This window comes from Ranitomeya imitator, chromosome 9, assembly GCF_032444005.1.
Source record: "Ranitomeya imitator isolate aRanImi1 chromosome 9, aRanImi1.pri, whole genome shotgun sequence".
In the NCBI taxonomy this organism is placed as follows: Eukaryota; Metazoa; Chordata; class Amphibia; order Anura; family Dendrobatidae; genus Ranitomeya; species Ranitomeya imitator.
In genome coordinates, this window is record NC_091290.1 from 27,501,904 (window position 1) to 27,646,082 (window position 144,179).

At 46.4% G+C, this 144,179-nt stretch overlaps 3 protein-coding genes across 5 annotated transcripts in view; all 3 read right to left on the reverse strand.

Annotated features, from left to right (window-relative positions):
* Positions 1-53,089, reverse strand: part of RIPOR1 (RHO family interacting cell polarization regulator 1) — a 119,024-nt gene extending 65,935 nt beyond the window's left edge. The window contains exon 1 of one of the 2 annotated variants that reach the window (XM_069740045.1): positions 52,882-53,089. The gene's annotated coding sequence lies outside the window, so the exon portion shown is untranslated. Of the gene's footprint in view, positions 1-18,661; positions 19,022-52,881 lie in introns of those variants that run through there. The other variant, XM_069740044.1, reaches the window with a different exon arrangement.
* Positions 53,090-54,997: 1,908 nt separating this feature from the next.
* VRK3 (VRK serine/threonine kinase 3) lies at positions 54,998-99,600 on the reverse strand. Of its 2 annotated transcripts, none has more exons than XM_069739911.1 (15): positions 99,559-99,600; positions 97,089-97,231; positions 93,272-93,391; positions 92,313-92,441; positions 91,579-91,725; positions 87,435-87,484; positions 86,821-86,887; positions 77,666-77,759; positions 73,579-73,681; positions 67,222-67,311; positions 58,810-58,942; positions 57,728-57,845; positions 57,046-57,104; positions 56,481-56,622; positions 54,998-56,114 (listed from the first exon to the last, which is right to left on the reverse strand). In XM_069739911.1, the coding sequence occupies exons 2-14, from the start codon at positions 97,228-97,230 to the stop codon at positions 56,486-56,488; spliced, it is 1,389 nt and encodes a 462-aa protein (XP_069596012.1). In that variant the 5' UTR covers position 97,231; positions 99,559-99,600; the 3' UTR covers positions 54,998-56,114; positions 56,481-56,485. The 2 variants fall into 2 exon arrangements, with proteins under 2 accessions (XP_069596012.1, XP_069596011.1); XM_069739910.1 differs by lacking the exon at positions 99,559-99,600 and adding an exon at positions 97,315-97,336.
* A 685-nt stretch (positions 99,601-100,285) lies between these two features.
* On the reverse strand, positions 100,286-115,305 carry LOC138649664 (C-signal-like). Its single transcript, XM_069740252.1, has 6 exons — positions 115,114-115,305; positions 113,218-113,269; positions 111,186-111,373; positions 109,056-109,220; positions 107,807-107,917; positions 100,286-100,577 (listed from the first exon to the last, which is right to left on the reverse strand). Exons 1-6 carry the CDS (start codon positions 115,246-115,248, stop codon positions 100,464-100,466), a joined length of 765 nt encoding a protein of 254 aa, XP_069596353.1. The 5' UTR covers positions 115,249-115,305; the 3' UTR covers positions 100,286-100,463.
* Positions 115,306-144,179: the final 28,874 nt, after the last annotated feature.

Here is a 144,179-nt window from a genome sequence, read left to right on the forward strand (position 1 = left end):
CACTAGGCTCACGCTCGAAACACAGCTGGAGCCGATGGTCAATAGCATATCGCATCGGATGCCATACGCTAATGGGCCTTTTCCAGACTCAGAAAACCCATAGTTATTTTTTTTTTTTATAAAGTGTTAGGGCTTTACTCACTCTCCCCGGGTCCAGCACAGAGTCTCCACCTCTCCTCCAGGTGTCTGTTGCACTGACGTTGTGTCAACAGCGCTGCAGCCAATAACTGATCTCTTTTGCTCTGCCCAAGTAGACAACACAAACCGCTCAGCGCTGCAGATCAGAAGACATCGGGAGCAGCGGTGGAATCTCAGCCCTGGACCTGGGATCGGTGAGTAAAGTTAAGCCTGTTTACTTCCCCCCCACCCTCAAAACTGTGCTTGGGAATAGGAGTTTTCAGAGGCCACACACTCCCTTTAACTCTATTACAAGATTTTTAAAAACTTGATTGCTTGCAAAAACAAAAAATAGAAAACTTTACTTTTTTTGTAAACAAAAAAAAAAACTTTGCTTCATTGTTCTAAATGATTCTAATCTAAAATGGTTTATTTTACTATATTTTGGCTTAATTGCTTCCCTTCTTTTGGGATTATAGTTTACGCTTTACTTTGAAGCCAGTAACATTTGCCAATCACCCCGAGCAGACATTTGTGACGTGTCAAGTATGGAACCAAGGAGCACAGACCAGCGAAGAGGGGTAACCATCGGCACAGGCGCTGCAGGCGATCGCCAAGCACAAGTAAGGCTATTTTTTATTCTAGCACCATCTCAAAAGGAATTTATATACATTCTTTTTTATTATGCAGCCCATGGCTCCTATGCTTGCAGCCGTCTCTTCCATCTGCTTTGGCATCGACTCTAAAAACTGTATCAAAACGGCACGTGTGAAAGAATCCTCAAACTGGCCGGACTGCGCAGATAGTCGGAGTATCAAGGGAAAAATTATAAATAGCCCGAGAGCCATTTATGGCAGAAGGAGAAAGAGGAAGAGCATCATGGTGACTCAGTGAGAAGAACACGATAAACTGTTCAGAGCTGGAAGACAGAAGAGCTAACTAAGAGAACACTGGGTTTAGAAAACCTAAAAGGAACCAGTCAGCAGGATTTTATATATGGAGTTAGTGTTATGGCTGCATAGCTGCTCGTCTCCCGATAAAAATGACACCTTTATTGTGGAGATCCGATGAGCCAGTCATGAGAAATCTAGTGTAGAAGCCGTATGCAAATCAGGCTGGCAGTGCACTGGGGGCGTGTCTGTGCCTAGACTGCTTCTTCCCCCAGTGCACTGCCAGCCTGATTTGCATACGGCTTCTACACTAGATTTCTCATGACTGGCTCATCCGATCTGTACAAAAAAGGTGTCATTTTTATGGGGAGACGAGCGCCGACACAGCCGTACCATACTACTGCTGCCTTATGAAGAAGCCTACAGACACTTACCATTCTACACTGAAATAAAGGTTGTCATGGCATTCATTACTAACATAATGATAAATAGGAATAATTAAAATAATGGTAGTGTGAATACAGCCAAGCTTATGCTTTATTTTTAAGCACGGAGTGGCACATATGGTCAGTATCAAACATACACAATATGGGCACTTTTTGGTCCACCGTTATGGCAGCCCAGCCAACAGTTTAAGGACCTGAACTAAAGATTCCCATGATTCTGGTAGTTCAGGTTATAAGCGTCGCCTCTAGGAGAGAACATCTCCGTATATATGGCATTATGGAGCTGTACTAGGCTCTGTGCACACTGCCCTGCCGTGGAAGTGGGGTATTGGCATTATCCAAAAAAAATCCAAAAAAACAGACCTACGGAAACTAAACTAATATCCGCAAGTTAAAAGTATTCTGTCATGTAAAATGTTATATTGAAAAGAAAAAGAAAAAAAAGAACCATCTAAAACCGTAAGAATTTAGGGTAGTAGTAAATCTGGCTGGAATTAGTGATCCGGTCAACTTCAGAGCAGCGCTTACAAGCTCTACAGTAAAGAGCTTGTAAGAGCTGCACTCATTGCTCATGAGACCGGTAACCTAATTGTGTCGTCACGACTACTTAATTGGGTAAAATTTGCAATAGGCAACGGAAATTAATAGTCAAGCGAACAAAGAAGAATACCAAGATAAATACCAAGACGGCAAGATAAAATAATATTTCTTCTAGAATCATGGACTTCTCAAGACCAAAAATACAGAGTAAATCGGGAAGACAGCAAGGATGCCACTCATGAACGTGCGCAATGTATCCGCCTTTATCGCCGCACCTCTCCCTCAATGGACAGAAGCCATGATGAACGGACCGAGAGAAGTTACACAATTTGATTTCCTCCGAGGAAGGAGGTTCTCCGGCAAAACGTTCAGCTCGGAGATTGCGTCAAACATTCTAGAGGATCCTGGAGGATCTTCTGTCATATTCAGACAAGTAAAAGCAGCCTTGAAAGAACAAAGATCCACATTATCCACACCTACGACACTACCGGCGTGGGCGCTCCTCCGCGTATTATCATTTGTAGTTTGATAGAAGATTCTGCGCTCCTGTCTCCTCCAAACCTTTGTGAAAAGAATGAGCCAAGGAAAAACATTTTTTCCACTGGTTTGCTAGAGTCCAAATACGTAGAGGTAAATGCACTCCTGGAAGAAAAGGCTTTTATGATAAATGTACGGTATTTTCAAAACCTTTTTTTTTTTTTCGTGGTCATGAACGATATTGAAGAAAAAAATATACTACGACACACTGGAGACTAGGCCCAATACTAGACTCCTACTTCCCAATCTGCACATAGACTTTAGCAGCAAAAAACAGACTCTTGACCTTCATTTTGCACAGAATCCTTATCTGAGCATACTCTAATCTGGGCAAAGTCGTACAGAAGGAGGAGGAGGTGAGCTGTGATATCACCTATTGTGAATGGTGGATCCTGTGTTATCTACTGTATATAGAGGTGTTATCAGTCATTGTACAGGAGGAGAAGGTGAGCTGTGATCACCTATTGTGAATGGTGGATCCGGTGTTATCTACTGTATATAGAGGTGTTATCAGTCATTGTACAGGAGGAGGAGGTGAGCTGTGACATCACCTATTGTGAATGGTGGATCCTGTGTTATCTACTGTATATAGAGGTGTTATCAGTCATTGTACAGGAGGAGGAGGTGAGCTGTGACATCACCTATTATGAATGGTGGATCCTGTGTTATCTACTGTATATAGAGGTGTTATCAGTCATTGTACAGGAGGAGAAGGTGAGCTGTGATCACCTATTGTGAATGGTGGATCCGGTGTTATCTACTGTATATAGAGGTGTTATCAGTCATTGTACAGGAGGAGGAGGTGAGCTGTGACATCACCTATTGTGAATGGTGGATCCTGTGTTATCTACTGTATATAGAGGTGTTATCAGTCATTGTACAGGAGGAGAAGGTGAGCTGTGATCACCTATTGTGAATGGTGGATCCGGTGTTATCTACTGTATATAGAGGTGTTATCAGTCATTGTACAGGAGGAGGAGGTGAGCTGTGACATCACCTATTGTGAATGGTGGATCCTGTGTTATCTACTGTATATAGAGGTGTTATCAGTCATTGTACAGGAGGAGAAGGTGAGCTGTGATCACCTATTGTGAATGGTGGATCCGGTGTTATCTACTGTATATAGAGGTGTTATCAGTCATTGTACAGGAGGAGGAAGTGAGCTGTGACATCACCTATTGTGAATGGTGGATCCTGTGTTATCTACTGTATATAGAGGTGTTATCAGTCATTGTACAGGAGGAGAAGGTGAGCTGTGATCACCTATTGTGAATGGTGGATCCGGGTTATCTACTGTATATAGAGGTGTTATCAGTCATTGTACAGGAGGAGGAGGTGAGCTGTGACATCACCTATTGTGAATGGTGGATCCTGTGTTATCTACTGTATATAGAGGTGTTATCAGTCATTGTACAGGAGGAGGAGGTGAGCTGTGACATCACCTATTGTGAATGGTGGATCCTGTGTTATCTACTGTATATAGAGGTGTTATCAGTCATTGTACAGGAGGAGGAGGTGAGCTGTGACATCACCTATTGTGAATGGTGGATCCTGTGTTATCTACTGTATATAGAGGTGTTATCAGTCATTGTACAGGAGGAGGAGGTGAGCTGTGACATCACCTATTGTGAATGGTGGATCCTGTGTTATCTACTGTATATAGAGGTGTTATCAGTCATTGTACAGGAGGAGGAGGTGAGCTGTGACATCACCTATTGTGAATGGTGGATCCTGTGTTATCTACTGTATATAGAGGTGTTACCTTTCTTTATAATCTGGTTAGTGATGATAATGAGACAGCTGAAAAGTCATCCTTACAGATCAGAAAGTATGAGTCTCTTATAAGGCATGTGAAAATTGAAAGTGTCAGGTTTTTTTTTTTCCTATTATAGATAGTAAGATAGAAAAATAATACAAATAAATTAAGCAACAGCCAAAAGGGCCATAGATTTACAGCACATATCACCAAGGGCTTAATAACATATGCGTTTTTCTGATGATATACCACATGATACTCAATGTTAATATATTACACGGTCGCTGTGCTCCAATGACAGTTACACACGGCCAATGACACAACCAACAATCCTGGAATTATAATAAGCCCCAGTAATACAAATTACTAGCAGTATCATAGTCACAGAAACTTTGAAAGTTGGGTGTAGTTGTCAATTTGTCAGATCCTAATCCTTATCCCGAGATGGAAAAAAAACCTTGTGCAACAAAACATTGAGGACCACGTAAACTGGACAGTTATAATGAAAGTAACACTCCCACTATTTATTTTAATAATTCATTCTGTAACTAGGCCCCCCGTATATTTCAGCTAGTAAGTTATTCCTTTTCCCTTTCCATATGAAAATTTGATGATTTAAACAATTCCTTCTTCTCCACTAGACAATTTGAGCAAATAATTTACATGGCTTTATGATTTCTGAATCTCAGTCACCAGAACTACATGTATGATGAAATTATATGGATTTTACTACTAAAGTTGTCTAGAGGGCAGGATGGAACAAAAACGCCTATCACACTTACTGATCATGATTATACAGCTCCTTGTCATATAGTTATAATAAAGATGACAGCTCATCCTTCATGATTACGGTATATATTTATAATATATTAGCTTTTTTAGGAGAACAATCACATAATCTACTATGTCTAAGGCTCACTTCCGTCTGTCTGTCTGTCTGTCACAGATATTCATTGGCCGCGGCCTCTGTCTGTCATGGAATCCAAGTCGCTGATTGGTCTCGCCAGATGCCTGTCATGGCTGCCGCAACCAATCAGCGACGGCCACAGTCAGATTAGTCCCTCCCTACTCCCCTGCAGTCAGCGCCCGGCGCCCGCTCCATACTCCCCGCAGTCACCGCTCACACAGGGTTAATGCCAGCGGTAACGGACCGCGTTATGCCACGGGTAACTCACTCCGTTACTGCCGCTATTAACCCTGTGTGACCAAGTTTTTACTATTGATGCTGCCTATGCAGCGTTAATAGTAAAAAGATCTAACGTTAAAAATGATAAAAAATCATCATATACTCACCCTCCGGCGCCTTTCCCGCTCCTCGCGACGCTCCGGTGCTAAGGATGGTATGCGACAAGGACCTTCCATGACGTCACGGTCATGTGACCGGGGTGGTCATCACAGGTCCTGCGCGCTTACGCGAGAAGGACCTGCCATGACATCACGGTCATGTGACCGCGACGTCATCACACCCTGGGACCGGAAGCTGGCGACAGAACTACAAGGGGCACTCGGATCGGAAGGTGAGTATATGTTTATTTTTTAACCTGTGACATACGTGGCTGGGCAATATACTACGTGGGCTGTGCAATATACTACGTGACCTGGGCAATATACTACGTGACCTGGGCAATATACTACGTGACCTGGGCAATATACTACGTGACCTGGGCAATATACTACGTGACCTGGGCAATATACTACGTGACCTGGGCAATATACTACGTGACCTGGGCAATATACTACATGACCTGGGCAATATACTACGTGACCTGGGCAATATACTACGTGACCTGGGCAATATACTACGTGACCTGGGCAATATACTACGTGGCTGGGCAATATACTACGTGACCTGGGCAATATACTACGTGACCTGGGCAATATACTACGTGACCTGGGCAATATACTACGTGGCTGGGCAATATACTACGTGGCTGGGCAATATACTACGTGGCTGGGCAATATACTACGTGGCTCTGTGCTGTATACTACGTGGCTGGGCAATATACTACATGGCTGGGCAATATACTACGTGGCTGGGCAATATAAACCATGTATAAGTATATAAGGGGACAATACAAATATCTTGCTGAGGATCTGTTTATACCAAGGAAGGTGACGGGCACAAGGGGGCATTCTTTGCGTCTGGAGGAGAGAAGGTTTTGCCACCAACATAGAAGAGGATTCTTTACTGTTAGGGCAGTGAGAATCTGGAATTGCTTGCCTGAGGAGGTGGTGATGGCGAACTCAGTCGAGGGGTTCAAGAGAGGCCTGGATGTCTTCCTGGAGGAGAACAATATTGTATCATACAATTATTAGGTTCTGTAGAAGGACGTAGATCTGGGGATTTATTATGATGGAATATAGGCTGAACTGGATGGACAAATGTCTTTTTTCGGCCTTACTAACTATGTTACTATGTTACATGGCTGGGCAATATACTACGTGGCTGGGTAATATACTACGTGGCTCTGTGCTGTATACTACGTGGCTGGGCAATATACTACGTGGCTCTGTGCTGTATACTACGTGGCTGGGCAATATACTACGAGGACATGCATATTCTAGACTACCCGATGCGTTAGAATCGGGCCACCATCTAGTACAGTATAAGGACACAGATGTATTTCAGATACCATCTGTGTTCTGTCCGTTTTGTTGCAAATCAATACAGAATGCTTCATACAAAAGATGGATCACAACTGGTCAAATCTGCATCAAAAGGGCACGTGAAAAGGCACATGGACTATAATGATTCTGAAAAAAAAAACATGGATAGGATGCGTGTATGAAACTCAGATGTGGGATTGGGGACTTATCCCTACACAAATTCTATCTAGTTACAAAAGAAATTTAAAAAAAAGGTATCTCAGAATGATTACAGATGGGGCTGATAAATGTATAGTGTATGTGGGTCCCACCAATCTCGAGATCATGGACCCGACACACACTGCTGTCAGTGGCGAGATCCTTGAAAATCACAAACGTGTAGGACTTCAGGCCACCTCTCCACTGACAGCAGAGGGTGACAGGGTCCTGTTCCCGAGACCTACATCTACTAACCATTTACAGCATATCCTTTTTAAGGACATTGTGGCTTTCTGAGAAAAATCACAATCATTGATAGAGGCTGTACCTAAAAGATCTATTTTTTTTCTGGAAAGTCATCGAAGATCTGAAGTCTCTTCTCTCTTCACATGCTATGGTCGCAACTAGGTTTTATACTAAACTTGAAAAAGAAAAACCCTCAAATAAAAATGGTGTTTCTGAGAACTTTAAAAGGAATCTGTAGAACAGATGTGTTTTCTCCATCCAGAACGGATCAAGTGTTCCGGGAGATCCCCCAAAAAAAAAAAAAAAAAAAAAAAAAAGGGAGTATAGGAGTTCAACCACTGTTCTGCCTGACCTGTCCGACAAAAAAGGACTATTAGGGAGTGCGACTAGCGGTTCGCTAGGGCCAAATTCAGAACTGTCGACACCAACGGTGAATCCTTCAGTCACGGAACAAGAGAGAACTTCCTAGTAAAGTTGCCGATGGTCCACAGTCAGGAGGAATTCTGTTCACAATTTGTTGGGAACGCAAAGTAGAAGTCTTCTTCTGAATGGCACAGATGCAAGGATGTGGGGCTGCGGAGCACACATTCACCTTACTTTCCAGGCAAAAAAGGTGGCGATTTTCCGTGCTAAACCTGCCAGATTATTTGATTCCTAAACTAGGAATGGGGAACACTATCAAGACCCACGCGATCATCTCTAGCGCTCAGGTTACTTCTGACTGCCTAGATCCCGAGGCGCTAATGTTAGGGTGCATCTAGAGTAGCCGACGCACGTCGTTGAGCATCCACCAAGTAAGCCGATCACCGGCTGTTTACCAGCCTGGATAGACAGGAGAACCGCACTTCTGATGAACAAGGAACGATCGGCAATAAATCATTCAATCGGCACAGACTAATTGTTCTGCATTTTTCAAAAATAAATTTCACTTCACGAACAAGACTTTTGCCCGTTCGTTGGACGATTGGCAGTAATAAGGTCACCCTTTCCAAAACTCAAAATTCTGGAGAAAATTTTCCTCCGGGAGAATAAAGTCTGTTGAAGTGATTGATCGCGAGTTCACATTTCAGTCTTACAGGGAACCGCTCATGTCCACAAATGTTAGTTACCTGCAGATATAGGGTTAATCTGCAGGTTAGGTTAAAATCCTGCCTGGCTGCATTACTGTAGCAGCGGCTACAGGGAGAAAATTAGCTTATGTTCTCCCTGTAGCCGCTCGTTTCCAGTCATTGGGGCGATGCAGGGGGCGGTTACAGTCACTGCTGACAGTTTGATTGACAGCCTGCTCTCTGTGTGTGTGTACTGTCAAAGTGTGAGAGTAATTATAGAGTTCTCGCTGTATAATAAGTGGTGACTGTAACCACCCCAATGACTGGAAACGAGCGGCTATAACGTAATTTTCTCCCTGTAGCTGCTGCTCCAGAAACGCAGCCTTTTAAACACTCATTTACCTGCAGATTAACCCTATGACTGCAGGTAAACAGCGTTACTGGACAAGACAGGATCCCTTTCCAGCTTTAACTCTTATTTTTTTTCTTTAAACTCTAGATCTCTATAACTAGTTTTATTCTCGGTCTGAAATAATCATTGGCGGCTGTGGCTAATCAGTGGCCGCAGAGATCCCGCTGCTGGTGACATATCCGAGTCCTTTTTCAGCACAGACCATAAAGCAACGTGCGCTGGATTCAGGTAGGCGAGATCAATTACATTAATTTTTTTACAGACTGAAGCCCCATGAGAGTGGCCGCAGCGGCCAAGTGAATTGAGCAGCACATCTTTAGTTGATTCTTTTTTTTTTTTTTTTTATAATGCACTGCTGAAGTGACAGGCCGCAGCGGTCCTGAAGCTGGTGGAACCGTGGTGACGCCTCCTCCTCCGATGCCAGTGCACAACACGGAGCAGCCAGCACCGAATCCAACAGGGTGCCGATAAGAAAATATCAGGTAGTTTGTTGGTTTTTTTTTTTTGTTTTGTTTTTTTTCTTTACAGATCCAAGCAACAGAGCTTTTTCTCTCTTTTTACCCAGATAAACCCTTTAAATTTGCTCTCCCGATGCTTACAGATTTCTTTTTTTCTGCTTTAATTAATTTTCGCACAGTCCTTGGTGGACGCTCCGTTTCTCCAATGTGCAGAGATTATTCCATATTTAGCAGAATACCATTGCTTCGTCTTGTGAAGTCTATTCAGCTTTCATCATTTCAATTAAAAAAAAAAAAAAACACTAAAGAAGAAAAAAACTAAACAAAACCCATTATCAGTCAAGGATGCGGCATTGAAGAGTTTAGAGACAGGAAATGCAGGAAGGACAGAAAAAAAAAATATTCAGTATTCTGCGGAGGACAGGAACTATGGCGGATGTGTATAATATACGGACAATTCACACGCAAAGGGGTCAGGATCGGGGTCAGTCTCCCGAAAGATGAGATTTGGTGATCCTGAGATCTACCTGTATACACACGCAGAGGATCTCATAGCAAAGCAGGGAGAAACTGACCATCAACACGCTGTATAATCCGGAGAGTCATAACCAAGGATCAGAACAGAGCAGCTAATTGATGGAGGGGTACAGACCACTGATTCCAACACTGGCTCACTTTTTGGGCTGCTTGCTGCGGTTTTAACTTCTGCGGCTCTGCTAGTCCTCTCAGCAAGAGCTCCTGCCACATACAACTAGTTATTCATGAGCTCCGTCTTACCCCTGTCCCACCACCATTGATCGGCCACTTTCTTCCTATGCACAGCGTCGGAAGAACAAGGTCAATTACCGGTAAGTGTTCCTCGCTGAGAAGACTAGCAGAGCTGCAGCAGATCAACGCAGATTTATATTTTACTGTTTATTTGCTTCCTAAATGCAAAGTTCAGCAACTTTGCAAATAGAAAATTTGTAATGAGGACTAAAATTTTGCTGCTGCAGAGAGTCAGAATCCTGCAAAAAGTGTTCTAAATCCGTTAGCGCTCTCCCCCTTCACACGGACAGCACAAGAAGCAATTATATGCTGGTTTGAATGAGCCATGGAGACAGCAGCAGGCAATGATAAATGTACACATTTCCAATATAGAGAGGGGGAAAAGCATCTACAATCTCAAGGAGGGCAGAGAAAACAGGCTGTAAATAAGGTCACGTGCACACGATCAGTATTTGGTCAGTATTTTACATCAGCATTTGTAAGACAAAATCAAGAGTGGAACAATCGGAGGAAAAGTATAATGGGAACATATGCACCACTTCTGTATTTTTTTTACCACTCCTGGTTTTGGCTTATAAATACTGAAGGTGTGGACAAGGCCTAAGGAGAAAAAAAATACATGAAGAGGAAATAAGTGCAGGATAGAAGCTGTGCTAATATATGAGCTAATGAAGACAACTGCACCCAGAATACACACAGGCCTCACATCCAGCCTTTATTACTGGGAGAGACACTCCAATAAATCGAAACGTCTGACATTTGGATAAGGCTGCAAACTTCACAACAGGAGGGAAGACAAAAAGGACTGACAATCCATAAAAACCCAGTGTAAACAAAAATAAAATTAAAAAAAAAAAAAAATTATATATAATATAAGTGGTGCTATATATATATATTATATATAATATAAGTGGTGCTATATATATATATATATATATATATATATATATATATATATATATATATATATATATATATATATATATATTTAATCAGGAATATTTTAACAAGCAGACAAAAACAAATAAGGGGAGCAGACCCAGAATGTAGTGAAAAGCCAGGGAGTCAATTATATATGATGGTATAATGCCAGTACTTATATAAATACATACATAATGTGAAGCATATAGTTATCGGTGCGGCATATATCCTTAATAGCAAAGTGCAAAAGTCTCCACAGTAAAGTGGCCCAGCAATATCAATAATGGATAGTGGGGGTGTAGGAGATGAACAGGAGACTCCCTGCTGAGTGGCGTCCACCCCGACGCGCGTTTCAGCTAAGGCCTTCGTTGGAGGATAACAGGAGGTTAGAAAATGAATGAAGGAATGAAGATTGCAGAGTGAAACATGGGGCAAGTAATTAACTAAAGGTAACCACTAATCTATAAAAAGCCATTGGTAGAATTCATTTTGCAATACTCCTAGACTACATGATGCTATCATATAAGTCTGCAGCAGACTGGCATTGAGTACTAGAATGGTGAATCTCCAGTGAAGACTCACCCAACAGTGATTCATTCAGGGTGTATCTAGTATGGCTAATCTCAATATAAAGAATCCTATATGCATAATCATTAAACCTTGTCGGAAAATTTGCTCCCTGGTTGACCATTTTAATTAAAAAACATGGCGTAATACACATTGGCGGACACAGACAGAAAAGGGCCCCTGTTCAAAACAATATATGTGCCTTTTGCAGCCCAAGAGCTCCTAAAAGTGCAAAATTGCACCTGCTTTGGAGGTAGAAATGGCCGCCTTACCTTTTGGGCCCCTGTGCAGCTGCACGGGTGGCACCAATGACCTGTCCGCCCCTGGTAATACAGACAAAAGAAAAGCTATCCGAACACCAATATATATTTCAATTCACTCCTGGAGGTCCCTTAATGGAAATGTAACAGCAGGCTTTTATACAATCTAAGAGCAGCATGATGTAGGGGCAGAGACCCTGATTGCAGCGATGTATCACTTACTGAGCTCTGTTGCAGTTTCAGTAAAATTGGTGGTGATCATTACTACAGGACTAGGTTGTTATGATGAGGTAATTCAGTACCACAATGGACATAGAAGTCAGAGCACATACAGTGACCTGACAATAACCCAAAAACATAGAACGAGCTCTGAGACGTGGGAACTCTGCTGACCGCAATCCCTAATCCTCTCCAACCACACTAGAGGCAGCCGTGGATTGCGCCTAACGCTCCCTATGCAACTCGGCACAGCCTGAGAAACCAGCTAGCCTGAAGATAGAAAATAAGCCTACCTTGCCTCAGAGAAATACCCCAAAGGAAAAGGCAGCCCCCACATATAATGACTGTGAGTTAAAGGGAACCTGTCACCTGAATTTGGCGGGACAGGTTTGCGGTCATATGGGCGGGGTTTTCGGGTGTTTGATTCACCCTTTCCTTACCCGCTGGCTGCATGCTGGCCGCAATATTGGGTTGAAGTTCATGCTGTGTCTTCCGAAGTACACGCCTGCGCAAGGCAATCCTGCGCCTTGCGCAGGTGTGTACTTCGGAGGACACAGCATGAACTTCAACCCAATATTGCGGCCAGCATGCAGCCAGCGGGTAAGGAAAGGGTGAATCAAACACCCGAAAACCCCGCCCGTATGACCGCAAACCTGTCCCGCCAAATTCAGGTGACAGGTTCCCTTTAAGATGAAAAGACAAACGTAGAGATGAAATAGATTTAGCAAAGTGAGGCCCGACTTTCTGAACAGAGCGAGGATAGGAAAGGTAACTTTGCGGTCAACACAAAACCCTACAAACAACCACGCAAAGGGGGCAAAAAGACCCTCCGTACCGACTAACGGCACGGAGGTACACCCTCTGCGTCCCAGAGCTTCCAGCAAGCAAGAAAAACCAAATAAGCAAGCTGGACAGAAAAAAACAGCAAACAAAATAACAAAAGCGGAACTTAGCTATGCAGAGCAGCAGGCCACAGGAACGATCCAGGAGGAAGCAAGTCCTAGACTAGAACATTGACTGGAGGCCAGGATCAAAGCACTAGGTGGAGTTAAATAGAGCAGCACCTAACGACTTCCCCACAACACCTGAGGAAGGAAACTCAGAAGCCGCAGTACCACTCTCCTCCACCAACGGAAGCTCATAGAGAGAATCAGCCGAAGTACCACTTGTGACCACAGGAGGGAGCTCTGCCACAGAATTCACAACACTAGGTGCCTGGTGTCTTCTGGTCCAACCTCACCCCCACAACTGAAAGCCGCCAATGCACAGTGTACAAATAAAGAAACCAATCATTGTTGTGGGTGGGTTTATACACAGAAAGCAGCCAATCAGAAATGAAGGCGGTGTTTAGGGCTCAGCATTCAGTGCACCGCTAGTTCTGCAGCAGAGAGAAAACGGAGATTGTATCAAAATGACAGCATGCATGCCAGTAAGTGACACATCACTGGAATCAGTGACTCTGCCCCTACTACATGGTGCTGTCAGATTACATAGTAAAAACCTACTGACAGCTCTCTTTAAATTTAGGGTATATATTGGAGCATGACGACACTGTATGAAATATGGCAGTCCGCGATGGGACACAATCTCAGCACGGTTCCGCCAACGTGTAATGAGTAACAGTATTTCCGAACATATGGAGACAAGATGAGGAATGTGTGACAGCTGCAGCCGAGGCACAGATAACCAAGACAAGAGAATAAAAAGTCTCCTCTGAGCAACAAGCAAAGAAAACATATTAAAAAAAAATAATCAGAACGCTCAGGAGTCAAAGCGTTTACGATAATTCCACAGCCGGAGGTTTACACATTCCGTCCAAGAAAAAGGACAAAATTATATAAAAAGTATTAGGATCATCTGGACATACAACTCGTGCCACATAAGATCAGATCCGGGACTGTGAGGTCTGGAAAACCTTTCCCGAAGACTCAAGAAAACACTTCTTGACGTCCGGCCACCTTTTCCCCAAAGCGGCAATATAGGGGAACGGTTGGGGGGTCCGACGCTATGTCCTGGGTCCACCTCATTTGCTCTGACACCAACACACCAGCAAATAAAAATGGCGTCTCAGTCAAAAAGCGATAAAAATATAACAAACATTACCCTAATTTTCTACATTTATAAATAAACTTTAACATAAAGTCAAAACATTAAAAAAAAAATGTAGTGACAAATTCTCTTAAGTAATTTAGGGCGGTCTCGGAGCAGCCCCCATGATGCGAGCAGAGGGTTAGAAATTACCACGTTTTTTATTCTTACCCCACCAACAGCTGAAAAGGTTGGCCAGAAAAGCAAAATATTAGTGTGAAAGTAAAAATAAAATAAAAAATTAGATATAAAAATTCTAAAACTCACTTTTAATCAAAATAATGCCCCATAGTTCTGATTCCCCCATTTTTTTGTATCAATGATGTGCACGAAGGGGGCTGGCTGACTTGAATCTTACTACTAGCTAAGCCAGCCCCTTTCTTCTTTACTGGTGATTTAGGGAAGGATCTTCTAAGGCTACGTTCACATGTAGCGTTTTGCGGGGCTGCGTCGGGTGCAGCCGCGGCGATGCATGCGCCCCTATATTTAACATGGGGGGCGCATGGACATGCGTTGTCTTGCGTTTTGTGACGCATGCGTTTTTTTGGCGCAACAGAAAACGCTGCATGATGCAGTTTTTTCTGCCCCAAAAATCATGAAAAAATGAACGCATGCGTCACAAAAAGCTGCGTTTTGCATGCGTTGTGCGTTGCGTCGCCGACGCAGCACCGCAAAACGCTAATGTGAACGCAGCCTTAGCGATTGCAATGAGCCCCTACGTACAAGTCGTCATCACAAAAAAGCTAAAGTTCTCGGCTGGGATGGAATAAAGAAAAATTTAAATGGCAGAGGCTCAAGGCCCGGATCTGGAGCCGGGACAAGGGCCGGTGATGAGAATGAAAAGTATAGTAATAAAGTTTTAGTAATTTTCTTCCAGATGACAACTAAATTAGCTTTTACATATCCCAGGACAACTTCTTTACCGACTAGGACACATCCCTGTGCGTAGTCTGCACCCGCCGTTTTGGATGACGGTCAGTCTACCGGCACGATTTGCTTTGTTTTCAAATATTGTGATACATGTGATAAAACACTTTGGTTACTTTGTTAGAAGGGTTGTTACACTGTCTAAACCACTTCCTATTTTTTTTTTTTTAAACTACTAAAGCCATTTCCTTGTTAGGCTACTTTCACACTGGCGTTTTTTTCAATACATCGCAATGTGTCATTTAGGGGAAAAAACGCATCCTGCAAAGTTGTCTGCACGATGCGTTTTTGCCCCATAGACTAACATTTGCGACGCATTGACACACGTTGCAACCGTTGTGCGACGGTTGCGCCGTGTTGTGGCGGACCGCCGGGAGCAAAAAACGTTACATGCAACGTTTTTTGCTGCCGACGGACCGCTTTTTCCGACCGCGCATGTGCGGCCGGAACTCCGCCCCCACCTCCCCACACCTCACAATGGGGCAGCGGATGCGCAGGAAAAATGCATCCGCTGCCTCCGTTTCACTGCTAGCGTCGGAACCTCGGCCCGACGCACTGCGACGGGCCGAGTCCGACGCTAGTGTGAAAGTAGCCGAACTTGCCATTTTTCTCTCCCCCCCCCCCTTGGTTAGCAAAACGAGGCACAACAATGTAAAAACGCTGCAGTCCTGGTACGGTCCTACAACGCCATGTCACCTTGTAGATGGCGTCAATACTTTCCGCATAGGCGAGTTCTGTAATTATTGATTGCTCAGATGTAAGAAAGTCAGAGAAGTTTGGCCCCAAGTGCAATGTGCTCGATAAATCCGACACACTAAGTGTTGTACTGGGGTAACACAGATGACGTGAATACTTGTGGCAGCGGATTTTGCTGCACAATGCATGATGCTGCATCACTAGCCACAGGAGAGAACGTCAACGGCTCTGCCTCCCAATATTATACACAGAAATCAATATCGTCCGGTATGGAGTCTTACAAAGAAGCCAATAATGGTCCTGCCGAACCATCAATGAATAAATAATACCGCACCCATGTGCTTTTATACACAACACTCCTCAACACAGTTGGGGCTGTAACTGGTCACCAAATCAAAAGTGGACAGTTTTTCGCTTTTATTTTTATTCCCCACGCTCCCCTGATTTTTTTCTTATTTTTTATTTTTTTTTTTTACATCTGCAGGCGCTTTTATTCAGTGCCAATATTTTTTATCATCTTTACAAGGGGGCGTGGCTCCCAAGATCCTCAGGGACGTGTCACTGATTTTTTTATTTTTACACAACCTATCACTAAATAAAAAGTGCCCGTATCATTACAGGACAGATTTAATAATAAAAAAATAAAATAAAAAAAATTGGAATACTCAGAGGGAATAAAATAGGAATAAATAACTTCTAATGTCGGACCTGGTGACGAGTCCTGTTTAAGCCGCGGCTGTACGGCGTCTCTGGAAAGTGGTCACATTGTGACAGTGAGATACAGGCTGCAAGAAACTAAAAATTAAGCAGGATATGTAGCGGAGCCAGAATCTCACTGGCCATACAGCTGGCACCTGGGCATAACAGCCGTAATCGGAACTGGCGCCAATTGCAGAAATGTAACCTCTTAGATGCTGCTGTCAATCACAATGGTAGCACTTAAGAGGTGGAAAATGGGGGAGGGGTGCGCCCTCATCATAGGTCCGACAGCCATGTAATGTGTATGGTCGGCTTCACAATGCCGTCAGCTGCCCCAACCTCCCCGCCACATGATTGCAGGTGGTGATAGCATTGCCATAGCAGCCAGCGAGCAGGGGCTACTGAAGACCCCCAGGTCTGTGTCCGGACCACTGCAATATTAATGGGTGTTGTACTGGCAATTGCAGGTTCACGTCACCTAGAAAGACGAATATATATATTAAACAAATAGTATATATTTTATAGAGAAAAAAAAATATACAAGAGTTTATAGTAAATAAAATTATTATTTGCTATAAACTTATGTTTCTGTTTTATAAAAGGAAAAAAAAATTACATATATGTATGAATGAGAGAGAGAGAGTATTATAAAAAGAAAATCATTTATGTACCATAAACTTATTTTTCTCCTTTTTAATAATTATATTCCTTTTTTTCTCTAAAATATATATATACAACAGTAAATAAAACTAAAAAAAAAAAAATTATTTGGTACCACAGAGAGTGACTGTGGAGTATAGCGCCATATCATTATGTCACACAGCGAATCCCCCCAAAAAATGGCGCTGACAGAATCACAGGTTTATGGTCATTTCCTCTCAGAAAGTCATATACACCCCAAAGTGATGATGATGATGATGATGATGATAAGAAATACTCCCACCCAAAAAACACAGTCCTGGTGCCGGCTACTGACCACAAACACTAAAGTTCTGGGTATTGGGAGGCAGAGAGGAAACATGGCGGCGGCAGAGAGGGTCGGCACGGTGACCCCAGGGTGGGCAGGGTGTTGACATGATTACCCCAGGGTGGGCACGGTGACCCCAGGGTGGGCAGGGTGTTGACATGATTACACCAGGGTCGGCACGGTGACCCCAGGGTGGGCAGAGTGACCCCAGAGTGGGCAGGGTGTTGACATGATTACCCCAGGGTGGGCAGGGTGACCCCCAGGGTGGGCACGGTGACCCCCAGGGTGTTGACATGATTACACCAGGGTCGGCATGGTGACCCCAGGGTGGGCAGGGTGACCCCAGGGTGGGCAGGGTGACCCCCAGGGTGTTGACATGATTACACCAGGGTCGGCATGGTGACCCCAGGGTGGGCAGGGTGACCCCAGGGTGTTGACATGATTACCCCAGGGTGGGCACGGTGACCCCAGGGTGGGCAGGATGACCCCAGGGTGGGCAGGGTGTTGACATGATTACACCAGGGTCGGCATGGTGACCCCAGGGTGGGCAGGGTGACCCCCAGGGTGGGCAGGGTGACCCCCAGGGTGGGCAGGGTGACCCCCAGGGTGGGCAGGGTGACCCCCAGGGTGTTGACATGATTACACCAGGGTCGGCATGGTGACCCCAGGGTGGGCAGGGTGACCCCAGGGTGGGCAGGGTGTTGACATGATTACCCCAGGGTGGGCACGGTGACCCCAGGGTGGGCAGGATGACCCCAGGGTGGGCAGGGTGTTGACATGATTACCCCAGGGTGGGCAGGGTGACCCCCAGGGTGTTGACATGATTACCCCAGGGTGGGCACGGTGACCCCAGGGTGGGCAGGGTGTTGACATGATTACCCCAGGGTGGGCACGGTGACCCCAGGGTGGGCAGGATGACCCCAGAGTGGGCAGGGTGTTGACATGATTACCCCAGGGTGGGCAGGGTGACTCCAGGATAGACAGGGTGTCCCCCAGGCAGCACATAGCAGAAGCCGGCCCTGACAATGTCACGATATCACCACTGTCACGACATAGCGGCCCTCATCCCCCATGGCCTGGTGTATGGGGGGCAGCAGACCCCACAGCCGCTGTGCCCCCTCAGCCCTGGCACGTCTCCTGCTCAGTAAACAGCAGCTGCCCACATTAACCCCGCAGCTCCCGGCCGGGAAAATGAGGCACTGGCGCTTTAAATGATGACGGCACTGAACACAAAGCTGCTTATCCCGAATCCACGGGAGATTCCCCCACAAGAAGCAAATCACGGGCTCTTACATGGCTGCTCCGGGGTCCGCTGCAGGAAGGGCAGGTCCGGGCTGTGCAGGAATCCCCGCGGCTGCGGTCACATCACCGTCCTCCCTCCCGGTAACGCCCGGATATGTGGCGGCTGCTGTCAGCCCGAGCGGAGGAGGAGAACGCTCATCAGGCAGCAGCTCCACTACGTGCAGGAGGGCGGGGGAGGGGGAGGGCGCAGTGAGGAGCAGCAGGCTCTCCTTCCTGTGATTTCTCCCATCAGGAGGGGATGAGGCTGAAATCACATCACATCCACGGCTGCCCTCTCCTCACTGACCTCACATCCACGGCTGTCCTCTCCTCCCTGACATCACATCACATCCATGGCTGTCCTCTCCTCCCTGACATCACATCCACGGCTTCCCTCTCCTCCCTGACATCACATCCATGGCTGTCCTCTCCTCCCTGACCTCACATCCATGGCTGTCCTCTCCTCCCTGACCTCACATCCACGGCTGCCCTCTCCTCCCTGACCTCACATCCATGGCTGTCCTCTCCTCCCTGACATCACCTCACATCCATGGCTGTCCTCTCCTCCCTGACATCACATCCATGGCTGTCCTCTCCTCCCTGACATCACATCCATGACTGTCCTCTCCTCCCTGACATCACATCACATCCATGGCTGTCCTCTCCTCCCTGACATCACATCCACGGCTTCCCTCTCCTCCCTGACATCACATCCACGGCTTCCCTCTCCTCCCTGACATCACATCCATGGCTGTCCTCTCCTCCCTGACATCACATCCATGGCTGTCCTCTCCTCCCTGACATCACCTCACATCCATGGCTGTCCTCTCCTCCCTGACATCACATCCATGGCTGTCCTCTCCTCACTGACATCACATCCATGACTGTCCTCTCCTCACTGACATCACATCCATGGCTGTCCTCTCCTCCCTGACATCACATCCATGGCTGCCCTCTCCTCCCTGACATCACATCACATCCATGGCTGTCCTCTCCTCCCTGACATCACATCCATGGCTGCCCTCTCCTCCCTGACCTCACATCCACGGCTGCCCTCTCCTCCCTGACCTCACATCCATGGCTGTCCTCTCCTCCCTGACATCACATCCATGGCTGTCCTCTCCTCCCTGACATCACATCCATGACTGTCCTCTCCTCACTGACATCACATCCATGGCTGTCCTCTCCTCCCTGACATCACATCCATGGCTGTCCTCTCCTCCCTGACATCACATCCATGGCTGCCCTCTCCTCCCTGACATCACATCACATCCATGGCTGTCCTCTCCTCCCTGACATCACATCCATGGCTGCCCTCTCCTCCCTGACATCACATCCATGGCTGCCCTCTCCTCCCTGACATCACATCACATCCATGGCTGTCCTCTCCTCCCTGACATCACATCCATGGCTGCCCTCTCCTCCCTGACCTCACATCCACGGCTGCCCTCTCCTCCCTGACCTCACATCCATGGCTGTCCTCTCCTCCCTGACATCACATCCATGGCTGTCCTCTCCTCCCTGACATCACATCCATGACTGTCCTCTCCTCACTGACATCACATCCATGGCTGCCCTCTCCTCCCTGACATCACATCCATGGCTGCCCTCTCCTCCCTGACATCACATCACATCCATGGCTGTCCTCTCTTCCCTGACATCACATCACATCCATGGCTGTCCTCTCTTCCCTGACATCACATCCATGGCTGTCCTCTCCTCCCTGACATCACATCCATGACTGTCCTCTCCTCCCTGACATCACATCCATGGCTGCCCTCTCCTCCCTGACATCACATCCATGGCTGTCCTCTCCTCCCTGACATCACATCCATGGCTGTCCTCTCCTCCCTGACATCACATCCATGGCTGTCCTCTCCTCCCTGACATCACATCCATGGCTGCCCTCTCCTCCCTGACATCACATCCATGGCTGCCCTCTCCTCCCTGACATCACATCACATCCATGGCTGCCCTCTCCTCCCTGACATCACATCACATCCATGGCTGTCCTCTCTTCCCTGACATCACATCACATCCATGGCTGTCCTCTCTTCCCTGACATCACATCCATGGCTGTCCTCTCCTCCCTGACATCACATCCATGACTGTCCTCTCCTCCCTGACATCACATCCATGGCTGCCCTCTCCTCCCTGACATCACATCCATGGCTGTCCTCTCCTCCCTGACATCACATCCATGGCTGTCCTCTCCTCCCTGACATCACATCCATGGCTGTCCTCTCCTCCCTGACATCACATCCATGGCTGTCCTCTCCTCCCTGACCTCACATCCATGGCTGTCCTCTCCTCCCTGACATCACATCCATGGCTGTCCTCTCCTCCCTGACCTCACATCCACGGCTGCCCTCTCCTCCCTGACCTCACATCCATGGCTGTCCTCTCCTCCCTGACATCACCTCACATCCATGGCTGTCCTCTCCTCCCTGACATCACATCCATGGCTGTCCTCTCCTCCCTGACATCACATCCATGGCTGTCCTCTCCTCCCTGACATCACCTCACATCCATGGCTGTCCTCTCCTCCCTGACATCACATCCATGGCTGTCCTCTCCTCACTGACATCACATCCATGACTGTCCTCTCCTCACTGACATCACATCCATGGCTGTCCTCTCCTCCCTGACATCACATCCATGGCTGCCCTCTCCTCCCTGACATCACATCACATCCATGGCTGTCCTCTCCTCCCTGACATCACATCCATGGCTGCCCTCTCCTCCCTGACCTCACATCCACGGCTGCCCTCTCCTCCCTGACCTCACATCCATGGCTGTCCTCTCCTCCCTGACATCACATCCATGGCTGTCCTCTCCTCCCTGACATCACATCCATGACTGTCCTCTCCTCACTGACATCACATCCATGGCTGTCCTCTCCTCCCTGACATCACATCCATGGCTGTCCTCTCCTCCCTGACATCACATCCATGGCTGCCCTCTCCTCCCTGACATCACATCACATCCATGGCTGTCCTCTCCTCCCTGACATCACATCCATGGCTGCCCTCTCCTCCCTGACATCACATCCATGGCTGCCCTCTCCTCCCTGACATCACATCACATCCATGGCTGTCCTCTCCTCCCTGACATCACATCCATGGCTGCCCTCTCCTCCCTGACCTCACATCCACGGCTGCCCTCTCCTCCCTGACCTCACATCCATGGCTGTCCTCTCCTCCCTGACATCACATCCATGGCTGTCCTCTCCTCCCTGACATCACATCCATGACTGTCCTCTCCTCACTGACATCACATCCATGGCTGCCCTCTCCTCCCTGACATCACATCCATGGCTGCCCTCTCCTCCCTGACATCACATCACATCCATGGCTGTCCTCTCTTCCCTGACATCACATCACATCCATGGCTGTCCTCTCTTCCCTGACATCACATCCATGGCTGTCCTCTCCTCCCTGACATCACATCCATGACTGTCCTCTCCTCCCTGACATCACATCCATGGCTGCCCTCTCCTCCCTGACATCACATCCATGGCTGTCCTCTCCTCCCTGACATCACATCCATGGCTGTCCTCTCCTCCCTGACATCACATCCATGGCTGTCCTCTCCTCCCTGACATCACATCCATGGCTGCCCTCTCCTCCCTGACATCACATCCATGGCTGCCCTCTCCTCCCTGACATCACATCACATCCATGGCTGCCCTCTCCTCCCTGACATCACATCACATCCATGGCTGTCCTCTCTTCCCTGACATCACATCACATCCATGGCTGTCCTCTCTTCCCTGACATCACATCCATGGCTGTCCTCTCCTCCCTGACATCACATCCATGACTGTCCTCTCCTCCCTGACATCACATCCATGGCTGCCCTCTCCTCCCTGACATCACATCCATGGCTGTCCTCTCCTCCCTGACATCACATCCATGGCTGTCCTCTCCTCCCTGACATCACATCCATGGCTGTCCTCTCCTCCCTGACATCACATCCATGGCTGTCCTCTCCTCCCTGACATCACATCCATGGCTGCCCTCTCCTCCCTGACATCACATCCATGGCTGTCCTCTCCTCACTGACATCACATCCATGGCTGTCCTCTCCTCCCTGACATCACATCCATGGCTGTCCTCTCCTCCCTGACATCACATCCATGGCTGTCCTCTCCTCCCTGACATCACATCCATGGCTGTCCTCTCCTCCCTGACATCACATCCATGGCTGTCCTCTCCTCCCTGACATCACATCCATGGCTGTCCTCTCCTCCCTGACATCACATCCATGGCTGTCCTCTCCTCCCTGACATCACATCCATGGCTGCCCTCTCCTCCCTGACATCACATCCATGGCTGCCCTCTCCTCCCTGACATCACATCCATGGCTGCCCTCTCCTCCCTGACATCACATCCATGGCTGCCCTCTCCTCCCTGACATCACATCCATGGCTGCCCTCTCCTCCCTGACATCACATCCATGGCTGCCCTCTCCTCCCTGACATCACATCACATTCATGGCTGTCCTCTCCTCACTGACATCACATCCATGGCTGTCCTCTCCTCCCTGACATCACATCACATCCATGGCTGTCCTCTCCTCCCTGACATCACATCCATGGCTGCCCTCTCCTCCCTGACCTCACATCCATGGCTGCCCTCTCCTCCCTGACATCACATCACATCCATGGCTGCCCTCTCCTCCCTGACATCACATCCATGGCTGCCCTCTCCTCCCTGACATCACATCACATCCATGGCTGTCCTCTCCTCCCTGACATCACATCCATGGCTGCCCTCTCCTCACTGACATCACATCCAAGGCTGTCCTCTCCTTCCTGACATCACATCCATGGCTGCCCTCTCCTCCCTGACATCACATCCATGGCTGCCCTCTCTCTGACATCACATCCATGGCTGTCCTCTCCTCCCTGACATCACATCCATGGCTGTCCTCTCCTCCCTGACATCACATCCATGGCTGCCCTCTCTCTGACATCACAACCATGGCTGTCCTCTCCTCCCTGACATCACATCCATGGCTGCCCTCTCCTCCCTGACATCACATCACATCCATGGCTGCCCTCTCCTCCCTGACATCACATCCATGGCTGCCCTCTCTTCCCTGACATCACATCCATGGCTGTCCTCTCCTCCCTGACATCACATCCATGGCTGCCCTCTCCTCCCTGACATCACATCCATGGCTGCCCTCTCCTCACTGACATCACATCCATGGCTGTCCTCTCCTCCCTGACATCACATCCATGGCTGTCCTCTCCTCACTGACATCACATCCATGGCTGTCCTCTCCTCCCTGACATCACATCCATGGCTGTCCTCTCCTCCCTGATATCACATCCATGGCTGCCCTCTCCTCCCTGACATCTCATCCATGGCTGCCCTCTCCTCCCTGACATCACATCCATGACTGTCCTCTCCTCCCTGACATCACATCCATGGCTGTCCTCTCCTCCCTGACATCACATCCATGACTGTCCTCTCCTCCCTGACATCACATCCATGACTGTCCTCTCCTCCCTGACATCACATCCATGGCTGTCCTCTCCTCACTGACATCACATCCATGGCTGCCCTCTCCTCCCTGACATCACATCCATGGCTGTCCTCTCCTCCCTGACATCACATCCATGGCTGTCCTCTCCTCCCTGACATCACATCCATGACTGTCCTCTCCTCCCTGACATCACATCCATGGCTGTCCTCTCCTCACTGACATCACATCCATGGCTGTCCTCTCCTCCCTGACATCTCATCCATGGCTGCCCTCTCCTCCCTGACATCACATCCATGGCTGTCCTCTCCTCCCTGACATCACATCCATGGCTGTCCTCTCCTCCCTGACATCACATCCATGGCTGTCCTCTCCTCCCTGACATCACATCCATGGCTGTCCTCTCCTCCCTGACATCACATCCATGGCTGTCCTCTCCTCACTGACATTACATCCATGGCTGTCCTCTCCTTCCTGACATCACATCACATCCATGGCTGTCCTCTCCTCCCTGACATCACATCCATGACTGTCCTCTCCTCCCTGACATCACATCCATGGCTGTCCTCTCCTCCCTGACATCACATCCATGACTGTCCTCTCCTCCCTGACATCACATCCATGGCTGTCCTCTCCTCCCTGACATCACATCCATGGCTGCCCTCTCCTCCCTGACATCACATCCATGGCTGTCCTCTCCTCCCTGACATCACATCCATGACTGTCCTCTCCTCCCTGACATCACATCCATGACTGTCCTCTCCTCCCTGACATCACATCCATGACTGTCCTCTCCTCCCTGACATCACATCCACGACTGTCCTCTCCTCCCTGACCTCACATCCACGGCTGTCCTCTCCTCCCTGACATCACATCCACGGCTGTCCTCTCCTCCCTGACATCACATCCATGGCTGTCCTCTCCTCACTGACATCACATCCATGGCTGTCCTCTCCTCCCTGACATCACATCCATGGCTGTCCTCTCCTCCCTGATATCACATCCATGGCTGCCCTCTCCTCCCTGACATCTCATCCATGGCTGCCCTCTCCTCCCTGACATCACATCCATGACTGTCCTCTCCTCCCTGACATCACATCCATGGCTGTCCTCTCCTCCCTGACATCACATCCATGACTGTCCTCTCCTCCCTGACATCACATCCATGACTGTCCTCTCCTCCCTGACATCACATCCATGACTGTCCTCTCCTCCCTGACATCACATCCATGGCTGCCCTCTCCTCCCTGACATCACATCCATGGCTGTCCTCTCCTCCCTGACCTCACATCCATGGCTGTCCTCTCCTCCCTGACCTCACATCCATGGCTGTCCTCTCCTCACTGACATCACATCCATGGCTGTCCTCTCCTCCCTGACATCACATCCATGGCTGTCCTCTCCTCCCTGACATCACATCCATGGCTGTCCTCTCCTCCCTGACCTCACATCCATGGCTGTCCTCTCCTCCCTGACCTCACATCCATGGCTGTCCTCTCCTCCCTGACCTCACATCCATGGCTGTCCTCTCCTCCCTGACATCACATCCATGGCTGTCCTCTCCTCCCTGACATCACATCCATGGCTGTCCTCTCCTCCCTGACATCACATCCATGGCTGTCCTCTCCTCCCTGACATCACATCCACGACTGTCCTCTCCTCCCTGACATCACATCCATGGCTATCCTCTCCTCCCTGACCTCACATCCACGGCTGTCCTCTCCTCCCTGACCTCACATCCATGGCTGTCCTCTCCTCCCTGACATCACATCCATGGCTGTCCTCTCCTCCCTGACCTCACATCCATGGCTGTCCTCTCCTCCCTGACCTCACATCCATGGCTGTCCTCTCCTCCCTGACATCACATCCATGGCTGTCCTCTCCTCCCTGACATCACATCCATGGCTGTCCTCTCCTCCCTGACATCACATCCATGGCTGTCCTCTCCTCCCTGACATCACATCCACGACTGTCCTCTCCTCCCTGACATCACATCCATGGCTGTCCTCTCCTCCCTGACCTCACATCCATGGCTGTCCTCTCCTCCCTGACCTCACATCCATGGCTGTCCTCTCCTCCCTGACATCACATCCATGGCTGTCCTCTCCTCCCTGACATCACATCCATGGCTGTCCTCTCCTCCCTGACATCACATCCACGGCTATCCTCTCCTCCCTGACATCACATCCACGGCTGTCCTCTCTTCCCTGACATCACATCCATGGCTGTCCTCTCCTCCCTGACATCACATCCATGACTGTCCTCTCCTCCCTGACATCACATCCATGGCTGCCCTCTCCTCCCTGACATCACATCCATGGCTGTCCTCTCCTCCCTGACATCACATCCATGGCTGTCCTCTCCTCCCTGACATCACATCCATGGCTGTCCTCTCCTCCCTGACATCACATCCATGGCTGTCCTCTCCTCCCTGACATCACATCCATGGCTGCCCTCTCCTCCCTGACATCACATCCATGGCTGTCCTCTCCTCACTGACATCACATCCATGGCTGTCCTCTCCTCCCTGACATCACATCCATGGCTGTCCTCTCCTCCCTGACATCACATCCATGGCTGTCCTCTCCTCCCTGACATCACATCCATGGCTGCCCTCTCCTCCCTGACATCACATCCATGGCTGCCCTCTCCTCCCTGACATCACATCCATGGCTGCCCTCTCCTCCCTGACATCACATCCATGGCTGCCCTCTCCTCCCTGACATCACATCCATGGCTGCCCTCTCCTCCCTGACATCACATCCATGGCTGCCCTCTCCTCCCTGACATCACATCACATTCATGGCTGTCCTCTCCTCACTGACATCACATCCATGGCTGTCCTCTCCTCCCTGACATCACATCACATCCATGGCTGTCCTCTCCTCCCTGACATCACATCCATGGCTGCCCTCTCCTCCCTGACCTCACATCCATGGCTGCCCTCTCCTCCCTGACATCACATCACATCCATGGCTGCCCTCTCCTCCCTGACATCACATCCATGGCTGCCCTCTCCTCCCTGACATCACATCACATCCATGGCTGTCCTCTCCTCCCTGACATCACATCCATGGCTGCCCTCTCCTCACTGACATCACATCCAAGGCTGTCCTCTCCTTCCTGACATCACATCCATGGCTGCCCTCTCCTCCCTGACATCACATCCATGGCTGCCCTCTCTCTGACATCACATCCATGGCTGTCCTCTCCTCCCTGACATCACATCCATGGCTGTCCTCTCCTCCCTGACATCACATCCATGGCTGCCCTCTCTCTGACATCACAACCATGGCTGTCCTCTCCTCCCTGACATCACATCCATGGCTGCCCTCTCCTCCCTGACATCACATCACATCCATGGCTGCCCTCTCCTCCCTGACATCACATCCATGGCTGCCCTCTCTTCCCTGACATCACATCCATGGCTGTCCTCTCCTCCCTGACATCACATCCATGGCTGCCCTCTCCTCCCTGACATCACATCCATGGCTGCCCTCTCCTCACTGACATCACATCCATGGCTGTCCTCTCCTCCCTGACATCACATCCATGGCTGTCCTCTCCTCACTGACATCACATCCATGGCTGTCCTCTCCTCCCTGACATCACATCCATGGCTGTCCTCTCCTCCCTGATATCACATCCATGGCTGCCCTCTCCTCCCTGACATCTCATCCATGGCTGCCCTCTCCTCCCTGACATCACATCCATGACTGTCCTCTCCTCCCTGACATCACATCCATGGCTGTCCTCTCCTCCCTGACATCACATCCATGACTGTCCTCTCCTCCCTGACATCACATCCATGACTGTCCTCTCCTCCCTGACATCACATCCATGACTGTCCTCTCCTCCCTGACATCACATCCATGACTGTCCTCTCCTCCCTGACATCACATCCATGGCTGCCCTCTCCTCCCTGACATCTCATCCATGGCTGCCCTCTCCTCCCTGACATCACATCCATGACTGTCCTCTCCTCCCTGACATCACATCCATGGCTGTCCTCTCCTCCCTGACATCACATCCATGACTGTCCTCTCCTCCCTGACATCACATCCATGACTGTCCTCTCCTCCCTGACATCACATCCATGACTGTCCTCTCCTCCCTGACATCACATCCATGGCTGTCCTCTCCTCCCTGACATCACATCCATGGCTGTCCTCTCCTCCCTGACATCACATCCATGGCTGTCCTCTCCTCCCTGACATCACATCCATGACTGTCCTCTCCTCCCTGACATCACATCCATGGCTGTCCTCTCCTCCCTGACATCACATCCATGACTGTCCTCTCCTCCCTGACATCACATCCATGGCTGTCCTCTCCTCACTGACATCACATCCATGGCTGTCCTCTCCTCCCTGACATCACATCCATGACTGTCCTCTCCTCCCTGACATCACATCCATGACTGTCCTCTCCTCCCTGACATCACATCCATGGCTGTCCTCTCCTCACTGACATCACATCCATGGCTGTCCTCTCCTCCCTGACATCACATCCATGGCTGTCCTCTCCTCCCTGACATCACATCCATGGCTGCCCTCTCCTCCCTGACATCACATCCATGGCTGCCCTCTCCTCCCTGACATCACATCCATGGCTGTCCTCTCCTCCCTGACATCACATCCATGGCTGTCCTCTCCTCACTGACATCTCATCCATGGCTGTCCTCTCCTCCCTGACATCACATCCATGACTGTCCTCTCCTCCCTGACATCACATCCATGGCTGTCCTCTCCTCCCTGACATCACATCCATGGCTGTCCTCTCCTCACTGACATCTCATCCATGGCTGCCCTCTCCTCCCTGACATCACATCCATGGCTGTCCTCTCCTCCCTGACATCACATCCATGGCTGTCCTCTCCTCACTGACATCTCATCCATGGCTGTCCTCTCCTCCCTGACATCACATCCATGGCTGTCCTCTCCTTCCTGACATCACATCACATCCATGGCTGTCCTCTCCTCCCTGACATCACATCCATGACTGTCCTCTCCTCCCTGACCTCACATCCACGGCTGTCCTCTCCTCCCTGACATCACATCCATGGCTGTCCTCTCCTCCCTGACATCACATCCATGGCTGTCCTCTCCTCACTGACATCACATCCACGGCTATCCTCTCCTCCCTGACATCACATCCATGGCTGTCCTCTCCTCCCTGACATCACATCCGTGGCTGCCCTCTCCTCCCTGACATCACATCCATGGCTGTCCTCTCCTCACTGACATCACATCCATGGCTGTCCTCTCCTTCCTGACATCACATCACATCCATGGCTGTCCTCTCCTCCCTGACATCACATCCATGACTGTCCTCTCCTCCCTGACATCACATCCATGGCTGTCCTCTCCTCCCTGTAGTCGCCATTTTCCAAGACCAGTAATGTTTTCGTTTTTTGGCCCATGGACCATTGTCCAGAATTTTTTTGGGAATTGCAGTGTCTAAAAAAACTTATTCTTGGCGCTCTTGATTTTTACAGTGTTTACCGATCGTGTTAATTATTTTAATATTTTGATAAGCTGGACTTTTCTGAACACGGACATACCAAATAGGTGTATTATTTTAAAAAAAATTATTATCCTTAACAGGATAAAAAGGGGGAGGGGTTAACCTTTATTTTTTCAGATTTTTAAAAACTTTTTTTTACATTTCTCTTTTCTTGTTTGTCCCCTTAGCTGCAATCATCTGATCACGGTGCATTAAGGGGTTAAACGCTTTTATGTTTAGTTTTTTTTCCTTCTCCCGGAATAAGACGTCACCCAGATAAACATTCGTAGCAGCATTAGACGTGCTGCCGAGGTTTTGCTTTGCATAAATGACCGATCTATGACTGTCTTAATATTTTTTGGGGGGGTCTGGGAGATCTTGACGTCAACCGTTTCCTTTCTTATTGACATTTTGGACAGTTGAAAATTCCGAGCCGGAAGCGTTTCGATGTCTTTTTATAGCTTTTTTTTCCTGCTTTGTGTATGTGAGCTACCACTGAGCTCGGGCTTCATTATGGGGGCCATCAAATTGTTCCAAAAACCTCGATGCCCTCTCACCATAAAGGTTGGATAAAAGTATGTGCCCCCTCCACATTATTCTTCCATAGCTTTTCTGACCTCCAATTCCATCTCAATAGACCGTAAAATGGAGTCGGGCCCCTTTGCAGGTATCATGGCTCCCGATCGTCTGGGAAGGATTTGTACAAGATTTTGGAGCCATCTGTGGAAATGTTTGCCCCCTTCATCCAGAAGAGCGTTTGATTTTCTATGGGCCTACGCACTTGTCCAATTTTTTTTTTCCTTGGTCTGAGCAAAAAAATCACAGCATGCTCGAGTGTTATCTCGGCCATGGAAACCATCAGACTGCAGTCAGATGACATCTGAGTGCAGTCCGATTTCCAAGCATTGACAGAGAAGATGGAGATTTTTTTTTTCTTCTCTATCTTCACTGCCCGATGTCCAAAGTCACAGCTGTAACTGCGCATTCATGAGTTATAGGGAGCACCCTAGTCAGCAGGCAGAACCGCATCGCTGTGTGCACGGATCCCAAGCATAGTCATAGGCATCTGAGGACAGATCTACCCTAAAATAGTTGGCACTGATCTTCGGGCGTCTCTACCAGCTGCTCGTCACTCACATTTTAGGATCTACAAATACTCAGCTGCCGCCGGTCATTTGCCTTTATATGTCATCCCAACAGTGATCCCTTTATTATACCTATATATGTGCACTGGCCCAGTAGAAGCGATGGTATAAGGCTACTTTCACACTAGCGTTAACTGCAATCCGTCACAATGCGTCGTTTTGCAGAAAAAACGCATCCTGCAAAAGTGTTTGCAGGATGCGTTTTTTCTCCATTGACTAACATTACGCGACGCATTGCGACACGTCGCAACCGTCGCGCGACGGTTGCGCTGTGTTGTGGCGGACAGTCGGCCGCAAAAAACGTTCCATGTAACGTTTTTTGCAGCCGACGGACCGTCTTTTCCGACCGCGCATGCGCGGCTGGAACTCCGCCCCCACCTCCCCGCACCTCACAATGGGGCAGCGGATGCGCTGAAAAGCAGCATCCGCTGCACCCGTTGTGCGGCGGAGACAACGCTAGCGTCGGTAACCTCGGCCCGACGCTAGTGTGAAAGAAGCCTAAGCTAAACTCGCCATTTCGGAACCCTCCATCTCATAAGACACATATATAACATGCCAACAGGATATACATTAGATACTAAATGCAACAGTTTATAGGCAGGTGTGAAAAAAAAAAAATGCCGCAAAGTAAAGAATGTTCTAAAAAGTAGAAGCAACAATAGTTTGTTTATGAACAAAACGTAAAGAGAAAATAAACAAGAGAGAAACGTAAATGAAAGTTTACAGGAGGCTGAAGGTTGGTTCCTTTCTACATTTAGTGAAAACATAGATAAATATATTTAGGATTTCCTCACTCGTCTCCTTCCATTTCCCTTTCCTCTTTTTTTTCTGCAGCAATACTGTGACTGTTTAGTAAGTGCAGACCACATCGCTCGTTACATTACTTTGCCTCCGTACAGGTCACTTTGTATCGTCATTTTCATCCTGCAGATGCCGTATGTTCACTTCACATCAAGAATAATGCAACTTTTACGGGACAGGTGCCGGGAAACCTGACAGCAGGATTTACTTTATTTACCTTTATTACAGCAGATTTGCCAGCAGGTTTTTGGTGTAGGGGCAGAGACCCTGATTCCATTGATGTGGCACTTACTGGGCTGCTTGGTGCAGTTTGGATAGAATCCCTGTTTTCTTTGCTGCAGATCGAGCAGTGCTGGGAATGCAGAGCTGTGATAACCCCGCCCACAGCCCTGATTGGCAGCTTCCTGTGTTCACTGAGAAAGCTGCCAATAAGTGGTGGAGGCGGGGTTACACAGATTAGACTGGCTTGCACATGCCCCATAGTCCTCTAATGATAATCTCCTGCTGATAAAACACTGATTGTATCAAAACTACAGCAAGCTCACTGGAATCAGGCTCTTCCCTTTAAATGGAACTTGTCATCATTTTTAATGCTGTTTGAAACACGAGTAGGACACTGGATGAGTGATTTCAGCCAGGCGATACGGAGAAAATCTAGTTTGAAAAGCTGTCTGGGAACTTTGTGTCTCAAATGACAAAGAAAATCCTTGGTGACTTCTCCCCGCCTCGTTACCAATGATTGACAGGTCTCTCCCTATACGCATACAGACCGCAGCGTTTCAGAGTAAAACAGACCTGACCGCAGTGTCCGAGTCATGCTGCCCATCGTTCAGGCAGTATAAATCTGATGGCAGCTTCACTTTAAGGGAGCAGTCAGACACCCGTATAAATCAGACCAGGATCGGACCACAATGCACGGACTGGCCGGCGGCTCTCCAGAGCCCAGGTTGAAATCTGGTGTAACTATATGTTGTAATCAGGGTGTGCGTGTATGGAGCGGGCTCCGATGCTGGCTGTATTATACAGCCGACATCTGCCTCTGACAGCAGCAATCAGAAACTACTCCGATCGCTGCGGTTTAACTATTAAAATGCTGCTGTCAATCACTAACAGAAGCATTTAAATAGCTAAATTCCAGGGGGGTTCATGCACCGCCTCCCATACGATCGCAGGGTGCCGATGGGTTAGTATGGCAACCAGTGATTGGCTGAAAGGTCCTGTAGCTGCAATTATGGTACTCACATCAAGTCCAGCCTGTGCAGTATATAGTATAAGCAATAAAATGATTTGCAGGAACTAAAAACTAAAAAAGAACTAAAAAAAAAAAGTAAAATAAAAATAAAAGTGTAAAAAATATTTGACAAAAAGAAAATCAGATTTCTTTTCAGTTCAATAATAAAGAAATAAAATACATTTACAAATTTGGTCTCGTCACATCTGTCAAAGTACCATCTGTAAATTGTTTTCAGTTATTTTAACGTCCCCCCCCCCCCCACAAAAAAAAACAAACAGAAATGCCATTTTTGGTTGGATTTACAGTCATGGCCAAAAGTATTGACACCCCTGCAATTCTGTCAGATAATACTCCGTTTCTTCCTGAAAATGATTGCAATCACAAATTATTTGGTATTATTATCTTCATTTAATTTGTCTTGAATGAAAAAACACAAAAAGAATTGTCCTAAAGCCAAATTGGATATAATTCCACACCAAACATAAAAAAGGGGGTGGACAAAAGTATTGGCACTGTTCGAAAAATCATGTGCTGCTTCTCTAATTTGTGTAATTAACAGCACCTGTAACTTACCTGTGGCACCTAACAGGTGTTGGCAATAACTAAATCACACTTGCAGCCAGTTGACATGGATTAAAGTTGACTCAACCTCTGTCCTGTGTCCTTGTGTGACCACATTGAGCATGGAGAAAAGAAAGAAGACCAAAGAACTGTCTGGGGACTTGAGAAACCAAATTGTGAGGAAGCATGAGCAATCTCAAGGCTACAAGTCCATCTCCAAAGACCTGAATGTTCCTGTGTCTACCGTTCGCAGTGTCATCAAGAAGTTTAAAGCCCATAGCGCTGTGGTAACCTCCCTAGATGTGGACGGAAAAGTAAAATTGACAAGAGATTTCAACGCAAGATTGTGCGGATGTTGGATAAAGAACCTCGACTAACATCTAAACAAGTTCAAGCTGCCCTGCAGTCCGAGGGTACAACAGTGTCAACCCGTACTATCCGTCGGCGCCTGAATGAAAAGGGACTGTATGGTAGGAGACCCAGGAAGACCCCACTTCTTACCCCAAGACATAAAAAAGCCAGGCTGGAGTTTGCCAAAACTTACCTGAAAAAGCCTAAAACATTTTGGAAGACTGTTCTCTGGTCAGATGAGACAAAAGTAGAGCTTTTTGGGCAAAGGCATCAACATAGAGTTTACAGGAGAAAAAAAGAGGCATTCAAAGAAAAGAACACAGTCCCTACAGTCAAACATGGTGGAGGTTGCCTGATGTTTTGGGGTTGCTTTGCTGCCTCTGGCACTGGACTGCTTGACCGTGTGCATGGCATTATAAAGTCTGAAGACTAGCAACAAATTTTGCAGCATAATGTAGGGCCCAGTGTGAGAAAGCTGGATCTCCCTCAGAGGTCATGGGTCTTCCAGCAGGACAATGACCCAAAACACACTTCAAAAAGCACTAGAAAATGGTTTGAGACAAAGCACTGGAGACTTCTAAGGTGGCCAGCAATGAGTCCAGACCTGAATCCCGTAGAACACCTGTGGAGAGATCTAAAAATGGCAGTTTGGAGAAGGCACCCTTCAAATATCAGGGACCTGGAGCAGTTTGCCAAAGAAGAATGGTCTAAAATTCCAGCAGAGCATTGTAAGAAACTCATTGATGGTCACCGGAAGCGGTTGGTTGCAGTTATTTTGGCTAAAGGTTGTGCAACCAAGTATTAGGCTGAGGGTGCCAATACTTTTGTCTGGCCCATTTGTGGAGTTTTGTGTGAAATGATCAATGTTTTGCTTTTTGCTTCATTCTCTTTTGTGTTTTTTCATTTAAGACAAATTAAATGAAGATAATACCAAAGAATTTGTGTTTGCAATCATTTTCAGGAAGAAACTGAGTATTATCTGACAGGATTGCAGGGGTGTTAATACTTTTGGCCATGACTGTACTTCCCCCAAAACAATTTTTAAATGAAAGTGATGGAAAAGGTTGTATGTGCTCCAAAAAATGGTGTCAATAAAAAATGTCAGCTCAAATTCTATCACAGGTTGATCAATGGAAAAAAAAAATAAGTTACAAATTTTTAGAAAAATGGTAATACCGACCAAATTTTTTTTTTTTTAAGTTCTGAGTATGAATTTCATGTCTGTGCAATCATTCTCACCTAGAAAATCATACTGCCGGGTCCTTTCTGCTGCACAATAAATGCCAAAAAACATCGGAATTGTGGGTGGTTTTTTTTTTTGCACCATTTCATTGCATTTTGATTTCTTTGAGAATTCTTATGACTCAAAATAATATTTTGATCTGGTGGTTTGGAATTGATTGTAGAGGGAAACGTCATCTCAACTTCTAAAAAAAAAAAAAATGGAGACTCGGAAAACTCCCCAATGAAAGTCTGAACAGCTCCAGTTAAGCACTAAGATATTCCTCAGCCTTTATTAATTCTTCATTACCGCAGCATAAAAATAGCCACATGTGGTTGCCAGAGATTAATCTGTTACTTAAATATTAACTTGGAAAGGCAGACACAAATACTTGCAAAAATTGGAGCCGCATGCAATCCCATCAACGTCCCCTGAAGATGCAAGGAAAGCATAGAAACAGAGATGAGCGAAACCCTGGAGGTTTGGGTTCTTAGACCTGACTTGAACGTTAGACCAAAGTTCGGTTGTGGGTACCAGAACTCTACCTGAACCCCTTTGAAAATTATGGGGACCTGAAGTTTTGGAGCTAGAAAATTCTCTCTTTCATCCCGAAAAATGGAGACGCTATGGGTCTCGAAAAAAATGTTTTTTTTTGTTGTTTTTTTTACATTAATCAGGAAGCATTATCATAAACAAGAAATGTATTGAAAAGCTCAAAGAGATACCATTGCACAGCAGATACGAGTGTGTATGACAGATGCCACTATTGGTCGTCCATTACAGTCTGAATTTCATATATATATATATATATATATATATATATATATATATATATATATATATATATATATATATATATATATGCACAAAATGTAGAGACAGCTGGACGGCACCATCGCTCTCAAACACAGTGTGAACTGCTCTCCTGCAATGGAGGTTCAGACTTCTGATCACGGGTGCCTTGGCAGAAACAGCAGTCAATGCGGTATAAAGAAGAAAAGAGCCGGCACTCACCGATCGTCCGGAACAGGCACGGCCGTTTCGCGCCTAGTGTGCGCTTCTACGAGACCCGTAGAAGCGCACACTAGGCGCGAAACGGCCGTCGTCATGCTTGCCGCTCTCCTTGTTTAGCACCCCCGGCCGTGAACATGTTTTAACCGCACTTCAATAAAAGGTACCTGTTCCGGACGATCGGTGAGTGCCGGCTCTTTTCTTCTTTATACTAATATATATATATGTTCATTTATTTAAAAAATTGCAGTTCTCCACTTGTAAAACAGACAGTCGAAGAAAAATTATTAACATTTTCTATAAGTCAACTTCATGTTGGCGTAATCTTTTAATCAAATTTTCATGTTTAAAATTGTAAAATGTTCACAACCACATTTTTAGCCACTAATATAATTTCTGAATGGGCTTTGAGGGGCCTATATGGAAACCCCCATAAATCACTATTTTTAATAGCAGCACCACACAAGATATTAAAAGGTGGCATTTAGTAAATGTAACACTTGAGTTAAAATTAGAAAATATATATATATTTTTGCAGCTATTCAATTCTTTATCATGTTTGTTCACTGACACAGCAGGTATTAACAGAGAAACAATTTAATATTATCCCGATTCTGCAGTTATTAGAACTATCCCACACGTGGCCCCGGCGCGCTAGGCTCAGCACAAGACTCGGTAATAAAGGGGCATCTTGCAGATTTTGGGGCTTTCTTTCTGTGTTTTTCACGCACCCTCGGAGGCAGTGTCAGACTGGGTTAGCAAAGGTTGGCATTGGCACTACTTCACAAGGGCGGCCCACCAGAGGATTCTCCTGTCCTCCTGTGGGCCAGTCCGAGCTTGGTTGTAGGTTTGTGACAAGAAACGCTTAAATAAACCCTTTTGGAATCTACGAAAAGGCATTTATTTAAAGTAAGCATTGGTTTTCCTATTGGCTGTTAGATCTTGACTATAAAAATTAAAAGTTACATTTTCTTCCAATAATATATAGTTTAAGCTGAACATTTTTCAACTGGACGTTGGGTACTAACGGAAAAGAAAAAGAATCCAAAATTTGCTAAAGGATACTTTTTTTTTTTTTTTTTTTTTTACACTGGGTTAAAATCATTTTTGCAAAAAGATTTAATTAAAAAATTGTGGATAATTTGCCTGTGTCGCACTATTTATTGCTGTCTGATTTATCTGAGAATCCATCATTGAGCTCCGGTTATCGAGCTCATCTCTGCTGATTTATGACCCCAGACCACATCAACGTTGAGATGAATTTCAGCAGAAAGAAGCTCAGAAAAATAAGAGTTAGAATGAGCTTTTTGATGAACTCTTTGTTAGCTTATTGTGTAGCCGGTAATGAGCAGGAAAACAAAGCCGAAAAGCCAAACAATACAAAACTTAGACTAAAAAAAGGATTGTCCAAAATGTGACCATAACCTTGTCATTCGTTCATGCGTATTTATGAGAGTTGATTTGTAGGATCATGGGGCTCATTGGCCATGTAGGTCGTTCATGACTTCCAGACCACAGTTCTGTGAAACACCTGTTACTTGGTCCACTGCGTGGTCATCAATCTGCCAGACGGGCATTCAAGGTCGTTCCAGGGAGGAGGAGGTGAGCTGTGACATCACCTATTGTGAATGGTGGATCCTGTGTTATGTACTGTATACAGAGGAGTCATCAGTCATTGTACAGGAGGAGGAGGCGAACTGTGACATCTATTGTGAATGGTGGATCCTGTGCTATCTACTGTATATAGGTGTTATCAGTCATTGTACAGGAGGAGGAGGTGAGCTGTGACATCACCTATTGTGAATGGTGGATCCTGTGTTATCTACTGTATATAGGTGTTATCAGGCATTGTACAGGAGGAGGAGGCGAACTGTGACATCTATTGTGAATGGTGAATCCTGTGTGATCAGCTTTATATAGTTGTGTTCAGTCATATCAATCATTGTAATGCTGTCTGTGATGATAATGAGTCTGCTGAAAAGTTATCTGTCCAGAACAGGAAGTATGAATCTAGTATCAGGCATAGTTGCCAATGTGAAAAGTGTTTTTTTTTTTCAATTTTCCATATCTCTTTATACATTAAGAAACTACATTCATCACAAAACACTTAAACATTAGGCAATTTTCTGATGACACATTCCCTTTAAGAGTTTCAGAAAACAGAGCGCGGCACTGTCACATTTGCATTTGCACAATCCGGCAGCCTATTTTAGCATGTTGGATGATGCTGACTCATTTGTGACATTTCCTGTACACAAACAGAAATAGCTGGGAGAAAACATTGTCACCCGGCGTGGTGCACCTCGTACATAACCACTGTACTACCATAGGGATGCCCACACTAATCCATCCGGTTGCAGCCTTCTTTCTTATCATATGGTTAAAACAGATCATCTTTTAGGTATAAGATAAAATGTTTTTTTTTTTAACCCCTTAAAAGGGAAGCTATATTCAGAAAATTACCTATTAATTTTTTGTTGTTTTTTTTTTACATTTTTTGTAAAGATTTTTTTTTTTTTTTAATTTTCACAATCTGTATTAAATTAAACAAAAAAAAAAAAAATAGAACTTCTGCAATGTTCACACCGGCCACCATGTTTTTTTAGACTCATGCCACATTTTGTTTTAGGAAATGCACATGTACATTAGCCACAATGAACAGACTGCCACCCTATCATTTGTATTGAAGCATCTAATGAGCATGTGCAAAGGTCATTATGAAGGTAGGGGGAGCAGGGGAGCTGTGACATCGCTTATTGTGATTGGTGAATCCTGTGTTATCAGCTGGGTAGAGACGAATTACCAGTCATTGAAATCCTGCCTCTGCGAATAATGAGCCTGCTGAAAATTCTTCCTGAAGATAGGAAGTGCGAGTCTAAAAACGCAAATGGCCAGTGTGAAAATTGCAAGATTAATAGTGTTTTTTTGTATAATAAAGATCGTGGTATGAAAAAAAAAGAAAGAGAAATACAGTAATAGTTGTCGTTTTGAATGACACAAATAAATGTTTAATACAATGTTATGGAAAACAATTCCAAATGTGGCGACATGATGGGGAAAAAAAAGGCCATTCCGACAGTTTTCAGAGTTTTATTTTTACGGTGTTCATTGTGCAGAGAAAAAAAAAGCACCTTGCAGCTTAAGCAGTTGCACAGCATTTAAGTGGTTAAAAAGCTGCGATCAGAATTTCCTCCGATTGCTGCTGTTACAGGCATATGCTGGCTGTATAACACACTTGGCACCTGCCCTGTGTGGCATGAGCCCAGCTCCATAAACCTCCACATGCTTTAAGACGTAATTGTGTATGATGGGTTTGGAAGGGGTTAATCACATACAGTAATATATTTCCTTATCATTCAGCAGAAATAATTTTCTAGGAATAATAGTGAAAAATACTAATAAATAAAAGCTGGAAAAATGGATAAAGTCAACAACTTTTTCTAGCATGGAAACTGGAGTTCCCTACAGCAAAACGTAGGATAGGCCCCACTGCATTAATGTCAGCCATTGTGGTGTATTTATTTTCTAAAAGCGATGGTCATTAACACCCTGAGACTTATAGCTGCACAGGTCAGGAAAAGTGCTAGCCCAACAGCCTTATCTTTTATTGTATTTACGCTTTAAAACAATGTAGATAAATCCTCTTTAGTGAGCTCCAAATTCCCTGCTGCCTCTCTCCGCATTGTAAATGATAACATTCTAACTGCCTCTAGGCACCACTAGGGGGAGCACCATGCGTTGGCCTTATACAGCTACTATAAAACTCAACATGAGCTGTATGCAGTAACCCCCCATCCTGATCCCCTAGTTGCAGCTGGAGGAAAAGCCTCCTTCAGTGCAGGTCCTGCCTAAACAGTTGCATAATCTGCCTCCATGGAAGGTAAACTACTGCATAACAACAGTATCAATGTATTAAACGGATTTGCGTATGTGCCATATGATATGGATTGTCTAAAAGGGGTTTTCAAGGGATTTTAAATTATGGACTCTCTCTCTAGTATTACTCCATAACTTAATTAGAATATAGTGGTTGCACTGCCGGTGAAATATACTGACCACTCTTAATGCTACTACATATATTATTTATTCAAATGATATCATATCACCTATAATATGTTTATTAAAGCATTCAGAATAAGCTATCCTCTGTGTGCACAAAAGGAATAATTCTAATTGTGTCCTCCATTTTTCACCAGTTTTGCTCTCTGCAGGCATGATCACCGTGCCCATAGCAGTCCCTTCCAATATGGAAAAACATTTTACAGCACTTTTTTTTTCTAATTAAACCTTCAATAGAAGCCACAAAGAAAAAACGTATTTCAAATATATTTTTTGCCAAGAAGCCACAGATGCTCAAGAGTACTGAGGGCATTATATTTAATGCACTTCATTAAATACAATGGCACGGTTTACCCACTCTTCGAGATCACACAAAATAGAATAGGTTTTCTAGAATGTAGATATTTCTGTTATATACTTGTTATTGCACCCTCTGGTGTTGCATTGATTCCCTCACAGAACATCCACATAAAGCAGTGTGTTTAATAAAAGTTCTTAAGCGAGTTGTCTTCATTTTAGGGCAATTTTGTACTTCTTACTTAAATGCATGTATTTTGACCTTAAAATATTTTTATTTTCGATTAGGTTTCATTACATTTTTTGCACTATTTGCCGTCCATAGCTTTTATATTGCACTATATCTGGCTGCAGATTGGGTTAACTTTGAATCTGTCAATGAGCTTGTTCTAATGGTCTGACAAGGAGTTTGTAACTCCTTTATCTGTATTTTCTCAGCTCCTCTAAGCTGATTTATGATCACAGACCACGTCAATGTTGAATGTGTAGGTCTTGTGGCTGTTCAACAGACAATCCCTGCACGTGTTGCTGCTGTCAAACAGCCATGCCTCATGCAGCCGCGGGGAATTGAACTAATTTTTCATGCACGAAAAAGACACTCGGTTAGCACCAGAGCATGCTCAGATGACACCTTATCCCAGCACGCTCGCTCATCAACACTTCTCAGGCCTCTTGTCCAGGAGCCAAGGACAACCGATCTGGCTGCTGGTGGACCAAGGTCTTGTGAATCTTTTTGATCCACTCTAGTGACTAAGGACACCAGTAACCAGGGGTGTAACTATAATAAGTGCAGGGTTTGTAATCACATCTGGGGCCCGGAGCCTAGGGGACCCCCTAAAGGGTTTTGATACAAAGTCATCAAGACATGAATAAAATGTAAGCAATTTTAAATTTTTATTAATGCGATTTTAAAACATGATTGCAGTAGCCATTTAGCAATTATTTATTTTTTTAATACACAGTCCCTCACTGTCGAAGTACTGATGAACCCAACTGTAGACTTCGATTAACGGCCATCAAAGAAATGGATGGTTAGAATCCACAAACACGAGCGCTGCGGCATGCTTCAGGCTCTCTGTTCTGACTTTAAGAAGATAATCCCGGGTATGATCAGATAATCAATTAAAACTTTATTGATTTCAGTTTTGTGGCAGATTCCCTGTGCAGATGTCACACCAAATATCTGCATTCAAGTACAGAACAGAAATCATTTTTGACCAGTTTCCCGATGAGCATTGATGTGGATGTTTAAAGGGGATTTCTGGGCTGCAATCATTTTATGTGACTGCAGATTGTCGATTACTGATAGTGTGCATTGTGCCCGCTGTCAGGATTCACCTTCAGAGATGGGCGAATCGATTTGCGGCATCCAGGACCTATATGCCAGCATTTCCAGCTACTCCTCTGATTAGCTGACTTGGCCCGATGTCATGTGTGCTTCACGCCACAATAACGTCGTCATGTCAGACCGGCTAATCCAAAGAGGAGGAGGAGATGCCGGCAGGTAAGAGCCGATTCACAAGGCTCCCATCCAGCGGCATTAGAATACATCAGATTAAATTCTCTCAACATGGCATACTGACGGTCACATTACCCCATGCTCGATTTGGCAGTAGAGGGGAATCTTGACAGTGCGCACAATGTCACACTTTGGCAATGTTCAGTCACACAACTTAGCTGAAAAAAAGAACGGGTAAAAAAAGGAAAGGGTAAACAAAAAAGGAAAGGATAAAGAAAAGGAAAGGGTAAACAAAAAAGGAAAGGGTAAAGAAAAGGAAAGTGTAAAGGTAAGGAAAGGGTAAAAAAGGAAAGGGGGAAAGGAAGGGAAAAGGGAGAAGGAAAGAAAATACTTTGTTTTTTACTTTAGAAAGGTGAACCAAAAACATCTTTGGCTCCTTTTCTTGTATGAACTTGCAGACTTGCTGAAATACTTAGTGATATTTGATATTGTGATGACATCTGTAGATGTGTTATGATCTAAAACCCTAACCATTATTATTATTATACATTTTTATAGCGCCATTTATTCCATGGCGCTTTACATGTGAATACGGGGCAAATATAGACAAGTACATTAAACATGAGCAAATAAGGCACACGGGTACATAAGGAGGGAGGACCCTGCCCGCGAGGGCTCACAGTCTGCAGGGGATGGGTGATGAAACACTAGGAGAGGGTAGGGCAGGTTGTGACATACAAAGCCATCCACAACCTGTGTCCTCCATACATCTGTGACCTCGTCTCCCGGTACCTACCTACACGCAACCTCCGATCCTCACAACATCTCCTTCTCTACTCCTCTCTTATCTCCTCTTCTCACAATCGTATACAAGATTTCTCTCGTGCATCCCCCCTACTCTGGAACCCTCTACCACAACATATCAGACTCTCGCCTACCATCGAAACCTTCAAAAAGAACCTGAAGACCTACCTCTTCCGACAAGCCTACAACCTGCAGTAACCACCGATCGACCAAACCGCTGCACGACCATCTCTACCCTCACCTACTGTGTTCTCACCCATCCCTTGTAGATTGTGAGCCCTCGCGGGCAGGGTCCTCTCTCCTCCTGTACCAGTTATGACTTGTATTGTTTAAGATTATTGTACTTGTTTTTATTATGTATACCTCTCCTCACATGTAAAGCACCATGGAATAAATGGCGCTATAATAATAATAATATGTTGTTGTTTTTGAGACACAGACAAAAGCAAAATGGATGTTGGCATAGATAAAAGTTCCAGTACAAAAAGTTTCTTAAAAAAAAAAGATTCACACTGTATTATAAAAAATACTGGATTTCAACAACCTCAAATCAGTGAAAAAAAGACAAAAAAAAACCGCACCGCGCTCATCAATATCTAAACTGTGTCATACTAAGGTCCATTCACACGTCTGATTTTGACTCCTAGTGTGTGGAAACATTTCAGCCTTTGGTTCATTATTTCTTACAGTCTTGAGTCACAAAAACAAAAAAATGTGATTATTCGACTGTCAATTCTAATGACGTTTTTTCACACAGACATATGTTGCTGGGCATTTCCAGCAGAGATTTTTCCAATTTAGTTTGACACAGACGATAAGGGCTTATTCACATATAGCAGTTTTTACGCTTTTTTTTTCAGTCAGAATAAAACACAAACGTTTTACAGCAGCCACAAAATGAATGAGATCTAAAATCTCATGCACATGTCGTAGTCACACCAAGTATTGGTTTTATATAAAGTTCTCTTCTCTTTTATTCATTCCAATAAATAGGAGCTGATCTGCAGTACTGGCAGTGGCCACTACACAGTGTGCGGCGCTGTTGTGTTACCTACACGGCTTACATCCGGCTGCTGCCAGAATGACAGCGGATTAGTGGTGCTGCCAAGTGTCAGACCCTTACTGACCTCATTATGTCTCACCCTAGAGATAGGTCATCAATACCACTGTGGTGGAAAGCCCCTTTAATTTAAAGGGAATGACCAGTTAGGCATAAAACACCAAAAGCAGTGTTTTTAGTGCACATCCATACCAGAAACGAAGAACTGGATATACACTGCATTACCTCTGGTGCACACTCATTTCCTATGTATTTAGGTCATGCTTTATCTGTGTAATTCAGCTTCTGTTACTGTCACATACAGTAAGGAGCAGGTTCTCATTTGGATCTATATTTTTATAGTAATGTAATCATTAATGAAGCATACCAACGTAATGTGTGTCTGCCTGTACTGCTTCCAGTACTCCCAGTAATGGTGCAGGACTTGTGTCCCTACATTAGGGGCAATAATACACCTTGTTTACCAGGCATTCTGCATGTCTCTATGCTGACACACAGTGGCCGAAATGAGAACTGCAAGAACCAGGAAACAATGCTCCTAGGCTCCCTCTAGTGGTGGCTGCAGGTAAGCACTACCTTTCTCTAAAGTCTACAAATTACATAGGGAATCTGTAGTAAAAGACAAAGTCTATAAAAACAGAGCAAAATGATAGGCCATAAAATAAAAATAAATGTTACATTGCAAAAGTAATTTATTACAGCATAAGGATTAGATCAATAGCTGTTTGGACTGGTCACATGAGGGTTATGGCATGACATTACTCCTGAAATGAAAGTAATGAACCACAAGGGACCACCAGAGCGATAAGTGGTAGTGACCAGCAGCAGGGCAATCGGCGACTTTTCTGCCCTCTGGTTCTCCGCACTCTGCCCCCGCTCTGTAACGTTATAGGGTCTCCACTTTGTGGCTGAGTTGCTGCAGTTCCTTCCATTTTCCCAATATCATCACTCACAGATGATGGGAGAAGATTCAGGTGAGAAGACATGTCATGAATGGACTTATTATGGATGTTATATACCAGGTCTGAGGGGCTGGATGTTATACATCAGGGGGGAGGCGAGGGCTCGAATGTTATACACCGAGGGTAATGAGCCGGATATTATACACTGGGGGGAGGCGAGGGCCCGCATGTTATACACCGAGGGTAATGGCCTGGATATTATACATCAGAGAGAGGCGAGGGCCTGGATATTATACACCAGAGGGAAAGGCGAGAGCCCAGATATTATACACCAGGGGGAAAGGCGAGGGCCTGGATATTATACACCGGGGGAAAGGCGAGAGCCCGGATATTATACACCAGGGGGAAAGGCGAGAGCCTGGATATTATACACCAGGGGGAAAGGCTAGGGCCTGGATATTATACACCAGGGGGAAAGGCGAGGGCCTGGATATTATACACCAGGGGGAAAGGCTAGGGCCTGGATGTTATACACCAGGGGGAAAGGCTAGGGCCTGGATGGTATACACCAGGAGGAAAGGCGAGGGCCTGGCTGTTATACACCAGGGGGAAAGGAGAGGGCCCGGATATTATACACCAGGGGGAAAGGCGAGGGCCCGGATATTATACACCAGAAGGAAAGGCGAGGGCCCAGATATTATACACCAGGGGGCGTGGCAAGGGCCCGGATGTTATACATCAGGTGGCAAGTGACAGGCCCGATGTTACACACTGGGGGTCAGAAATGGGCCCGGATATTATATACAGGGTCCAAGCAGCTGGATTCTGTACACCAGAGAGCCATGGAACTGAATGAAAAACCTGAACTAATTTCCTACTTTTTTCAGTCTCACCCTTTAAAAGTACAATCTCTGTAACATGACTTTTTCAGTAATAATCACACACGGCTGTGCAGTGATACCAGGAGAGGAGAGAGAGGACATTGCATATCACACTGGAAACGCTCCCTTCTATTTAAAATATTCTCTGGAGGCAGATTCTTGGGGAGATCTATGCCGGGCCCATAGTTCTGAACATTTATATTTAAGAAAAAATGTGGATTTCTTGGGAACCATTCATCAGATCTCCGATATCGAGGTATCATTTTATTCATCTTCCTATGAGCTGCGTACCCATATAGACGGCTTAGGATGGATGATCCTACTGACAGGTTCCCTTAAAAAAGCTTACTTATGGTGATGACAACAGATGATTTCACCAGGTTACCTGAGAAATCCAGCTCAGAATACTATAAAAGAAGACAGCCATAAGAGAAGGGAGCCAGGACCGGCCCTTGAGCCAGGACAGGTGAGAAACAGTTTATCGACATTCTAGCAATCCAAAACTAAAGAATTATCTCTCAATGCAAAATATTTATTACTTAACGCTTCATTTTTAAAAGTGAAATCTTGTGCTGGTCTAAAAAAAACAACAACAAAAAAACAAAACAATATGTAAAAGCTAAAAGAACAAAGAGCAGAACACACCTAAATCAGCCCGCTAATAAATAAAATGGGAAAACTTGCAATCACACGTCGTACTTCCTGGAATTCTGTCTGAACCTTTTCCCTTGTGTTGAGCAAAAGAGGAAAAACATTTTTCTATCGGACGCACACGGTTTGGGTTTTTCTGGCAGACCAGCAATGAATAACATTGGCTTCCTCGTGCAGTAGATCAATCACAACGACAGAGCAGCGATGTTTCAGCTTTTGTTCAGGATCCTATCTATCTATTGTTGCTCCAGATTTCTTGGAAAATCACCAAACCAAAGAGAACAAAAAAGGTGGCGATCTAGATATAAAACCCCAAATGAGCTGTGGGTGTTGTGGCTCCGTGGGTTTTCTCTCACACAGGAAAGATGATACATAAAAGTAGTTGGAGGAGTAAAAAGATGGCTTCTGCGTGACGTCCATTTTTAAAAGGACCATCAGTTATTACAATTTTCAGCAGTCTCATTACCACCAGAGACAGGATTACAAGGAAAGGCAACACCGACAGTACCAGTTATTGAAGTAAATAGGGGACGACTGAGAAATCTAAGATTTATCACATATTCTGGTTTGTTTCACACGTTTCTTTACTCCTTGCTTTTTTTTTTTGTGGCTTTGCAGCCCTCAGTCTTAGGCTTCTTTCACACTAGCGTCGGAATCTCCCCGTCACAATGCGTCGGGGAGAGATTCCAGACACTGAAAAAATCCGGCACTCCAAAAAAGATAATTATATTTTATTGATTATAAATCCAGTTTTCAGCTATAACGTAACGTAACGTTTCGGCCAATTATGGCCTTCATCAGACGCAATATGCAGAGCTTGTATAGACCACCATAAGTGTACTAAATGTGACTCCGTCAGGAGTTCGCAAGTGTGTCCGGTGAATCACAGCAGTAATCCGCGGTGTGCGGTGAAAGGAATGTCTGTGCCTAGACATTCCTTTCACCGCACACCGCGGATTACTGCTGTGATTCACCGGACACACTTGCGAACTCCTGACGGAGTCACATTTAGTACACTTATGGTGGTCTATACAAGCTCTGCATATTGCGTCTGATGAAGGCCATAATTGGCCGAAACGTTACGTTACGTTATAGCTGAAAACTGGATTTATAATCAATAAAATATAATTATCTTTTTTGGAGTGCCGGATTTTTTTCAGTGTCTGGATATAGGGGTGGCATCCCTTTTCTGAGCACCCTATTTTAAAGGAGGAGTGACGTGATAGAATCTTCAAATCGGGGAGAGATTCCGACGCTAGCGTTTGCTGCATTGCACAATGGGTGCAGCGGATGCATTTTTCTGGCGCATCCGCTTCCCCATTGTAAGGTGCGGGGAGGTGGGGGCGGAGTTCCGGCCGCGCATGCGCGGTCGGAAAAAGCGGTCCGTCAGGAGAAAAAAACGTTACATGTAGCGTTTTTTTCTCCCGACGGTCCGCCAAAGCACGACGCACCCGTTGCAAGACGGATGCGAAGTGTGGCAATCCGTCGCAAATGCGTCGTCAATAGAAGTCTATGGAGAAAAAACGCATCCTGCAAGCACTTTTGCAGGATGCGTTTTTTTTCTGCAAAACGACGCATTGTGACGGATTTAAAAAAAAGCTAGTGTGAAAGTACCCTAAATCTACTATGTGCACCTTCCAATATAGTGAGCGGTGACTGTAACTGCTCTCTGCACCACTATGATAACCAGAAGCGAGCGGCTACATGGAGGATACAAGTTCATTTTCTCCCTGTAGCCGCTGTGAAAAGTATCTTTTAATTTGCATGAAAAACAAAACAGCAAAAACCCCTTTGCAAAAAGATGCATGTGAACATAGCCTTTGGCAGCATTTTAATGCCATGCTGATTAACCCTTTATCTGCAGGTAAATTGTGTTTTTTTCCCTCCCTGAAAAGACAGGTTCCCTTTAAACAATAGGACGTTTTCTGATGACACATGCTCTTAAAGGGAACCTGTCACCCCGTTTTTTGAGATTGAGCTATAAATACTGTTAAATAGGGCCTGCGCTGTGTGTTCCTATAGTGTATGTAGTGTACCCCGATTCCCCATGTATGCTGAGAAATAACTTACCAAAGTCGCCGTTTTCGCCTGTCAATCAGGCTGGTCAGGTCGGGAGGGCGTGGTGACATCGCTGGTTCTTCCTCAGCTTTACGTTGGTGGCGTAGTGGCGAAGACACAGCGCGCGATCTGCGCTGTCATCCCTTTCGTCGGTGGGGGCGGCCATCTTCCTGGGGCCGCGCGTGCGCAGATCGAGTGCTCTGCTGCACGGGGCTTCAGGAAAATGGCCGCGGGATGCCGCGCGTGCGCATTAGAGATCGCGGCGGCCATTTTCCCAAAGCCGAGATGCAAACTCGGCTTTGGGAAAATGGCCGCCGCGATCTCTAATGCGCACGCGCGGCATCCCGCGGCCATTTTCCTGAAGCCCCGTGCAGCAGAGCACTCGATCTGCGCACGCGCGGCCCCAGGAAGATGGCCGCCCCCACCGACGAAAGGGATGACAGCGCAGATCGCGCGCTGTGTCTTCACCACTACGCCACTACGCCACCAACGTAAAGCTGAGGAAGAACCAGCGATGTCACCACGCCCTCCCGACCTGACCAGCCTGATTGACAGGCGAAAACGGCGACTTTGGCAAGTTATTTCTCAGCATACATGGGGAATCGGGGTACACTACATACACTATAGGAACACACAGCGCAGGCCCTATTTAACAGTATTTATAGCTCAATCTCAAAAAACGGGGTGACAGGTTCCCTTTAAAAGAGAAATGAAGAAAGGTCACCGATATCTGCCGAAGGTCATGAAGGGATTAACCGTGGAAACTAGATTTCCTGTTTTTTTTCGGAGTACCTCTGCAGAACCATCGTTATCAGCAGCAGGGGCGAGTTAATGGAAAAAAAAAAAAATCACTAACTTACTGGAGGTGGAAATGTCCGTACGTCCGCTTCTCTGTCGTTTTAGTAGATGAAGACAACAATAGACACAAACAACTATTCAGAAAATATGATAAGAACGATGAGTGGAAAAACTGACCAGATGATCGAAAAATGTGCCGATTACGACAATGCGATGTTAAGTGTCCCCCTAGGCTCCCCAATAAAAGTCCACATTCCTCACCAGATGTCGGTATTCACCCAATCACTTTCTTTCATCTCCACTTTGTAATTGTTTTGCCCATGCACAACGGTAATTAGCTCCGCCTGCGCTGTCTTCCCGCTGAGCCCGCCTTAGACTTGTGTTTACACACAGCAGCCAATAAGAAAAGGTAGAGATGCAGGTGGGTGGAGAAAGCAGCAACCTAAACCAATGATGAGACAGGAGGCCTCTCAGAAAGCAGAAACCTAAACCAATGATGAGACAGGAGGCGTGTCTCAGAAAGCCGCAACCTAAACCAATGAGGCAGGAGGCGTGTCTCAGAAAGCTAAAACCTAAACCAATGATAACAGGAGGCTTGTCTCAGAAAGCTAAAACCTAAACCAATGATAACAGGAGGCTTGTCTCAGAAAGCTAAAACCTAAACCAATGATGACAGGAGGCGTGTCTCAGAAAGCTAAAACCTAAATCAATGATGAGACAGGGGACGTGTCTCAGAAAGCTAAAACCTAAACCAATGATGACAGGAGGCGTGTCTCAGAAAGCTAAAACCTAAATCAATGATGAGACAGGGGACGTGTCTCAGAAAGCTAAAACCTAAACCAATGATGAGACAGGAGGCGTGTCTCAGAAAGCCGCAACCTAAACCAATGATGAGACAGGAGGCGTGTCTCAGAAAGCCGCAACCGAAACCAATGATGAATCAGGAGGCGTGTCTCAGAAAGCAGCAACCGAAACCAATGATGAGACAGGAGGCGTGTCTCAGAAAGCAGAAACCTAAACCAATGATGAGACAGGAGGCGTGTCTCAGAAAGCAGAAACCTAAACCAATGATGAGACAGGAGGCGTGTCTCAGAAAGCAGAAATCTAAACCAATGATGAGACAGGGGGCGTGTCTCAAAGCAGAAATCTAAACCAATGATGACAGGAGGCGTGTCTCAGAAAGCAGAAACCTAAACCAATGATGAGACAGGAGGCGTGTCTCAGAAAGCAGCAACCTAAACCAATGATGAGACAGGAGGCGTGTCTCAGAAAGCCGCAACCGAAACCAATGATGAGACAGGAGGCGTGTCTCAGAAAGCAGCAACCGAAACCAATGATGAGACAGGAGGCGTGTCTCAGAAAGCAGAAATCTAAACCAATAATGACAGGAGGCGTGTCTCAGAAAGCTAAAACCTAAACCAATGATGAGACAGGAGGCGTGTCTCAGAAAGCAGAAACCTAAACCAATGATGAGACAGGAGGCGTGTCTCAGAAAGCAGAAACCTAAACTAATGATGAGACAGGGGGCGTGTCTCAGAAAGCAGAAATCTAAACCAATGATGAGACAGGGGGCGTGTCTCACAAAGCAGAAATCTAAACCAATAATGACAGGAGGCGTGTCTCAGAAAGCTAAAACCTAAACCAATGATGAGACAGGAGGCGTGTCTCAGAAAGCAGAAACCTAAACCAATGATGAGACAGGAGGCGTGTCTCAGAAAGCAGAAACCTAAACTAATGATGAGACAGGGGGCGTGTCTCAGAAAGCAGAAATCTAAACCAATGATGAGACAGGGGGCGTGTCTCACAAAGCAGAAATCTAAACCAATGATGAGACAGGAGGCGTGTTTCAGAAAGCAGAAACCTAAACCAATGATGAGACAGGAGGCGTGTCTCAGAAAGCAGAAATCTAAACCAATGATGAGACAGGAGGCGTGTCTCAGACTACCCAGACTCCCTGTAGGCAGTGAAACTGAGAAGCCACAGATCACAGCTCTGCCAAAATAAATATAGCTAAAAAGAAGACAACGCAAGATCTGAGAAAGCAGGTGATCATCTCCTTTACATAGTGACTTCCTTATAATGTTTTATCTCCTGGCTCTGCAGTCACTTTAAAATACTTTTTTGTCTTCATTCTAATCCCGTTCTAAATATACTTTAACTAGCATTATCTTATTTATTCAATTTAATCTGAAAATTCAGATAGGAGGCCACCCTAAGGTTAGATGACCCGAGAAGCAGATGCCCTTCTCTTCCCACAGAACTGCCAAGGATGAATCGACATGGGCTGGACCAAACATCCTTTGGTGTAGAGTCGGGGACTATAGGGGCAGCTGCCCCAGGTGCAAAATTATTACTGGCACAAAATATATGCTCCTCAGCAGTGTCAAATAATTCACTCAGGCTGGATAATCCAATAAATGACAAGCGCAGCTTAGTCTTCCACTATGAGTGGCGCAGCGCCTGTCTAGTTCCCCTGGAGTCCAGGAAGCAGCAGCTGCTTTGTTGTGGTCTCGGTCACCGCCGTCAGTGCCCATCAATCAAGAGGACTTTGTCAATGGCTGCTGAGCTCTACATAGGCAATGACGTATTCAGCATTGCACTGAGCTTTTACATCTTATTTGCTGCCTATGCAGTGCCTCATCCGATAGCAAAGTCCCTGACTGCTGTGCCCTCTGCATAGGCAGTGACCATGATGACAAAGGTTGAGCTTAGAATAATAATAATAGTACTGTATCATGTGCAGGGCACAGCACTATATCCAATGTCAAGGTTTGCTATGCATATTAATTATGCAGGCGTATTGGAGGATTAACATTACAATGCACTAAAGTGATTGGGGGATTACACTGTTGGAAGGAACCCAGAGTGCAAAATGTATCTCTCAGCCAGTGCGCACATCATTTCCATGTAGGTGACAGAAACTCCTATCACAGTTACTGATGATGATTACACAGCTCGTCACACAAATATAATGAAGACCACAGCTTAGCCTCCCTGCCTGCATACAGATAATGCATTAGCTTATTTAGGAGAATATACAGAGAAAAATAAATCATATAGTCCCAACTTTAGGCTGAGATCGTACTGGTTCCGGCTGCTGATTTGATGACGTACTGATGCATCATAGGCCCGATAGAGCAAAGAGAAATAAAAACGCAGGGAGACATCTAACAATGAATATGGAAGAATATATATATATATATATATATATATATATATATATATATATATATATATATATATATATATATATATATATATATATATTTATATTATGTTAGGACATCCCACTAATAATAAATGCAAGTTATTTTCCCATGGAAAATGGATTAAAATTTTATTTGCAGCAAAACAAATTTGCATATGCGGAGCATTGTCCTACTTCACATTTTACTACCCTTTCTCAGCTTTACAAGCTATCAGGCTCAGAGCCGTGCGCAGGATTTTATCCCATATCTTGCAAACACGCACACAAAAATTCCCGAACGTTTCCCTTATATTTAAAACCACATACGTGACTGTATAAAACAATGCCACCACACTGTGCAAGCAAAAAGCTTTACTTAGGTACAGTCCAATACACGATCTATTGTTCTAGAAACATTTCCTGGAACCGCGTCATTAATAGAAAGCACAGCGGTGACGGATGCATAAGCATTTGCAGCAGCCGCATGTATTTTTTTTTTGCAGAACTGTTGGTGCAGTCATTTTTGCTTCCTACCCCGGGGTTTGCCCTTTAAATCTGTAGATTAAAGACTTGCATAAAAATGGATGAAATAATAATAATGCATTTATCGTTCCCTTTGTATTTAACCCCATATGTGCTGCACAAACACATTTAGCATTTGAGTTACATTTTTTTTAAAGCTCTTGGAAAATTTGCTACATTACCGTAACGAGAAAATCTGCTTTGCAAAATGAAGAACAGACTGTCACATACCGGGCAATGACAGCACAGGCTGGTCCACCGCCGCAGCCTCCTGGTATAGTGAGGTTTATTGGGGGGTCTCCGGTTGAGTTTTAGGGTGGACGGATGTCAGCGGTCAGGTTTTCCTTCCCTTCTGAGGCTCCTTTCAGGACTTGCTGTCTCATCCTGCTTTCTCTCTCCGGACCTGCCTCCCATTACCACCGCCCCAGTCAGTGTTTCCAGAGTCAGCTCTTCTCTTTCTGACTAGTGTGACGGATGTAGCAGAGTGGATTTTGCAGGATGTAGCAGCAGCTAGGCATAGGTATATGGTCAGGAAAAGTTTAGCATTTTAAAATTAAAATAAAAAAATGGCACAAAAAAATATTTTGGAAATGGTGCAAAAATAAAGCATTTATCCAAGTCATTAAAGGGGTTTTCCATAACTTCAATATCGATGGTGATGTCATCAATACCAGAAAAGTGGGGGGACAACCCCAGTAACGCACCAATCAGCAGTTTGCAGCTCCCGCTGCAGCCGGTTGTAAAGAGCCGTTACATCACAGCGCCGTAAGCTGTGCAGTGGCCGCTATCGGTACTGCAACTCAGCTCCTATTGAAGGGCAACAGGGTCATGTGTAGATTGTGATTCCACTTGTAACATTGTATCAAATTGTCAAAGGGACTCAATATATGCAAATGTGCAACCAAATATGCGACTGCCACAAAAAAACAAACAAAAAAAACTCTAAACCTGTTGGATTTTAGGTCACAATTTTGCCTCTACAGGCTTTAGTCTTTTACATACCAAGGAATTTTTTTTGTGCTTTTGTTTTTACCCTCCCTCACCTTCTTCCAAGACCCATAACTTTTGTATTTTTTTCATCAATATAAACTTATGAAGGTTTTTTTTGTGAGAACAGCTGTAGTTTTGCTATGCAATGCACTGAAAAAAAATACCAAGTAAAATGAATAAAAAAAAAAAAAAAAAAGTTTCACCATTGTTTTTTGGGTTTCAATTTTAGAGTGTTCATTTTGCAGTAACAATGACCTGAAAACAATTTGTATGATATCAGTTTTTGAATTTTTTTTTTACTTTTTAGTGTTGTGTCACCATTCCTTCCCCCCGAGACCCGTAACATCCTTATTTTTCCGTTGATGGGGTTGAGTAAGGGTTAGTTTAGTGCACAGTCAGTGGACTTTTTTTTTATCCAAATCTTGAACCTATGATTGTTTATGCCATTTACTACATGGTTTTACAGTACATAGTAAAAATCTTGGTCTACGGCTGACCTTCACATTAAGACCGAGGGGACAGTGATGGGGGCCTTCAGCAGGCCCCCGGACTTTAATAGTAACCCATAGATTGATCGCGACATGAGGGCCAATCAATGCATTTCATTTAAATGCCGCTGTCAGAGATTGACACCAAAGAGAAACAGATGCCAATTGGTGTATATGCAGTTGGATTATTTCTGCCATATGTGAACATGGACTAATTGTACATTTTGGGACCTGCAGTAAAAACAATTAGGCTGCGGTCCCATCATATAGGTTAGCTTTATGTTATGCATCATAGAATTATATGGCTGTTCCAAAGTTATACCATTCACTGCAGACATTGGTGGTATCGTATTTGTACAGGTACTGGATGATAGGCAGCAAAGTATAATCTCCTAACCACTTACCATGGCTTGTAAGGGATGTTCTGAAATACTTATCCCCTTGTAGTGTACAGCTTCTCCTTGCCAAGGTGCACTGCGTGCCTGATGATTGACAGTTCAGGCTGGCAGAATGGCTAAACTGTAGTCCCTAACTGACCACTCTCCCATGCTGCTTGCAGAGGTAACATTACCTCTGCAGCACTGGTGAAGTGCACAGTGACTTAACTTGGATTCAGAGCGGCGCTTTCAAGCTGTAAAAGCAAAATCGCAATAGACCAATTTTCTATTGAATCCATACTTTGCTATGCGCTCCCGAGTCCTGAAATACACATTTGTCAGTGGTCTTTACAGCGATCAATAGGGTTCACGGAACCAAGACCTGTACCAACTGAAGGGACTACAAAAAAAAAAAAATGGCAAGAGTTTAGTTAATCTTTAACGGGCTAACATTTCTACAGATATAAATCAGACCAAAACCATGACAACAGTGCATTACAAAGTTGTATATTTAAATATTTTATTTAAACTGTTTTTACAAGATAAAACCAATAAAATCAAAAAGGGGAGGGATTAAGATGAAAATTAAAATATTTTAAAGAATTAACTTAAAGAAAAAAAAAGAAAAAAAATGTCACAGCTTTTCCTGAAGATATCACAGTGCCACAAAAAGAAAGGAACAAATTAGGAAAAGATTAGATTATAATTTCACACACCATTTGGAGGATCTTTAAAGTCCATGTCGTAAAATATGTCGTCACCAAAAAAAAAAAATTATTTTAAAGTGACTCTTTTTCCAACTTTGATAGGTTGGATGGATTCTTTGTATGTCTTGTCTCACATTTTTTTTTCACCAAGTATTTAAAATCTATTTATTAAAAATATCAGTTTAGTATCACAAGTAAACGGGAAAAAATTAGCCAACAAACCCACAAAGCAATAACGAAACATTGATAAACACATTAAATCAGTAAAATAGAGATTCAGTAGCGCGGCCTCCCCTCCTCCGTCAGCAGTAAGGACAGCATACAGCACAGTGTCACACGTAATAGATGATGATGTATGGCTATGTTCACACGCAGCGGGTTTTTTTTTCTGCAGAAAAGAAGCTGCGTTTCATAGTACCAGCAAAAGCTATGAGATTGCAAAAATATCTTGCACGCACCTTTTTTACCTGACCGAATTTCAGAACTGCAGCGGTTTTTAATTCTGCATCGTGTCAATTCTTTCAGTGTTTTTGCAGCATTGTTCAAACAAAAAGCAATGAGAAAGTGGAAAGTTGCACACTGGTTTTGCTGCTTATTTTGAGAGTTAAAAACTATAAAATATGCAGAGTAGGCAAATCACACATGTAATTTGAACCCCCCTCCCACCCCCCAAAAAAACTGCTAAAAAAAAGTGGCAAAACTGTTTGAGGTATAAAAGTGAAAGAAAGAAAGAAACAAAAAAAACAAACAAACGCTGTGTGTGAACATAGCCTTACAGTGGTTCAATCCAACAAGAATCTGGATTCATTCAGATCAACATTGAAATGTAGCATATTTGTAACCCATTGTACCATAAATGAGATCGTTCCTTTCTGTTTGATAAAAACAAATCTTCAACATTGCTGCAAATGTAAAAAGAAAGCAAAATTAAACCAAACTACATAGAACAAGAACAAAACCAAAAAAACATGCTGAGCACTTTCAAAACCATACAGGAAAAGAAACTCAGGGTAAGTTTATGTGTATACATGCACGAATATATATATTTATGAAAAGAGTGAGGAGGTGAGCTGTGACATCACCTATTGTGAATGGTGGATCCTGCGTTATCTACTGTCTATAGAGCTGTTATCAGTCATTGTACAGGAGGAGGAGGTGAGCTGTGACATCACCTATTGTGAATGGTGGATCCTGCGTTATCTACTGTCTATAGAGCTGTTATCAGTCATTGTATTTGTCATTTATGGTCGCTTTTATTTGGAAATTACCTTATTTAAAATCGTACAGGATCATAGGGATCCACTCTGACTTTCTGCAGGGCAGATGAGAAGATATCCCGAATCGCTCTGTAATTCGGCTCTTCTACGTAGTTCATGTTCATCACTTTTTCCAAGAACGATTTCACCACGTCTACAAACAGAATACAAAAGATTTTCACTTACAAACAATTTTCCAATATGTGTTGCATAATATTCTTACTAGCGCATAAAAGAATACACAAAGAAAGTAACAAAATGGTTATTGTCAAAACTAGACCCGCACATGAGCAGATTATGAATACATTGGATTACAAAAAAAGCAATTATTGGATGACTAAAAAACCTGTGGAGTACTAAAGGAGATTCACCTACCAGCGAGCCCCGACAGACTACCAGCGAGCCCCGACAGACTACCAGCGAGCCCCGACAGACTACCAGCGAGCCCCGACAGACTACCAGCGAGCCCCGACAGACTACCAGCGAGCCCCGACAGACTACCAGCGAGCCTGTACGACATTGAGCTGTGGACTTCAGAGCTGCGTTTCCAACTAAATTGTTTGCCAACTGTCCGTACCTGGAGTTTTGCTTCTGTTGTAGCATTGCTTCAGGAGTCCGGGTACATCTGTACGAAACCTGGAAATAAAATCAGTGCATATAAATAACAATTTACCTTCTAACAAGCGCTGAAATTGACCCTCTAACATTCCTTTGAAGACAAAGATTGAGGTCAGGAGGACACAAACGCCGCTGCACCAGGGGAAAGGGATTCACCCTATATTGGCTTCTGTACATGAAGGAATAATCATTGTTACCCAAGATGTTTTCTCATTGTTAATGAGTAAAACTGCAAAGTGCTTGTAAAAAACAAGCAAGTTTGCAAATTCGCTCTTAATAAAAACCCTTTTTTAAAAAAAAAAAAAAAAAAACAGAACAAAAAAACAAAGCGATTTTAATTCTATTGTGTACTGCTTCTTACCCATGGTATCCCCCGCCTCTGCAGAGTAACAGCGGTGGCCGCTTGCCCAGGCAAGGAGCATAGCATTTGCAATCTCTATGAAATCGAGCGCTGCTATGAAGCTGGTCGAATCCTGTGTCCCTGCGCTCCTCCGATTGTGCAGAGGTGAAGCTGCTCTGCTTGCAGCACAGGACAGAGCCACGTTCAGGCCAGCGGAGCGACATTGCTATTGGTCCGAACTGTTAAATCATTCATGAATACACCGCCAAAGTTCGGAGATTGTGCGATCCTGAAGACTAACCTTTGTTTTTGCTCCATTATAGAGGCTGGATTTGTTTCGTCGCTCCAGGGTAAAGAGCCTTGCAGCCATTTCAGCATGCAATACCCCAAGGATTCCAAGTCACTGCGGCGGGTTGGTCCTTAAAAAATTTAAAAAGGGGGTCATCCACTTTTTAAAGGCAGGGAATACATTCTAATCACTTGGGTAAACGGCAAGCAATCAGCCTTAGGGAAGTCACAGACTAAACGGGACCATCAGATGATTTTACATAAAGCTTTCCCTGATTTGGCACAGTGTCCCCTTCATAGATATTCCATGCACAGCAATTCCTGACCACCAGCTCTGTAGAAAATGTCAGAATGGACTCAGTAAGGCCATGTACACATTGTCACAGAATTGATTATTTGCTTTCTAAATGCAAAGCTTAGCAACTTAAATGGTCTTCATTACAATATTTTTTTTTTACCATCCCTTCTCTTAGTGTTAGAAATAGCAAAAGGCAGGGGGTTGTATAAAAATCTGCAGTGGAGAGGGGGAAAGTGTCTAAAAATATGGAGGGCAGAGAAAACAGGCTGGTTAAGATGAGTGAAGCACACGGAGAGGAAATAGGTGCACTACTGGAGTTGTGCCGATAGATAAAGGCAAGAGAAGACTGCTGCACCCAGGATACACACAGAGTCAAAATCCAGCCTGTATTACTGGGAGAGACACTCCTACAAAAGGAAAATCTGAAGCTTGCATCAGGCTGCAAACTGAATATCAGGGGGTCGGAAAATGAATGAAAATTGCAAACTGGAAGTTTGTGCAACTTTATTATCTAAAAGGTAACCTTTAAGTGAATGGGGTTGGGTACAGAAAGATGCTGATGCTCCATCATTATGCAGATCAATATCAATATATCATCAGTAAATAATTATGCACTTATCTTGAAATATTTACAAGCTTAAACCATGTCAGGCTGCTAATAAAAATGGAAGAAATACTGCAATCTAAAAAACGCCATTTTACTCAAAATCAGTAAAAGTGTGCTAAGAGATCAATAATAAACACGTTTTCCTGTTACAGAATGCCACATCGGCATACAAAAGAAAAAGAATACGTACCGGCGCCTTTGTGAACATCCAGACTGATGAACTCGGCCGCTCCGTCATGGGGCGTTCTGCTGTCGTCTTTCTGTGCCACATGGTTTCCACCAGGACAGTAGCGAAATGCGTTATAATATCCTGCGAGGCAGACCTAGGATGACAGAAGTCATTTATTGCTCCAGTGTTTGTGTGCACAACATGGGAGATTCCTTTACAATCACTAATCCATAAACTATCTATACATGCACTTAAAGCCATTACAAACGCTGCCGAAAAAAGTCACAGCCAAATTTACTTCTTCAGATTTTGGTTTTTGCCTCCTCTTCTTCCAAGAGTCATAACTTTTTATTTTTCCATCGACCTATACTAGGCCGTGGGATGGGCTCCTTGTGATATCGCCCTGGCTGGGACGCGCCTGCGCATCACCGCTGTTGTTCCCCGTGTACTCGTCGCCAGTGCACTATACGACTGATGTAGTGGCGCCTGCGCATTGGGCTGCGTGGATGGGCGGACGCTCCGGATCGACGGCGGTGTCTGGTCCTTGATGTGGTGCGCCTGCGCGCCTATGAGGCACCTGTGTTCGGGTGCTAAGTGGGTGCGCGTGCGCGTTATGTCTTATGGGCTGGTCCTCGCTGGGGCCGGGGGCGTCGGTTCACTCCGGCACTTGTGCGCCTGCGTGGCTTTAGGCGGTCTAGCCTTGGGCGGCAGTGACCCGGATGCTATATGGAGGATTATGTGGGCTTAGAGCGATATCTATTGGGTGACCTTTGTGGAACTTTCTGTATTGGAAGATGTTATTGGGTGCTCTTCTTCCCTGATACCGCGCACCGTGACTGGACGCTGCGATTGGCTAGGTGTTTCCATGGAGATGGACATACAGGAAGGAGCGACGCAAGAATCCAGGATGAACATAAGAAGATTTCCTCGTATATGCGGCGTAATGTGATTTATTTTATGGTTTAAGGTTTTATATTTGTGACACTTATGTATGTGGGGTACTGATGTCTGTTTTTTCTATGAGACTTTATGTTTTATGTGGGGGGCGGCGTTGGATGGTGATTGGTGCACTGTGAGGCACCTATACTATTTAAGATGGCTGCCCATGCTGTATTGTATGCTTGACAAAGACCGTATATCGGTTGAAACGTTGCTGTATTATGGCTGAATAAACTACTTTTTCCAAGATTTCTACACCCGGATGGAGCGCTGTTCATTCTACTTCTTTTGGTTTACTATATCCGGGACGGTTCCCTGGATGTGTACGGGCGCCCCAGGACTGCGAGTGCTGTCAGTTGTTTGCTTTTTCTACTAATCTCCTGATTGAGATGAAAGGATGAGACAACTTTTCGCAAAAAGGACGGGGATGTTCTCAAAACCACCTTATCCTGATGAAAACTCAGGAACGGAACTTGACAAGACAGAGCCGCCAGCTCCGAGACTCGTCTAATGGACGTGACCGCAACCAGGAAGGCAACCTTCCATGAAAGAAAGGACAGGGAAACCTCCTGTAGAGATTCGAAAGGAGCTTCTTTAAGGTCCCATGGTTCCAACGGCATCTTATAGGGTGGCACCCTATGGGAGACTCCCTGAATGAATGTCTTCACTTGTAATCTGTTGGCAATCCTGCGTTGGAACAGAACGGACAGGGCTGAAATCTGCTCTGCCCCTTGAGAGAACTAAGGGCGAGACCTAAGTCCAAACCCGTTTGTAAAAATTTTAGGATGGAAGGAATGGAAAATTCAAGTGGAGAACGTCCCCTGTCGTTGCACCTGGAAAAGAAGGTTTTCCAAGTGCGATGATAAATGCGCATAGACGTAGGCTTTCTAGCGCTGATCATGGTAGACATGACTTCCGTAGAGAAACCTGCCTGGGTTAGAATCCAAGACTCAACGGCCATGCCGTCAAACACAGGGCCTCGGAGTTCTGGTGGTAAATGGAGCCCTGTGATAGCAGGTCTGCGCGATTCGGTAATCGCCAGGGAACATCGGCAACTAGTTGAACTAGTTCCGCGTACCACGCCTGACACGGCAAATTTGGCACAATCAGGATTACCAGTACTCCCTCCGCTCTGATCTTCTTGAGGACTCTCGGCAGTAAGGGGAGTGGGGGAAATATGTACGGAAGCCGAAAATTATGCCACGAGAGTACGAGTGCATCTACCCCGATGGCTGCTGGATCGTGGGACCACCACCTGAGAGACTGTCTGACTCGCTGGGGAAGGAAGAACAGACGGTCGAGGGAGAACGGGTTCCTTTCCCAAACAGCCAGGAGGGCATGCTGTAAGGGACGGAGGTGTAATTGGGCAAATGGAACAGCCTCCAAGGCTGCTACCATCCTGCCGAGGACTCTCATACCGAAGAGCAGAGAGTGCATGCGAGGTTGAGAGAGATTCTGAGCCTCCCGTTGTAAGGCTGAGATCTTTTCCGAAGCACCAACGAGTCCAGTATCATTCCTAGAAAGGAAATTCGCTGAGTCGGTACTGGGGAAGATATTTTGAAGTTTATCTTTCAACCCAGGCGAGAAAGAGAATCTAATGTGATGTTCACGGCCTCCTTGTAGGCGCAGAAAGAGGGGCCTTTGATGAGGATATCGTCTAGATACAGTAGCACCACCACGCCTCGGGTGTGAAGGATGGCCACGGTGGCCGCCATGACCTTGGTAAATACCCTGGGAGCGGTGGCGAGGCTGAAAGGCAAAGCAACAAATGGAAGTGTTGTTCCTGAACTGCGAAGCGAAGGAACCTCTGGCGAGAAGGGAAAATTGGAATGTGGAGGTATGCGTCCTGGATGTCTATAGACGCCAGGAACTCGCCTTTCTCCATGGAGGCGATGACAGAATGAAGCGATTCCATTTGGAACCGTCGTACCCTGACGAACTTGTTTGGCAGTTTTAGGTCCAGTATGGGCCGTACTATACCGTCCTTCTTTGGAACAATGAACAGGTTTGAATAAAAACCTTGAAACCTTTCGCTTTGAGAGACCGGGATGATAACCCCATCTTCTTTTAGAGAGCTTATGGCTTGAAAAAACTCTGATGCATTTGCCCTGGGAGGAGAAGACAGGAAAAAACGATTTGGTGGAAGAGAAAAGAATTCTACCTTGTATCCGAAGGACACTAGGTCGCGGACCCATTCGTCGTGAACGACCGAGAGCCACGCGTCGCTGAAGGAAAGCAGGCGGCTGCCTACTTTGAGGGTGTCCCCCGGATACCACAGGGAGTCATTGTGTGGGAGATCAGCCCGGTCTGGACCCCCTGGATCCTGACTGCCTATGCCTGCCTCTCCATGAAGGGGAAGGTTTGTAAGAGGTCTGGGGACCTCTACCCCTACGTTGTGCCCGGCCGGGTCCGGAAGATGTGGAAGTAGAGGACCAATTTGAGTTGGAACGAAAAAAAATTGGGACAGAGCCTGCTGTTGCTGGTTCCGAAAGGGCCAAAAGAGTTTCTGTTGTGAGAGAAATTTACTCTTCCCTCCAGTGACGTCGGAAATTAATTGATCGAGTTTTTCGCCAAAAAGGCGACCGCTCTGATATGGTAAAGAAGTCAATGACTTTTTGGAAGCAGAATCCGCACACCAGTCCCTGAGCCATAAGGACCTCCAAATGGTGATGGCGTTTGCTGCTGCTTGAGAAGCGCAGTCAGTGGCATCCAGAGACGCGGTCACTAGAAAATCCCCAGCTCTGGCTATCTGAGTAGCAAGGTCTGCTACCTCGGGGGGAAGATTGGCATCCAGAACAGCTGAAGACAAGACCATAGCCCAATGGGTCATAGCCTTAACCACCCACGTAGCGGCAAAAGATGGAAAGAGTGCGGCTGCTGAGGCTTCAAAAGCTGAACGAGCCATATTATCAATCTGACGATCAGTGGGATCTTTAATCGAGGCGCCCTCCGAAGAGGATAAAATAGATTTAGTAGCTAGGCGCGATACTGGAGGATCTACCAGAGGAGACTATGACCAATCTTTTCTTAAATCAGGAGCAAAGGGATATTTTGACTCCACGGGCTTTTGCCCTGTGAAGCGTTTATCTGGACGGATCCTATGAGATACAACGATTCCCTTAAATTCGGGATGATTGGCAAACACTCTGTGAGCCCAATTGGTCCTCTTAAAGGACACCGCATGATCCGTTTTAGATAAAGGTTCCTCATCTAGCTTCAGGGCTTTGTTTACTGACTCAATGAGAGAGTCGAGAGTCTCCTGATCGTGTTGAAATTCCTGATCTAGGGACGTGTTAGAATCGCCCTCTGAGCCAGGTTCTCTACCAGCCCCAAGGGAGGGGGAGCGAGAAATGGAACTCTCAGAACCCGATTCCCAGTGATGGACTGGGCACAAGGCATGAGTCCTTTTCCAAGAAGAGCGAGAGCTTCTTGGTAAGGTACGACCCTTAGTGTACAAGGGGTTCTGATCATCGGAAGCGTTGTCCGTAAGAGTGCCCTGGTTAGAGGAAGGGTCTCGGAACGAGTAACGCTTTGGCCAGGGATGCCATAGACCGGGTAAGGGAGGTAGCCCACTCAGGGGGACTAGGCTCACTGGGTTCGGTATCAGTAACAGGTGGTTCCTGAGCAGTCACTGGTTCACAAGCTGAGCATAACGCAGTATTGTGCCGCCGGGGTAAAGATACCTTAGAAGAGGTACAAGCAGCAAAAAAACAGTGTGGGTTTTCCCAGAAATTTTGTTAGGCTTTGATTGAGACATAGTGTAGCCTTGAGGAGAGCGCTTACTAGCAGGGGAAGGGTTAAGCCATGTTTCTGCAGCTTACCTAGGTCCTGTGTCCCAGGGGGAGGTCCGCAATGTCCACAAAAAACACTAATCCCTGAAGCGGTGATTGAAAACGCTGGAGCAGTGCTGCAGCATCAGCCCTGTGGGTGTCCAAAGATGGCGGCCGAGATCAGGAACAGAAGGCGCTTCTCACAGAACGAGAAGCGCCAGAGAGAGTGGGCGGCGGTAACTGCAGGATGGCGGAGCCAATATTCCGGCCTGGACGAGAGAAAAGCCGGGGGCTAAATTTTAAGCTTGCGGTTGCGGCCTGCAGTGCCGTGGCCGCTATTTGTGTGGACCGAAATGACCAACGCACCCGGGCTTTAAGGTATATGCGGACCTCCCTTATCCCAGGGACCAGAACCCCCCAGCGCCTCGGCCCCGCAGGTGTACTCACGGTAGATGCGGTGGGCCGGTGCTCAATCCACCGTTGCCTGTTATGATAAGGTAATTCAGTACCACAATGGACATAGAAGTCAGAGCACATACAGTGACCTGACAATAACCCAAAAACATAGAACGAGCTCTGAGACGTGGGAACTCTGCTGACCGCAATCCCTAATCCTCTCCAACCACACTAGAGGCAGCCGTGGATTGCGCCTAACGCTCCCTATGCAACTCGGCACAGCCTGAGAAACTAGCTAGCCTGAAGATAGAAAATAAGCCTACCTTGCCTCAGAGAAATACCCCAAAGGAAAAGGCAGCCCCCACATATAATGACTGTGAGTTAAGATGAAGAGACAAACGTAGAGATGAAATAGATTTAGCAAAGTGAGGCCCGACTTTCTGAACAGAGCGAGGATAGCAAAGGTAACTTTGCGGTCAACACAAAACCCTACAAAAAAACCACGCAAAGGGGGCAAAAAGACCCTCCGTACCGAACTAACGGCACGGAGGTACACCCTCTGCGTCCCAGAGCTACCAGCAAGCAAGAAAAAACAAATAAGCAAACTGGACAGAAAAAACAGCAAACAAAATAGCAAAAGCAGAACTTAGCTATGCAGAGCAGCAGGCCACAGGAACGATCCAGGAGGAAACAGGTCCAATACTAGAACATTGCCTGGAGGCCAGGATCAAAGCACTAGGTGGAGTTAAATAGAGCAGCACCTAACGACTTCACCACATCACCTGAGGAAGGAAACTCAGAAGCCGCAGTACCACTCTCCTCCACCAACGGAAGCTCACAGAGAGAATCAGCCGAAGTACCACTTGTGACCACAGGAGGGAGCTCTGCCACAGAATTCACAACAGTTGCCATAGTCAGGGAGGGGGTGGAGAGCTTCTGCTGCCTTCCATCATCCGCTATAACAGTGGTGATGCAGTGGGGGGCTGCACGGATGCCATAAACATCATGTCCAGCTATGCACCTGGCTCCAGGAGAGGTAAATGGAGGGCTACTCCATGTGGTCACCTACTATGGAGGGGGGAGATCGGAACACGAAGGAACCGTCGCCCATAAGGTGAGCTCAGGGCTGGCATCCAACAGTGCAGGAAGGGGTATGGGGAGTGACGCTCCGCGTTCTCGCCTGTTGATGGTTCGGGGGAGATCGGAACCTAGAAAGGGTCCGTCGCCCCCATTCGCTCCGTTAAGGGAAAAATAGAATCAAAATAAAAATGGTGGGGTCTGAAAGCAGACCCAAGTGCCTCCTACAGACACTAAGAAAGAACTGGTTCACTTGGAGCCAGCAGGAGGGTGTATACTGCAGGGGAGGAGCTGAGAGCCAGCAGGAGGGTGTATACTGCAGGGGAGGAGCTGTGAGCCAGCAGAAGGGTGTATACAGCAGGGGAGGAGCTGAGAGCCAGCAGGAGGGTGTATACTGCAGGGGAGGAGCTGAGAGCCAGCAGGAGGGTGTATACTGCAGGGGAGGAGCTGAGAGCCAGCAGGAGGGTGTATACTGCAGGGGAGGAGCTGAGAGCCAGCAGGAGGGTGTATACTGCAGGGGAGGAGCTGTGAGCCAGCAGGAGGGTGTATACTGCAGGGGAGGAGCTGAGAGCCAGCAGGAGGGTGTATACTGCAGGGGAGGAGCTGTGAGCCAGAAGGAGGGTGTATACTGCAGGGGAGGAACTGAGAGCCAGCAGGAGGGTGTATACTGCAGGGGAGGAGCTGAGAGCCAGCAGGAGGGTGTATACTGCAGGGGAGGAGCTGAGAGCCAGCAGGAGGGTGTATACTGCAGGGAAGGAGCTATTCTTTCTTTATTACTTAGTGTCCTCCTAGTGGAAGCAGCATAACATCCATGGTCCTGTGTCCCCCAATGAGGCGTTGGAGAAAAATACATTTTTCTCCCTGTAGCTGCACTTACCATATGACAGCCGAGCAGCTTTGTGATGCTATTAACCTGCAGATTATCCCCACATAGCGTTTTCCGAGGTAGACAGATCCCCTTTAACCCGTTTCCCAGTCAAGTTGTATCCATACATCCCTGTGATCTGGTACTTATCCATACGTCCCAAGTCAATATGTCGCAACAATTGTGCAAGCACAGAGGCAGTGCTCGCGCGATTGGTGCCAGGTGTCAGCTGATTCTGACGCCCGCCACTAAGTGCCAGGAGCGGTCCCGCTCTAGTCCTGGAACTTTAACCCCCTAAATGCTACAATTAAACTCGATGGCAGCATTTCGGGAGCGCACAGAGGGAAGAAAGCCCCTCTACCCTTAGATCAGAGATCCCGCGATATCATCGCGGGGTCCCGATCGTTGGCATGCTGACTGATGTCATGACGACATCCGGGTCACTAGAGCTAGCAAAGTTGCTTGATCATGCTCCGAGCGTGATCAGCAAGTTTGCCTGTCAAGTGTAGCGGCGACAGTTTGCATAGCATAGGGATGCTCCTGCTAGGAAAATCTGCCCTCCAGGAGGCAAGTAGTGCTCCGTTCCTCCCGAGTCTCTCCGTATGGCTAAGCAGTACTGCACAAGCACAATATGGGGTATTGCCATGTTCAGTAGAAATTGTGGGACAAATTTTGGTGCCATTTTTAACAATTTCCGAGAGTGAAAATGTAAAATCTTGGGCCAAAACAAAATATTGATGGCAAAAATGTAGCTATTTTTTCTTCACTGCACAATGGTATAAAATTCTTTGATATACCTGTGGTGCCAGTATGATCACTGCACCCCTAGATGAATTTGTTTTGAGGTGCAGATAGCAAAATGGAGCCCCTTATGGGGGATTCTGCTGATCTGGCAACTCAGGGGCTCTCCCAGTGGGTCATGACACCTGCAAACCATAAAAGTCAAATCTGGCGCTCCTTGCCTTCTGAGCTTTGCACTATTCTGAAAAATATTTCCCGATTACATACGATTGCAAAGTTTTCGCCAAATTTCGTTGTTGTTTTTTCCACAAAGAAACATCGAAGAGATTTTATCGCCATCATGAAGTACAATATGTCACGAAAAAACAATCTCAGAATCGGTGGGATCCGTTGAAGCGTTCCAGAGCTATAACCTCATAAAGTGACAGTGGTTAGAATTGTAAAAATTGAAAAAATTAAACTACCGTACTTACTTTTTGCCTACTAGTGACAGCAGCTATAACCCAAGGTCTCAATAGCACAGACAAGGAATAACTTTTTGCTACTCAAACTTTTGGTGTTCCACATTTTGGTCTACATGGCGATACCACCGATATTTTGTATCTGAACATAAAAAAGCGCAATAATTACAATATGATTTCTTACCTCCTCGTAATCAGAGCTTATATATATATTCTCAGCTGTGATATCACCGTGCACATACTCATTTTCATGTACAAATTCCAGTACGTCAATCTGAAAAAGTTAAACGGATTTACTTACTTTTCACGTATAATGCACAAGTATGGATTATTTACAAAACATAATGTTGAGATGTAAAAGATTGAGTGCCGTGTGTGGCATAAACTATTACCTGTATGAAGCACACGTTTACTTTCCACCACAATAGTTTTTTGTTTTGTTTTTTCTTCTTATGACATTAAAATGAGCAGTCTTAATAGCTGATGGCCATACCTCCTGGACTGTCCTGGTTCGTCGTCCTCTGTGGCAGCCAGACCGTGGCAGTCTTGACATTGCACCACAATGCCAACTGTGCAGTACAGAAGACTGCCCCGGTCCAGCTGCAACATAAGTCCAGATTGAACGTTGGACTGGGGCAGCATCTTTTTGCTCAACTATCAATAGTTTTATTGTTGCACCCTCTGGCGTAGACCCCTTCATATGCAAGTACTTAAGTCATCTTTATTAAATTACATGATCATTTTTTTCATTATTTTTTTCTTTTTTTGATATGTGTGATCAGCATGAATAATCAGTTTTTAAATTTATATGCGTGGATTTTATATATGTAATTAATGTGGAAAAAGGAGATTTTTGTGTACTCACCGTAAAATCTTTCTCTTAGCCTCTAATTGGGGGACACAGAACCATGGGTGTTATGCTGCTGTCCACTAGGAGGCAACACTATGCATAATCTGAAAAAGATTAACCGTGGCTCCTCCCCTGGCGTCAACATTCTCCAGTTTTGTGCAAAAGCATTAGGAGGAACGTAACATGAATAACATAACCATGCCTATAAGAAGGCAACTATGTACGAGCTCAAGAAAACAATATGAGAACTCAACAGTAACAACGGCCCGGAAAGGGCAACAGGGTGGGAGCGGTGTTCCCCAATTAGAGGCTAAGAGAAAGAGATTTTACAGTGAGTACACAAAAATCTCCTTTACTCTGTCACCTCATTGGGGGACACAGGACCATGGGACATCCCAAAGCAGTCCCTGGGTGGGAAGCAATGGACGAATATTGTGCAGACAGGCCCTTAAACTTGGGGCACCGCCGCCTGCAGAACCCGTCTACCCAGGGCTCGCATCCGCTGAGGACTGGTATGAACTCTATAGTGTTTAGTAAACCTGTGTAGGCTAGTCCAAGTGTCCTGCCTTACACACTTGTTGTGCCGAAGCCTCGTGCCGAATGGCCCAGGAGGCCCCTACCGCCCGTGTAGAGTGTGCCGTAATACCGGCTGGAAGAGGAGAATTCTTAAGGCGGTAGACCTCTTGTATGGTGGATTTGATCCACCTGGCAAGGGTAGCTTTGGAAGCTGGCAGACCCTTGCGGCCGCCTTCCGGAAGAAGGAAAAGAGAGAGTCAGACCTCCGGAAGGACGCAGTCCTAGACACATATATACGCAATGCCCTGACAAGGTCAAGCGTATGCAGAGCCTTCTCCACTCTATGAACCGGGACCGGACAAAGGGAAGGCAGAGAAAATTTCCTCATTGGAGGTGGAAGTTGGACACAACCTTCGGAAGGAAGGATGGGACCGTACGGAGGACTACCTTGTCCTGGTGAAAAACCAGAAAGGGCCTTCTGCAAGAGAGTGCTGTCAGTTCAGACACCCAGCGTAGCGAGGTGATTGCCACCAGGAAAACCACCTTCTGGGATAGAAGGCGGAGTGGGACCTCCTTAAGGGGTTCGAAGAGTGGTTCCTGCAATGCTGTCAGGACCAGGTTGAGATCCCACGTTTCTAGTGGTCGTCTGTAGGGGGGAACCAATCGGGAAACCTCCTGAAGAAATGTCCTTACTTGCGGCTTGGTAGCAATGCGCCTTTGAAAAAGCACTGAAAGGGTTGACACCTGGCTCTTAAGCGAGCCCAGGGACAGCCTCTCCTCCAGACCCGATTGGAGAAAACCAAGTAGTTTGGGGGGAAATAAGGGAATGGGGTCTGTCCACGAGTTTCGCACCAGGTAAAGAAAGCTTTCCAGATACAGTAATAGATCTTGGCAGAGGCTGGCTTCCGTGCCCTGATCATGGCCCTAATGATGCCCGGAGGGAGACCTGCCTGGGTTAGAACCCAGGTTTTAAGGGCCACGCCGTCAAATTGAGGGCCCCTGAGTTCTGGTGGTAGAACGGGGCTTATGATAGAAGATCCGGGCGGTCGGGGAGGCGGCGTCTGCTGTAAGTTGTACGATGTCGGCGTACCATGTACGTCTGGGGCAGTCCGGTGCGATTAGGATGGTTGGAACTCCCTCTTACTTGATCTTCCTCACCACTCTGGATATCAGAGGGAGAGGTGGAAAAATGTACAGAAGCTGGAACTGGGTCCCGTCTTGAAGCAGAGCATCTGCTCCGAGCGACCGCGGATCGTGTGTTCTGGCCATGAAGTTGGAGACCTTGGCATTGAAGTGGGATACCATTAGGTCCACATCCGGGGTCCCCCAGCGATGGCAGATCTGGTGAAAAATTTCAGGATGGAGAGACCTCTCTTCCGAGTCTATCCCTTGTCGGCTGAGGAAGTCTGCTTCCCAGTTGTCCACACCCGGAATGTGGACTGCCGAGAGAACCGACCCTGTGTCCTCCGCCCAGTGGAGGATGTGTCACACATCTCGCATCGCCTGAGTACTGCGGGTCCCCCCTTGGTGATTCACATATGCCACAGCCGTGGCATTGTCCGACTGTATTCTGATGTGAGAGGCTGCCAGTAAGTGATGGAAGGCCCTCAATGCCAGGAGGATGGCACGAATTTCCAGGATGTTGATGGGCATGGTCGCTTCCACTTTCCCTGTGGTATAGGTGCACCGCATCCCAACCCGTCAGACTCACATCGGTGGTCAGAACCTTCCATTGACCTGTGAGAAAGGCTTTCCCCTTTGCTAGTGAGGTTGGCTTGAGCCACCAGTGCAGGGACCTCCTGGTTGACGACGTTAGCCGCAACTCCTTGTCGAGAGAGAAAGGGTTCTTGTTCCAGGACTTGAGGATGGCTAGTTGGAGAGGCCTGAGGTGAAACTGGGCAAATGGGACCGCTTCTATTGCCGCCCCCATCCTGCCGAGGACTCTAATGGCAAACCGGAGAGATCGAGGGGGTTTGTGGAGGAGGGTGCGAACTCCTAGGCGGAGAGCCAGTGCCTTGTCCTTGGGAAGGAGCACTTGCCCCTGGAGGTGTTGAATAGCATTCCCAGGAAGGTCAGTGACTGACTCGGGGTTGGTGATGACTTTTGTAGGTTGACTAACCAGCCCATGCGACTCAGTGTCGATTGTTATTGAGACGCTGAGCTCGCAGTCCTTGAAGGTGAGAGCATTGATGAGTAGATCGTCCAGGTATGGAACGACTACTATGCCTCTGGAGTGCAGGACGTCCATGGTGGCTGCCATGACTTTGGTAAACACTTTGGGAGCCGTGGCGAGTCCGAACGGGAGAACCACGAACTGGTAGTGGTCCTGGTCGATTGCGAACCTGAGAAATCTGATGGGCGGGTGCAATAGGTATATGCAGGTACGCGTCTTGTATGTCTATGGAGGCGAGATATTCTCCCTTCTCCATAGACGCAATGTTGGACCGAAGGGACTCCATGCGGAAGTGACGGACCCGTACATATTTGTTGAGCTGTTTTAGGTCCAGTATGGGCTGTACGCTGCCTCCTTTCTTGGGAACTACGAATAGATTGGAGTAGAACCCTCGGAAGCGCTCGGCCGTGGGGACCGGTACTATGTTTCCTGCTTGAAAAAGCGAGGAGACCGCTTGGTGGAAGGCACGAGCCTTGGCTGGTGGTTTTGGGGGGACAGAGAGGAAGAATTGTTCCGGTGGGTTGGAGGTGAACTCTATCTTGTATCCGGAAGACACTAGTTCCCTGACCCACCTGTCTTCTGTAATAGGCAGCCAGACTTGATGAAAGAGCAAAAGTCGGCCGCTTACCGGAGTGGTGTCTTCCGGAGTCTGAGTGATGATGAGGAGAAAGTCTGAGATTTTCCTCCTCTGGGCTGGCCTGCTTTTGACTGCCAGGTCTTGTCCGACCTTTGCGTCGAACGCGAGTTGTCCCTGTGCTGGACGCGAGACGGACCAGCCCGAGGAGTTCCGAACGGATCGGAATCGAGTTTGGTTACGCTTCCTGTAAGTTCGTTTAGGTTTCAGTTGGGGAAGAGAGGTACTCTTACCCCCGGTGGCGTTGGACATCATCGTGTCCAACTGTTCACCGAAAAGTAGCCCACTGAGGTAGGGGAGGTGCGTGAGGGACTTCTTTGAGGCTGCGTCCGCTTTCCATTCCTGCAGCCAGAGGATACGCCGAATTGTGATGGCGTTTGATGCTATCCCCGCTACACCCCTTGCTGAATCCAGAAGTGCATGAAGCATGTAATCTGCTACAACTGCTATTTGAACACCGTGGTCCGACAGCTCAGGAGTGGATGCTTGGAGGCCAGCCCAAACTAAAGCGAACGCGTGAGCCAAAGATGCCCCTGCAGCCTCGAAAATTGAACGAGCCATGCGTTCTACCTGCCGGTCTGCTGCGTCGCAGAGGGTTGAGCTATCTGGCAGTGAAAGGAGGGACTGTGCCGCTAGCCTAGAGACTGGGGGGTCCACTTCGGGTGGATCTGTCCATTCCTTGGGTGTCCTGTGGGAAGGGGTACATTGCCTCCAGATATTTGCGATTAGCAAATTTTTTCTCAGTTTGTGAGAGCTGCTTTTTAAGGATCGCCTTAAACTCTGGGTGGTTAGAGAAAACCTTAGGCGGCTTCAGAGCTCCTTCAAAGGAAATCTTGTGTTCTGGGGCCTCTGGTGGCAGATCAGAAATGTCCAGCACCAGATGGATGGAAGAGATTATGTCCTCAACCAACTAGCGCTGTATTGCTAGGGGGGATTGGGATCAGGGACCCCTGCGTTTCCTTGTCTGAGTCACAGATACCTTCCGAATCCTGTGTATCACTGAGGCGTCCCCTGCTGTGTGAGCTGGGGCAGAGGCCTTCTCTGGTCAGGGATTGCGGAGATCTGCATTGTCTGCCCCTGGAAGGGGACGGTCTACAGTAGATGACCTGGAACTACGGTGTCTCTCCCTAGAAGGGAATGACCGTGCTATGGGATGATGCAGATGGACTTGACCTATGGGTCTGCTTGTGTCCTGACCTAGACGTGGACGTGCCAGGGTCATCCTGTCCCTGAGTCAAGCTCTCCCTTTTGCTGGGTAGCGGTCATAGCTGAGGCATGACTCTGCAGAGCCTGAAGCAATGTGGAGGTTTGTTATCTATAGACTGCGACCTTTGAGTGACCCATTCCGGCGTGGCATTAGACATTGAAGCATTGGTAGGGGCTTCTTGGGGCTCTGACACAGTAGTCTGGATGCAGTCCTGGCAGTGCGGGTACGTGCTGCCACTGGGGAGAGCGGTCCTGCAGGCTGTATAATAGCACTCCTGCCTGGTTCTCTTGGACCTTGAGCCCGGCATAGTGCACAGAGTGCAGAAGGGCTGGCTATGCAGAGGACCCTACAGGGGTGGCTATGCAGAGCAACCTATAGGGGAGCCTTATAGGGAATATGGATTCACAGCTGAGTAAAAAACCCAGCTGTGATCTTACCCCACCAGTTTGCCCCAAGGTCCAGCACCTAAGATCCACAGTCCTTTGCCCCCGGAGACTGGCTGGCCTGGTACTGCTGACCGGGAGATGCAGGGTTAAACCTTGTCCTGCAGCAGAAATGGCCGCCGAGAAGAAGAGGAAGGGGGAGAAGGGGGCGGAGAGCTAAAAAAAAAAAAAAAAAAAGGCGGCAGAGCTGGGAGCTTCAGAGTGCTGCTTGTAGAAGCCCTACCTGAGGCGTCTCAACCTAAAGACCCCAGGAGGGGGATTAGGCAGGGTGCTGCTGTCACCTTCAGGGGGCTTTATCCTCGCCTCGACCTCAACCCAGAAACCAAAAGGAATTGGTTTGACTTCGAACCAGCACCCGAGGTACTGGGGAAGGAGCGACATGGGGAATAGCCATCTCGACTTCAACGGGGCACCCCGTAATAGGGGGCCGAGGAAGGAGCCATGCCGGGAGTCTCACAGGAGACTCACTTTTCTTCATCTGTAATCCCGTCGGAAAAAACTGAGTAAAAAAGTTTTAGGTGTGCCTCCTATGCGACACTTAGCAAAAACTGGAGAAGGCTGACGTTGTCCAGGGGTGTACACTGCAGAGGAGGAGCCACGGTTAATCTTTTTCAGATTATGCATAGTGTCGCCTCCTAGTGGACAACAGCATAACACCCATGGTCCTGTGTCCCCCAATGAGGCGACAGAGTAATTAAGTAAAATCATGGTCACCTACCATCCTGTAGATAATCTGATAGACAGCAATCTCAGGCAGTCGATCATTGAGTTCACTGAGGATAGTCTGAAGATTATCTCCGAGTTCATAAAACACCAAAAACCTGCAAAAAGCAGAAAATATAAAAAAAGAGAAAAAAAATTTAAAAAAAGTTTGTGATTTTCTTTGTGAAATAACCCTATGTAATTAATATGTTCGGAAATAAATATTATATAACACTTATATTGTAAACATAAGGGTTTGGAACTTGTGGAACTAGTTTTAGTTTAGACTGACAAGTTCAGTGTACAATATAATCTGTTGAAAATGTTCTAAACATGGTGGAATGGAGAAAAGGAAAAATGCAATTCCACCCTGGTGCCAACAAGATTCTCCTGGTCAGTATAGTTATGGAGAAAATTATTAGATAGATATAATGGAGGCAGCACACCGTTCGTAGTGAAAAAGAGCTTATTTATTCAGCCCAGAAAGCGACGTTTCGGTCCCAACAGGAACCTTTCTCAAGCCTGTTGGGACCGATACGTCGCTTTCTATAATTGAGGTTTGGTATTTGCCAGTGGGGCTCTGTACCCGGACTTATATACACACACACCAAAAGTTTGGACACACCTTCTCATTTATAGATTTTTCTGTCTTTTCATGACTATGAAAATAGTAAATTCACACTGAAGGCATCAAAACTATGAATTAACACATGTGGAATTATATACTTAACAAAAAAGTGTGAATCAACTGAAATTATGTCTTATATTCTAGGTTCTTCAAAGTAGCCACCTTTTGCTTTGATGACTGCTTTGCACACTCTTGGCATTCTCTTGATGAGCTTCAAGAGGTAGTCACCGGGAATGGTCTTCCAACAATCTTGAAGGAGTTCCCAGAGATGCTTAGCACTTGTTGGTTCTTTTGCCTTCACTCTGCGGTCCAGCTCACCCCAAACCATCTCGATTGGGTTCAGGTCTGGTGACTGTGGAGGCCAGGTCATCTGGCGTAGCACCACATCACTCTCCTTTTTGGTCAAATAGCCCTTACACAGCCTGGAGGTGTGTTTGGGGTCATTGTCCTGTTGAAAAATAAATGATGGTCCAACTAAACGCAAACCGGGTGGAATAGCATGCCGCTGCAAGATGCTGTGGTAGCCATGCTGGTTCAGTATGCCTTCAATTTTGAATAAATCCCCAACAGTGTCACCAGCAAATCACCCCCACACCATGACACCTCCTCCACCATACTTCACGGTGGGAACCAGGCATGTAGAGTCCATCCGTTCACCTTTTCTGTGTCGCACAAAGACACGTGGTTGGAACCAAAGATCTCATATTTGGACTCATCAGATCAAAGCACAGATTTCCACTGGTCTAATGTCCATTCCTTGTGTTCTTTAGCCCAAACAAGTCTCTTCTGCTTGTTGCCTGTCCTTAGCAGTGGTTTCCTAGCAGCTATTTTACCATGAAGGCCTGCTGCACAAAGTCTCCTCTTAACAGTCGTTGTAGAGATGTGTCTGCTGCTAGAACTCTGTGTGGCATTGATCTGGTCTCTAATCTGAGCTGCTGTTAACCTGCGATTTCTAAGCCTGGTGACTCGGATAAACTTATCCTCAGAAGCAGAGGTGACTCTTGGTCTTCCTTTCCTGGGGCGGTCCTCGTGTGAGCCAGTTTCTTTGCAGCGCTTGATGGTTTTTGCCACTGCACTTGGGGACACTTTCAAAGTTTGCCCAATTTTTCGGACTGACTGACCTTCATTTCTTAATGTAATGATGATGGCCACTCGTTTTTCTTAGCTGCTTTTTTCTTGCCATAATACAAATTCTAACAGTCTATTCAGTAGGACTATCAGCTGTGTATCCACCAGACTTCTGCACAACACAACTGATGGTCCCAACCTCACTTATAAGGCAAAACATCACACTTATTAAACCTGACAGGGCACACCTGTGAAGTGAAGACCATTCCCGGTGACTACCTCTTGAAGCTCATCAAGAGAATGCCAAGAGTGTGCAAAGCAGTCATCAAAGCAAAAGGTGGCTAATTGGAAGAACCTAGAATATAAGGCATAACAAAAAAGTGTGAAACAACTGAAATTAAGTATATAATTCCACATGTGTTATTTCATAGCTTTGATGCCTTCAGTGTGAATGTACAATTTTTACATAGTCCTTAACATACAGAAAAATATTTAAATGAGGTGTGTCCAAACTTTTGGTCTGATATATATATATATATATATATATATATTTTTATTTTTATTTAGATGGTGGCCCAATCCTAACGCATCGGGTATTCTAGAATATGCATGTCCACGTAGTATATTGCACAGCCACGTAGTATATTGCACAGCCACGTAGTATATAGCACAGCCCACTTAGTATATACTCACCTTCCGTCTGCAACTGTCACCACCGCATGTGCTGCGCTGTTTCCTGCTGTTGCAGCCGTCATCAATAACCGCTGCAGTCATCACTGACTGCGGCCGCAAATTTAGTCCCCGGCTTTTGGCGGCGGTAGGCCAAACAGCTCCCATGGTCCCGGCTGGCTCCGCCTTCCTCACGGCGACTCCGCCTCCTTTGCAGTGCTTCTGGCCGGGCCTGGACTGGATGGCCGCAACCCGCGGCCGGTAATTTAGTCCCCGGCGCTGGACGTGACTTGCGACCGGTAATTTAGTCCCCGGCTTTTTGGCGCGGTATGCCCAACAGCGCCCAAGGTCCCGGCCGCCTCCGCCCTCCTCATGGCGACTCCGCCCCCTTTGCAGCGCTTGTGGCTGGGCCTGTACTGGCTGGCCCAGACCCGCGGCCGGTAATTTAGTCCCCGGCTTTTTGGCGCGGTAGACCCAACAGCGCCCATGGTCCCAGCCGCCTCCGCCCTCCTCATGGCGACTGCTCCCACTTTGCAGCGCTTCTGGCTGGGCCAGTACGGAATGGGCGGGGGCTCGCTCTGCATACTTCCTGGCCTCCCCTGCCCTTTTGTGTACGCCCACTGGCGGGCCTCGACCAATAATTATCCGAGACAGACAGACGGAAGTGACCCTTAGACAATTTATAGATAGATAGATAGATATATATTATCTGATAAAATATATTGGTTTTTGATAGTCAGTTTTGTTTCTTTTTTTACTACCCTTCACTAGGATTTCAACCTACACTTGATCATGCTACAATATATAGTTAAAGTTGGTTTCCAGGCTTGGAGTTCAAGTCTGCAGTCACTGTCGGGCACATGTGCTGACTAAAAGAAAGCTACAGGCGTCTAGTCGTCACGTGACCGTACGTATGCAAATTGATATTTGCGGTCACGCTCCCACCGCTCTCGGCCCCGGAGAGTCCCGAGAGAGTGACCCCGTACTTGAATCCCAAGCCTGAACAAACCCCTTTAAACGGACATTGTTCTATGACGCCCAGCTGTGGTGACTCAACGACCTCCTGCGATTGCATTACAAGTTATATATTTTAGAAGCCTAACCAGTCTATAGTTCTCCCTACGCTCAGAAGCTCAAATTTCATAGTCCTGAATTCTGCGCCTACGTCTTATAAGTGGGCACAGGGCCCAGATCAGTTTAATTGGGGAGCGTCTGCTTCTCCATGGAAGCTGTCAGCTTGTCTCTAGCGCCCATCCAAAAAAACAACCGGAGCAGAGTGTTTGAGATATTATACCCAGCGTGGGCCTACATCTTAGATAGCGGTCTGCTGATTACGTGTTTGGCCGACAGCTCTCTTCTGTCTCTGCCATACACATAAATGGCCAACTCCACCGGGAGCACTTGTGTTCTCTATGGGGAGAGTGGAGGAAACAGCCATCAGATGCATCTTGCAGTGGATATCCACAAAACAATCGGTCACTAAAATTGCAACTGTCTGGTCCTGCTCTCCTCCATCATCACCTGTCAGGTCCTCTCGTGGTTGTATATTTTTCGGTGAGTGCAGAGATTCTGAACAGATACAGACACTGCAAAGATCGGGTACGGAAGCACGGAAGCATTTTTGTTTAACAAGATATTACAAACGTTTATTGGTAGATACACTAATTAAAAGGAGTTCAGTTTAAGAAGCATTTTTATTTATTTTCTATTCTATTGTGCCTTGTTTTGTAGTTGTTACCTGTAACAGGCTTTCTCCAAACTGTGCGTACCAAAACCAATACAAGTAGGAATCCCCAGTGCCGGGCAATTATGAGACTTCTTCCATTTGTCAACTGGGGGAAAATAAATAACAAAAACACATTAGGTATATAGTGAAATTTGTGGAATAAAAAAGTGTAAAAAAAAAAACAAAAAACCTCTAAACAAAAACCTGAAATTCCATCATTTCTTTTTGAACTGTTCACCATATGGCATTTTTTTCCTCCAATGGTCAGAATGCCAAGAATTCTGCCAAATTATATATACCGGTTTTTTTTTTTTTTACTATGCTTATCATATAGATTAAACAGTACAATAATCTATACTGATCTGGCATTACTACCATAATTATGTGCCATTTTTTTTCAAAATTTTTAAAATAAATCAATTTAAACTGAAATAGAGTTATGTGTTATGACTTTCATTAGACCTTGGCTGTTGTGAATACCCACTGGCACCATGGAATTATGTTTCGGGGGAAGTCAATGGAGGCGACAGACCCTCTTATATCCCTTAGATGCCGCAGGCATTATTGATAGAGTTGTAATTGTTCCAGCTGACACCCACTGCTTATGTCTGGGGTAACAGAAGAATACACCATTTCTGATGATTATATAGGACTTGTATCCTGCATATAATTACCAGTATTACCCCCTGCACGCTCTAATGTTCTGTTGTCTCTGAGCTAGTGGGTGATGACCAGCTGCTATGTCGTCTCCCATACACAGCAGACACAGAAGAGGAAAATCACTCACTCTTATCGCTCTGTAGAACACACGCAGAAATAGGGATTTTTGTGTGTACTCACCGTAAAATCCTTTTCTCCGAGCCACTCATTGGGGGACACAGGACCATGGGTTATGCTGCTGTCACTAGGAGGCTGACACTAAGCTGAGACAAAAAAGGGTTAGCTCCTCCCCTGCAGTATACACCCTCATGCTGGCATGCAGAGACCCAGTTAAGTGCAAAAGCAGTAGGATAATGAGAACAATATATCAAAAAACATTGGAACATAACATGTCAAACAACAGTCAAAGACTAAAAAAGATAACTAGCCGTAAGGCTACCAGGGTGGGTGCTGTGTCCCCCAATGAGTGGCTCGGAGAAAAGGATTTTACGGTGAGTACACACAAAAATCCCTATTTCTCCTTCGCCTCATTGGGGGACACAGGACCATGGGACGTCCCAAAGCAGTCCCTGGGAGGGAAACAATACAACCACGTAACTTCATGTACCATCTGACTACCAATGCGCAACGGCCGCCTGCAGGATACGCCTGCCAAGGGCCGCGTCCGCAGAGGATTGGATATGCACATTGTAATGCTTTGTGAAGGTATGCAGGCTGGACCACGTTGCGGCCTTGCAAACCTGCTCCGCTGATGCCTGGTGCCGGATGGCCCAGGAAGCACCCATCGACCGAGTGGAGTGAGCTCTAATCCCCGCCGGGATAGGACTGCCCCTGACCCGATAGGATTCCTGGATAGCAGATCGGATCCATCTAGCCATCGTGGATTTAGACGCCGCCAAACCCTTTCTGTGACCCTCCGGGAGCACGAAAAGGGCGTCCGATTTTCTGAAGTGTGCCGTTCTGGAAATGTACCTCCTGAGAGCCCGTACCACGTCCAGAGTATGGAGAGCCTTCTCGACCCTATGTTTAGGCTGCGGACAAAAGGAGGGAAGGATGATGTCCTCGTTAAGGTGGAAAGATGAGACCACCTTTGGAAGAAACGCGGGAGAAGGACGTAGGACTACCTTGTCCTGATGAAAGGCAAGGAAAGGTGCCCGACAGGATAGAGCGGCGAGCTCTGAAACCCTTCTGATGGACGTCACCGCTACCAGGAAGGCAACCTTCCAAGAGAGAACAGAGAGCGGAACGTCTTGAAGGGGTTCGAACGGCGGTTCCTGGAGAGCCCCCAGGACCAAATTGAGATCCCAGGTCTCCAAAGGCATCCTGTAAGGAGGAACAACATGGGAGACTCCCTGAATGAAAGTCTTGACCTGAAGGTTGGTGGCGATCCTACGCTGGAACAGCACGGATAAGGCTGAGATCTGACCTTTAAGAGAGCTCAGGGCCAAACCGGAATCCAGACCGGACTGAAGGAAATTCAGGATACAAGGGATGGAGAAGCTGAGCGGAGGGAGCCCTCGGAGCCTGCACCAAGAAAAGAAGGTCTTCCAGACGCGGTGGTAGATAGAGGCAGAGGACGCCTTGCGAGCACTTAGCATGGTAGGAATGACCTGCTGAGAGAAACCAGCACGAGCTAGAATCCAGGTTTCAACAGCCACGCCGTCAAACGTAGGGCCCCTGAGCTCTGATGGTAGATCGGTCCTTGGCGAAGTAGGTCTGGGCGGTCTGGCAACCGCAAGGGGACGTCGGCTACGAGCTGAACGAGCTCCGCGTACCAAGCGCGACGAGGCCAGTCTGGGGCGACCAGAATGACCGGTCCTCCCTCCGTCCTGATCTTTCGGATGACCTTCGGCAGTAAGGGAAGAGGAGGAAACACGTATGGGAGTTGAAAATGATGCCACGGAGAAATTAGCGCGTCCACTCCAATGGCCTGGGGATCCCGAGATCGAGCGATGAAGTTGTGGACCTTGGCGTTCCATCTGGATGCCATCAGATCCACGTCCGGGGTCCCCCAGCGAAGACAGATCTGGTGAAAAACTTCTGGGTGAAGTTCCCATTCCCCCGAGGCAAGGCCCTGGCGGCTCAGGAAGTCCGCTGCCCAGTTCTCGACTCCCGGAATGTGCACCGCCGAGATGATGGAGTGGTTGGTCTCGGCCCAACGAAGGATGAGAGAGACTTCCCTCATCGCCGCCCTGCTGCGGGTACCCCCCTGGTGGTTGATGTAAGCCACCGCCGTGACGTTGTCCGATTGGACTCTTATTGGGTGACCCGCAAGCAGAGCGTGGAAGTGAATCAGAGCAAGTCTGATAGCACGAATCTCCAGAATGTTGATGGGGAGGCTGGATTCCCGAGCAGTCCAACGACCCTGGGCCGAGTGGTGAAGAAACACCGCCCCCCAGCCAAGAAGACTGGCGTCGGTGGTTACCACTAACCAGCGGAACGGGAGGAAGGACTTCCCCTGGAGAAGAGATGGTCCCAGGGTCCACCAAATGAGAGAATGTCTGACCCGAGGAGACAGGGGACAAGGGAGGTCGAGAGAAAAGAGACTCCTGTCCCAGTTGTCCAGCAGAGCCTGTTGTAAGGGGCGGAGATGGAGTTGAGCGAAGGGAACAGCTTCGATTGCCGCAACCATCTTTCCCAGGATCTTCATGGCGAACCGAATGGTTCGCGGGCAAGGATGGCAGAGTGTACGGACTCCCTGCTGGAGCGCTTGGACCTTGGACCGAGGAAGCAAAACCAGCCCCCTTGAAGTGTCCAGGATCATTCCCAGAAAGGAGATCCGACGGGAAGGAACGGGAGATGACTTGTCTAAGTTGATCAGCCAGCCCAGGCGAGAAAGCGAATCCAGGGTAATGTGGACGCTTGACTCGCAGGCCTGAAACGACGGGCCCTTTATGAGGAGATCGTCTAAGTAAGGTAATACGACGACTCCTCGAGAGTGAAGAATGGCCATGACAGCCGCCATGACCTTGGTGAACACCCTGGGCGCCGTGGCGAGACCGAAGGGCAAGGCTGTGAACTGAAAATGGTCCTCTCGAATGGCAAAGCGAAGGAACCTCTGATGAGGCGGGAAGATCGGGATGTGAAGATTAGACATCCTTGATGTCTATCGAGGCCAAAAATTCCCCTCTTTCCATGGAGGAGATGACTGATCTGAGCGATTCCATCCTGAAGTGCCGGACTCTCACGCACCTGTTCAGAAGCTTCAGATCCAAAATGGGACGAACGGTCCCGTCCTTCTTTGGCACGACGAAGAGGTTTGAGTAGAAGCCTCTGAACCTCTCGTGTTCCGGGACCGGCACGATGACCCCGCTCTGGCGGAGGGAGTGGATGGCGCAAAGAAGGGCGCGAGACTGAGCTCCCGAACTGGGAAGACGAGAGGGGAAGAACCGAGTGGGAGGGGGAGAGGAGAACTCTATCTTGTAGCCAGACGATACCAGATCTCTGACCCATTCGTCGTGAACGACGGAGAGCCAGGCTTGTTGAAAAAGGAGTAGACGACCGCCTACTCTTCTGGGATCGACTGGCGCTGTTCCCGAGTCATTGAGAAGGGAATCTGGGAGGTCTGGAACCTCTGGTTCGGGGCTGCCTCGGTTTCCCGCGCCAGGAGGGATTAGGTCTGAAGGATGGACGAACGTCTCTGTCTGCGCGGGCGGAGCGGTCCGATCTGGGAAGGCCAGAGGGATTGGACCAGGCAGAGTTGGTACGAAAAGGCCGAAAACGAAAGTAAGGCTGGCGCTGGAAAGCCGCCTTGGGCCTCTGTTGGGGAAGAAACTTGCTCTTTCCCCCTGTGGCGTCGGAAATAAGCTGGTCAAGCTTTTCGCCGAAAAGACGCCCGCTTTGAAAAGGGAGAGAAATCAGGGATTTTTTAGAGGAAGAGTCTGCGCGCCAATCTCTGAGCCAAAGGGCCCTTCTAATAGCGATGGCGTTGGAAGCCGCCGAAGCAGCGCAATTTGCCGCGTCGAGAGATGCGAACATAACATAATCGCTGGCCATGGCTAGCTGCTTAGCCAGGTCCGCCATCTCCGAGGGGAGGTCCTGCTCATTAATGGATTTCGCTAGGGCATCCGCCCAGGAAACCATAGCCTTGGACACCCAGGCCGCGGCGAAGGAGGGAGACAGGGACGAGCCAGAGGCTTCGTACACCGAGCGAGCTAGAGAGTCTATCTGGCGTTCGGTGGGACTCTTAATTGAAGCGCCCTCCGGGACTGAGAGAAGAGTCTTAGAAGCCAGGCGCGAGACCGGCGGATCTACCGTGGGGGGATCCGTCCAGTCTTTCACGAGATCAGCTGAGAAGGGATACTTGGAAACCAAGACCTTCTTACCCGTGAAGCGCTTGTCTGGGTGTTCCCTGTGACGCCTGACTATGTCCAGGAAGGCTGGATGAGAGGCAAAAGCTTTGTGAGAACGCTTGGTTCTGGAAAAGGAGACCGCATGTTCCGGAGCGGAATTAGAATCGTCATCCACCTTTAGTGCGTGATTGACTGCTACGATGAGGGAGTCAACCGTGGCTCTGAACTCCGGAGCCTCCGGATCCAAAGAAATTTCAGACTCATGTTCAGAGTCCTGAACGCTTCGAGCCCCCAAAGAGGGTGAGCGAGAGGTGGAGCTGCCAGAGTCTGAGTGACGAGGAGAACGCTCCGGAGAGGTAGTACGGGTCCGTTTTCTGGACGACCGTGCCTCTTTAAGAGGCGAGCGGCCCCTGCTGGCCGACGATTCCCCTGCTATGGAGGGATCCCTTAGCACCTGTAGCGGATTGCCCCGTTCCCCGGGAGGATTTTGAATGGACTTGATGGCGTTAGCTAAAAAATCCACGGACTGAGAAAGCGAGGCGACCCACGGGGGGGGGCTAGGTACTCCAGGGTCGGCGGCGGTGGAGGGCTCCTGGGCACACGGGGCATCGCAGGCAGAGCAGAGGGGAGAGCTTTGAGGCCTGGGAAGAGGGACAGGGACCGCCCAAAAAGCCTGCAGATGGAGCCCAGGGATGAGGAGCCCTCCTGACCGCCGGCGACACCCCCCCCCAGTCCCCCCACCGGGCACTTACCCTGAAGATGGAGGTGAGAGGGAACCATGGTGCCATATATAGGAACGGTGCAGGGGTTGGGAAGCCTTCTATCCACCTACCCCACATGGGGGGTGGAGAGGAACCGTCCACCACCTGAGTCACAAGTCACATTGGTGATGCAGTGTGGTCTGCACGGACGCCACTGGGATAAAGCCACTGTACAGCCGAGGGTAGAACCTGGTGGACAGGGCAGATGTCCGGCAATAAAAAGGCCTGGCTGCAGAGGAGGATACTGGAGGTAGGAACACCAGTGCTCGTCTGTATAAGGGGAGATCGGGGCCCATTAGGGGAGAAACCGTCGCCCAAAAAAAGGACAGCTCAGGCAGTGGCTCCCACGTCGCAGGAGAGGATACGGTGAGGTGAAACTCCCGTGCTCGCCTGTTGTTGGTTCGGGGGAGATCGGACCTTAGAAGAATCCGTCGCCCCCTTCGTCCGGAATATATGAAAAAAGAGAGAAAAAATCAGTGTGCCTCCTACGGACACTAAGCTTAAACTGGGTCTCTGCATGCCAGCATGAGGGTGTATACTGCAGGGGAGGAGCTAACCCTTTTTTGTCTCAGCTTAGTGTCAGCCTCCTAGTGACAGCAGCATAACCCATGGTCCTGTGTCCCCCAATGAGGCGAAGGAGAAACTGCAGCAGCATGGAGACCATCACACATCACCACTGAGCAGTACAACTGTGAATCCAGCTCTGGTGATACCAGGAGTGCTGAGGTAAGAAGAGGCTGCTCACACTGCTGTCCACCCTGTCTATCTGATCTAATGCTTGAAATACCAGGAGTGCCGAAGTAAAAAGAGGTCACTTACATGATCTAATACTGGAGATATCAGGAGTGAGGAGGTAAGAAGACGCTGCTCACACTGCTGTCCATCCTGTCTATCTGATCTAATGATGGAGATACCAGGGCTGCTGAGGTAAGAAGATGCTGCTCACACTGCTGTCCACCCTGTCTATCTGATCTAATGATGGAGATACCAGGGCTGCTGAGGTAAGAGGCTCCTCACACTGCTGTCCACCCTGTCTATCTGATCTAATACTGGAGATACCAGGAGTGCTGGGGTAAGAAGAGGCTGCTCACACTGCTGTCTACCCTCTCCGTATATCTAAATGTTGAATAATCACCTCATTTTTCAGACTATAGAATTCACTTATAGGCTTATAAAAATAAGTAGCTAGAAACATAAAACAACACATCTCTGATTCATGCAAACCTAAGAACATACAGTCATGGCCAAAAGTTTTGAGAATGACACCAAAATTATATTTTCACATGATCTGCTGCCCTGTGGTTTTTATTAGTGTTTGTCTGATGTTTATATTACATACAGAAATATAATTGCAATCATATTATGAGTACCAATAGGTTATATTGGCAGTTAGAATGAGTTAATGCAGCAAGTCAATATTTGCAGTGTTGACCCTTCTTCTTCAAGATCTCTGCAATTCTCCCTGGCATGCTCTCAATCAACTTCTGGACCACATTCAGACTGATAGCAGTCCATTCTTGCATAATCAATGCTTGCATTTTGCCAGAATTTGTTGGTTTTTGTTTGTCCACCCGTCTCTTGATGATTGACCACAAGTTCTCAATGGGATTAAGATCTGGGGAGTTTCCAGGCCATGGACCCAAAATCTCTATGTTTTGTTCCATGAGCCATTTAGTTATCACCTTTGCTTTATGGCAAGGTGCTCCATCATGCTGGAAAAGGCATTGTTGGGCGCCAAACTGCTCTTGGACGGTTGGGAGAAGTTGCTCTTGGAGGACATTCTGGTACCATTCTTTATTCATGGCTGTGTTTTTAGGCAAGACTGTGAGTGAGCCGATTCCCTTGGCTGAGAAGCAACCCCACACATGAATGGGTTCAGGATGCTTTACAGTTGGCATGAGACAAGACTGGTGGTAGCACTCACCTCTTCTTCTCCGAATAAGCTGTTTTCCAGATGTCCCAAACAATCGAAAAGGGGATTCATCAGAGAAAATGACTTTGCCCCAGTCCTCAGCAGTCCACTCCCTGTACCTTTTGCAGAATATCAGTCGGTCCCTGATGTTTTTTCTGTAGAGATATGGCTTCTTTGCTGCCCTCCTTGAAACCAGGCCTTGCTCAAAGAGTCTCCGCCTCACAGTGCATGCAGAAGCACTCACACCAGCCTGCTGCCATTCCTGAGCAAGCTCGCACTGCTGGTAGTCCGATCCCGCAGCTGAAACAGTTTTAAGATACGGTCCTGGCGCTTGCTGGTCTTTCTTGGGCGCCCTGGAGCCTTTTTGACAACAATGGAAGCTCTCTCCTTGAAGTTCTTGATGATGCGATAGATTGTTGACTGAGGTGCAATCTTTGTAGCTGTGATACTCTTCCCTGTTAGGCCATTTTTGTGCAGTGCAATGATGGCTGCACGTGTTTCTTTAAAGATAACCATGGTTAACTGAAGAGAAACAATGATACCAAGCACCAGCCTCCTTTTAAAGTGTCCAGTGATGTCATTCTTACTTAATCATGACTGATTGATCGCCAGCCCGGTCCTCATCAACACCCACACCTGTGTTAATGGATCAATCACTAAAACGATGTTAGCTGCTCCTTTTAAGGCAGGACTGCAATGATGTTGAAATGTGTTTTGGGGGTTAAAGTTCATTTTCTGGGCAAATATTGACTTTGCAAGTACAGTAATTGCTGTTAAGCTGATCACTCTGACATTCAGGAGTATATGCAAATTGCCATTAGAAAAAATGAAGCAGTAGACTTTGGAAAAATTAATATTTGTCTCATTCTCAAAATTTTTGTCCATGACTGTACACTGTGTGCACAATAACTGGGCAAATGAGTATTTTGATCATATCATTTTTATGCAGATTTTACAAGGAGCCATAATTGAGAAGGGAGTGTCCGAGTAGTGAACCCTTTAAATATCTTTTTTGTCCGTTTTTGTCTGATCGGATAGATTAGTGTGGGGCAGGAGAGAGAACTGTGCTGTTGCATAGTTTTCAAAGTTATTAGGAAAGCCACTAAACGAGTGCTCCTCTTGACAGAAAATGCTGCCCCCTGGACTTTTAGAGGCACACACTTTTTAGCAAGTTTTTCTTCTTGCTAAAGAGAGCGTCTTTATAGTCGGACATACATTACATAGAGAGAGAGGGAGAGAGGATGTTGCTTAAGAAAGGATATCACATCCGAAACGTTGCCACGTCGTTTGGGCAATAAAGTCCACTTTTCTTCATTTTTTTATGCGGATATAGATTATATATCTATATATACACATCTATATATACACACACATACATACATATACATACATACATACATATATATATATATATATACACACACACACACTACAAAAACGCAGATTGTTGTTTTTGTGAGGGAATAATGCTGATATCAGTGGGCTTTCCAGCTTTCGCGGGTGCAGTTTACGTGGCTTTGTGTTTTGTGTGCGTGCACATACCTGTCACTTTCTTAGCTGCTCTTTGGAAAAAGTTCTGTTCATTGTAAATCTTTCCATCTTTGGCATCCTTGAAAGGCGAAAATAAAGAAAAGCAATTATCCTCCCCCCAAAAAAGTAAAAATTATCCTATGAACATAAATATCTAGGCTGATGAAATGCTTTTTAAAGTTATGGGTCCCGTGAAGAATCAGTTCAGCAAACCCCAAGACATCGGCCTGTAGCAGCAAACTACACCAGAAAATACTTTTCCTCCCAGGATAAATCGAGTTTTACTTAAAAAAAATAAAATAAAATGGGTCTGCATTTTCTGGAGTGAACTCCGCTCCTGACCGTGCCCCTTTACACCCATACCTAAAGTGGGATGTACTGGGAGTCCAGTAGGTGGTCCTAGTCAGTGATCACCAGCTCTTTTTATAAGCAGACATGTATACATGAAACCGCCCACTGGACTCCTGAGTACAGACAGATGCAGGATTTCTATACAATATACTTAATATTAATCTGCTCCTCTTCATTCGGGTCATCGTGATCGCACATTAATACAAATATTAGTCGTTTTGTTTTTAATCCTTATTCTCTGCCAGTCATTCTGCATTTTAACTATAATGACCTACCAGCTTTAAAACATAGCGCTCCTTGTCGTCTTTTTTAGAAGATCTATGTACTTATAAAGATAGAAAAAAAAATGTTATTTTATTACTTATATATTAGATAATAAATCAATTATAAACACAAACATTTTGTATGTAATACTGCTGCTGCGACTTTTCGGATGGTAAAATGCACTTCTTTCCCCCTACAAATTTGGGAGGTAAATGGTGGTGCGTCTTACAATCTGAAGGTAGCTTACTGGGGAAAGAAGGGGAGGTGGGGGTGGCAGCAGTGGAGCGGGGGTCTCTGCCTCCGGCAGCCATTTTCCCGAAGCCCATCAGAGGAAAACATTGAGAAACTGGACACCGCTAACCAGCGCTGACATTTTATGAGGGCCCAGGGCCCGCAGCATCTCCCACTCATACCACCGGCCCCCTGAAGCAGCGTCCTGCCTCATATGACCCCACTCTACCACCCTCCTGGTAAGCCACCATTAAAACAGACCACAAGACGCACCGCCATTTTATTTTACCACGATGACAAAAATATTCTCTAAATCTACTCATTTTGTGTTACCGTGTATAATGAAACCGGTGTACGGAGAATGCGTCACCAGAAACAGATTTATGTAGTAACCTGCAGCCTTAGTGATAATGTTCAGGTAAATACAGGTTTAAAAAAGTGCAGATGTCTAATAGGCAGTGCAGCTGCAGGGAGAAAATGAAGTTATATTCTCCCTGCATCCGCTTGTTTCAAGTCATGGAGGCGGTACCAGGACAGTGAACAGTCACCTCTCATTACACTGAGCGCGGATATAATTTCCCCCCTTCTTGACTAACATCCTGCTCTGCGCTAGCAACGGTAGAGCCAGAAGTAATTCCAGGAGCGGGGAGAGATTACAGCTGCGCTCACTGTGTCATGTGCTCACTTTGTGATACGTGCTGACTGTTCGCTTTGATGGTGCTGCCCCAATGACTGGAAGGGAGTGACTGCAATTGGAATATAACTTAATTTTCTCCTTGCAACCGTCCTCCCCATTAGATGAAGGGGGAATAAGTGAGCTGTGACATCACTTACTGTGAATGGTAGCTACTCTGTTATCAGTCATTGTACAAGAGGAGGAGGTGAGCTGTGATATCACCTATTGTGAATGGTAGCTACTCTGTTATCAGTCATTGTACAAGAGGAGGAGGTGAGCTGTGACATCACCTATTGTGAATGGTAGCTACTCTGTTATCAGTCATTGTACAAGAGGAGGAGGTGAGCTGTGACATCACCTATTGTGAATGGTAGCTACTCTGTTATCAGTCATTGTACAAGAGGAGGAGGTGAGCTGTGATATCACCTATTGTGAATGGTGGATCCTGTGTTATCTACTGTATATAGAGGTGTTATCAGTCATTGTACAGGAGGAGGAGGTGAGCTGTGACATCACCTATTGTGAATGGTGGATCCTGTGTTATCTACTGTATATAGAGGTGACATCAGTCATTGTACAGGAGGAGGAGGTGAGCTGTGACATCACCTATTGTGAATGGTGGATCCTGTGTTATCTACTGTATATAGGGATGTTATATTTTACTATAATGATGTCTGGGATTATAATAAACTCCTGAGAAGTCCTCTATACAAAACAGAAAATGTGAGCTAGTAGAAGGCCTAGTAACCAGTGTGAAAATTATAACATTTCTGTGTATCTGTAAGTATCGCATATACTCAAGTATAAGCTGAGATTTTCATTTTTTTTAGGCTGAAAGTGCCCCTTTCAGCTTATTAGGCCTATTTCACACTTCTGTTTTTCATTTTCCATCACAATGCGTCGTTTTGTGAAAAAAGAAAATCCAGCAAATGTTTCTGCTGGATCGTTTTTTTTTTTTCTTTCTCATAGACTTGTATTAGCGACGGATGGCCTCACGTTTCATCCGTCGTGCACTGGATCCGTCATAAAATTGCTGTCCGTCGGGCGGAGACACCGCACATAGAAACTTTTTTGTGTACGTCGGAAAATCGCTCAGCAACGGATTCTGCGCTGCCCGTCGTTGGCTATAATGGAAGCCTATGGATGCAGGATCCGTCGCTGACTGTGAAAAGCAGGAAGACACAGATGCCGTATTTTGAAACTGAGCATGCACGGAAGAATTTCCCGGTCAGGGAAATTCTCTCTCGCTCTCTTTTTACTATTGATACTACCTATGCAGCATCAATAGTAAAAAGATACAATGTTAAAAATAATTTTAAAAAAATAAATAAAAATCGTGATATTCTTACCTTCCGGCGTCCCCCGCAGCCTCCCCCGATGCTCGAGATGCTGCCGGCAGCTCCCGTTCCGAGTGATGCCTTGCGAAATGACCAGATAACATAGCGGTCTTGCGAGACTGCTACGTCATCACAGGTCATTGTCTCGCAAGGCATTACTGGGAACAGGAGCTTCCGGCAGCATCGTGAGCATCGGGGGAGGCTGCGGGGGACGCCGGAAGGAAAGAATATCACGATTTTTTATTTTTTTAAAATTATTTTTAACATGGGTTGTGTTGTGCATGCGTTTTCGCAGCGTAAAAATGCGACAAAGACGCATACATAACGTGTGCACATAGCCTCGACGGATCCATCAAAAAAACGAACCCAGTGCATCTGTTTTTTTTACAATCTGCACAGGATCTGTCTTTTCAACAGTTGACGGATTGTGACTGATTGTAAAAAACAGAAGTGTGAAAGAGGCCTAATACTTGAGTCATTGTCCCAGGGGGTCGGCGGGGGAGCAGCAGCTGTCCATCATACTCACCTGCCCCCGATGCGGTCTCTGCTTCTCAGTGTCTCGGACGCCCGCAGCTCTTCCTGTGTTCAGCTGTCACTGGTACCGCTCATTAAAGTAATGAATATGGACGCAACTCTACTCCCATAGGGGTGGAGTGCATATTCATTACTTTAATGAGCGGTACCAGTGACTGCTGAACACAGGAACATGCTGCCGGCGTCAGAGACCACCGCATTGGAGAAGCAGGGACAGCATTGGGAGGATGAGTATGACGGGGGAGGGTGAGCCATACGATATTCACCCATCCCCATTCTGTGTCTTCCGCGTTCTCTGGCTGTGACGTTCAGGTCAAAGGGCGCGACGACGTGTTTAGTGTGCACGCCGCCCTCTGCCTGAACAGTCACTGCAGAGACCCGGAAGACACAGCTGCGCGCAGCGGTGGAATGCGGACAGGTGAATGTCGCAAGTGCCAGTGTCCCCGCCCACTCAGGACAAGAGGCGAGTATGTCATTTTTTTAATTTTTTAATCGCAGCATATGGCACAAATGTTTCTATGGAGCATCTTATGGGGCCATAATCAACCTTTATGCAGCATTATATGGGGCACATTTTATATGGAGCATCTTATGGGGCCATAACCTTCATGCAGCATTATATGGGGCAAATATTTCTATGGAGCATCTTATGGGGCCATAATCAACCTTTGTGCAGCATTATATGGGGCATATTTTTGTATGAAGCATCTTATGAGTCCCATCATAAACTGTATGGAGCATTATATGGGGCATATTTTATTATGGAGCATCTTATGGGTCCATCATGAACTGTATGGAGCATTATATGGGGCTCCTGATTCCATATGGATATTCAAAAACACGTATCCTACGGATGTCTCAATTAATTTTACTTTTATTGGTATCTATTTTGATTTTTGAAATTTACCAGTAGCTGCTGCATTTTCCACCCTAGGCTTATACTCGAGTCAATACGTTTGCCCAGTTTTTTGTGGCAAAATTAGGGGTCTCGGCTTATACTCAAGTATATACGGTAATTGTAGCACAAAACCAAGTCTTGATACAGAACATATAATACATACAAACTATGAGAAATATGACAAATTTTTTAAAGGATTTTCACACAGATGAATTTAATGTTTTTTCCCACAATTTTTCTGCGCAAGTCAAAGTTAAAAGGGATCTTATCCCACAGCGAAAAAACAAACAAAAAAAAAACCATAACAATATAATGGATGTAAAGTGCTCTGATGACGTTATCGGGAATGGATTATTGCACTGACAAGAGTCACTGGTAGCTCCAGCCCTGTTCACATTACATCATGTATACCTGCAATATATATACACCACTGTATAAACATGTGGAAAAATGATATAAATATTATACTAAAAACCCACCTTCGTAATACAAGCCGGTCTTCTCCTGCGACAAGAGCTTGGCCAGCACCCACTTTGTGTTGTTATTATCGGTCACAACGTCATTTTCTGGCAGTGGCTGCACTGGTACGTTCTTCGCTTTCTTACTCCTGGGGCTTATTACTTCATCTTGTATAAGAAAAGAGAAAAAAAAAACAATATAAGTTCAAAATCACACATATAAAGAGAACCAAAAACTATTCTTAATTTAGGCAAATTTGGCTGAAATGCTTTGTGCTGGTCGTGTTATGTTAAAAATAATAATAAAAAAAAAACCTGCTATACCCACCCTCCGTAGTCGCTCGCGCCGGCCGCCATCTTCCATTGCAGGTTCCGGTGGCAAAGATGGTATGGGAGAAGGACCTGCCATGACGTCACGGTCATGTGACCGCGACGTCATCACAGGTCCTGCGCTCATCCCAATCCTGGGACCGGAAGCTGCCGTGGACTACAAGGGCTTCCTCGGAAAGGTGAGTATATGTTTATTTTTTTAACCTGTGACAAACCTGGCTGGGCAATATACTACGTAGCTGGGCAATATACTACGTGACTGGCTAATATACTACGTGGCTCTGTGCTGTATAGTGTGTGTGTGTGTGTGTGTGTGTGTGTGTGTGTGTGTGTGTGTGTGTGTGTGTGTGTGTGTGTGTGTGTGTGTGTGTGTGTGTGTGTGTGTGTGTGTGTGTGTGTGTATGTGTGTATTCGGAATTACTTACTCTTTGTTTTTGCTGGTGAAGCTTCATTGTTTTCGGCCTGTTCCTTTTCTGGGGTAAAGCTCACTTTTCTCTTCAGCGCAGTCCTCGGTGAACTTGATGGATTTCTTTTGTTGCATTTCTGACTTCCAACTTTAAAACAAGCAATAGTTTTAGAATATTAGGATCTTATAGGTATTACTACATTTGCACTAAAAATTTATGAATCTTTAGATACTACAAGCATAAATAATAAAGAAAAAAAAAAACAAGAAAACATACACCCACTGCATAGGAAAGTGTAATTGTCACATGCCGGAATAACTGAGGACCATCTATATTTTGTATTTATATGGTGGGAATGCTTTCAGAGAAATGCACCATACATACATACTCAATTTTCTCTTGAGTTAACAGTTAAAAACCATCCGCATTTTAACCCTTTTTCCATCCACTTCAGTTTCGTCCTTTATGCTGAACAGCTTTTTTTTTTTCGTACTTTTTGTTTTGTTCCGGGAGTCATAACTTTTTTTTATTTTTTATGTAGTCATATCAGGGCTTACTTTTGGGGGGAGGTGTTGTACTTATATACTTCAAAATGGCCGCCATGGTCACCACCCATCTTGAAAAGTTTTCCCCCACCCATATACTAATGTGCCACAAACAGGAAGCTGATATCACCAACCATTCCCATTTTATTTAGGTGTATCCATATACATGGCCCACCCTGTATATCAAAATAAATATATTTGATTAAACTTTGTGGAAATGAATATAAACAAAAAAGCAATTCTACTATCACATGCATTTTACATTTATGTCGAGTGTTAACTTGATACTGTGGGCCAATAAGGAAATAAACCTGCAACATTTTATATTGTATGACTACTGTATGATTAATACACTGAAAAAACATGGTTTTTATGTCAATAATCACCTATTACAAAAAGGAGTAACAAATAAAGGAAAGAAGGAGATCTTACCAGGTTTAGGAGAAGTACTGGGCCATTCCCTGTCTTGTGCTACTTTATCTGAACGATCGCAGCTTGATTTCTTCTGGAAAGTCGTACCTTCTGGAGAAAATTTTACTGGTGTCCAGTGGACTATAAGAAAGCAAAAATGTAGACGGAAAGAGCAATAGATATTATCGATGCCATACAAAATACACCTTTAAAGTGTAAGTGACGGTCCCCAAACTTCTGGAATTCCAATTATTCTATAAAATGGTGCATTATAGATCCAGACCCCCTCCGATAATGGCCCCTCAATGCTCTGCAAGTAAATATGACTGCAAATGCAATTCTGTAAGATTTTATCAAGGCGTTGTGTGATCCCAGTGACCCGATTCTCATCAACCAAGGGTTGATGTTGTATTCTATGGATGGGACGTCAATGAAAAAAAAGGAAACCCCTTAATATCAAAAAATTATCTGTCAATAGTATAAGGGTAGTGAAAGATCAAGAAAAGAGTGGTGGCAGAATACATGGATACACAGCAAGGAGTGGTGGCAGAATACATGGATACAAAGCAAGGAGTGGTGGCAGAATACATGGATACACAGCAAGGAGTGGTGGTAGAATACACGGATACAAAGCTAGGAGTGGTGGCAGAATACATGGATACAAAGCAAGGAGTGGTGGCAGAATACACGGATACAAAGCAAGGAGTGGTGGTAGAATACACGGATACAAAGCAAGGAGTGGTGGTAGTATACATGGATACACAGCAAGGAGTGGTGGTAGAATACATGGATACACAGCAAGGAGTGGTGGTAGAATACATGGATACAAAGCAAGGAGTGGTGGTAGAATACATGGATACAAAGCAAGGAGTGGTGGAAGAATACATGGATACAAAGCTAGGAGTGGTGGTAGAATACATGCATACAAAGCAAGGAGTGGTGGAAGAATACATGGATACAAAGCAAGGAGTGGTGGAAGAATACATGGATACAAAGCAAGGAGTGGTGGAAGAATACATGGATACAAAGCAAGGAGTGGTGGTAGTATACATGGATACACAGCAAGGAGTGGTGGTAGAATACATGGATACAAAGCAAGGAGTGGTGGAAGAATACATGGATACAAAGCAAGGAGTGGTGGAAGAATACATGGATACAAAGCAAGGAGTGGTGGTAGTATACATGGATACACAGCAAGGAGTGGTGGTAGAATACATGGATACAAAGCAAGGAGTGGTGGAAGAATACATGGATACAAAGCTAGGAGTGGTGGTAGAATACATGCATACAAAGCAAGGAGTGGTGGAAGAATACATGGATACAAAGCAAGGAGTGGTGGAAGAATACATGGATACAAAGCAAGGAGTGGTGGTAGAATACATGGATACAAAGCAAGGAGTGGTGGAAGAATACATGGATACAAAGCAAGGAGTGGTGGAAGAATACATGGATACACAGCAAGGAGTGGTGGAAGAATACATGGATACAAAGCAAGGAGTGGTGGAAGAATGGCAGTAGAAGACAAAAAATATCCAGCATCCACGGCATTTAGGGGGAGTATATTAAAACATTACTTTTATTGCGACTAACTAACATCTATCAAAAAACAACCTGGACACTTCTTTCTATCCAATCCAATCTAGAGTGGGTGTCATGGATAACTTCCAACATGTCATGATAAGGGATCACACATTTATTCTCCACCAACAGAGACCATGTTTCTAATATCACTCTTAGACATAACCAGGCTGCTACGCAATTACGGGACAACCCTAATAATCAGACCATCTGACAAAGGCGGATCGATTGTCGTTCTTGACAAGCTGTTATAATAAATATTATGGAATTATCTGATGTGCCAGCCTACCGCAAACTTCAATGCGATCTCACCAGTCAAATCAGCTACAGTGCCTTGCGAAAGTATTCGGCCCCCTGGAACTTTTCAACCTTTTCCCACATATCATGCTTCAAACATGAAGATACCAATTGTTAATTTTTGATGAAAAATCAACAAGTGGAACACAATTGTGAAGTTGAACGAAATTTATTGGTTATTTTAAATTTTTGTGGAAATTCAAAAACTGAACAGTGGTGCGTGCAATATTATTCGGCCCCTTTATTTTCAGTGCAGCAAACTCACTCCAGAAGTTCATTGTGGATCTCTGAATGATCCAATGTTGTCCTAAATGCCTAATGATAAATATAATCCAACTGCGTGTAATCAAGTCTCCGTATAAATGCTCCTGCTCTGTGATAGTCTCAGGGTTCTGTTTGAAGCACAGAGAGCATCATGAAGACCAAGGAACACAACAGGCAGGTCCGTGATACTGTTGTGGAGAAGTTTTAAGCCGGATTTGGATACAAAATGATTTCCAAAACTTTAAACATCCCAAGGAGCACTGCTGTGCAAGTGATCATATTGAAATGGAAGGAGTATCATATCACTGCAAATCTACCAAGACCCGGCCGTCCCTCTAAACTTTCATCTCAAACAAGGAGAAGACTGATCAGAGATGCAGCCAAGAGGCCCATGATCACTCTGGATGAACTGCAGAGATCTACAGCTGAGGTGGGACAGTCTGTCCATAGGACAACAATCAGTCGTACACTGCACAAATCTGGCCTTTATGGAAGAGTGCTAAGAAGAAAGCCATTTCTCAAAGATATCCATAAAAAGTGTTGTTTAAAGTTTGCAACAAGCCACGTGGGAGACACACCAAACATGTGGGAGAAGGTGCTCTGGTCAGATGAAATCAAAATCGAACTTTTTGACAACAATGACAAACGATATGTTTGGCGTAAAAGCAACACAGCTCATCACCCTGAACACACCATCCCCACTGTCAAACATGGTGGTGGCAGCATCATGGTTTGGGCCTGCTTTTCATCAGCAGGGACAGGGAATATGGTTAAAATTGATGGGGAGATGGATGGAGCCAAATACAGGACCATTCTTGAAGAAAACCTGTTGAAGTCTGCAAAAGACCCGAGACTGTGACGGAGATTTGTCTTTCAACAAGACAATGATCCCAAACATAAAGCAAAATCTACAATGGAATGGTTCACAAATAAAATTATCCAGGTGTTAGAATGGCCAAGTCACAGTCCAGACCTCAATCCAATGGAGAATCTGTGGAAAGAGCTGAAAACTGTTCACAAACGATCTCCATCAAACCTCACTGAGCTCCAGCTGTTTGCCAAGGAAGAACGGGCAAGAATTTCAGTCACTCGATGTTCAAAACTGATAGATACATACCCCAAGCGACTGCAGCTGTAATCACAGCAAAAGGTGGCGCAACAAAGTATTAAGTTAAAGGGGCCGAATATTGCATGCCCCACTTTTCAGTTTTTGATTTTCCACAAAAATTTTAAATAACCAATAAATTTTGTTCAACTTCACATTTGTGCTCCACTTGTTGATTCTTCACCAAAAAATTACATTTGGTATCTTTATGTTTGAAGCATAATATGTGGGAAAAGGTTGAAAAGTTCCAGGGAGCCGAATACTTTCGCAAGGCACTGTGTGACATGTCACTTTTATTGGCGGATGGTTTTCAGTGGTTTTTCTATCAGTCAAGGAGAAAGGTGTCACTTGCCCAAAAAAAAAAAATATTCTGTGTGTCCCATCTTCCATGACATACCCAAGATTCAAAATCAGAGATCTCTACCTCCCTACAACCTATTGTTGCTGGAATTCAATCACTCACTGAACACTTATCTGGCTGTCTTGACAACTAACTCCAACCTTTGGTGTTATGAACAGTTAGCCACATCGTGGACACTAAGCATCTTATATCAGTCATGGGCAAACTACGGTAGGGATGAGAGGTGCCTTTACCTGGTGGGGGGACACGGTCGACCTCTGAAACACTCTCGGACTCAGCAGTGTCTTCTCTCTGAAATTTTATTCCACAATATGGGCAATAGATGAACTCGTCTTCTGCTTTCTTCCCACATTGAGGGCAAAAATTTATAATCATTCTGCAAATGAAGAGAGAAAAATGAGAAGTAACGACCAGTGGGATAAACGTAACTACACAAGTTAGGACAAAGTTCAGTTCAACCTGCAGCGCAGCGAGGAACGTCCCAGTGAGTCACACACGACAGTCACACACACAGGACAGTCACACACACAGGACAGTCACACACACACACAGGACAGTCACACACACACACAGGACAGTCACACACACACACACAGGACAGTCACACACACACACAGGACAGTCACACACACACACAGGACAGTCACACACACACACAGGACAGTCACACACAGACAGTCACACACACACACACACACAGTCACACACACACACACACACACACAGACAGTCACACACACACAGGACAGTCACACACACACAGGACAGTCACACACACACACAGGACAGTCACACAGGACAGTCACACACACACACAGGACAGTCCCACACACACAGGACAGTCACACACACACACACACAGGACAGTCACACACACACAGGACAGTCCCACACACACAGGACAGTCACACACACACAGGACAGTCACACACACACAGGACAGTCACACACACACACACACAGGACAGTCACACACACACAGGACAGTCCCACACACACAGGACAGTCACACACACACACACACAGGACAGTCACACACACACAGGACAGTCCCACACACACAGGACAGTCCCACACACACAGGACAGTCACACACACACAGGACAGTCACACACACACAGGACAGTCACACACACACAGGACAGTCACACACACACAGGACAGTCACACACACACAGGACAGTCACACACACAGGACAGTCACACACACACAGGACAGTCACACACACACAGGACAGTCCCACACACACAGGACAGTCACACACACACAGGACAGTCACACACACACAGGACAGTCACACACACACAGGACAGTCCCACACACACAGGACAGTCCCACACACACAGGACAGTCCCACACACACAGGACAGTCACACACACACAGGACAGTCACACACACACAGGACAGTCACACACACAGGACAGTCACACACACACACACAGGACAGTCACACACACACACACACACAGGACAGTCACACACACACACAGGACAGTCACACACACACACAGGACAGTCACACACACACAGGACAGTCACACACACACAGGACAGTCACACACACACACAGGACAGTCACACACACACACACAGGACAGTCACACACACACACAGGACAGTCACACACACACAGGACAGTCACACACACACACACACACGGAGGACAATAGATAGAAGAACCTGGCACTCAACTTAATGCTTAGTGAGAGGTTTTATTTTGTAGTACCGACAAAACGTTTCGGTCCCCAAGTTCGGGACCTTCGTCAGTTACGTACTAATAGGCTTTTTGAATTGAGCCTAAAGGGAATTAAACTGCGTCTGCGTGCAGGGCGGTGGATACGGCGTCTGGGCCAGGAGCACACGCCAAGCACGCAGCTACAAGCGCATTTACTTTTCGGCTTTAAAACCAGGCTACCGCCCTTCTATCTATTATCTCATGGTGTGGGAACCTACCTGAGCACCACAATTAGTAGTGCACACATAGTTATTCTCGGTACACACACAGGACAGTCACACACACACACACGACAGTCACACGCACACACAGGACAGTCACACACACAGGACAGACACACGCACACACAGGACAGTCACACACACACACAGGACAGTCACACACACACACACACAGGACAGTCACACACACACACAGGACAGTCACACACACACACACGACAGTCACACGCACACACAGGACAGTCACACACACAGGACAGACACACGCACACACAGGACAGTCACACACACACACAGGACAGTCACACACACACACACACAGGACAGTCACACACACACAGGACAGTCACACACACAGGACAGACACACACACAGGACAGTCACACACACAGGACAGACACACGCACACACAGGACAGACACACGCACACACACGACAGTCACACGCACACACACGACAGTCACACACACAGGACAGACACACACACGAGTCTCACACATACACACAGGAGTCTCTCTCTCACACACACACACGACAGTCTCACACACACACAGGACAGTCTCTCTCTCTCACACACACACACACACACACACAGGACAGTCTCACACACACACACAGGACAGTCACACACAGTCTCACACACACACACACACACACACAGGACAGTCACACACAGGACAGTCTCTCTTTCTCACACACACACACACACGTCAGTCAGTCAGTCACACACACGCCCAGCGCTCACCTGGTGACTCCAGCGACTGCCGCTGACTGAGCAGTGACACTGACACTACAGGATGTTGTCGCGGACACGTGACCAGACGCCAGTGAAAGCGAAACTTCGCAGAAGCTGTGTGCAGTAGCGCCCTCTGCTGGTGATCTGCCGGAAACACACAGGTTCGTGTCCGCGCCGCCCGCCCCTATGACAGCGGTCACGTGACGGTGTATCTGCCGACTCTATAGTGTTGTTGAATGTTGATAATTTGGAGACGCTTTTAGCTCCACCCCCTCCGGCCTAGCAACGCCCCAATTCCCGGGGTAACGCCCACTTACGGTGCAGTTTCTGTGAGTCTTTTCTGGGCACGTTGGTCAGACCGGGGAGCACTGGCCCAGTGGCCCGGATGTGACTTCTTCCCACCTGATTTCACTTCTTCACCAACATTTTTTCTACCAGATTTACCCCATAATGACTCCAAACTTAACATATTTATCAGCTTCCACAGGAAAACGTCCATATAAAATGGAATCCGCCCCCACACAAAAAATGGCGCCATTGTGAAAAGTAGGCGGAGCTTAGTGTAGGGGGCGTGGTGTAAACAGCTCAAGCCTGAAAGTGGGGACATCAGGTGACCGCTGCAGCCGATGATCAGTTGCAGCGTCAGGCGGTAGCTGTAGTGGCCAACCGGGGGCCGTTCTTATCCAAAATAGTTCAAAACGGGATAAAGAGGAAATTTACACGAGTCAAGACGATATTATCATCCTTAGATGTTTATTTTTGTCATTTACAGCTTAACAAGAGACCCGGCGGCACCACGGCCTTCCGGAGGAATTTGTGCACACATTTATCCTACAATTTCCCCAAAAAAATAAAGCGTTCCCCTGAGGTGGAGTTCTGAAGTCCGTTCTTCCTGACGGCCATTGATCCTGTGGTCACCAGGGAATCACGTTCCCTTCCCAGCTCACCAGAAGGCCATTTTGCTTCTCGGAGAGTGAACCGAGGACGTCCATAATTCCGGTTGCACTTTCATGAGTTGTCAGAGGAGCCTAGAAAACAAATATAGAAAATCTTACCCATCTGGCAGGACCCCCCGTTGACTGTTTCTCGTTGACTTTGTTGACCTCCTTTAAGCCCTGTGACATAAATATACGTCATGGAGGAGGACGCTCAGGAGCTGATCCTGCGCCTAAAAGGGGCAGGTGTCGAGGGTCCTGCTACTATCAGGGTATAATATACAGGATTACACTGCCGGATGTTAGCGCAGGGGTTGGCGCCCACATGTTAGTGTCCCCCGATGTGTATTAACCAATGGGCTCCAGCGCAGTGGATGGGATTCTAGGACATCTCGTCCGTACGCTGAGAAAATCACGGCGTGAACTGACCGACACTGTGGATTTGACATGAGCAATATGTCATTTTCAGCTGCGTTTTATTCGCCGTTTTCATCCTTCACCATATAAAGGATCAAGTCCGTGGTAAAGGTGCAACATTGCGTAGTAAATGCAGAAAGATCCGCACAATATCAGCGCAATAACTGCGCAATATCCACACAAAAAAATTCTGCAGCAAATCCATAATGTGATTGTTCCCAGTAATAGTGAGGGGAGCCATAAATCACTTATGTACGGTGTTATTAGTGACCTCGAAAGAGCGTCCCCTCACATCCCCTCATACACTTTTTACGGAAATCTGTCTGCCACCTATAAGGCCAGAACTTTTTATGAAGAGCCTCATTTTGTTAGTGGTGGGGAAGAAAATCCTTAGTCAGTCAGGGGTGACACAAGGAGGGCGGTCTCAGTCAGTCGGGGGGGGGGGGATACAGGGAGGGCGGTCTCAGTCAGTCGGGGGGGGGGGGGGGATACAGGGAGGGCGGTCTCAGTCAGTCGGGAGTGATACAGGGAGGGCGGTCTCAGTCAGTCGGGAGTGATACAGGGAGGGCGGTCTCAGTCAGTCGGGAGTGATACAGGGAGGCCGGTCTCAGTCAGTCGGGAGTGATACAGGGAGGGCGGTCTCAGTCAGTCGGGAGTGATACAGGGAGGGCGGTCTCAGTCAGTCGGGAGTGATACAGGGAGGGCAGTCTCAGTCGGGAGTGATACAGGGAGGCCGGTCTCAGGCAGGAGTGATACAGGGAGGCCGGTCTCAGGCAGTCTGGGGGGATACAGGAAGGCCGGTCTCTCAGGGGAGATGCAGGAAGGGCGGTCTCAGTCGGGGGGGATACAGGGAGGACGGTCTCTCACTCAGGGGAGATACAGGAAGGGCGGTCTCAGTCGGGGGGGATACAGGGAGGGCGTTTTCAGTCACTCAGGGGAGATACAGGGAGGCCGGTCTCAGTCAGTCAGGAGTGATACAGGGAGAGCGGTCTCAGGCAGTCGGGGGGGGGGGGGGGGATACAGGAAGGGCAGTCTCCGTCGGGGGGGGGATACAGGGAGGACGGTCTCTCACTCAGGGGAGATACAGGGAGGATAGACTCAGTCGGGGGGGATACAGGGAGGGCGTTCTCAGTCACTCAGGGGAGATACAGGGAGGCCGGTCTCAGTCACTCAGGGGAGATACAGGGAGGGCGGTCTCAGTCAGTCAGGAGTGATACAGGGAGAGCGGTCTCAGTCAGGGGTGATACAGGGAGGGTGTTCTCAGTCGGTCAGTTAGGGGTGATACAGGGAGAGGGGTTTCAGGCAGTCAGGGGTGAAACAGAGAGGGTGGTCTCAGTCAGTCAGTGGTTATACAGAGAGGGCAGACTGGGTCAGTCAGGGGTTATACAGGGAGGTCTCAGTCAGTCAGGGGTGATACAGGGAGGGTGGTCTCAGTCGGTCAGTTAGGGGTGATACAGGGAGAGGGGTTTCAGGCAGTCAGGGGTGAAACAGAGAGGGTGGTCTCAGTCAGTCAGGGGTTATACAGAGAGGGCAGACTGGGTCAGTCAGGGGTTATACAGGGAGGTCTCAGTCAGTCAGTTAGGCGTGATACAGGGAGGGTGGTCTCAGTCAGTCAGTTAGGGGTGATACAGGGAGGGCGGAGTCAGTCAGGGGTGATACAGGGAGAGGGGTTTCAGGCAGTCAGGGGTGATACAGGGAGGGTGGTCTCAGTCAGTCAGGGGTTATACAGAGAGGGCAGACTGGGTCAGTCAGGGGTTATACAGGGAGGTCTCAGTCAGTCAGGGGTGATACAGGGAGGGCGGAGTCAGGGGTGATACAGGGAGAGGGATTTCAGGTAGTCAGGGGTGATACAGGGAGGGTGGTCTCAGTCAGTCAGGGGTTATACAGGGAGGGCAGACTCGGTCAGTCAGGGGTTATACAGGGAGGTCTCAGTCAGTCAGGGGTTATACAAGGGGACAGGACTCCGTTAGTTGAGGGTGAAGAATGGTGATAAAAAACATTAGGACGGAATGGCGCTCTGGTGTATACAAGTAGTGAGCCACGGTGTGCAGCAGGCGAGCATGTCAGCTGTGATGCCAGCATCTCCTGGGGTGTCCAACACTGGGAGGGAAGTAGTGACGAACCACCCGCCGCTCATCGACAACCCGTTAGACAACCCTGGAGAGCAGTGCGCACATCACATTTGTCACGCTCGCCTGCTGCAGACTGCGGCTCACTATTTATAACAGCACTGTTCAGTCCTGATGTTTTTTTATGTCACCGCTGCTCCCAGAGTTAGACAATCTGAGAGCGGTGTATGCATGATCGCTGACACACGTCGCTGTGCCAGTGCCTGGGCCCACCGGAGAATCCTCCAGTCCTCCAATGTGCCAGTCCGACCCTGATTTTATATATTAACAAGAAGTAGCAAGTATTTGTGAAGTGTAAAGGAAATGATACAGGATTTTCTAAATATGTTTACAAATATAAATCTGAAAATTGTGAGGTGCATTGTATTCAGACCCCTCAGTCAATACTTTGTAGACCACCTTTTGCGGAAATTACTGCTGTAAGTATTTTGGGGTCTGTCTCTACCAGCTTTGCACATCTAGGAGTGACATTTTTGCCCCTTCTTCTTTGCACGCTTGCTCTCGCTCCGTGGGATTGGCTGGAGACGTCTGTGAACAGCAATTTTCACATTTTGCTACAGATTTTCAATGGGATTTCAGTCTGGACTGTGACTGCGCCACTCACACACATGCATATGCTTTGATCCATAAGGAAAGTCAAAACACTGCACTCATCCAGTCCAAGAATTTGCTGAAGTGAATACATTTATTGAAGATGCAGGAACGAAACAATAAGGCAACAGTTTTTTAACGTTTCGGCCACCCAGTGGCCTTGTTCACACATGGTGCCTTACAATCTGTTCATGGTGCGTCATATGAAAACAAGGATATATTCGTAAATGAGTGGAGATGATCCAGATGTAACCCAGGTGCCGGATATAAAGTCTTAGTTTTCAAAAGGAGTAGCTAAAGGATGGTCCAATCTTGGTTATAGACATCCGGCCAGGATCAAGACAGCTGGGTAGTAAACTGGCTCCTATGTGGCCCTGCAATCTCGGAGGTCCCAGCAGGGAAAGGGTTAGTATCAGTCGCCTGCACCCAAGGTGTGCAGCAATTGGTGGCGCAGTGGAGGCGCGATGCCGGATCAAGGTGACCGCGTTGGAGGCGTGATACGGGAACAAGAAGTCCGCATAGGTGATGGCGCTGACACAGACAGTGTTTTCATATGACGCACCATGAACAGATTGTAAGGCACCATTTGTGAACAAGGCCACTGGGTGGCCGAAACGTTAAAAAACTGTTGCCTTAAAACATACTCAGAAGGGAGGTAAGAACATTTCTAAAACAATCCACAGTGAGGAGATTGGAACAAAACAAAATCCTCTAAACTGCATGCTCGCAAACGCCAGAAGCCTGACAAACAAGATGGAAGAACTAGAAGCAGAAATATCTACAGGTAACTTTGACATAGTGGGAATAACCGAGACATGGTTAGATGAAAGCTATGACTGGGCAGTTAACTTACAGGGTTACAGTCTGTTTAGAAAGGATCGTAAAAATCGGAGAGGAGGAGGGGTTTGTCTCTATGTAAAGTCTTGTCTAAAGTCCACTTTAAGGGAGGATATTAGCGAAGGAAATGAGGATGTCGAGTCCATATGGGTCGAAATTCATGGAGGGAAAAATGGTAACAAAATTCTCATTGGGGTCTGTTACAAACCCCCAAATATAACAGAAAGCATGGAAAGTCTACTTCTAAAGCAGATAGATGAAGCTTCAACCCATAATGAGGTCCTGGTTATGGGGGACTTTAACTACCCGGATATTAACTGGGAAACAGAATCCTGTGAAACCCATAAAGGCAACAGGTTTCTGCTAATAACCAAGAAAAATTATCTTTCACAATTGGTGCAGAATCCAACCAGAGGAGCAGCACTTTTAGACCTAATACTATCTAATAGACCTGACAGAATAACAAATCTGCAGTTGGTTGGGCATTTAGGAAATAGCGACCACAATATTGTGCAGTTTCACCTGTCTTTCACTAGGGGGACTTGTCAGGGAGTCACAAAAACATTGAACTTTAGGAAGGCAAAGTTTGAACAGCTTAGAGATGCCCTTAATCTGGTAGACTGGGACAATATCCTCAGAAATGAGAATACAGATAATAAATGGGAAATGTTTAAGAACATCCTAAATAGGCAGTGTAAGCGGTTTATACCTTGTGGGAATAAAAGGACTAGAAATAGGAAAAACCCAATGTGGCTAAACAAAGAAGTAAGACAGGCAATTAACAGTAAAAAGAAAGCATTTGCACTACTAAAGCAGGATGGCACCATTGAAGCTCTAAAAAACTATAGGGAGAAAAATACTTTATCTAAAAAACTAATTAAAGCTGCCAAAAAGGAAACAGAGAAGCACATTGCTAAGGAGAGTAAAACTAATCCCAAACTGTTCTTCAACTATATCAATAGTAAAAGAATAAAAACAGAAAATGTAGGCCCCTTAAAAAATAGTGAGGAAAGAATGGTTGTAGATGACGAGGAAAAAGCTAACATATTAAACACCTTCTTCTCCACGGTATTCACGGTGGAAAATGAAATGCTAGGTGAAATCCCAAGAAACAATGAAAACCCTATATTAAGGGTCACCAATCTAACCCAAGAAGAGGTGCGAAACCGGCTAAATAAGATTAAAATAGATAAATCTCCGGGTCCGGATGGCATACACCCACGAGTACTAAGAGAACTAAGTAATGTAATAGATAAACCATTATTTCTTATTTTTAGTGACTCTATAGCGACAGGGTCTGTTCCGCAGGACTGGCGCATAGCAAATGTGGTGCCAATATTCAAAAAGGGCTCTAAAAGTGAACCTGGAAATTATAGGCCAGTAAGTCTAACCTCTATTGTTGGTAAAATATTTGAAGGGTTTCTGAGGGATGTTATTCTGGATTATCTCAATGAGAATAACTGTTTAACTCCATATCAGCATGGGTTTATGAGAAATCGCTCCTGTCAAACCAATCTAATCAGTTTTTATGAAGAGGTAAGCTATAGACTGGACCACGGTGAGTCATTGGACGTGGTATATCTCGATTTTTCCAAAGCGTTTGATACCGTGCCGCACAAGAGGTTGGTACACAAAATGAGAATGCTTGGTCTGGGGGAAAATGTGTGTAAATGGGTTAGTAACTGGCTTAGTGATAGAAAGCAGAGGGTGGTTATAAATGGTATAGTCTCTAACTGGGTCGCTGTGACCAGTGGGGTACCGCAGGGGTCAGTATTGGGACCGGTTCTCTTCAACATATTCATTAATGATCTGGTAGAAGGTTTACACAGTAAAATATCGATATTTGCAGATGATACAAAACTATGTAAAGCAGTTAATACAAGAGAAGATAGTATTCTGCTACAGATGGATCTCGATAAGTTGGAAACTTGGGCTGAAAGGTGGCAGATGAGGTTTAACAATGATAAATGTAAGGTTATACACATGGGAAGAGGGAATCAATATCACCATTACACACTGAACGGGAAACCACTGGGTAAATCTGACAGGGAGAAGGACTTGGGGATCCTAGTTAATGATAAACTTACCTGGAGCAGCCAGTGCCAGGCAGCAGCTGCCAAGGCAAACAGGATCATGGGGTGCATTAAAAGAGGTCTGGATACACATGATGAGAGCATTATACTGCCTCTGTACAAATCCCTAGTTAGACCGCACATGGAGTACTGTGTCCAGTTTTGGGCACCGGTGCTCAGGAAGGATATAATGGAACTAGAGAGAGTACAAAGGAGGGCAACAAAATTAATAAAGGGGATGGGAGAACTACAATACCCAGATAGATTAGCGAAATTAGGATTATTTAGTCTAGAAAAAAGACGACTGAGGGGCGATCTAATAACCATGTATAAGTATATAAGGGGACAATACAAATATCTCGCTGAGGATCTGTTTATACCAAGGAAGGTGACGGGCACAAGGGGGCATTCTTTGCGTCTGGAGGAGAGAAGGTTTTTCCACCAACATAGAAGAGGATTCTTTACTGTTAGGGCAGTGAGAATCTGGAATTGCTTGCCTGAGGAGGTGGTGATGGCGAACTCAGTCGAGGGGTTCAAGAGAGGCCTGGATGTCTTCCTGGAGCAGAACAATATTGTATCATACAATTATTAGGTTCTGTAGAAGGACGTAGATCTGGGTATTTATTATGATGGAATATAGGCTGAACTGGATGGACAAATGTCTTTTTTCGGCCTTACTATGTTACTATGTTACTATGTTTCGTTCCTGCATCTTCAATAAATGTATTCACTTCAGCAAATTCTTGGACTGGATGAGTGCAGTGTTTTGACTTTCCTTATGTAATTGGGGTCTTCGGGTCCCGTTCACTGGCACCATCAAAATCTCACCTAGTGGTCGAGTGCTAGCTCTTTGTGGCTTCTGGTATGCTTTTATCCAAACCATCCATTGTCGCTCTGGCAGTATGTTTAGGGTTGTTGTTCTGCTGGAAGGTAAACCTACACCCCCATCTCGTCTTTTGGAGCCTCTAACAGGTTTTCCTCCAGGATTGCTCTATATTTAGCTACATCCACCTTCCCATCAATTTTGCCCAGCTTCCCTGTCACTGCTGAAGAAAAACCTTCCCACAGCACGATATTGCCACCACCATGTCTGACTGTGGGGATGGTGTTTTCAGGGTAACGTGCAGTGTTTCCCGCCATACATAGCGTTTTGCATTATTGCTATATTATTATTATTATTATATATAGTATAAACAGAGAAGACAATGAATAGTGTAGCACCGAGATTTCTAAGCAGGATTGTGACGCAATGACTACCTGCAGACTTGTAACTCACCCTCTCTGTTCCCAGCTCTGTTTTAACCCAGCCTGGGTGAAGAGCTGTGCACAGAATACCATCTTTTTTGTAGGATTCGGCTTGCAAACGCGTAAGCATATTCAGTGCCGCCTGTAAAAAGAAGGGTTACATTTGCTTGTATGGTATTATTTATTTAGGACATGCATGTCCTGGTATATTATTCAATGCAAATCACCCTGACATATAATAGTAACGATAATAAATATATGACATATGCCAAAATGACGTTGTTCTAGCGTAGGTTGGCTCTATGGATACAGCCTCCATTTGTGCCAGTGGACTTTTCATAATGACCACGGTCCTACAGAGTTTTTCCAGCTCATATAGTGATGAAATGCTGTACATCCAGGCCAGTGGCTATCCACTCTCTTTCTACATCGGTGGTTGGCCGGCTGGCGCTACACCTTTGTTGCAAGCGACGCGGCCGTCCTGTTTAATTCCTGAAACTTTTGGTGTTGCTCAGTCAGGGAGCTTTGTTTTTAATTCCTGGATACTTTCTATTTGCCCCAGGCAGTGTTGTCTTCTATTTAAACCCCTGAACCTCTGACTCTCACTGCCAGTTATAAGCTTATCTTTTCTGATTCAGTCCTGTTGTCTGACCATGGCCCGCTTCCCATTCATACTTAGGTCTTCTGATTTCGCACCTTGACTGCCATCCTGGTTCTGACTCATATTTTCACGTCTCTCCTCTCTGATTTGCTTCACCGGCCAGCAGCCCTTTTGTGGAAGCAATTCAGTGGACCCCGTGGTAAGACCAGACACCTTTACAGAGGCTAAAGGCCGAAGGAAGGGTTCAACTGGCATCAAGTCTTTCTGAGGAGGCTTTTTTGAGCCTTAAGACCTCTGATAGATATTACAAGTTCACAAAGGATATGCCATCACTTTATAACCAGTGGGAATCCAACCCCCATTAATCCTAAGAATTAAAAGGTAGAGTGTCTTGCTCCTTATCTTGCACAGTGGCCTCCGGTAACAGAACAATCTCTAGTTAAGAGAATAAAGACAGATGTAGTTTTGTGCCAAGTCAAGTGGCCGGTATCCCTTCTGTGCTAAGAAGAAACCACAGTGACACACATTCATTCTCAAGATTGAGAGGGGTTCCCGAAATCAAAACTAAGCAAAGTGACAAGGGCCCACAAAGAGTTGGGTCATTATTTGTGTCTAGACATTTGTTTCTTATTCGGGAACTCAGGATTTGTGTCCGTTACCTGTGGACTTGTTACTGTACCTTGCTGACTCGGTATGAGATGACTTGATTCTCAGGTTGAAAGGTCAATGGAGTTCTTTCAATAGATCCCAGCATAGATGACACATTAACGAGAGCAGCTTTCATGCAGCCTAAAGGTTTCTCTGCATTCTCTTCTGCAGATTTTTTCAACAATGGGTAAAAAACCTAGAAAAGAACATATACAAGTAAGCAGACAACGTCCTTCTAAACGTAACACAAATGAACCCCAGGATTATGGGACATAGTCAAAATCATTATTTATGTCATTGGTGGGAGGAAATACATATCTGAAGACCAGATTACTATTGCTGGCCCTTCTGAAAATCATAATATCTGATTTAAAAACCAAAATGATTATGAAAATTGTCTTCGTAAACTTTTCTCCTCTAATGAAAATTCTTAGAGACTAAAGCCGACCACATACATCAGATGGCTGACGACCAACAGACACCTCGGCCTTCTCTTCTCAACATCTCTCTTGACAATCAGTCGGCTGGTGCCCCCATACACATTAGCATGTAGACCGAATCTGTCGGGTTCAGGCCGTCCGTATGCTAGGATGTATGGAGGGCTTAAGGCCCAATTCAATAAGATCTGTGTTTCGTAGACCACTCTTAATGACGGGCAAGCAGGAGTAAGATGTCCCTAAATCATTAAGAGGCGTACACCACTTCATGAATTAGACGCATCTCATCGACATAACAATTGGTGTGCCTCACCAGAGTCGAGCCCACAACTTTCGATGAATTTATTGAGTTGGGCAAAAGTTTTGAGGCTTCTTAAAGTGTTTTACACCAGAAATCTGTCGAAAACACTTTGAGTTGAGGTCAAAGTTTTCCTTAGGGGTTAATAACTTTCTGCTTGATGGGGGTCCGAATACTGGGACACCCACTGATCCAGAGCATTGAGCTTCTGGATTGGGCACTTGATGGCCTCCTTCTCGGGATCGGTGGAGATCCCAATGGCCGAACCACTGCTGATCATATAGTTATTATCTATCCAGTGATACTTATCAATTTTGTGAATTTCTCTTGATTTGGTCAAATATATATAAAAAAAACTTTACAATTTTTAACTTTTTAGATATATCTTTATTACGGTAAAATTATTTACTGATGGAAGATGATTCTATGTAAGACTGACTTCTCTGAATGAGAATATATAAGATAGGATTAGAGAAAGAACAGTGGAGTCCAAAAGAAACTGCAGGATGGAAAGTCTGCTCTCACCAGTCTGGGCCTCCGGGCTGGAGAACAGAGGAGGACTCCCCAGGTTTGGAGGCCAAGTGTAATACAGGTTTATTACTTGGACGTATTTGTTGATATTTTTTGACATATTGTGCATCTTTTGATATCTTTTAGATTTTTTTTTTTTTTTATATTGTTGTAGCAATAAACTTGCTACAACAAAGAGAAATTGAGCTTCCATTATTACCTGGCTTACTCGCAGGGGTCTTACCTGGCTTACTTGCAGGGGTCTTACCTGGCTTACTCGCAGGAGTCTTACCTGGCTTACTCGCAGGGGTCTTACCTGGCTTACTCGCAGGGGTCTTACCTGGCTTACTCGCAGGGGTCTTACCTGGCTTACTCGCAGGGGTCTTACCTGACTTACTCGCAAGAGTCTTACCTGGCTTACCCGCAGGGGTCTTACCTGGCTTACTTGCAGGGGTCTTACCTGGCTTACTCGCAGGGATCTTACCTGGCTTACTCGCAGGGATCTTACCTGGCTTATTCGCAGGAGTCTTACCTGGCTTACTCACAGGGATCTTACCTGGCTTACTCGCAGGGGTCTTACCTGGCTTACTCACAGGGATCTTACCTGGCTTACTCGCAGGGGTCTTACCTGGCTTACTCACAGGGGTCTTACCTGGCTTACTCGCAGGGGTCTTACCTGGCTTACTCGCAGGAGTCTTACCTGGCTTACTCGCAGGGGTCTTACCTGGCTTACTCGCAGGGGTCTTACCTGGCTTACTCGCAGTAGTCTTACCTGGCTTACTCGCAGGGGTCTTACCTGGCTTACTCGGAGGGGTCTTACCTGGCTTACTCGCAGGAGTCTTACCTGGCTTACTCGCAGGGGTCTTACCTGGCTTACTCGCAGGGGTCTTACCTGGCTTACTCGCAGGCTTCTTACCTGGCTTACTTGCAGGGGTCCAACCACATTTGTTTTGAAAGTGTCAATCATTTCATCAGCATCAACCTTTTCCAGCTTTTCTCTAGATATCACACCAGCATTGTTTATTAGCAAATTTAACCCAGAGCCATTCAGATATTTTTCAACTTCTACTGCAGCTTTTTTCACGCTCTCTATATTTGAGGCATCTGTGAATTCCAAAAAATACATGTTAAAGATGATAAGGAATTGATAGAAATACAAATTTGAGCACATTTTCATCCTGGTTGCCTTACAGCACTTGATTCCCAGAAACATGTCCAACCATGGAAAATATCTGCATGATCCACCTGAGTTATTGTAGGTTTCTTCGGTCTACACTCCCAGATTACAAAAAAAACCTAAAGATATTGACAGGTTCATTGGCTTTCCAGAAAACTGGTTTTGAGCCTTTGAGTTGACATAACTGATAAGCAAGGCTGTGGAGTCAGAGTCGTGAAGTCGGAGCCCATTTTGGTGGAGTCGGAGTCATGGAAATTGAGGAGTCGGAGTCGGAAGTTTGGCTTACCGACTCCACAGCCCTGGCAGGGCTATGGAGTCAGAGTCATGGAGTCGGAGCCCATTTTGATGGAGTTGGTGTCATAGAAATTGAAGAGTTGGAGTAGGATGTTTGGCTTACCGACTCCACAGCCCTGCTGATAAGGGTAGATGCCAGACTACAAAAGTCTAACCTTTAATCCTACCAAGTTGATCTAGAGCAGCGTTTCCCAAACTCCAATCCTCACGACCCCAGCAGATCAGGATTTCAGGATTTCCTTAGGCTCCTTAGGTGATGGAATTATTATGAAGGCAGCAGCAGATGTCATAGGTTCTCACCTGTGCAATACTAAGGAAATCCTGAAAACATGATCTGTTGAGGGTCGTGAAGACTGGAGTATGGGAAAGAAGCACTGATCTAGAGGAAGGCAAAAACTATGAAACGGTTATGAAGAGGTCCATCCTGACCACAAGAATATCAAACAGGATAAATCGCTGGATGAGTATCCAATCCACACAAATCTGGAACCCGATACTTATTACTTAAATTAGGGCTGTTAGGTCCTGGACCAAGACGCACCCAAGAACGCCCTCAATCCTGCCCAATGTAGTTCACAATGCTCTCTCCAAGAAGATCACAAAATTCCTCCTATCTACAGATGTAGAGAAGGCTGGTTGGACACTTTTTCTGTTTCGCGACACATCGGTCTTTGACCTGTTTGATCGGTCTTTGACCTGTTTGATCGGTCTTTGACCTGTTATCCCTTTACCAAATACATAATGAGACCCAACCTACTGCTCTTTACCCCATTGATCTTTGTCTTCACCCCATAGCCTTTTCTCTGGAAGGTTCTAGACAGCCTGGACATTAGGAGATTTTATTAAGTTGACTCAGACATACATATCGCCATCATTTTGGCCAAAATTTTCACACCTCTCCAATTTTATAATTTATTCTCAAAAGTCTGAGACCTTAAAAGGATTTTCCCATATCCAAGATCCTATCCCAATATGTAGTAGGTGTAATAATAATAATATTAGCAAATACCCCCAATTAGAAATGTAGTATAGTTTTTCTGATTCGCTATGTCTCTCTCCTCATGTGCAAGTATTGCCATAACTTAGGCCTCCATGGTTACGACCACTAGCAACTAGATAACTAACTGTCACTATCAGTGGACGTAACCATGGATACCTAAAGTCCTGCATTGCGTTCCTGGTGTCATTAGATATTACAATATCTACTGCTGCCCACAGCTGGGGAGCCACATGTAGGGGGCCGGAGAGGAAAATGTATCACCATTATGGGGATACTGTGAAGTGCAACATTTTGTACACACAGAGATGATGATCAATATGCATAGTATGTGATTAAACTTACAATCTATTGCTACACCTGATCTAAATAAAGGGGCGATCTTCTCATAGAAGTGGTCTTTTGGAGAGGTTTTAATTACCGTAAGTACATTTTAAAAGGTGCGTATTATTCTGCACATCATTTTTGCGTCTCACTTACCCAGAGGAAGTAGCACAATATTAGTATGCTTGGAAGCCAAGATCCTTAGTTCCTGAAAAAAATGTGAAATATTATTGGTGGTGCAGAGAAAAGTAACATGGAGCACACTGGTCAGGCTCCGTGATCCCTGTACTACCCCTTTCCAACATCGGGCGTAATAATACGTACGCAAATGTCGGACACCCTCCCTTTGATGTGGGCTCCGGCACATGTCAGCTGTGACAGCGGCATTTAACACGTGCTTCTGGCAAGCGCGCCCGAAATCTGCCCATCGGTGACCCCCGTCACGTGATCAGGGGACACCGATGGGTTGGCATGACAACCAGAGGTCTCCTGCAGACCCCTATGGTTGTCACTGCCGGATTTCTATGAGTGCCGTCTGGTGGTCGGCGCTCATAGCAAGTGAGTAATTCTGCTACATACAGGCGATCTGATCATCACCTGCATGTAGCAGAGCCCATCGGGTTACGGCAGCTTCTAGTCTCCCATGGAGACTATTGAAACATGCCAAAAGTAAAAAAAAAAGTTTTAAAAAATATAAAAAAAAAATATAAAAGTTGAAGTCACCCCCCTTTCGCCCCATTCAAAATAAAAATTTTAAAAAAACCAAACCTACACATATTTGGTATCGCCGAGTTCAGAATCGCCTGATCATTAAATGATGTAGCGAGAAAAAAGTAAAAACGCCAAAATTACGTTTTTTTTGGGTCGCGGCGGCATTGCATTAAAATGCAATAACGGGCGATCAAAAGATTTTTTTTCACCACTTAGATAAAAAAGACCCTAGACATGTTTGGTGTCTATGAACTCGTAATGACCTGAAGAGTTATGATGACAAGTCAGTTTTAGCATTTAATGAACCTAGCAAAAAAGCCAAACAAAAAGCAAGTGTGGGATTGCACTTTTTTTTTTTTTTTTTTTTGCAATTTCACCACATTTTTTTTCAAGTTTTCCAGGACACGATATGTTAAAACCGATAGTGTCGTTCAAAGTACAACTCGTCTCGCAAAAAAACAAGCCCTCATATGGCCATATTATAAAAAAAAGTTATGGCTCTGGGAAGAAGGGGAGCGAAAAACAAAAACGCAAAACCGAAAATACCTCTGGTCATCAAGGGGTTAATTTAAAAAAAATGGGAGGGGGGGGAGAAAAGTAGAAATATATATATATATATATATATATATATATACATATACACTCCCCAGTATGTATACATATATGTGTATATATATATATATATATATATATATATATTTATTTTTTTTTAATTATTTACACTGCATTTATATACATATATGTATTTACTGCAAATGTGTGTACAGACAGTACATGTATTCTATTATTTTATTCTACTTCTTTTTATACACATATATCTATCTATACATATATCTATATATCGCCTGTATATATATATATCTATATATATATATATAAATAAATATCAGTTTGTGTGTATATACATATAATATATATACATTTATGTCAGTTTGTGTGTATATACATATATCTATATATATCTATATATATATCTGTTTGTGTATATATATATATATATATATATATATATATATATATCTCTATCTATCTCAGTTTGTGTGTATATAATATATATATGTGCACCCGTATAGAATAAAAGGTAAGCAGGCTGCATGCGATCTGTATACTGCTGTATTATTGGAGTATATACATGTTGTATAACACAGGACATAGTCTAGAGAAGCCATTATATAATGTCCCTACAGATCCGATCTGCTGCTGATCGCCCCCAGGACACCGGTCGTCCCCTGTCGCACCCTCCGCCCGCAGCTGTAATTAGTTTCGGTTAATGTTCCACCAGACAGAGTAATCCCAGAATCAGCCGACCCCGGCCGTGTGCAGGAAGCTCGGGGTCCTCACCTCACTCCGGGGACCTTCTGGGTTCCTGCAGGTTGCAAAAATCTTCTCAGGAGGCTGCGATCTGCACAGGAACTTATTAATCAGCTCAAAGCCGATCCCACGGTTAGAGCCGGTGACAAGCACGCTGCCAATCATCCTGCCGCTGCTGGTGACAGTGACACTGAGCGGAAGAAGCGCCGGGTAGCGCCCTGCCTGCCCGGTGCCCGGAGACTCCGCCCTCCACTTCTCACCGGCCAATCAGCTGCAGCCTGTCATGGGCGGAGCCGCCTGATGTGAACAGCAGCAGGTTCTGATATTTTATTATTATTATTGTTTTTATATGATTTTATTAATATTATTAACATCTGCGAATATTATATAATTATATTATTAAAATTAATATTGATTTTCAATATTATTTTATTGTTATTTATTATTATTGCTATTTTTATATGTTATTATATTATTGTTTGTTGTTATTATATTGTTGTATTTCTATTATTATTATTATTATTAACATTATTATTATTTGAATCTTATTTTAGTATTATTATATTGTTGTTTTTATAATAATATTATAGTAACATAGTAACATAGTTAGTAAGGCCGAAAAAAGACATTTGTCCATCCAGTTCAGCCTATATTCCATCATAATAAATACCCAGATCTACGTCCTTCTACAGAACCTAATAATTGTATGATACAATATTGTTCTGCTCCAGGAAGACATCCAGGCCTCTCTTGAACCCCTCAACTGAGTTCGCCATCACCACCTCCTCAGGCAAGCAATTCCAGATTCTCACTGCCCTAACAGTAAAGAATCCTCTTCTATGTTGGTGGAAAAACCTTCTCTCCTCCAGACGCAAAGAATGCCCCCTTGTGCCCGTCACCTTCCTTGGTATAAACAGATCCTCAGCGAGATATTTGTATTGTCCCCTTATATACTTATACATGGTTATTAGATCGCCCCTCAGTCGTCTTTTTTCTAGACTAAATAATCCTAATTTCGCTAATCTATCTGGGTATTGTAGTTCTCCCATCCCCTTTATTAATTTTGTTGCCCTCCTTTGTACTCTCTCTAGTTCCACTATATCCTTCCTGAGCACCGGTGCCCAAAACTGGACACAGTACTCCATGTGCGGTCTAACTAGGGATTTGTACAGAGGCAGTATAATGCTCTCATCATGTGTATCCAGACCTCTTTTAATGCACCCCATGATCCTGTTTGCCTTAGCAGCTGCTGCCTGGCACTGGCTGCTCCAGGTAAGTTTATCATTAACTAGGATCCCCAAGTCCTTCTCCCTGTCAGATTTACCCAGTGGTTTCCCGTTCAGTGTGTAATGGTGATATTGATTCCCTCTTCCCATGTGTATAACCTTACATTTATCATTGTTAAACCTCATCTGCCACCTTTCAGCCCAAGTTTCCAACTTATCCAGATCCATCTGTAGCAGAATACTATCTTCTCTTGTATTAACTGCTTTACATAGTTTTGTATCATCTGCAAATATCGATATTTTACTGTGTAAACCTTCTACCAGATCATTAATGAATATGTTGAAGAGAACAGGTCCCAATACTGACCCCTGCGGTACCCCACTGGTCACAGCGACCCAGTTAGAGACTATACCATTTATAACCACCCTCTGCTTTCTATCACTAAGCCAGTTACTAACCCATTTACACACATTTTCCCCCAGACCAAGCATTCTCATTTTGTGTACCAACCTCTTGTGTGGCACGGTATCAAACGCTTTGGAAAAATCGAGATATACCACGTCCAATGACTCACCGTGGTCCAGTCTATAGCTTACCTCTTCATAAAAACTGATTAGATTGGTTTGACAGGAGCGATTTCTCATAAACCCATGCTGATATGGAGTTAAACAGTTATTCTCATTGAGATAATCCAGAATAACATCCCTCAGAAACCCTTCAAATATTTTACCAACAATAGAGGTTAGACTTACTGGCCTATAATTTCCAGGTTCACTTTTAGAGCCCTTTTTGAATATTGGCACCACATTTGCTATGCGCCAATCCTGCGGAACAGACCCTGTCTCTATAGAGTCCCTAAAAATAAGAAATAATGGTTTATCTATTACATTACTTAGTTCTCTTAGTACTCGTGGGTGTATGCCATCCGGACCCGGAGATTTATCTATTTTAATCTTATTTAGCCGGTTTCGCACCTCTTCTTGGGTTAGATTGGTGACCCTTAATATAGGGTTTTCATTGTTTCTTGGGATTTCACCTAGCATTTCATTTTCCACCGTGAATACCGTGGAGAAGAAGGTGTTTAATATGTTAGCTTTTTCCTCGTCATCTACAACCATTCTTTCCTCACTATTTTTTAAGGGGCCTACATTTTCAGTTTTTATTCTTTTACTATTGATATAGTTGAAGAACAGTTTGGGATTAGTTTTACTCTCCTTAGCAATGTGCTTCTCTGTTTCCTTTTTGGCAGCTTTAATTAGTTTTTTAGATAAAGTATTTTTCTCCCTATAGTTTTTTAGAGCTTCAATGGTGCCATCCTGCTTTAATAGTGCAAATGCTTTCTTTTTACTGTTAATTGCCTGTCTTACTTCTTTGTTTAGCCACATTGGGTTTTTCCTATTTCTAGTCCTTTTATTCCCACAAGGTATAAACCGCTTACACTGCCTATTTAGGATGTTCTTAAACATTTCCCATTTATTATCTGTATTCTCATTTCTGAGGATATTGTCCCAGTCTACCAGATTAAGGGCATCTCTAAGCTGTTCAAACTTTGCCTTCCTAAAGTTCAATGTTTTTGTGACTCCCTGACAAGTCCCCCTAGTGAAAGACAGGTGAAACTGCACAATATTGTGGTCGCTATTTCCTAAATGCCCAACCACCTGCAGATTTGTTATTCTGTCAGGTCTATTAGATAGTATTAGGTCTAAAAGTGCTGCTCCTCTGGTTGGATTCTGCACCAATTGTGAAAGATAATTTTTCTTGGTTATTAGCAGAAACCTGTTGCCTTTATGGGTTTCACAGGTTTCTGTTTCCCAGTTAATATCCGGGTAGTTAAAGTCCCCCATAACCAGGACCTCATTATGGGTTGCAGCTTCATCTATCTGCTTTAGAAGTAGACTTTCCATGCTTTCTGTTATATTTGGGGGTTTGTAACAGACCCCAATGAGAATTTTGTTACCATTTTTCCCTCCATGAATTTCAACCCATATGGACTCGACATCCTCATTCCCTTCGCTAATATCCTCCCTTAAAGTGGACTTTAGACAAGACTTTACATAGAGACAAACCCCTCCTCCTCTCCGATTTTTACGATCCTTTCTAAACAGACTGTAACCCTGTAAGTTAACTGCCCAGTCATAGCTTTCATCTAACCATGTCTCGGTTATTCCCACTATGTCAAAGTTACCTGTAGATATTTCTGCTTCTAGTTCTTCCATCTTGTTTGTCAGGCTTCTGGCGTTTGCGAGCATGCAGTTTAGAGGATTTTGTTTTGTTCCAATCTCCTCACTGTGGATTGTTTTAGAAATGTTCTTACCTCCCTTCTGAGTATGTTTTCCTGGGTCGTCTTTGTGCGAGTCTAATGTTTTTCTTCCCGTCCCCTCTTCTTCTAGTTTAACGCCCTCCTGATGAGTGTAGCGAGTCTTCTGGCGAATGTGTGTTTCCCAGGTTTGTTGAGGTGTAGTCCGTCTCTGGCGAGGAGTCCATCATACCAGTAATTCACACCGTGGTCCAGGAATCCAAATCCTTGTTGTCTGCACCATCGTCTTAGCCAGTTGTTTGCATCAAGGATCCTGTTCCATCTCCTGGTGCCATGCCCGTCTACTGGAAGGATAGAAGAAAAAACTACCTGTGCATCCAGTTCCTTTACTTTCTTCCCCAACTCTTCAAAGTCCTTGCAGATTGTCGGTAGGTCCTTCCTTGCCGTGTCATTGGTGCCAACATGTATCAGAAGAAATGGGTGGACGTCCTTGGAGCTGAAGAGCTTTGGTATCCTATCGGTCACATCCTTGATCATCGCACCTGGAAGGCAGCATACTTCTCTTGCAGTTATGTCCGGTCTGCAGATGGCTGCTTCTGTGCCTCTCAGTAGTGAGTCTCCCACCACCACCACTCTTCGTTGCTTCTTGGCTGTACTTTTTGCTGTCACTTGTTGCTGTGTGCCCTTTTCTTTTTTGCTTGCTGGTATTGCTTCATTCTTAGGTGTGCCATCTTCATCCTCTACAAAGATTTGATATCGGTTCTTCAGTTGTGTGGTTGGTGATTTCTCCATGGTCTTCTTGCTTCTTTTGGTCACATGCTTCCACTCATCTGCTTTTGGAGGTTCTCTGACACTTTTTGCACCTTCTGTGACCAGTAGAGATGCTTCTGTTCTGTCTAGAAAGTCTTCATTCTCTTTGATGAGTTTCAAAGTTGCTATTCTTTCTTCCAGACCCCGCACCTTTTCTTCTAAAAGAGCCACTAGTCTACACTTCTGACAGGTGAAATTTAATTCTTCTTCTGGTCGATCTGTGAACATGTAGCACATGCTGCAGCTCACCATGTAGGTTGTCACATCTGCCATGTTGCTCCTAGATCCTGCTGACTTGCTGTGTGTTTTCCTTCTTGTGTAATCTACTCAGCCAAGCTCTCTTGCAATAATGTCCTACAGGCAAAAATTCGCGCGCCTAACGGCGCGCGGTTTGGTGATGCTTTCGAAGCAGCTGGTCCCGGCTGTACCCAACGATCTTCTAGCTTAGGGAGACTTCGCTTCTCCCAGAAGGCACCTGGAATATGCAAATTAGCCTCCTGAAGCTTGAATCCCTGGTTTGGTGATGCTTTCGAAGCAGCTGGTCCCGGCTGTACCCAACGATCTTCTAGCTTAGGGAGACTTCGCTTCTCCCAGAAGGCACCTGGAATATGCAAATTAGCCTCCTGAAGCTTGAATCCCTGGTTTGGTGATGCTTTCGAAGCAGCTGGTCCCGGCTGTACCCAACGATCTTCTAGCTTAGGGAGACTTCGCTTCTCCCAGAAGGCACCTGGAATATGCAAATTAGCCTCCTGAAGCTTGAATCCCTGGTTTGGTGATGCTTTCGAAGCAGCTGGTCCCGGCTGTACCCAACGATCTTCTAGCTTAGGGAGACTTCGCTTCTCCCAGAAGGCACCTGGAATATGCAAATTAGCCTCCTGAAGCTTGAATCCCTGGTTTGGTGATGCTTTCGAAGCAGCTGGTCCCGGCTGTACCCAACGATCTTCTAGCTTAGGGAGACTTCGCTTCTCCCAGAAGGCACCTGGAATATGCAAATTAGCCTCCTGAAGCTTGAATCCCTGGTTTGATAATTTTTTTTTTCTTCTATAAGCTAAAGGTGGAATCAGTTTTCTGGGGAATAAAAGTCACCAAAAACCTGGGATTCTTTTTTATATTTGTCAGAGGGGACATGGTCATACTTGATCTAACAGATTCACTATCCTACACAAATGTATTCCTGCTCTTAACTGGAGTAGATTTTATATTTTACATCATAGAGCACCGTAACCCCCAAAAGAGGCGCTAAATGTCCCGCCCCTGTCCAATACTACCTCTCCATTTCTGCTGAGTAGGCTGAAGAGGGGACATCATGTCAATAGTGCTGCAGACAGTCACTGAGCTCAGCTGCACCAGCTAGTGAAATTCAGACTGCACTCAGATGTCATCAGAGTGCAGTCCAATCAGAGGCGTAGCTAGAGCTTTTGCAGCCCGGGGCTGTTCCCGAGTTTGGCGCCCCCCCCCCCTCCCCTCCCCCGGCTCAATACACACAAAGGTTACCAAAAATGGTTTTCCTGTTTTGTAGAACTTAAACTGGGCCTAATGGTGTCACCCCCACATGCCAAACCTGTGACTTAATACCACCACACCATGACCAGGCCACATAGTGACCGAATAATACTACATACAAGGGACAAATACCACAACACCATTTCCAGACCACATATTACCACCACATAGTGACTGAATACTACAATACTGATCAGTAATAAATAAAAAAAAACACAATACTATCACCATAAGTGCCAGTATTCACAGGAGATCTGTACTTAGTATGCAGTGTCTGTGTAGAGGTAATACAGAGATCACTGGTGACATTATACACAGGACCTCTATATAGTATACAGTGTATAGTGTCAGTGTATAGGTAACACTGACTCACCAGTGACGTCTCTAGGTGAAGTCCTTCATCTTTCATCCAGCACAGACCGCCATCATTCCTTCCAGCCAGGACTCGTTTCTGCAGGAAATAACACAGTTATCTCGAGCTCCGCTTGCAGAACACATTACTTAATTTTTCACAACTTCTACATTACATCACATGAAGAAAAAAAGGTGATATAGTGTCACTCTGCACAGTAACAGGACCGCCCCCCCATTTAAAACAGTATACTCAAAAAATAAAATAAATACATCACTGCAGTAACAATATCCCTTAATTATCCCCTATGGCAGGGGTCGGGAACCTATGGCTCGCGAGCCAGATATGGCTCTTTTGATGGCCGTATCTGGCTCGCAGACAGGGGGCCCGGGGCCGGCAAGTCAGACGCCCCTGGTCACCGCACTATGTCCGCCTCCTGCTCCCGCACACTTCCGTCACTTACTTCCAGGGGCGGATTATCAGAGGGTCAATATGGGCGGTAGCCCAGGGCCCAGTGGTCTGGGGGGGCCCTGGGCTACCGCAGATTAACCCTCTGATAATCATTTGTGAATGCCGGCCCGTGCCGGCCGCCGCCGCCGGCGTTTATGTGCCCCCCGGACCCGGTGGGCGGAGAGAGGGGGCCGCATCGGGCCCCTTCTCATCTGCTCACCGGGCCCCTTGCAGCGCTGCGGCGGTTTCCTATTGATGTGCGGGCGCGCGCCCGCACATCAATAGTTAACAACAACAGCCGCCAGCCAATTGGAGGCTGGCGGCTGATGTCGGCCGCAGCGCACACGTCGCCGGCGTCTGACGTCATTGTCAGTCGCCGGCGAGTGTGCGCTGCTGCAGGGAGCTCGCCGCCTGGAGCGCGGACAGGTGAGGAGACTGCTTGTTTTTTTTTTGTTTTTTTTGGATCAGTTATCGGTGGACACACTGGGGGAGTGGGGGGCAATGCTGGAGGACACACTGGGGGGCAATGCTGGAGACACTGGGGCAGATTGGAGGACACACTGGGGGCAATGCTGGAGACACTGGGGCAGATTGGAGGACACACTAAGTGGGCAAAGCTGGAGACAGTAGGGCAGATTGGAGGACACACTGGGGGCAATGCTGGAGACAGTGAGGCAGATTGGAGGACACACTGGGGGCAATGCTGGAGACAGTGGGGCAGATTGGAGGACACACTGGGGGCAGATTGCTGGAGGACACACTGGGGGCAGATTGCTGGAGACACTGGGGGCAGATTGCTGGAGACACTGGGGGCAGATTGCTGGAGACACTGGGGGCAGATTGCTGGAGACACTGGGGCAGATTGCTGGAGACACTGGGGCAGATTGCTGGAGACACTGGGGCAGATTACTGGAGACACTGGGGCAGATGATTGCTGGACACACTGGGGCAATGCTGGATACACTGGGGCAATGCTGGAGACACTGGGCCAGATTGCTGGACACACTGGTGGTAATATGCTGGACACACTGGGGCAGATTGCTGGACACACTGTCTGGGGGCAATATGCTGGACATACTGGGGCAGATTGCTGGACACACTGGGGGTAATATGCTGGACACACTGGGGGTAATATGCTGGACACACTGGGGGCAGGACTGGAGGCATGGGCAGAATGTAGACACGGGGCATGATTGGAGACATGGGGCAGGATGGATACAATAATAAAATAGACAATTGACATAACTGACAATGCGTTGTGTGACATGTCCAACATTCCAGCTTCTTTCTTCTGCGAATGCCTCAAAGCTGGCATTCTCTCAACATCAGGTGGGAAGAATGCCAGCTTCCAGTCATGCGCAGGAAAAAGAAGAAGCCAGACTGCTGGACTGATGTCATGCATCGCAAGCTCACAATGTAAGTTATTTATTTAATTTTTTACTGCTAATTACCATTGTTTCAGTCCAGTTGTGGCTTTATACAGCAGGGAGGAGCATTCCTTGCTGTACTAAGTGAACATTGGAGCGATTGATCTGTCAATGGCCCTTTAAACATATTGTACGGCTCTCGCGGAATTATATTTCAAAATATGTGGCGTTTACGGCTCTCTTAGCCAAAAAGGTTCCTGACCCCTGCCCTATGGTAATAATATTCCCCACCCTGGCCCCGTTTATCTCATTCCTGGCTCCAGCCATATGTTCTCGCATCCTGCCCTCATGAGTATCCATTCTACCCCATATGATCTCCCCATCCTGCCCCACCAGCCTCCATCGTATCCGTCCTGCCCCATGATCCAATCCTGCCCCGTGTCTCCAATCATGCCCCGTATCTACATTCTGCCCATGCCTCAAGTCCTGCCCCCAGTGTGTCCAGCAATCTGCCCCAGTGTGTCCAGCATATTACCCCCAGTGTGTCCAGCAATCTGCCCCAGTATGTCCAGCACTGCCCCCAGTGTGTCCAGCAATCTGCCCCAGTGTCCAGCATTGCCCCAATGTGTCCAGCAGTCTGCCCCAGTGTGTCCAGCATATTACCCCCAGTGTCCAGCATTGCCCCAGTGTGTCCAGCATATTACCCCCAGTGTGTCCATCAATCTGCCCCAGTGTCCAGCATTGCCCCAGTGTGTCCAGAAGTCTGCCCCAGGGTCTCCAGCATTGCCCCAGTGTGTCCAGCAATCTGCCCCATGGTCTCCTGTATTGCCCCAGTGTGTCCAGCATTCTGCCCCATGGTCTCCTGTATTGCCCCAGTGTGTCCAGCATTCTGCCCCATGGTCTCCAGTATTGCCCCAGTGTGTCCAGCATTCTGCCCCATGGTCTCCAGTATTGCCCCAGTGTGTCCAGCATTCTGCCCCATGGTCTCCAGTATTGCCCCAGTGTGTCCAGCAATCTGCCCCATGGTTTCCAGTATTGCCCCAGTGTGTCCAGCAATCTGCCCCATGGTCTCCAGTATTGCCCCGGTGTGTCCAGCAATCTGCCCCATGGTCTCCAGTATTGCCCCAGTATGTCCAGAAGTCTGCCCCAGGGTCTCCAGCATTGCCTCAATGTGTCCTGAAATCTGCCCCATGGTCTCCAGTATTCAGTGTGTCCAGCAATCTGCCCCATAGTCTCCTTTATTGCCCCAGTGTGTCCAGCATTCTGCCCCATGGTCTCCAGTATTGCCCCAGTGTGTCCAACAATCTGCCCCATAGTCTCCTGTATTGCCCCAGTGTGTCCAGCAATCTGCCCCATGGTCTCCAGTATTGCCCCAGTGTGTCCAGCATTCTGCCCCATGGTCTCCAGTATTTCCCCACTGTGTCCAGCAATCTGCCCCATGGTCTCCAGTATTGCCCCAGTGTGTCCAGCATTGCCCCCAGACAGAGTCAGACATAAAGAAAAAAAAAAAAAGTAAAATCCTCACCTCTCCCGTTCCTAGCGCAGGTCCGGTGCAGTCAGCGTCTCTCCGGCTCTGTGACGCTCAGGACAGAGAGACTGAGCGGCGCGCACAGTAGTGACGTCATCGCGCCCTCTGCTCTGAGACGTCGCAGAGTCAGAGGACGCTGCAGCTGCCGCAGGAACCAGGAGAGGTGAGTATTAGAGCGGGGGGGGCGGGGGCCCGGGGGTGGGGGGAGCCTGGTCGTGGCGGCGGACGGCGCCGCCCGAAGATTTAAAGGGGCGTCTTTTTTTCTCTTTCTCCTCCTGCAGCGCCGGACGCCCCCCGCATTGTGCCGCCCGGGGCGGACCGCCCCCCCCGCACCCCCTTTGCTACGCCACTGAGTCCAATTAAGAGGCACTCACCTTACACCTTACTACACCACACTGTTCATCAAGACCGGTGTACAGAACACCAGTCCTGGAAATTCAAGGGCAAAGATTTCATATTATGAGCTACAGAAGCCCTGGAAGATGTGCCAAGGGGAGTGAATTTGGCACATCTTCCTCCCTGCGGACTTTTCTTTAAGACCCCGCTCTTCATGAATCAGGCCCTAAATGTGTCTTTATGGTTGCATTATCCTAAGGAAGACAAAAAGAGTGTCCTCTTCAGGAGACTGAAGGAGAGAGAAGTTGAGTGGAGTTGTGCTAGTCCTGTTCTAATAACATATCTAAGTGGAAATGTGGAAGGAAAAGATTTCGGAGGCGCTTCCCTCTCGTGGATAGATCCCGAATAGACGTCAGGTCTAAAATCTAACATGCCTCCGGGTGTTGTTCGGAGTAGAGATGAAACCATGTAAAATTGTATTTATTCTAAAAGTCCGCAGACATAAGTTGGTTCCTGCATACTGGTTACAAAAGGTAAAACAATAGTGTGAAAAAACCTATAAAATCAGTGGAACTACACAAGGCGTTTCGGCTCTTTTAATAATCCATGTCTTACCTATATTCCCCAAGGTAACGGTAAGGGAGACATGAGTGAATTGATTGGTTGAAGCAAAATATCCATAGGATGGGGATAAATGATGGTCCTAACACCAAGTGTGTGAGGCTGTGCCCGCCACAGGCGGCCTCCGCTCAGAGGAAAAACGAATCTACTTCACCTGGAGCGCCGGAGGTATGTTGGCACTGGGGACCTAGTGGTCTGGTCACCCTGAGAGAGGTCATATAACCTTATGCTTGGAGTTTGGTAGGCAGCGACGTATCTCTCTGAGTCTACTCAAGCCAAGTGTCCCCCTTGTTGCATTTATCATTGCTGTCTTTAGTGTTAGTGAGATTGACTAGTGCTCATCCTGTCCTTCCCTTTGCAGGGCTTATTGCCAGGGTCACACAGGGATTATGTATTCTGCTCAGCGATAGGTGCGGAACCAATATAGGGACGGTAGGACAGACAGGGTGACGTTAGTTCAGGGGTCTCCACTTCCACTTTCCCTAGTGTTGGTTCCCCTTCCCTTATCCCTTTGTGCTGCACTTAGTCTGTCCCACACTGTGCGTGACGCCAAGTCTGTGTATCCAATATGACTCCTTGACATAAGAAGCAGTTTTTCTATTTCTCGTTGTAATCGGTATTTGTTCCAAAGGTGTCACTGTGATAACAGGGGTATCGTTTCTCCTTATGGAGAGTGACATACCATCTCTGGCTTGTCAAGGTAAGGAGGCTTATTCGCCAAGCCAGAGATGGTATGTCACTCTCCACAAGGAGAAACGATACCCCTTAGACCCCAGTCCAGAGCCTCTCACCTAGCCAAATTAGTTCTCATGCTTCGCACTGACGAGGGCCAACAGCCCAAAACACTGTGTTTGCAAATTGAGATACTAATTTGGCTTTTATCCTAAGTCATATTGCACGACTCGTTAAAGGGTTGATTGTGACTTGTAGGATCGCTACTTCCAACAGGTGGCGCTATAGAGTTTAAGTCCTCTTTTTCTCAGAAGAGGCAATTTGCACACTGTGATAACATTGAGATCTTTGTGTTGAACAAGTGAGATGTTTTGACAAACTTTGTTTGAGGAAGACTTTTTTTTTTTCATTTTCCAATTTAGAGATTACAAAGAACAAACGGGCTGTTTCTAGTAAAACCCACTTCAAGCCAGTAGACACGAACGAGTATTTGAACCTTTATAGTGCACATTACCCGAAGTGGAAATACAACATCTCTTCCAGTCAATTTTGGTGTATAAGACGAAATTGTATGGGTATGTGCACACGTTGCGGATTTGCCTGCGGATCCGCAGCGTTTTTGACGCTGCAGATCTGCAGCAGTTTTCCATGTGGTGTACAGTAGCATATTAACCTATGGAAAACCAAATCCGCTGTGCATGGAATGCCCGCCTGGTCCTTGGGGTACTCGGTATTGGGCCCGGTCTTAAAGGAGATGTCACGGTGGCTGCGACCCAGTCCACGGCCCTGGGCGTCCAAGTAAAAGGAAAGGTCTTTAAAGGAATTTTGTAATGTCTATGTTCGTGACGCCACCTGTGGTGTTCGGTCAGTTGGGACCGACACTGCTTAAAGGGGTCCTCTGGGGTGATGGTATGCAGCAAGATGGTGACGCTTCCCACAGGTGAAGCAGGATCCCCAGGGCTTCCCAAGTGTATGACAAGATGGTGTAAGCCGATGAATGCACAAAGAACGAGGACACAAGTTTGCTAATTCTTTTACCTTGTTTACTGATGGTAGCAGTCCTCAGTCCAGGGTACCAGGTGTAGGATAGCTGTAGTCCGGCAGGCTTGGAGGCAATAGGAGATTCCTCTCCCAGGTGAAGTCCGTAAGCCTTTCCCACTTGCGCCAGATGGTAAGGTCCCTGCGGCTTAAAGCTTTCTGACAGGGCCCCCTCTCTCTTGTCCTAAGACAGGTGTCTGTACGACAGGCAGTTTGAGCCTGTTTATAAGATCTCTTAGATGACCCGGCTCTTAAGGTCACTGCTTCACCTCAGACTTATTACAGGCAATTGACATATAGTACTATGCCCTCCAGTTCTGTCGCGCGTCCTGGAGAACAACACGACCTCGTACTCCCGGTACCCGGTTCTGCGCTCTGGCTCCCAGGGTGTCCTTACGCTGTTCCCCTGCTGAGCCTCTTCCTCCTCTGTGATTCTTCCCTTTGAGCTCCTCCGCAATTCAACTCTCCTTCTGCTTCTCTTTCCAGGGGTAGCAGCTCCCTCGTGGCTGCTCGGCCCCCACATCTGCTCCAGACGTCCTACTCCTCTCCTCCTCTCCACTACTGTTCCTTTGGTCTCCCTGGACCAACTAACTAGCTCCTCTGTTGTGAATTCTGTGGCAGAGCTCCCTCCTGTGGTCACAAGTGGTACTTCGGCTGATTCTCTCTGGGAGCTTCCGTTTGTGAAGGAAAGTGGTACTGCTGCTTCTGAGTTTCCTCCCTCAGGTGATCATGTGAGCTCATTAGGTGTTTCTCTACTTAACTCCACCTAATGCTTTGATCCATGCTTCCTGTCATTGTTCCAGTGTTGGACTGGTTTTTTCCCTGGATCATTCCTGTGGCCTGCTGCTCTGCAAAGCTAAGTTTTGCTTATGTTATTTTGTTGCTATTTTTCAGTCCAGCTTGCTTATTTGGTTTTTCTCGCCTGCTGGAAGCTCTGAGACGCAGAGGGACGACCTCCGTACCGTTAGTCGGTGCGGAGGGTCTTTTTGTCCCCTCTGCGTGGTTATTTATAGGTTTTTGTGCTGACCGCAAAGTTATCTTCCCTATCCTCGTTCTATTCAGCTAGTCGGGCCTCACTTTGCTTAATCTGTTTCATCTCTATGTTTGTGTTTTCATCTTACTCACAGTCATTATATGTGGGGGGCTGCCTTTTCCTTTGGGGAATTTCTCTGAGGCAAGGTAGGCTTATTTTTCTATCTTCAGGAATAGCTAGTTTCTCAGGCTGTGACGAGGCGCCTAGGTTCTGGTCAGGAGCGCTCCACGGCTACCTTTAGTGTGGTTTGATAGGATCAGGGATTGCGGTCTGCAGAGTTCCCACGTCTCAGAGCTCGTTCTATTATTTTGGGTTTTTGTCAGATCACTGTATGTGTTCTGACCGCTATGTCCATTGTGGTACTGAATTGCCTTCATATCAGTTTTCATAACAGTACAGGAAGCCATCAGTGCTAATGATTCTCAATAGAGGGAAAAAAGAAGTTCTGAGACCATTTTTTTTTTCTTTGCACTGTGTTTTGTCTTTTTTTTCCCCTAGACATTTGGGTGGTTCAGGACACAGGTGTAGCAATGGACATTAAAGGTCTGTCTTCATGTGTGGATCAGCTCTCGGCAAGAGTACAAAAGATTCAGGACACTATTGATCAGAAATCTATGTTAGAGCCGAGAATTCCTATTCCAGATTTGTTTTTTGGAGATAGAAGTAAATTTCTGAGTTTCAAAAATAATTGTAAACTATTTCTGGCTTTGAAACCTCGTTCTTCTGGTGACCCAGTTCAACAGGTTAGGATCGTCATTTCTTTTTTGCGCGGCGATCCTCAGGACTGGGCGTTTTCTCTTGCGTCGGGAGATCCTGCATTGAGTAATATTGATGCGTTTTTCCTGGCGCTTGGGTTGCTGTACGATGAGCCTAATTCAGTGGATCAGGCAGAAAAAAATTTGCTGGCTCTTTGTCAGGCTCAGGATGAGATAGAGGTATATTGTCAGAAATTTAGAAAGTGGTCAGTGCTCACTCAATGGAATGAATCTGCGCTGGCAGCTATATTCAGAAAGGGTCTCTCTGAAGCCCTTAAGGATGTTATGGTGGGATTTCCTATGCCTGCTGGTTTGAATGAGTCTATGTCTTTGGCCATTCAGATTGGTCGACGCTTGCGTGAGCGTAAATCTGTGCACCATTTGGCGGTATTACCTGAGCTTAAACCTGAGCCTATGCAATGTGATAGGACCTTGACCAGAGTTGAACAGCAAGAGCACAGATGTCTGAATGGTCTGAGTTTCTACTGTGGTGATTCCACTCATGCTATCTCTGATTGTCCTAAGCGCACTAAGCGGTTCGCTAGGTCTGCCACCATTGGTACTGTACAGTCAAAATTTCTTCTGTCCGTTACCTTGATCTGCTCTTTGTCATCGTATTCTGTCATGGCATTTGTGGATTCAGGCGCTGCCCTGAATTTGATGGACTTGGAATATGCTAAGCGTTGTGGGTTTTTCTTGGAGCCCTTGCAGTGTCCTATTCCATTGAGAGGAATTGATGCTACGCCTTTGGCCAAGAATAAGCCTCAATACTGGACCCAGCTGACCATGTGCATGGCTCCTGCACATCAGGAGGTTATTCGCTTTCTGGTGTTGCATAATCTGCATGATGTGGTTGTGTTGGGGTTGCCATGGCTACAAGCCCATAATCCAGTATTGGATTGGAAATCCATGTCGGTGTCCAGCTGGGGTTGTCAGGGGGTACATGGTGATGTTCCATTTCTGTCAATTTCGTCATCCACCCCTTCTGAGGTCCCAGAGTTCTTGTCTGATTACCGGGATGTATTTGATGAGCCCAAGTCTGATACCCTACCTCCGCATAGGGATTGTGATTGTGCTATCAATTTGATTCCTGGTAGTAAATTCCCAAAAGGTCGATTGTTTAATTTATCCGTACCTGAGCACACCGCTATGCGCAGTTATGTGAAGGAGTCCCTGGAGAAGGGGCATATTCGCCCGTCATCGTCGCCATTAGGAGCAGGGTTCTTTTTTGTAGCCAAGAAGGATGGTTCGCTGAGACCTTGTATAGATTACCGCCTTCTTAATAAGATCACGGTTAAATTTCAGTACCCCTTGCCATTGTTATCTGATCTGTTTGCTCGGATTAAGGGGGCTAGTTGGTTCACAAAGATAGATCTTTGTGGTGCGTATAATCTGGTGCGAATTAAGCAAGGCGATGAATGGAAAACTGCATTTAATACGCCCGAGGGTCATTTTGAGTATCTTGTGATGCCGTTCGGACTTGCCAATGCTCCATCAGTGTTTCAGTCCTTTATGCATGACATCTTCCGAGAGTACCTGGATAAATTCCTGATTGTGTACTTGGATGACATTTTGATCTTCTCGGATGATTGGGAGTCTCATGTGAAGCAGGTCAGAACGGTTTTTCAGGTCCTGCGTGCTAATTCTCTGTTTGTGAAGGGATCAAAATGTCTCTTTGGTGTGCAGAAGGTTTCATTTTTGGGGTTCATCTTTTCCCCTTCTACTATCGAGATGGATCCTGTTAAGGTCCAAGCCATCCATGATTGGACTCAGCCGACATCTCTGAAAAGTCTGCAAAAGTTCCTGGGCTTTGCTAATTTTTATCGTCGCTTCATCTGCAATTTTTCTAGTATTGCTAAACCATTGACCGATTTGACCAAGAAGGGTGCTGATGTGGTCAATTGGTCTTCTGCTGCTGTGGAAGCCTTTCAAGAGTTGAAGCGTCGTTTTTCTTCTGCCCCTGTGTTGTGTCAACCAGATGTTTCTCTTCCGTTCCAGGTCGAGGTTGATGCTTCTGAGATTGGAGCAGGGGCTGTTTTGTCGCAGAGATGTTCTGATTGCTCAGTGATGAAACCATGCGCTTTCTTTTCCAGGAAGTTTTCGTCTGCTGAGCGAAATTATGATGTGGGCAACCGAGAGTTGCTGGCCATGAAGTGGGCATTCGAGGAGTGGCGTCATTGGCTTGAAGGAGCTAAGCATCGCGTGGTGGTATTGACTGATCATAAGAACTTGACTTATCTCAAGTCTGCCAAGCGGTTGAATCCTAGACAGGCTCGTTGGTCGCTGTTTTTTGCCCGCTTTGACTTTGTGATTTCGTACCTCCCGGGCTCTAAAAATGTGAAGGCGGATGCTCTGTCTAGGAGTTTTGTGCCCGACTCTCCGGGTTTGTCTGAGCCGGCGGGTATCCTCAAGGAAGGAGTAATTGTGTCTGCCATCTCCCCTGATTTGCGGCGAGTGCTGCAAAAATTTCAGGCTAATAAACCTGATCGTTGTCCAGCGGAGAGACTGTTTGTCCCTGATAGGTGGACGAATAAAGGTACCTTCACACATAACGATATCGTTAACGATATCGTTGCTTTTTGTGACGTAGCAACGATATCGTTAAGGATATCGTTCTGTGTGACAGCGACCAACGATCAGGCCCCTGCTGGGAGATCGTTGGTCGCTGAACAAAGTCCAGAACTTTATTTCGTCGCTGGATCTCCCGTGGACATCGCTGGATCGGCGTGTGTGACACCGATCCAGCGATGTCTTCACTGGTAACCAGGGTAAACATCAGGTAACTAAGCGCAGGGCCGCGCTTAGTAACCCGATGTTTATCCTGGTTACCAGCGTAAAAGTAAAAAAAAACAAACACTACATACTTACCTACCGCTGTCTGTCCCCGGCGCTGTGCTCTGCACTCCTCCTGCACTGGCTGTGAGCGTCGGTCAGCCGGAAAGCAGAGCGGTGACGTCACCGCTCTGCTTTCCGGCCGCTGTGCTCACAGCCAGTACAGGAGGAGTGCAGAGAAGCTGAGCGCCGGGGACAGACAGCGGTAGGTAAGTATGTAGTGTTTGTTTTTTTTTACTTTTACGCTGGTAACCAGGATAAACATCGGGTTACTAAGCGCGGCCCTGCGCTTAGTTACCCGATGTTTACCCTGGTTACCCGGGGACTTCGGGATCGTTGGTCGCTGGACAGCTGTCTGTGTGACAGCTCTCCAGCGACCACACAGCGACGCTGCAGCGATCCGGATCGTTGTCGGTATCGCTGCAGCGTCGCTTAATGTGAAGGGGCCTTAAGGTTATCTCTGAGGTTCATTGTTCGGTGTTGGCTGGTCATCCTGGAATCTTTGGTACCAGAGAGTTAGTGGCTAGATCCTTTTGGTGGCCATCTCTGTCGCGGGATGTGCGTACTTTTGTGCAGTCCTGTGGGATTTCTGCTCGGGCTAAGCCCTGCTGTTCTCGTGCCAGTGGGTTGCTTTTGCCCTTGCCGGTCCCGAAGAGGCCTTGGACACATATCTCTATGGATTTTATTTCAGATCTTCCCGTTTCTCAAAAGATGTCAGTCATTTGGGTGGTCTGTGATCGCTTTTCTAAGATGGTCCATCTGGTACCCTTGTCTAAATTGCCTTCCTCCTCTGATTTGGTGCCATTGTTCTTCCAGCATGTGGTTCGTTTACATGGCATTCCAGAGAATATCGTTTCTGACAGAGGTTCCCAGTTTGTTTCGAGGTTTTGGCGAGCTTTTTGTGGTAGGATGGGCATTGATTTGTCTTTTTCCTCGGCTTTCCATCCTCAGACTAATGGCCAGACCGAACGAACCAATCAGACCTTGGAAACATATCTGAGATGTTTTGTTTCTGCAGACCAGGATGATTGGGTGTCCTTTTTGCCGTTGGCTGAGTTCGCCCTTAATAACCGGGCCAGCTCGGCTACCTTGGTTTCGCCATTTTTCTGCAACTCTGGGTTCCATCCTCGTTTCTCTTCAGGACAGGTTGAGTCTTCGGACTGTCCTGGTGTGGATACTGTGGTGGACAGGTTGCAGCAGATTTGGACTCATGTAGTGGACAATTTGACCTTGTCCCAGGAGAGGGTTCAACGTTTTGCTAATCGCAGATGCTGTGCGGGTCCCCGACTTCGTGTTGGGGATCTGGTTTGGTTATCTTCTCGTCATATTCCTATGAAGGTTTCCTCTCCTAAGTTTAAACCTCGTTTTATTGGTCCATATAGGATTTCTGAGGTTCTTAATCCTGTGTCTTTTCGTCTGACCCTTCCAGATTCTTTTTCCATACATAACGTATTCCATAGGTCGTTGTTGCGGAGATACGTGGCACCTATGGTTCCATCTGTTGACCCTCCTGCCCCGGTTTTGGTGGAGGGGGAGTTGGAGTATATTGTGGAGAAGATTTTGGATTCTCGTGTTTCAAGACGGAAACTCCAGTATTTGGTTAAATGGAAGGGTTATGCTCAGGAAGATAATTCCTGGGTTTTTGCCTCTGATGTCCATGCTCCCGATCTTGTTCGTGCCTTTCATGTGGCTCATCCTGGTCGGCCTGGGGGCTCTGGTGAGGGTTCAGTGACCCCTCCTCAAGGGGGGGGTACTGTTGTGAATTCTGTGGCAGAGCTCCCTCCTGTGGTCACAAGTGGTACTTCGGCTGATTCTCTCTGGGAGCTTCCGTTTGTGAAGGAAAGTGGTACTGCTGCTTCTGAGTTTCCTCCCTCAGGTGATCTTGTGAGCTCGTTAGGTGTTTCTCTACTTGACTCCACCTAATGCTTTGATCCATGCTTCCTGTCATTGTTCCAGTGTTGGACTGGTTTTTTCCCTGGATCATTCCTGTGGCCTGCTGCTCTGCAAAGCTAAGTTTTGCTTATGTTATTTTGTTGCTATTTTTCAGTCCAGCTTGCTTATTTGGTTTTTCTCGCCTGCTGGAAGCTCTGAGACGCAGAGGGACGACCTCCGTACCGTTAGTCGGTGCGGAGGGTCTTTTTGTCCCCTCTGCGTGGTTATTTATAGGTTTTTGTGCTGACCGCAAAGTTATCTTCCCTATCCTCGTTCTATTCAGCTAGTCGGGCCTCACTTTGCTTAATCTGTTTCATCTCTATGTTTGTGTTTTCATCTTACTCACAGTCATTATATGTGGGGTGCTGCCTTTTCCTTTGGGGAATTTCTCTGAGGCAAGGTAGGCTTATTTTTCTATCATCAGGAATAGCTAGTTTCTCAGGCTGTGACGAGGCGCCTAGGTTCTGGTCAGGAGCGCTCCACGGCTACCTTTAGTGTGGTTTGATAGGATCAGGGATTGCGGTCTGCAGAGTTCCCACGTCTCAGAGCTCGTTCTATTATTTTGGGTTTTTGTCAGATCACTGTATGTGTTCTGACCGCTATGTCCATTGTGGTACTGAATTGCCTTCATATCAGTTTTCATAACACTCCTCCTCCAGACTAGGATACATAAAGTCTAAGGAAACTCCCCTAAATTCGGGTCCTGAGCTCCCCCTTCTGGCCTAGATTCAGATGTGTTGAATGTGAGTGCCCTACCTGATAGAGAGAATCTCCCTTGCCTCCAAGCGTGACATCACCCTCCCCGAAAGGAAGGCAACATCACTGCAGCAACCGGTTACCTGGGGTGTTGCATGCACATGCTGCGGGAAAAAAACGCATGGAAAAGCAGAGTTTTTTTTCCCGCAGCATGTCAATTCTTTGTGCGGATCTGCAGCGTTTCTACACCCATTGACTTCCATTGTGTCAGGCCAATCCGCAGCAAAACCACAGGTATAAAAAAGATCTGCGGTTTTGCTGTGGAATTGGGTACGAGAAACGCTGCAGATCGGGAGGGGGAAGAGTGTATGGGCTGAGGCTTGTGTGGGCGGAGACTGTGTGTGCAGTGAAGATGTGCGTGTCTGTGTGCGGGTGTTTGTGTGTGTCTGTGAGGCTGTGTGTGTGTCTGTGTGCCGGGATCGTGGGGCTGTGTGTCTGTGCATGGGTGTGTTTGCTGATCTGTAGGTAGGCAGGCATCGTCAGATGGGACTACTAGTCCCATCCGGCTATGCCTGCTACAGTGACAAGTAGCCGGATGATGGGACAATATAGTCCCTTCATCCAGCTACTGTGTTCAAGTGAAAAAAAACAAACAAACAAATACACACATACAACATACAGTACATACAACATACAGTACATACAACATACAACATACAGTACATACAACATAGAGTACATACTCACCATGAATAACTAAAGAAAAAAGGAATGTAGTCAGCTTACCGGTCTTAGACGAAATCCCCAGACCTACCAACGCCCAAGCACGGTTCGGGGTGAGCGCCCACAGCAAATGAAGACAAAAAGAGAAATGATCCAGCTGGAGGTGGAGGCAGTTCAGACTTTGTGAGACTTTATTAGACAACTAAAGCGATAAAAAGTTCTTCAACAAGAAAAATCTTTACATAGCAAACACCTGGCACACCAGTGAGGAGGATCAACGCGTTTCAACTATGAAGTCTTACTCATGATCTACCTCTAGCTGGATCATTTCTCTTTTTGTCTACATACTCACCATCACCTTGATCCCCGAAGCCATTGCTCACCTGTAAAAAATATTAAAAATAATAAACAAACAATATACTCCCTGATCCGCAGAAATTCAATTAATATGAGTGTCCCACGACGATATCCCGTGGAGAGCTGCCACATCAGCTGATGCTAGTAGAAGAAAAAATACTGCACACTCGAAACTGGTATGATGCAAAAAGGTATATGCCAGATTTATTCACGAAAACAAGTCAACAATTGCCACTGTGATAATTCGTAGATAGAAACCCGACGTTTTGACCCTCCCGGGTCTTATTCATGGGGTTACTAGGAAAGCAAATAAACAGTATAAGTAACTGTATGTGACATAACATTATACGTAAAAGAAAACAAGTAAGAACAAAAAAGACAAAGTAATAAACATACATCAAAATATAAAATATAATATGTACAATATATACAAGGCAACCAGAGGCGATGAAGGGAATACTGTCCGGAGCAGCGAAAAGTAAGCCTGCAGCTAAGAGGTAATTCTAGTACATCAGTTAACCACTGTTTAGGGGAAATATAATGTTTACCTTAACTCTTTTGGTACACAGACATAGGAGTGGCAGTGATAGAAGGCAAGACAATGGTCCTTTTAAGGCATAACCTGTCATTATAACAAAATATCAACAGTACAAAGTGTATATGCATTCAGACAGCCTAAGTCCTGTATGAGTATGGGGGATGGGAGGGAAGAGAGTGAGTTCCAGACAGGTTTGGTGATGGAGATTATGCAATGGCCCCAGTAAAGTGTGAAGGAATAATAAAATGGGGTATAGAATCTAATGGGGTGTGTCCTCAGTGGTCTCGAGTACCCCTAGGGCAGCGTGTGATAAGTATGGCTGTGAAGAGAACTCCCAACAGGAGAAACCCCAGATGTATAGAGGAATATGTTATGGATACCTTATAGTGGGTCCAATAATTGCTCCTGTGGTGTAGGTAGAGGGGTCCTGTTTAGGGTGAGCCGCAGCATATAAAGAAGTCCTGCAGGTAATGTGAGCTAAGTGGATTATACTACCAAACGGCAAGTAGAGGGTATAGCCATAAGGAATGCCGCACATGTTTAGAGAAATGTATTTAGGGTACCTTATAATGGGTCCAGTGAATGCTCCTGTGGCATAAATAGAGGGATCCTGCTTAGGGTGGGCCGCAGCACGTGGAGCTGTCCTGCAGGTAACATGAGCATAATGGGTTATATTACCTGGTGGCTGTTGTGAATTCTGTGGCCAAGCTCCCTCCTGTGGTCGAGAGTGGTACTGCGGCTTCTGAGTTTCCTTCCTCAGGTGATGAGGTTAAGTCGTTAGGTGCTGCTCTATTTAACTCCACCTGGTGCTTTGATCCTGGCCTCCAGTCAATGTTCTAGTATTGGTCTTGCTTCCTCCTGGATCGTTCCTGTGGCCTGTTTATCCTGCATAAGCTAAGTTTTGCTTGTGTTATTTTTTGTTTGCTATTTTTTCTGTCCAGCTTGCTATATTGGTTTTTCTTGCTTGCTGGAAGCTCTGAGACGCAGAGGGAGCACCTCCGTACCGTTAGTCGGTGCGGAGGGTCTTTTTGCCCCTCTGCGTGGTTGTTTGTAGGTTTTTGTGTTGACCGCATAGCTATCTTTCCTATCCTCGGTCTATTCAGTAAGTCGGGCCTCACTTTGCTAAATCTATTTAATCTCTGTGTTTGTATTTTCATCTTACTCACAGTCATTATATGTGGGGGGCTGCCTTTTCCTTTGGGGAATTTCTCTGAGGCAAGGTAGGCTTATTTTTCTGTCTTCAGGGCTAGTTAGTTTCTCAGGCTGTGCCGAGTTGCATAGGGAGCGTTAGGCGCAATCCACGGCTACCTCTAGTGTGGTGTGTTAGGATTAGGGATTGCGGTCAGCAGAGTTCCCACGTCTCAGAGCTCGTCCTTAATTTTTGGTCATTGTCAGGTCACTTGTGTGCTCTGTACTTCTATGTCCATTGTGGTTCTGAATTACCTGCTCATAACAGGTGGCTAGCAGAGGATGGAGGGGGACGGAGGGTCCGTGTACCTGCTCTGTCCTGTGTCCGGGGGTCAGCGGCACATCCCGCGCCCTGCTGTGCTGTCCTGGATTGGAGGTGGGGACATGCCTGCATGTCCACCTAAAATACCGCCAAACCGGAAGTACGTACTCCCGGACCGGAAGTGACGCAGTCACAGGGTCCGCGCATGCGCACTGAGCGCTAAACACAAATGAGGGAAAGAGGATGCCCACTTGTGGGAGTGATGGCGCAGTGTGAGGCTGCACAATGGTCTCTATATAGGAGTAAGGGTACTGTCACACAGTGGCATTTTGATCGCTACGACGGCACGATCCGTGACGCTCCAACATCGTAACAATATCGCTCCAGCGTCGTAGACTGCTGTCACACTTTCCAATGTACGACGCTGGAGCGATAATTTCATGACGTATGTGCGATGTAGAAGCCGTTGGTTACTATGCGCACAACGTATACAATATCGTGCACACCTTTGTTACACCATGCGATCATGCCGCCACAGCGGGACACTTGACGACGAAAGAAAGTTTCAAACGATCTGCTACGACGTACGATTCTCAGCGGGGTCCCTGATCGCAGGAGCGTGTCAGACACAGCGAGATCGTAAGGATATCGCTGGAACGTCACGGATCGTGCCGTCGTAGCGATCAAAATGCCACTGTGTGACGGTAAAAATATCAATGATTAGTATATTATTGCAGTATCCAGTCTATTTCCCTATTGAGACCCTTGGGAGATAGGGTCTCTAGCTTATGGATCCAGAACGTCTCTCTCAGTTTTAATTGTTTGATGTGATTTCCACCCCTCCTGGGTCTAGGGACTTGTTCGATTATCTGATATTTCAGTTGCGCCACAGTATGTTTATATTTAGCAAAGTGTTCGGGGATGTGTAGCCAGGTTTTATTGCAGCGAATGGTGGATTTATGGCTAGCTATACGGTCTTTGATGTGCTGTTTTGTCTTTATGTACAAGCTGCAATTCACCATCCACTATGACCCTAACTGTATCCCCTTCTTAGACACTCTTGTACATAAAGATGGTCAGGGCTGTCTCTCGACAGACCTCTACTCTAAACCAACGGAGTGCAACAGTCTTCTTCACTATTCCAGCTGTCACCCAAAGGCCACACGCAACAGCCTTCCTCGTTCCCAATTCACAAGGGTAGCGAGGATTGTGTCTGACCCTGACCTACTCCATACACGCTTGGACGATATGTCCAGTAAATTCAGGGAGAGAAATTACCCCAACGCTTACTCGACAAGGAGAAGACACGTGTTCTCCAGCCACTTTCACCTTCCCTGAGACGCACCAACGAAAATCGGGTACCTTTTGTCCATACCTTCCACCCCTTTATGCCCAAAGTGGAGATGGTCATTAAGAAACACTGGTCTCTTTTAGCGAAAGCCTACCCTAATATAGCTAGTTTCTCTACACCACCCCTCATGTGCAATAGGAGGGCCCCTAACATCAGGGACAGACTCGTTCGGGCTGACATCGGTAGCCTGCGCCCCACCTCAAATCAGAATGTACTGACTCCACAACGTCAGGGGACGTTTCCGTGCCTCAACTGCGCCTCCTGCTCAAATGTCATTCTGACAGTGTGACACATCCCAGGACAGGCAAAACATATCCCATCCGCGCGGCTACTATACTTGATGACGTAGACAACAAAATTGGATTTGCTGTCTACGTCATCAAGTGCCCATGTGGCCTTCTATATGTAGGTGAGACAACACAGCACATCAAAGACCGTATAGCTAGCCATAAATCCACCATTCACTGCAATAAAACCTGGCTACCCATCCCCGAACACTTTGCTAAATATAAACATACTGTGGCGCAACTGAAATATCAGATAATCGAACAAGTCCCTAGACCCAGGAGGGGTGGAAATCACATCAAACAATTAAAACTGAGAGAGACGTTCTGGATCCATAAGCTAGAGACCCTATCTCCCAAGGGTCTCAATAGGGAAATAGACTGGATACTGCAATAATATACTAATCGTTGATATTTTTACCTTGCAGACACGTTTAATCTTCTATTAGGTGAGTCCTCTGCAGCATACGGATCCCTTCATTTTTTATTCCCCCCTTTTTTCGTTTTTTTCACTCATTTTCCTCATTCATATATTTCTTTTTTTTTTTTTTTCCCCTTTTTTTTCCCTTCATTGCATTTGATTTTTTGCTCATATTTTGCTTATCTCATGCCTACATATTCTTCCCTAAGGGTACCGTCACACAGTGCAATTTTCATCGCTACAACGGTACGATCCGTGACGCTCCAGCATCGTAACAATATCGCTCCAGCGTCGTAGACTGCTGTCACACTTTGCAATCTACGACGCTGGAGCGATAATTTCATGACGTATGTGCGATGTAGAAGCCGTTGGTTACTATGCGCACATCGTATACGATATATGTTACACCATGCGATCATGCCGCCACAGCGGGACACTAGACGACGAAAGAAAGTTTCAAACGATCTGCTACGACGTACGATTCTCAGCGGGGTCCCTGATCGCAGGAGCGTGTCAGACACTGCGATATCGTAACTATATCGCTCGAACGTCACGAATCGTGCCGTCGTAGCGATCAAAATTGCACTGTGTGACGGTACCCTAACAAGAAATGTCTCCATATTGTTTATTTTGTTTGTCCATAGTGGGTCATTCACCTCTAATCCCCTTTACATTCAAATTGACAGCCTTCTCTTTGTTGACTAAGTGCTCCGCCCCCCATTAGTCATAGGACTGTGACGCCTGTTCTGGGCACTCCTATGCCTAAAGGTACCGTCACACTAGACGATATCGCTAGCGATCCGTGACGTTGCAGCGTCCTGGCTAGCGATATCGTCCAGTGTGACAGGCAGCAGCGATCAGGCCCCTGCTGGGAGATCGTTGGTCGGGGAAGAAAGTCCAGAACTTTGTTTCGTCGCTGGACTCCCGCTGACATCGCTGAATCGGCGTGTGTGACGCCGATTCAGTGATGTCTTCACTGGTAACCAGGGTAAACATCGGGTTACTAAGCGCAGGGCCACGCTTAGTAACCCAATGTTTACCCTGGTTACCATCGTTAAAGTAAAAAAAACAACCACTACATACTTACCTACCGCTGTCTGTCCTCGGCGCTGGGCTTCTCTGCTCTGGCTGTGAGCACAGCGGCCGGAAAGCAGAGCGGTTACGTCACCGCTCTGCTTTCCGGCTGCCCGGCGCTCACAGCCAGAGCAGAGAAGCCCAGCGCCGAGGACAGACAGCGGTAGGTAAGTATGTAGTGGTTGTTTTTTTTACTTTAACGATGGTAACCAGGGTAAACATCGGGTTACTAAGCGCGGCCCTGCGCTTAGTAACCCGATGTTTACCCTGGTTACCGGGGACCTCGGGATCGTTGGTCGCTGGAGAGCTGTCTGTGTGACAGCTCTCCAGCGACAAAACAGCGACGCTGCAGCGATCCGGATCGTTGTCGGTATCGCTGCAGCGTCGCTTAGTGTGACGGTACCTTTACTCCTACACAGAGACCATTGTGCAGCCTCACACTGTGCCATCACTCCCACAAGTGGGCATCCTCTTGCCCTCATTTGTGTTTAGCGCTCAGTGCGCATGCGCGGACCCTGTGACTGCGTCACTTCCGGTCCGGGAGTACGTACTTCCGGTTTGGCGGTATTTTAGGTGGACATGCAGGCATATCCCCACCTCTAATCCAGGACAGCACAGCCGGGCGCCGGATGTGCCGCTGACCCCCGGACACAGGACAGAGCAGGTACACGGACCCTCCCCCCTCCCCCCTCTGCTAGCCACCAGGTAATATAACCCATTATGCTCATGTTACCTGCAGGACAGCTCCACATGCTGCGGCCCACCCTAAGCAGGATCCCTCTATTTATGCCACAGGAGCATTCACTGGACCCATTATAAGCTACCCTAAATACATTTCTCTAAACATGTGCGGCATTCCTTATGGCTATACCCTCTACTTGCCGTTTGGTAGTATAATCCATTTAGCTCATATTACCTGCAGGACTTCTTTATATGCTGCTGCTCACCCTAAACAGGACCCCTCTACCTACACCACAGGAGCAATTATTGGACCCACTATAAGGTATTCATAACATATTCCTCTATACATCTGGGGTTTCTCCTGTTGGGAGTTCTCTTCACAGCCATACTTATCACACGCTGCCCTAGGGGTACTCGGGACCACTGAGGACACACCCCATTAGATTCTATACCCCATTTTATTATTCCTTCACACTTTACTGGGGCCATTGCATAATCTCCATCACCAAACGTGTCTGGAACTCACTCTCTTCCCTCCCATCCCCCATACTCATACAGGACTTAGGCTGTCTGAATGCATATACACTTTGTACTGTTGATATTTTGTTATAATGACAGGTTATGCCTTAAAAGGACCATTGTCTTGCCTTCTATCACTGCCACTCCTATGTCTGTGTACCAAAAGAGTTAAGGTAAACATTATATTTCCCCTAAACAGTGGTTAACTGATGTACTAGAATTACCTCTTAGCTACAGGCTTACTTTTCGCTGCTCCGGACAGTATTCCCTTCATCGCCTCTGGTTGCCTTGTATATATTGTACATATTATATTTTATATTTTGATGTATGTTTATTACTTTGTCTTTTTTGTTCTTACTTGTTTTCTTTTACGTATAATGTTATGTCACATACAGTTACTTATACTGTTTATTTGCTTTCCTAGTAACCCCATGAATAAGACCCGGGAGGGTCAAAACGTCGGGTTTCTATCTACGAATTATCACAGTGGCAATTGTTGACTTGTTTTCGTGAATAAATCTGGCATATACCTTTTTGCATCATACCAGTTTCGAGTGTGCGGTATTTTTTCTTCTACTGTTGACTTGACCACACGGTCTGTTTTACCAGCACCTCCGTGTCCTTGACCAGAGTGCACACCATTATCCTTGTTTACATCAGCTGATGCGACCGTTCTCCAGGGGCTCCGGTAATACAATGACGGAAGGTATCCTTCCGAACTGTATCCCTCCGCCGCTGTGCAAAATAGTTCCTACTCTCACTTGCGGCACTGCTGTGTGGGAAAAGTCCCACGCAGCTATGCCATAAAGTGAGAGCCTCAACTACAGTAACCTCTTCAGTGATGCACTGCAGGAGCCATTGTCACCTGTCAGTGTGTCACTGAAGGCCGTATAGAGTGGTGACATCACCCGATGTCACTGTTCTATAGGGGAGATCGTCGTGGGACACTCGTTATTAATTGGACTGCGTTGGACAGGGAGTATACGGCTGGTTTATTATTTTTTATTTTTTGCAGGCGATCAAGTATGGCAAGTATGGTGAAATTAAGAATATTAAAATACTTTATTCTGTCTGTGTCTTTCTTTTTTTAACTCTTTCTCTTCTATAGGATTAGTAATGGATAAGCGTCTTATTGACGCCACTCCATTATTAACTGGGCTTAATGTCACCTTACAATACAAAGGTGACATTAACCCCTTATTACCCCATATCCCACCACTACAGGGGAGTGGGAAGAGAGGGGCTAAGTGCCAGAATTGGCGCATCTTAGAGATGCGCCATTTCTGGGGCAGCTGCAGGCTGGTATTTGTAGCTGGGGGGCAAATATCCATGGCCCCTCTCTAGGCTATGAATACACTGTCTGCGTAGCCTTTCTGGCTATAAAATATAGGGAGACCCCACGTCATTTTTTTGGGGGGTCCCCCTATTTTAATAGCCATTAAAGGCTACGCAGACAGCTGCGGGCTGATATTCATAGCCTGGGAAGGGGCCATGGGTATTACCCCATTCCCAGGCTACAAATATAATGCCCCCAGCCGTCGGCTTTCCCCCTCTGGCGCAGAAAATTGCGCGGGAGCCCACGTCACTTTTTTTCCCGTTTTTTTTCTTTCAAAAATTAAACATTGTTCATTAATAAACATCGGCTTTGCTATTATATATCTATGGATATATCAATAGAGATAGATATGGATATAGCGATCTATAGCTAGATCTATCCATAGATCTATCTACATCTATCCATAGATCGATCGATCTATCTATCTGTGTGTGTAAGGCCGGTTTCATGCGTCAGTGGCTCCGGTACGTGAGGTGACAGTTTCCTCACGTACCGGAGACACTGACTCACATAGACACATTAAATAAATGTGTCTCTGCACATGTCAGCGTGTTTTCACGGACCGTGTGTCCATTTGAAAAACACGGAGACATGTCAGTGTTCGTGGGAGTGCATGTATCACACGGATCCATTAAAGTCAATGGGTCCATGTAAACACGTACCGCACACGGATGCTGTCCGTGTGCCGTCCGTGTGCCGACTGGGTACCACACGGACCGTGCAGGAGACAGCGCTAGAGTTAAGCGCTGTCCCCTGCTTTGGGTGCTGAATACAGAATTCATTCCTTCTCCCCAGCAGCGTTCGCTGGAGAGAAGGAATAAAAAAATCATTTTTTTTTGTGTGTTTAAAATAAAGTTCCCGGTCAGCTCCCGCCTCCCTCCCCCTGTGCGCCTGCCCGCTGGCATTAAAATACTTACCCAGCTCCCTCGATGCTTCCTCTCAGCGTCGCAGCT

Bases quoted from the DNA above. Each gene is read 5' to 3' on its own strand.
- VRK3 (XM_069739911.1), bottom strand. From the start codon at position 97,230: ATGATTATAAATTTTTGCCCTCAATGTGGGAAGAAAGCAGAAGACGAG. The intron at 93,392-97,088 runs GTAAAGGCACCT...GCTTTCTTATAG, and splicing joins CGACCGTGTCCCCCCACCAG to TCCACTGGACACCAGTAAAA. The intron at 73,682-77,665 runs GTAACAACTACA...TGCTTTTTGCAG, and splicing joins TTGGAGAAAGCCTGTTACAG to GTTTTTGGTGTTTTATGAAC.
- LOC138649664 (XM_069740252.1), bottom strand. From the start codon at position 115,248: ATGATTGGCAGCGTGCTTGTCACCGGCTCTAACCGTGGGATCGGCTTT. The intron at 113,270-115,113 runs GTGAGGACCCCG...CATTTTTTTCAG, and splicing joins CAGAAGGTCCCCGGAGTGAG to GAACTAAGGATCTTGGCTTC. The intron at 111,374-113,217 runs GTAAGTGAGACG...TGGAATTCACAG, and splicing joins TATTGTGCTACTTCCTCTGG to ATGCCTCAAATATAGAGAGC.